General features: G+C 31.4%; 17 protein-coding genes, 2 long non-coding RNA genes and 1 other non-coding gene across 38 annotated transcripts in view; 11 read left to right on the top strand and 9 right to left on the bottom strand.

Annotated features, from left to right (window-relative positions):
• The window catches only part of LOC141533744 (unconventional myosin-IXb), a 14462-nt gene extending 3320 nt beyond the window's left edge, over nt 1-11142 (top strand). For 9 of the 10 annotated variants that reach the window (XM_074252838.1, XM_074252828.1, XM_074252813.1 and 6 more), the window contains 7 exons: nt 60-1236; nt 1352-1997; nt 2082-2142; nt 3167-3622; nt 4494-7984; nt 8108-9121; nt 9247-11142. In XM_074252838.1, coding sequence (XP_074108939.1) covers nt 60-1236; nt 1352-1997; nt 2082-2142; nt 3167-3622; nt 4494-7984; nt 8108-9121; nt 9247-9344 — 6943 coding nt within the window. In that variant the 3' untranslated portion in view covers nt 9345-11142. The remainder of the gene's footprint in view (nt 1-59; nt 1237-1351; nt 1998-2081; nt 2143-3166; nt 3623-4493; nt 7985-8107; nt 9122-9246) is intronic. The other variant, XM_074252847.1, reaches the window with a different exon arrangement.
• A 7403-nt stretch (nt 11143-18545) lies between these two features.
• On the bottom strand, nt 18546-21338 carry LOC141534054 (sodium-coupled monocarboxylate transporter 2). Its single transcript, XM_074253200.1, has 7 exons — nt 21086-21338; nt 20643-20992; nt 20428-20578; nt 19989-20129; nt 19802-19910; nt 19000-19721; nt 18546-18774 (listed from the first exon to the last, which is right to left on the bottom strand). Exons 1-7 carry the CDS (start codon nt 21283-21285, stop codon nt 18648-18650), a joined length of 1800 nt encoding a protein of 599 aa, XP_074109301.1. The 5' UTR covers nt 21286-21338; the 3' UTR covers nt 18546-18647.
• A 9142-nt stretch (nt 21339-30480) lies between these two features.
• On the top strand, nt 30481-39999 carry LOC141534479 (zwei Ig domain protein zig-8). The gene is made up of 4 exons (XM_074253858.1): nt 30481-31055; nt 33893-34044; nt 36789-36999; nt 37654-39999. The coding sequence occupies exons 1-4, from the start codon at nt 30968-30970 to the stop codon at nt 38172-38174; spliced, it is 972 nt and encodes a 323-aa protein (XP_074109959.1). The 5' UTR covers nt 30481-30967; the 3' UTR covers nt 38175-39999.
• On the bottom strand, nt 34567-34638 carry Trnah-gug (transfer RNA histidin (anticodon GUG)). The gene has a single exon. It is a non-coding gene; the product is annotated as a tRNA-His (tRNA).
• A 5472-nt stretch (nt 40000-45471) lies between the features above and the next one.
• Nucleotides 45472-47305, bottom strand: Kdsr (3-ketodihydrosphingosine reductase). Its single transcript, XM_074255400.1, has 3 exons — nt 47030-47305; nt 46516-46945; nt 45472-46437 (listed from the first exon to the last, which is right to left on the bottom strand). Exons 1-3 carry the CDS (start codon nt 47135-47137, stop codon nt 45983-45985), a joined length of 993 nt encoding a protein of 330 aa, XP_074111501.1. The 5' UTR covers nt 47138-47305; the 3' UTR covers nt 45472-45982.
• A 124-nt stretch (nt 47306-47429) lies between these two features.
• On the bottom strand, nt 47430-48342 carry Rpl24-like (ribosomal protein L24-like). Its single transcript, XM_074253182.1, has 2 exons — nt 48182-48342; nt 47430-48012 (listed from the first exon to the last, which is right to left on the bottom strand). Exons 1-2 carry the CDS (start codon nt 48260-48262, stop codon nt 47575-47577), a joined length of 519 nt encoding a protein of 172 aa, XP_074109283.1. The 5' UTR covers nt 48263-48342; the 3' UTR covers nt 47430-47574.
• Nucleotides 48343-48652: 310 nt separating this feature from the next.
• On the top strand, nt 48653-54784 carry Girdin (protein girdin). 3 transcript variants are annotated; one of them, XM_074253174.1, is made up of 6 exons: nt 48653-48672; nt 49763-49902; nt 49968-50056; nt 50141-53391; nt 53458-53561; nt 53637-54784. In XM_074253174.1, exons 2-6 carry the CDS (start codon nt 49852-49854, stop codon nt 53913-53915), a joined length of 3774 nt encoding a protein of 1257 aa, XP_074109275.1. In that variant the 5' UTR covers nt 48653-48672; nt 49763-49851; the 3' UTR covers nt 53916-54784. The 3 variants fall into 3 exon arrangements, with proteins under 3 accessions (XP_074109275.1, XP_074109267.1, XP_074109272.1); XM_074253166.1 differs by lacking the exon at nt 48653-48672 and adding an exon at nt 48694-49268 and having other exon boundaries at nt 49516-49902; XM_074253171.1 differs by lacking the exon at nt 48653-48672 and adding an exon at nt 48694-49475.
• Nucleotides 54785-57122: 2338 nt separating this feature from the next.
• Nucleotides 57123-67719, top strand: Nab (NGFI-A-binding protein homolog). 5 transcript variants are annotated; one of them, XR_012480372.1, is made up of 11 exons: nt 57123-57436; nt 64633-64734; nt 64877-65014; nt 65104-65420; nt 65518-65730; nt 65802-66052; nt 66134-66230; nt 66653-66736; nt 66845-66960; nt 67030-67086; nt 67279-67362. XR_012480372.1 is itself a non-coding variant. In XM_074253258.1 (11 exons), exons 1-11 carry the CDS (start codon nt 57163-57165, stop codon nt 67387-67389), a joined length of 1734 nt encoding a protein of 577 aa, XP_074109359.1. In that variant the 5' UTR covers nt 57148-57162; the 3' UTR covers nt 67390-67719. The 5 variants fall into 5 exon arrangements, 1 of the variants encoding a protein (XP_074109359.1); XR_012480373.1 differs by having other exon boundaries at nt 65799-66052; nt 66860-66960; XR_012480371.1 differs by having other exon boundaries at nt 65799-66052.
• Nucleotides 67720-68165: 446 nt separating this feature from the next.
• Nucleotides 68166-68811, top strand: LOC141534850 (uncharacterized). Its single transcript, XR_012480503.1, has 2 exons — nt 68166-68295; nt 68362-68811. It is a non-coding gene; the product is annotated as an uncharacterized LOC141534850 (long non-coding RNA).
• A 529-nt stretch (nt 68812-69340) lies between these two features.
• Nucleotides 69341-71065, top strand: Aatf (Apoptosis antagonizing transcription factor). The gene is made up of 2 exons (XM_074255326.1): nt 69341-69662; nt 69734-71065. Exons 1-2 carry the CDS (start codon nt 69448-69450, stop codon nt 71001-71003), a joined length of 1485 nt encoding a protein of 494 aa, XP_074111427.1. The 5' UTR covers nt 69341-69447; the 3' UTR covers nt 71004-71065.
• Bonsai (28S ribosomal protein S15, mitochondrial) lies at nt 71043-72321 on the bottom strand. Of its 2 annotated transcripts, none has more exons than XM_074255337.1 (4): nt 72179-72321; nt 71824-72084; nt 71625-71758; nt 71043-71518 (listed from the first exon to the last, which is right to left on the bottom strand). In XM_074255337.1, the coding sequence occupies exons 2-4, from the start codon at nt 72057-72059 to the stop codon at nt 71076-71078; spliced, it is 813 nt and encodes a 270-aa protein (XP_074111438.1). In that variant the 5' UTR covers nt 72060-72084; nt 72179-72321; the 3' UTR covers nt 71043-71075. The 2 variants fall into 2 exon arrangements, with proteins under 2 accessions (XP_074111438.1, XP_074111446.1); XM_074255345.1 differs by having other exon boundaries at nt 71824-72080; nt 72179-72200.
• Nucleotides 72322-73225: 904 nt separating this feature from the next.
• Nucleotides 73226-74147, top strand: Gdl (gonadal protein gdl). Its single transcript, XM_074253818.1, has one exon. It carries the CDS (start codon nt 73469-73471, stop codon nt 73991-73993), a length of 525 nt encoding a protein of 174 aa, XP_074109919.1. The 5' UTR covers nt 73226-73468; the 3' UTR covers nt 73994-74147.
• Nucleotides 74148-74220: 73 nt separating this feature from the next.
• On the bottom strand, nt 74221-78051 carry Lon (lon protease homolog, mitochondrial). Of its 2 annotated transcripts, none has more exons than XM_074253777.1 (6): nt 77671-78051; nt 77372-77602; nt 77129-77301; nt 76664-77016; nt 76408-76599; nt 74221-76329 (listed from the first exon to the last, which is right to left on the bottom strand). In XM_074253777.1, the coding sequence occupies exons 1-6, from the start codon at nt 77913-77915 to the stop codon at nt 74464-74466; spliced, it is 3060 nt and encodes a 1019-aa protein (XP_074109878.1). In that variant the 5' UTR covers nt 77916-78051; the 3' UTR covers nt 74221-74463. The 2 variants fall into 2 exon arrangements, with proteins under 2 accessions (XP_074109878.1, XP_074109887.1); XM_074253786.1 differs by having other exon boundaries at nt 76664-76965.
• A 173-nt stretch (nt 78052-78224) lies between these two features.
• Nucleotides 78225-79585, top strand: LOC141534448 (uncharacterized). The gene is made up of 4 exons (XM_074253806.1): nt 78225-78712; nt 78822-79124; nt 79190-79261; nt 79336-79585. Exons 1-4 carry the CDS (start codon nt 78357-78359, stop codon nt 79577-79579), a joined length of 975 nt encoding a protein of 324 aa, XP_074109907.1. The 5' UTR covers nt 78225-78356; the 3' UTR covers nt 79580-79585.
• Nucleotides 79586-79888: 303 nt separating this feature from the next.
• Nucleotides 79889-82962, bottom strand: LOC141534441 (uncharacterized). Its single transcript, XM_074253792.1, has 13 exons — nt 82533-82962; nt 82337-82464; nt 82223-82274; nt 81991-82129; nt 81823-81911; nt 81684-81739; nt 81528-81613; nt 81131-81457; nt 80903-81071; nt 80569-80776; nt 80315-80500; nt 80085-80242; nt 79889-80027 (listed from the first exon to the last, which is right to left on the bottom strand). The coding sequence occupies exons 1-13, from the start codon at nt 82673-82675 to the stop codon at nt 79957-79959; spliced, it is 1812 nt and encodes a 603-aa protein (XP_074109893.1). The 5' UTR covers nt 82676-82962; the 3' UTR covers nt 79889-79956.
• Nucleotides 82963-83453: 491 nt separating this feature from the next.
• LOC141533640 (myotubularin-related protein 10-B) lies at nt 83454-86914 on the top strand. 2 transcript variants are annotated; one of them, XM_074252643.1, is made up of 9 exons: nt 83454-83967; nt 84046-84240; nt 84344-84499; nt 84586-84710; nt 84785-84940; nt 84994-85298; nt 85435-85581; nt 85650-85993; nt 86086-86255. In XM_074252643.1, exons 1-9 carry the CDS (start codon nt 83908-83910, stop codon nt 86116-86118), a joined length of 1521 nt encoding a protein of 506 aa, XP_074108744.1. In that variant the 5' UTR covers nt 83454-83907; the 3' UTR covers nt 86119-86255. The 2 variants fall into 2 exon arrangements, with proteins under 2 accessions (XP_074108744.1, XP_074108736.1); XM_074252635.1 differs by having other exon boundaries at nt 83457-83967; nt 86060-86914.
• Nucleotides 86915-87117: 203 nt separating this feature from the next.
• Aldh (Aldehyde dehydrogenase) lies at nt 87118-89484 on the bottom strand. Its single transcript, XM_074252655.1, has 7 exons — nt 89250-89484; nt 88821-89066; nt 88437-88683; nt 88030-88364; nt 87609-87911; nt 87374-87531; nt 87118-87302 (listed from the first exon to the last, which is right to left on the bottom strand). Exons 1-7 carry the CDS (start codon nt 89349-89351, stop codon nt 87155-87157), a joined length of 1539 nt encoding a protein of 512 aa, XP_074108756.1. The 5' UTR covers nt 89352-89484; the 3' UTR covers nt 87118-87154.
• Nucleotides 89485-89713: 229 nt separating this feature from the next.
• Nucleotides 89714-91876, bottom strand: Hacd2 (3-hydroxyacyl-CoA dehydratase 2). Its single transcript, XM_074252677.1, has 6 exons — nt 91710-91876; nt 91523-91638; nt 91343-91459; nt 90902-91214; nt 90679-90783; nt 89714-90600 (listed from the first exon to the last, which is right to left on the bottom strand). Exons 2-6 carry the CDS (start codon nt 91604-91606, stop codon nt 89948-89950), a joined length of 1272 nt encoding a protein of 423 aa, XP_074108778.1. The 5' UTR covers nt 91607-91638; nt 91710-91876; the 3' UTR covers nt 89714-89947.
• Nucleotides 91877-92813: 937 nt separating this feature from the next.
• On the top strand, nt 92814-94179 carry LOC141533729 (uncharacterized). The gene is made up of 3 exons (XR_012480335.1): nt 92814-93261; nt 93379-93751; nt 93833-94179. It is a non-coding gene; the product is annotated as an uncharacterized LOC141533729 (long non-coding RNA).
• Nucleotides 94180-101483: 7304 nt separating this feature from the next.
• Nucleotides 101484-128331, top strand: LOC141533665 (RNA-binding protein MEX3B-like). The gene is made up of 2 exons (XM_074252667.1): nt 101484-101988; nt 126281-128331. The coding sequence occupies exons 1-2, from the start codon at nt 101685-101687 to the stop codon at nt 127285-127287; spliced, it is 1311 nt and encodes a 436-aa protein (XP_074108768.1). The 5' UTR covers nt 101484-101684; the 3' UTR covers nt 127288-128331.
• Nucleotides 128332-142704: the final 14373 nt, after the last annotated feature.

The following is a 142704-nucleotide window of genomic DNA, read 5'->3' as shown; positions in this document are numbered from 1 at the left end:
AAATATATATATATATATATCTATATTTATTTACTTAATTTTTTAATTACTTTTTCTAGATTTTATTTAAGGAAAAAACAATCAGATTGTTTATGGGCTGACAGTAGATTTCCACTGGATCCTCAGTTATTAAAAGATTATTTTAACCGATTTTTATATCAACCACGTGATAAAGAGTATCCAGATTTGTGCCAATTACCAGATCTTAATGAACAAACATTACTTGACAATCTGCGTGCTAGATTTTTAGCTGGAAATATTTATACATATGTTGGCAGTATATTAATAGCCGTAAATCCATTTAAATTTTATCCAATCTACAATCCAAAGTACGTTAAACTCTATCAAAATCGTCGACTTGGACCGGATATACCACCGCATATATTTGCTATTGCCGATGCCGCTTATCATTCGATGCTAAAGGAAAAAAAGAACCAGTGCATTGTAATAAGCGGTGAAAGCGGTTCTGGTAAAACAGAATCGACTAATTTTTTATTACACCATTTAACTGCGTTGAGCCAAAAAGGTTCTCATGGTAGTGGCGTTGAACAGACAATTCTCAGCGCTGGTCCAGTTCTTGAGGCCTTTGGTAATGCCAAAACTGCTCACAATAACAACAGCAGTCGATTTGGTAAATTTATTCAAGTTAATTACAAGGAAAATGGTATGGTACATGGTGCTGTTGTACAGAAATATCTATTGGAAAAGTCACGTATCGTATCCCAGGGTAAAAATGAAAGAAATTATCATGTATTTTATTATTTATTAGCTGGTGCTAATGAACAAGAACGTCAATTGTTACATTTAGAGAGTGCTGATCGTTATAATTATTTAAATAAAAGTGGTTGTTATGGATTAGAGAATATCGATGAACGACATGAATTTTCTCGGCTTAAACAGTCGATGGAGATGGTTGGTTTTACACCTGAGAAACAACGCAGACTGTTTGCCGTACTATCAGCTGTTTTATTGCTGGGTAATGTCGAGTTTCAACCAAGAAAGTCTTATCATCACCACGATGAAGCTGTAGGTGTCAAGAATCCCGAAGTAGTTGCAATTATTTCAGAATTACTGAGGGTTAAACAGGAAACACTGCTAGCAGCGTTAACGGCTAAACGTGCGCGAGCTTCTGGTGAAACTTTAGTCATCAATTATCGTTTGCCAGAAGCTATTGCTGCCAGAGATGCTATGGCTAAATGTTTATATGGTGCACTATTTGATTGGATTGTTCTTCAGGTAATTTAAATAATTTAATTAATTCACTGAAGGGTTTAAAAATTTTTATATTTTATATTTTATTTATTTATTTATTTATTTATTTATTTTTTTTTTTTTTTTTGTGTGTGTTTAGGTAAATCACGCGTTGTTGTCAAAAAAGGATACTCTACGTGATCATCAAGGCCACAGTATTGGAGTATTGGATATATTTGGATTTGAGGATTTTAAAACGTGCAATAGTTTTGAGCAATTGTGTATTAATTACGCGAATGAACAGCTCCAGCATTATTTCAATCAACACGTATTTCAATACGAGCAACGCGAATACCGTAGACAGGGAATTAGATGGACAGATATTGGTTTTAGTGATAATTCGGGTTGTCTGAATTTAATAGAAGGAAAACCAAATGGATTGTTGTGTTTACTTGATGATCAATGTAATTTTCCGGGTGCTACTAATGAAACATTATTGCAAAAATTCAACTCTGTACACAAGGATAATCAATTTTATGAAACACCACAGCGACGTGAAGCTGCTTTTGTTGTTAGACATTATGCAGGCGCGGTTAAGTATCAAGCAGCGCAAATGAGAGAGAAAAATCTGGATCTTATGCGACCTGACGGAGTCGTTGGTGTATTAAAAAATTCATCTCTCGCGTTTGTACGTGAGCTAGTGGGTGCTGATCCGGTAGCTGTATTCAGATGGGCTATTCTACGGGCATTCTTTCGAGCACATTTTGCTTTTCAAGAAGCCGGTCGTGCTCATCGTCACGGCAGAGGTAAATTCATGTCACTTACTACTAACCACTAATCAATAAAATTAAATTATAATTGGATTTTCAATGTATAACTCTGTGTTTCAGCTGATGGAAGTAAAAATTCAGTTCAAAGCAGATATCGGCAACCCAATGATAATTTAATCAGGTAATTTATTTATAAATATATTTTTAATTCATTTATTAAAGTCTTGAAGTTAAAAATTAACATTAATAATATTAATAATCAATAATTAAAATAATAATGAAAAAAATGAAAAAAATATAAATACTAAATTTTATAATTTTTTGCATAACGTTTAACGTATGAGCCCTTGGACGAGTTTGTTTGACGAATATTAACATAAAAAAAAAAAAATATTTTGAATTGAAATTTAATAGAGATTTAAATTACATTGGTTGCATATTATTATCTTTTGTCTCTTATTATAGCCATCTTGTGACGTTATCGGCTGTTAATCTAACTATTAACCGAATTGCGTAAGTGGTACTTGGATCCACTCTATATGTTTTGTTTTGTTTAACGAATTCTTCTCTAATCTTGGCAATATTATTTATATTTATATATATATATATATATATATATATATATATATATATATATATATATATATTTTTTTTTTTTTTCTAATTATCTCTAATGACTTACTTATTTGTTACTTTTTTAAAAGTTATGGATTTACAATAAATTTTAGCTTTATACTTTGGCTATTATTAAAATATAAACAAGCTAATTTAAATGCAAGCTTTAAAAATGGATTTGTAAATCCATATAATGATTTATTTAAAAAATTGAAATATAAAGTTTTAATTATTTTACAATTTTACAGTTTATGTTATCGCACCTTGTCAATATTATAAAATAGATGTTGTTAGAGAGTCATTTTCATCAAACTCTCCTCATACTCACGACATTATCTCAATCGTATATTATATTATCCAAGGTGCATCATTATTCATCTTCATTTTATTTTTTATTATTATTTATTATTTATTATTAATAACAATGACTCGAGCATGTCCGTTACAATCGAAAAATTCATTTTTATAATATAAATTATTCATCAATCAGTAATAAAATTTTTTTTTATCAATTGAATTAAAAATAGTACAACGTTACAAGTAAATTAGTTAAAAAGAACAAATCGGCTAAGCATGATAGCATTTTTCAGTTCGCACAAACATAATCGCCCGGCAAGTTATCAGAAGCAGCGCAGTGTCTGCTTGTCATCACCATCAACTCATCCCACACAAAACGAAAACAACGACAATGTTAACAACAACCACAACAATAACAACAATAATAGTAATAATAACAACAACAACAACAACAACAACAACAACAACAACAACAACAACAACAACAACAACAACAATAATAATAGGTTGTCTTGGCCACAATTTAGAAATATTAGTCAAACTCACCAACACCCAACGAATATTACGCCAACCAAGACAACCACAACAACAACAGCAACAGCTACTTATGTATTACGTATCAGAGATGAGCATCAACCTATTAGTAACAATAAATACAGACGGGATACCACTACTACTCATACACCACTTGAGAGGGTGCTTCCTAAAGACGAAGCTAATGTCATGGAACGTGCTAATCAAATAGTCATGTATGTAATGTCTGTTAATGATGAATATACATCAAATTATTGTACTTATTAAGGTACCAGAGCTTTTGTTTAATGGGAACTAAAGGCATATTCTTCTCTGTTCAAATAATTATTATTATTCTTAATCAAACATAAATTAGGATTCGACGGTTGACGGATAAATCTAGTAGTTAATTCCATTCAATGTTATAATTAACATATTCATTCAATCATCCATTATTCATAATTCATTTTCATATTAATATCATTAATCAGTTAAATTAACTGTTTAAATTCAATTACTGCATGATAAATTTTTATAGAATTTTGTGTTTTTTTTTTTTTTTTTTTTTTTTTTCATTTATTTTTTATTTTTTTTTTTTCATTTTTCTAATTAGACTCTTTTATTCTTATTAGTATATTTAAATATTTTAATAACTATAGAGGTTGCACCTTTCCTACTCTTTTTCACTAACACAGTTACACTTTTATAATTATAAACTATTTATAATATATTTTTTCTAATAATTTGGGTGGGATGCAGGTAATTTAAAAATCGCAACTAAATACTGCGCTTTGGGGATCAATTTTATACTACAACATTTTGATTAAAGATTAAAGCTGTTTTTGTTTTTAAAAACATTAATTAAAATTGTAAATTTTGAATTAAACAGCTTTAATCTTTGGCTATTGATTTTTTTTTAAAGCATTAAATACTTTAAAAAAAAAAAAAAAAAAAAAAAAAAAAACTATCGAGAATGATTAAAGCTACTTTAGCTTAAGTAGTAAAGCTTTTAATCACAAACAAAATTGATTTAATGACAAAAAACTTTCAAATTCTATTAATATTTATTATAAAACATGTAAATTAATTTTTATTTGATATTTACAGGAAGAATAAATCATTTCGACCACGCGAGCGAGGCAAGAAGGGTTTGAAAAATTTACAAACAGTAAAAACATTAGCAGGAAGAACTCAAAGTTATGGATCAGGACCTGGTAAAGCACGAAAGCAGCCGATGACAGTCTCAGCCCAATTTCAACAGAGTCTTCACAGTCTAATGGATACTTTGAATCAAGCAAATCCATTTTTTATCAGGTGTATTAAATCAAATTCAAATAAAATACCAAATGAATTTGACGAAGAAACAGTACAACGTCAATTACGTTACACTGGAATGCTCGAAACGGTGAGAATACGTCAAGCTGGGTTCAACGTACGTCTCACTTATGAAGAATTTATCCAGTTGTATCGTATGTTATTACCAAATGGTTTAATAAGCTCACAAAATGACGTACGTGATTTTCTTCTAACTTTAAATCTCAACAAAGACAATTATCAACTTGGTAAAACAAAAGTCTTCTTACGTGAGTCTGAAAAAATAAAATTAGACATTGAATTACATCAGCAGATAATAACAAGCATAACGACAATACAAAAATGGTTTCGTGCTTGTTTAGAGCGACGAAAATTCCTGAGAATAAAAAATGCCGTTGTATTGATACAGTCATTCTGGCGAATGGTATTGGCTCAAAAAATAGCCCATACAATACGTACCCGAATTGATGCTGCGATCCATATACAGAGCACTTGGCGTGCTTACAGACAGTACACATGGTATAAAAAATTAAAATCATGCGTTATAATATTCCAGTCACATGTAAGAGGACGTAGTTTACGTAAAGGGCTCGCTGAAATGAGAAAACGAAAACAGGCTGCTACCATGACGTCTTTCTCCTCGTTATCCTCGTGTTTGTCCTCCTCGTCGTCGCTGCTAAATAAATCAGAGATTGATTTTAGTGAAAATAGTAGTAGCATGTGTGACAAGAGTCCGTTTAAAAATATCGGACTACAATCTAAATTAACATTGGAGCCATGCCCGTCGCCACGTCGCGAATATATTACGTCTTCTAAGTTGGATATCACTCTGCCTGAGACTGCAAGTGTTATCGATAACACAGATATAACATATTCAAAACGTAAATTAACGCCAAATAAACGTCTTTTAACTTCTGTTAACTCACGGGATCCTAAAAGTCCAGAAGCATTGTTCAGTCCTGATGACAATAGTCTACGTAAAGGTAGTCTTGAGAGTTTAGCCAGTTTCAAGAGTTACGAATCTCAGCTTAGTATTGATAGCAGTGAGTCTCACTATTCTCAAGAGAGTAATTCAACTAAACCTGTACCCAGTGCAAGAACAAAGCGTGCTGATCACTCGCCGTTGATAACTGCTCATGCTAGCATTATAAATACTACTACTATTTCTAATACTATTACTGCAATTATTACGACTATTACTACAACAACAACAACAACAACAACAACAACAACAACAACAACTACTACTACTACTACTACTAATACTACTACTTCTACTGCTAGCCGTACGTCGTTGATAAGTAGACGTACTGACAGCTCGTCAACGGGATACAGTGACGGTGACACTGATGGTGAAGCGCCCAGTGTTGTACAAAGCGCCCCGCCTATTTTCAATACCGCGATATCGTCATTCCACAGTCCGCGTGATAAATATCATCATCCCAGTTTGTCTCAACAACAGCAGCAGCAGCAGCAGCAGCAGCAGCAACAGCAGAGTCCCGTGTCCGATATTTGGAGACGTAGAGCCGAATATTCGATATCTAGTTATGTTGACGCAACTCCACAAAAGTCTACTTTGATAACAAGATCGCCAAATGTTACGCAGTACAGAAATTTCACAGATAATTTGTTGGAGCAAGCAAAAAATGATCACCGGGTGAATGAAGTCTCTAATTTAAATATTAAACTAGATAATAGTGATAATAACAAATTTATTAGCAGCAGTAGTAGTAGTAGTAATACTAATAGCAATAGTACTAGTAAAAATGATGGTTTTTCATTGCTCGAAAGAAGGTTCAATGAAACTCCAGATAAATTTGGAGATATAACAAAATTTAGGCGTGACATTAAAGAGTATAGCTTTTTAAAACGACAAAACTCTGAGGGTGACACTACTTTGAAGATGATTGATTTAATTCCGCCATTGCATGACGATAGACCTGTCATTGAAAAGACTGAACCAGATATACCGGTACGTAGTGCTCGTAGAAATCGACCCAGCCGAGAGATGCTCTGTCGCTCGATGGGGGAAAGTGTTAATGATACTGTATCAGTTTCTGATGCTAGGAGTGTTTTCTTGGGGACTATTAAAGAAGATCTTAATAAAGGTAATTGGTCAAATACGTCAACGCCGTTGTTATCCCTGGCAATGACTCCCTCGGCGACAGCAATTACACCCACAGCAATGGCTATAAAAAAAGAAGACCCGTCATCGAGATCAGTGACGGATTGGCCGGTCAATAAGGAAGCCACTTACAAGGGACAACAATTGGGTAAACGTATGCGTTCAAATGCCATAACGACACTTGAATTACGACGTAGAAATTCCGATCCAGCTACTAAGATATCGGGATTAGATGAAAAAGCAAATGTAGTAGGTGATTGTGGGGATTTTAAATTGGCTCCTGGTATGAATAGACTCGAATGGAAAGGCAATAACTTATTTACACTCGCTGGTCATAGATTTAGAAAAGTTGCCAGATTTTCAAAAGAAGACGTTTGCGTTTGTTGTCACGAAAAAATGGACGCTTTTGTTACTCAAGGGTACAAATGTAATGACTGTAAACAGCTTTATCATGTTAAATGTATACAGAATGGAGGTGTACTGAAAATGCCCTGTCCGTTGGCAAATTCCACCACGGCAAATCGTCGTAAAAATCGCAAGCCTATTATGAGAACACCCTACGACACTTCAGCGAATAAACAAACAGTTGCATCAAAATTCAGTTTAACAGGAACATCTGCCTTTACAGACAGTGCTGATAAAATTATTTCTGACGCCAAAGAGTTGGCTCTGATGCAGGATTTTATTACTAAAAAAATTTATATTATGGAAGGACAGGAGGAGGGTAAAAAACCCAGCGAAGTTGACAGAGTTTTCAAACAAGCATTGAGAAAATTTAAAGATGATTTAGTTATTACCTACAGTGTCGCTATTCAGCAGGGAGTTGAGGGTAATATTAAGTATACCGATTTGATAGCCAACTTTTTACACGTGATGGAGACTGTTTGTAAACAAGAGAATACTCGGGAAGACTTTCCGGTTACTATGGGTGTCAATGCGTTTCGTGGTTTTATGAATGAGTTTATGACACAAGTTAAGCCGGAGGCTATTGATAAGCAGAGCAAGAGCAAGAGAAAGAAGGAGAAGAAACGCAAACAAGAAGAACCTATTAAACATGGTAGTCATATGTTCCAATTGACTATTATTAATATCCCAACTGCTTGCGAAGTTTGTACCTCATTTTTCATGTGGCCTATTGAACGTGGACTCGTTTGTCAAAGTAAATATTTTAATTTATTATTATTATTATTATTATTATTATTATTATTATTATTATTATTATTATTATTATTTTTTTTTTTTATCTAAAATTATTTATTGATCTTTAAATTATTTGTTACAGATTGTAAATTAACGTGTCACAAAAAATGTTACATGAAAGCTGCTGCTGAGTGCGGTAAAGACGGTTCAATCCATGATAATAATTCACGAAAAGTATTTGGCGTGCCGTTGTACAAATTAGACTGCGGAGATGGCAAAGTACCGCTGGTTGTTGATCGTTTAATAACAACAATCGAAATTCACGGGCTGTATACCGAGGGTCTGTATCGTAAAAGCGGTGTTAGTTCTAAAGTCCGTGAACTTAAGGTTAAAATGGACGAGGAAGATTTGCAGAACATTGACTTTGAGAATTACCAAGTCCACGTGTTAGCAGCAGTGCTAAAAAGTTTCTTTCGCGATATGCCGGAGCCATTGTTGACATTCGAGTACTATGACGACTTTTTACACGCGGCGAATCTCACGGATCCTCAAGACCGCGTCAATACTCTGTTTGCAATACTTAAAAAATTACCTAAGCCTAATTACGACTTGATGGAACGTCTGACGGTTCACTTGGCGCGTGTCGCCCTCAACGAAGTCGCAAATCGTATGTCTTCGTCCGCCCTGGCGATTGTGTTTGCCCCTTGTATACTCAGGACGAACCGCACGCTTCCGGCACAAGACTCACTGCAAGATGTCGGCAGGCAGACTAAATGTGTCGAGACTATTGTGCAAGACAAATTGCGGAGCGTACGGACCGCCCTTGCTGACATAAGTACCCTAGAATCGGCGTGTCATGCAGCTACTAATCGTCTCTCCAGTCTCAGATCTTCAAAGATATTCAGTCCCGAAGAGTTGAGTGTGTCCTCGACGATAGCTGGCGGACGATCCAGCAACTCAGACCGCGACGGTGATCGCAGTGGTGGTGACGAAGAAGAAGCCCTCCTCGTAGGACATATTCAGACTATTCAGAAGGAAAAGGCACTACTCACTTCAACATTACCTAGCTTAACTCGTGCTTCCTCAGATGATGACCTATTACTGTCTGCGACAGATCTCGACGATGGGTCTCTAGATGATTTACTTCCATCAGCTGGTAAATTTTCTCACTTCTTTATAAACTTTCTCAATTGTTTTCTGTAAATTAAAATTATTGGTAATAAAAATATTTATTATTGTTATTAAAAATGTGTATTTGTTGTTTTTTTTTTTTTGTTATAGATGCCTTGGTAAGAAAAAAAAATATCCACAGGCAAAGCTCAGCGGATAATGCATTTCCCACTATCATAAATGTCGATGAAGATATGGTGATGGTATGACCTGTCGTTTATATACACACTACAATGAATAATGTCTCGACTGTTAAGTAGTAATAGTTAATAATAGCTAATAGTAATAATAATAATAATAATAATAATAATAATAATAATAATAATAATAATAATAATACTATTACAATAATTATTAGTGTAATAGTTATTATATTATTTATAGTTATAGCAGTGTAGTTGACTCAACTCTTGTCAAGAATCGTTAACAACTGTTATCACCTCGCCAAGTTATATTAACTGGGACTTAATAATATCCGGCTACTGTTTACTTGTTAGTAGTTATTTATTTTGATAGCTCATTCTTAACTTTAATACCCCCATATACATGTATATACACATTTATATGTGGGAGGAACAAATGCTTCGCAGATTCACTGATCGCGTGCCGTACAAGGTTCGATATCGATCTCTGAGGTTGTCAAAACCCGGCATTTATATTTAATATATATAGATTTAAATATAAATACTTTTTCTTTTTTTTTTTTTTCATTTTTTACATTAAAAGATTAAAAATTAAAAACCATTTCTTTTACTACTAGGTATATAAAATAAAACGTGATAAGTTTTTTATTACGGCAATTATCATTTATTTATTTTTTTTTATAAACTTTTTATGTCTTAGTTGATAAATTCAAAATGACTCGACGTTAGGAATTTTGTTAAATAATTTAATTAAAAAATGTATTTTAAATAATGGACAAAAATAAATTATTTTGTTACGTTTATTATTACTATTTATTATTATTATTATTATTATTATTATTATTATTATTATTATTATTATTCTAATTATTTTAATAAAATAAAATGTAATTGATACTTTATATAATATTGCGGTTTGACAGCCTCTTCTTCCTTTGACTTCCCGTGCTGATAATCAACCAGCGACTTAGACTAATTTTTATTAAAAAAAAAAATGATGATAATTATAAATAAATTAATTGAATATTTATATTAATAATTATAATCAATAATAATGATAATGATAATAATTATTGAGAAGAAATAAAACCAAATGTAGCGTGTATATAATTATCGTAATAATCTGTTATTATTGTTGCGTTTATTGAACTAGGGGTTACCAAGATTATTATTTTTTTTTTCTAGTATTCTCGTTATATATTATCGATTTTACCAATATTCTAGTAATAATACTAATTCTAATAATAAATTAATAAATAATACCTAAGGTAAAAGATGTAAAATTAATACATCATTTAAAATTTGCCTTTCTATTCATTTATATAAATACTAATATAAAAAATATTATTTAAATAAATATTTTGTATTAAAAGAAAAAAAAAATTAAAGTTGAGATCTAATTATTTGCATTTAACTATTCTTTAGCTTGTAAATCTTTGACGATAACAAATGTTTGAAATCTCACTAAATAATTTATATTTATACTTTGCTGTGAAATTATTAAAATGGGAAATTATTTAAATTTCCAGTGCTATCTAGAAATCGATCAAATTAGGTGTACAGTTCGTATGTTTAGTATAAATTAAAGAAAAAAAAGAAAAAAAAAATAAAATAAAAGAAGAATCTAATAAATGTGCTTTAAGTTGATTATCATTTATCATTACTATTACATAATTATTTGGTTTATAATTATTGTTCATGCAATTTGATTGACATTTTTTTTAGTTACTGCCATTCAATGTAACTTTTTATTTAATGCGATTGTTATTTATTTAAATATACTCCAATGGCGAATAAAAATAACTGCGCTTACATATGTATATCTACGGGGAAAAAAAAAAAAAAAAAAAAAAAAAAAATATAAGGATATATAAATATAATAAGTATCGTACAATCATATTACTGTACATGTCTTCTATAAATAATTATTATTTTTTATCTATAAAAAAGATACATATATTATTTTTTCACAATTATTTTATTACTGTCATTATATAGGTTTATATTATTATTATTAATTATTTTTAAAAATGTCAATAGTCAAGTATGAGATAATTAAATTTAAAAAAATGCTCTTTTAATTATTTACGAATAAAAATAAGTTAAATTAATTGTTTTATTTTATTTTATTTTTAAATGTAAGTTGATTTAATGACTAACGAATTCAAAGTGATGTTCTTAACGACTTTCAAGCGACGAAATTATTAAAATATATATATATATATATATATATATATATATATATATATATATATATATATATATATATATATATATATATATATATATATATTATATACAGATAAATATAATTTTTACATGAGAAAATTGTTCGCAGCATAAGCGATACTCTGCATTTATGCCTCAATAGTTATATTTGTTCTAATAAATTTAATTAAATATGTGACTATCAACTATAAATAATTGTAATGTAAAAGAAAAAAAAAATACGCTTCGATTGTGCATGGGCGCGTTATTTTTTTATTTATTTTTAATAATTAAATGAAAGGTAAATTGAAAAAATTAAAAAAAAAAAAAAATAAATAAATAAACTATTTTGAATATCTGCTTGTACGGACGGATGCACAAAATTTAATTCTTTTGTTTTAGCTTTAAATTAAGACTTGTTTTAAAATTTGTTGGAAATTAATATTTGTTCACTGAATAATGTTAAATTATAATTAAATTGTTCTTTGTCATAAATAGGTCTATAATATACTATAAATATAAAAAATTAAATGAATTTATTATAATTTATAGAGAAAAAAGATTTAAATTATGTGCGTCAGGCTCTGCGCCTTCTTATAAATCAAATTTAAATCTAAATAATAAAAAATAAATAAATTAAAAAAAAAAAAAATCCAAGTGGGATTAGCAGTCACTGGAGAATAAATATTTATGCTCTTCCCGTTTGTGTCTTGGCGTTAAACTAATTATAAGCACGATACTTTAAACTTAAGGTAAAATATCTACATACACATTTATTTATATCCATAGATTTATTTACTGTGAGTATATTTACATGTGTATGTATTTATAAATAAATTATTATTTTTCTTCAAGTGTGAGAATCGCGTGCAAGACTCAATACAAATAAAAATTATTTCATGACATAAATATAAATGAAGAGTGAATGATAAAATATCTAAAAAAAAATTAATAAAAAATAATAAAAATAAAAATACTACGTCGAACTGATACTTCTTAATTAAAAAAATGAAAAAATATATAAAATAATGATTGATGAAAAACGTTTTTTTGTAAGCTATTGTTTGATTAATTTTTTATCAACGAATATATGGCATTTATATTTATATAATTTGTTATTTTTTATTGTAATTGTAATGATAAATAACAAAAGGCTGGTTCCACGATATTTGGTGCGAAAAATATATAAATGTATAAATATAAGTGTGTGATAATTATATCTGATAATTATAACATTCAAACTGTCTTCTGTCTTTTACGTATAATTATTATTATTATTATTATTATTATTATTATTATTATTATTACTACTATATTACTATTATAATTATTTAATTAAATGAAAGTTGTGTCGTGTAAAGTAAACCGAGATGACCGTAATATAATTATATTAATTAATTATTACTATTAATTAATAATAATTATTAATAATGAATAATGATTGAAGAAGACTTGTCTTGCGATTGTAATTTTATATATAATATTTGTAAGGTGAAAGATAAAATCTTATTTACAGTCTACCTGATATTAAATAATAAGTATTATAAACAACTAAACTAATAAAAAAAGTTTTAAATTAATTATTTGTATTATTTTTTATCAACTGACATTAATTTCATAAAAAAAAAAATTAATTAGTCAAAATAATGAAAAGATTAATTTTTTAAAGCTCATGATAAAAATGAAGATGTGTAAATAAATCCGTAACTATATAACGAGTAAATGAGAGTAGCCGGTTGATTTTCCGGTGAAATCGATCGTGGGTAACGGAGCATAGGAAAAAGCTCATACGTAGTGAATGCGCAACGTCAACGTACAACGAACAAACGACGCAAACTCTCTGTGAGTTAAAGAGTTTATATATGTGAGGGTATGCTACACTACACCGAGTACAGGTAGTATGCACTGTAAATCTATATCAAGAGATATTTTCATATATAATAATATCAAAAACTCTAAACTGGATGCTGATTAAATGAAGAACGACTGGCATTGAAAGATCCAATTTACTTACATTACATCATTTGCTCTATTTAATATTAAAGCGTTTACACTAGTTTATATAACATTACATTACTATTAAAGTCATGTTTCGTCGGCAGTTGCTAGCTAATTCGATCTTTAATCTCCCTGCTGGGGGTTTATCATGGATCCCAGGTTTCTTTCACCGGTATTATCATCCTGGTGGGTCTGGAACTCATCCCTGGCTCGTACTATCTCATTCTCTCTCTCTCTCTCTCTCTCTCTATCCGGAGTACTTAAAACTCTTGACTGAGTCTATGGCCATCGGAAAAACCCACAAGAGGTCTACGTTGCGTCGACGAATTAATTACTGGCAATCCTCAACTCTACTCTTGTCTTTATAATTTGTTATCCTTACTTTTGAATCAGGCCAAAGAGAATCGTTGCTCGGCTTTTAATCACACGTGATATTTTTATTAAAACTTTTAATTTTGTTAAAAAAAAAAAAAAAAAAAACACTCAGGTAGAATGAATTTAAAAGTTTTTCACTCTAAAAAGTAAAAAAAAAAAAAAAACACATCAGTATGAATAAAATATTTATAAATGAATTAATTCTACATATTATATGAGATTATAAATATATAAAAAGAAATAAAAGAGGTACTTACTGTTTTTTAAGGGTATTAGACCATTTTAAAAAGTTTAATTAATAAGTTAACAGAATTAAACGTTAGCTTTTTTATTAAATCACTCAATCAATAGTGTAATTAATTTCAGGGAGAATTATTAATTTGACGGATAAGCTGGCAGAAAAAAAATAACTGAAATAGAAAATAATAGAGCTATAAATATAAAAATACATTCGAAATGTATCGATTTTATTTGAAATAAAATAGAATAAATAAAAAATATAATGGTTTTAATGGTATGAAGAATAATATCGTGTGCCGTGAAATAACAGTAAAGTAAAAAGTTAAAAAAGTAAAATATAAAAATTGTTTGAAATAATAATAAAGTTAAATAAAATGAAAAAATAAAAAAGCGTTTTCATTCCGGTCATTTAAGCTTATGTATATGGTGAAGCTCAAGTCGTGTGTGAAATCTTGCGGCTTGTTTATGAGCCGTTCACCCGACCGAGGGGTCGCCAGCCAAACGGAGATAAAACTTGTTGTAAAGAGAGCTCGATACATATAATAACTATTCGCTACTCATCCACAAACTTTCATACCTTTAATGTCTAATTTGTTTGGAAAATTATAAGAAAAATTCATGAAAATTTCAATTTTATCTATTAAAAAAATTTTAATCTTAAAATGAGACTCGAGGATATTCGAAAGGTTGTTTTAGCGGGACAAGTTAGCTAAAAATTTAGAGTTGAAATTGCCGCGAGTGATATATAAGTAAAGGGCGTCTGACAAGACTCTTGGGTGTCTGAAATGATGAGACCGTCCGGTGAGGCTAAAGCATATCGCATTGCACGCCAGTGGTAGTCTCAACTCTTTCAACTCATCTTAACTCGTACCAACATCTCGAGTAGTTTTACAAGTTGACTGAATAAGATTTTAGAGTAGTCTGGTCTGTAGGTACCAACGAGGACTGAGTCGCGTCGAGTAGTTGTATTTTATTTGTTAGTAGTTCTGTCTAGTCTTTTTCTCTCTTTTTCTCTCTCTTTCAGTCACTCAGAGACTCAGAGATCCAGAGATTCAAAACTCAGGACAGGGTACTCTGTAGATCGAGGACGACAAGGTTACACGGCAAACGTTTTGCTGTCTAGTCGGGTGTCGGGGTGTTGTATAGCCGTTGCTAAACAGGATGGAAACTTTCTGGGGTCGAGGTAAACACACGCCGAGCAGTGAACAGCGAGCAGTCGCAAACACTAAACACACACACACACACACACACACACTCCAAAACAACTAAAAACAGAGTAGGACAGAGTATACAATACTAGTACTAGTTACTAGTACATTCTCTATAATACTGTACTGAGAGAGAACAGAGAAGAGATGAAAGAGGAGAGAGGAGAGAGGAGAGATGAAGCATGAGCTTTAGAGCTTTAGAGAGAGAGAGTAAACGGTATATTCATGGCGACAGCTACTGCTACCAGATGTGCTGCTCCTACTCCTCTTACAAATGTCTTTCTATTCCTCCGCTATCACTTTTGTGTGAATATATGGACCAACTCATACCTACACAATACTAGAAATTGGATATTTATGTCGCCGAAACCGTTTACCGAAAGTTAACGAATTTACATCTATTTACATATATTTTATCCGCCACATTTCAGCTTTTTTTAATACTATTTTTTTATTTTTAGTACCCAGAAATTTAAATAGTCTGAAAACAACTACTCTCACGTTGAATAGAACAGTTTAATAATTATACTATCTGGAATTGTAATAGAAGGAAATCGCTACCTAATACACTGGAACAAAAAAGCTTTCAAAGGTGCACTTTAATACATGAAATAAACCATCAAAATGACCATTTTCAAAAATATAAAGTCTATTATGGCCTGAATTGTGTCGAAAAAAATTCAAAAATTTAAGAAAAAAATACTTTTTTAATTTATGTTGATCTTCAAGGCAACAGAAAATTAAACCTCTTGAGTAATATTAGTTTTTGTAAATTTCTTCAGCAATTTGGAGCATATTCAATGCAAAGAGGATGAAAAATAGCAAGTCAATACTTTGCAAGGTAACCTTATGCCCTTTCCAAGGTGAACAGCATCTTTGGAAGTTTAAAAAAAATTACAAAGTTTTAAAGTATTAAGCGATAGCAAACAACTTTTTCACAGACGAGGATCTCGAAAAAAAAATTTCAAATTTCTCTTAAACCCAATCATAAATTCAGAGTATTAATTTTGAATGCCATCAGAACTTATAGTCGGAGAAAATTTATCCAATAAATAAAAACGTGTAAATTATTTAAAAAATAATGATAGAGATTTGAAAATCATCCCCAGGGAATCCGTTCATTAATTTTTTTCCCTCTTTTTTATACGTAAAATATATAATATATATGTATGTATACTTTGTTGTCAATTTATCTTTTCACCCTCTGTCTGATGCTGCCACATTCTATTTCCTCGGGAGCAAACGCGGAGATTATGTATACATGTTATCTCTTCCATTGGGATGATCAGGCAACTCGCCAGTACAAGATTCCCCATTCTCTTATTTTTAACTTGATTTCTATTTTCTGGTCATCTTCCTCTGTTCTATCTTTTATCTTGCTAAATATTGTCCTGGTGATCTACGTCGGCATACAACTAGAATGGGAAACAACGAAACAACATTCAAGTCTTTTGTCCCGGTGTCCCATACAATGTCTACTTTGCTCGTTACCTAAACGTATATGGACTATTATAGCAGCTTGCAGCTTATAACACTAACAGTGTAACAGTAACTACTTTGTAAAGCTCAGTAGCTATGAGTATGAGCGGGGTGACGAACTTGGTACAGTCAACCACAACTAATTACGATCCCGAATGAGAAGTGAAAAGTGAAAACGAGAAAAAAGTTCTACTTTTTCTATAATATAATAAAAGACTACCATAAAACAATGGTTAGCTCCTCTATTTATATTTTTATATAAATATATATATATATATATATATATATATATATATATATATATATATATTTTCCTTCTCTCATTATTCTCGCAATACTTTTATGTAAAAACAAAAACATCCACCGTTTTGTTTTTAAAACATTTTTACCCACTCAAAAGATGCATAATATTTTTTTTGTTAATAAATTTATATTCATTTGTCGGTGGGTAAATATCATTTTTCACCATTAATAGACTGGTGAAAATAAAAAAAATTAGTAATTATTTTCAGTAAAAATAATCGAGGTTGGTAACTCAGTGGTCCTTTTTTTGCGAAAAGAACAAGGGAAATAAATGAGTTGTAAAAAAGCGACTCAGGTTCGGTTACTTTTTTTGCATTATCATCGTCGATAGACTGATATCCGACCGGGGAGTAAATTCAATGTATGTATATATGCGTGGTTTACGCGCAGACGCAATTAAATTCTCGAGTACCTAATTCGACGAGCTTGGTACGTCGAGCTTAATTAAACTGTATGGACGTAACGACATAACTGCCGCACCGATTTACAATGCACGCTACTACATTTTAAAACTACCTCTTTTTATTTTATTTTCATTTCTCTTTTTCTCCTCCTCCTCCTCCTCCTCCCCCTCTTCTTCAGCTATTTTCCTTATATTACTTAGTCCTCTTTCGGTTGTTTTTTATTTGTTCCACGTAAATCAAATTTAATTGGGTTCGGCATCGGCATTGTTACCTATTTATTTATCATCGATAAACAAATTAATAAAAATAATTGTTAAAATTTGATTGGAGTTGGACGGTAAATGCTGCTGTATTTCATTTTATGAGTTATATAAATGGTAACAACAACAACAACAACAACAACAACAACAACAACAACAACAACAACAACAACAACAACAACAACAACAACAACAACAACAACAACAACAACAACAACAACAACAACAACAACAACAACAACAACAACAACAACAACAACAACATCAGAAGAACGGAAATAGTACATGTGTCACAGTGATTCGATGTCATTGATGTCATTGATGGGGTGGCTGCGGGTAGAAATAGAATAGAACAAGTTGACATATAAATAATTGGCCGGACACGTCGAATAGGAGGCAGTGGCGCGGGAGAGAGAAAGCGAGAGAGCAAGGGGGTTGCGTCAATGCTGGCCCAATTCCTCGGAAGGGATCGATGATGGGAAACAAGCTGCGCGACCGAGTGAAAGAGTATGAGAGTGTGAGAGTATGAGAAAGCTCAACTATTCTCTTGCACCAGCTCGCTTTGTGTGCTCAGGGCGGGAATTGAGTTGCGAGAGTTTAAAGGATCTGCTTATACGAGCAAGCTACGAGGCTCGACGCTATAGTCACCATTAAACTTTTAGTTTATACAAAAAGATAAAAGATTTTTCTGCAGTTACAGCGTATAGCCGGAAGGACACTTTAGAAATTACAATCTCTCACTTGTATTGACTTTAAAGAGTATCTGATCTACAATACTTTGCCTGAAATGGCTTTTATTACTTTTACTTTGTTTTTTTTTTTTTTTATTTATTCTTTATAACTCCTTTAAATTTACACTTTTTTTATTCATTTATTTATTATTTATTCTTTATGTCATCTCTCAGTAGCTGACATTTTTGGTACTTTCAGATCTAATTGAACAGTCTCTTTTAAATTTATTCCTACTCTGTCTACTTCCTTCGATGGTACTTCTCTGTAGACTTTTTTTCTTGAAATATATCTAAAAAAAAAAACATTCAGGAATTATTATTATTATTATTATTATTAAAAAAAAATTTAACTTTTAAAATTGAAATGCAAACACAATACGTCTATTAGAAATACGAAATATCAATACAAAACAACATTGTTAGTATTTATTTTTAAACATTTTAAATCCTCCATTCATTTCTAGAAAAAAAATTTTTTATTATTAAAAAAAAAAAAAAAAGGAATAAAAATTTACCTTTTCACAAATGGAGTAAAATGTTCGGGATTAACGTTATCAATATCAGTTTCTTTTAAAATAAAACTCGCTGAAATTGCCACAACACACATTACAATAAATCCAATTGCCGTGTAATACAAAAATGATATTTGATAAATCAACGGAATACTATTTTCCTCAATCTTACTCGGAGACGGCGAACTATGTATGACAGTATTATTAAGCGGATATGGACATTGTTCAACGCTGATTGGCAAAGTGTCGGAAAACGTCTTGAACTTTAGTTTGTAATACTCGCTGGAGCTGACGTACCACAGCATAAAGACAAAAGAGACAAATGTCCCGATCAAAGCGCCCCGAGCTTTCACCCACGGGACCATAAGCCCTAAAAAGAAGATCCCGACCATTGGCCCGTCGATCACGGACCTCAGACTTATGCTGATCTGAAAAACGGTCCCCAGACCATCGACCATGAAAACGAGGCCTATGGAAATGAAGCCCGCGATCACCACCAGAAGCTTCATTATTTTGGTTCCCTTCTTGTCTTTCGCGGCGTTATTCGGCATCCAGGGCTCTATAAAGTCCTCGTAGACGATTCCTGATATCACGTTTAGATTTGTGCTCATTGTCGACAGCGCAGCAGACCCCAGCCCGGTTAGGAATAACCCGGCAAGTCCTGGAATGTGTCCAGTGACCTCCATCACGAAAAAGGGAAAAATTTGGTCACTGCGATCGACTATCTGTGAAAATAATTTGAATTATTTATTCAGGCAAATGTTATGACAGCTATTTGATGTTTAATTATTATTAATTGATCAACCTTTGTCGACACTGGATCACAATTCCGATAACGAGTGTATATTATCAGTCCAATAAAAACGAATAATATTTTCATGAATATTTCCATTATTGACATGATAAGCGTTGCTCTGTGGATTATTTTTTTTTTTTTTTTATCAAAAATGTATTTATAGATATTTTTTAGGATTATTTGTAAATATACTTACACTGCCGCATTTTTTTGAGTCGGTACGGACAAAAGTTTTTGTATAGCACCCTGATTTACGCTCATTACTGCAAAAAAATGTAAAGTCATCCCTAAAGTCGTTGCGAAAAAACTATTTCTGACAAAAGGACTTGGATTTAAGCTGAAAAAAAAAAAAAAAAAAAAATAACAAATTATTTATTACCGAGAGTATAAGCTCAAGTATATAAAAAGTCTTTTTAACAATATAAACTATTAAGCAGAAATCAATACCGAATGTACCATTTCAAATATTCATTTAATTATAATTTTTTTTCGTTTATAATTAATTATCGAGTTTTCAATCTTTATTATAAAGTATTCATTAAACATTCAAACTATCGAACAAGTTTAATTATATGAATTCGATAATTTCTTAAGCTTATACTATTTTTAAAAAGTTTTTATAAAAAATCCATTACTCAAGAAAAATAAGACGTTCTCCTTGATCAGTTGCTCGAAAAATTTCAGCAAATCCTCCGACAGTTTTTACGCCTATGGTAAATATTGCGACAATACTGACAACTACAATTGTAAATTGCAATGTGTCTGTCCAAACAACAGCCTTCAATCCTCCCTGTCACATTAATACTTGTTATTATTAATTTCTTTGTAAGTTAATATAAAATGTAAATACTTGCCAAGCTTGTGTAAATTATACAAATGATACTAAGTACCGGTGCAATGACGTGAATACTTATTTTGGTGACCTGGGCAAGGCCCAACGATGGAACGTAGATGACGATCGGGACGTAAATAAAGAGAGTGATGATGTAGAAAAATGAGTAAATAAGTCTAGTGGAACGAGAAAACCTGAGCTGGAGATAGCCAAATACACTTGGTTGCTGGAGATGGTAAAAAACTGGCAAACATATGTAGACAGTAACCAAACCAGTTAATATAACTGAAACAATGGTTGCCAAGTAATGGGTTCCATACTGATAAATTTCTGCAGGTACACCGACCAAAGCTATCCCGGACAGATGGCTGGATAATTATTATATAATTCATAATTATTGGCTGTTTGCTGGTATTTCTAGTCTATATAATTAATAATTCATTATTGAGGATTATTTTTACCAGGTCAAAATGCTCACTGACACAGGAAAATAATTCATCGTTTTACCACCAAAATTGTATTCAGTGGTGGTGGTTTGTTTTCGCACTAATCCGAACCACCCGCCTATTAGTACACTCATGCTCAGCAACGTTCCAAAAAGTATGTAGTCTGTCCAGCTTAATTTAACGTCCAGAAAATTTATTTCTGTTGAATTAAACATTTTATTTTAAAACGCCCGGTACAACTTTTAGATGAGAACTGATTTTTTAATCGTAAGTATCTAGCACAGACGCTCAGAGTTTATAATTTATAAAATAATCTCTACCTTGGAGAGTATTGATTTATTACTGATAATGATAAAATAATTAAATAAATAATTAATTATTTGATTTTAAGGAAATTAATATGACGAGAGTGTTATCAAGTGATAAGATTGATTATTATATTATTATATTATTATTATATATATATATATATATATATATATATATATATATATATATATATATATATATATATATATATATATATATATATATATATATATATATATATATAAAATATTCAGAATGATAATGAGAGTCATTTGAAAATTAAATTATTGAATTTTAAAACTATTATTAATTTAAAGGAAAAATTAAAAGACCGAGTAAAGGTAAAATCGATATTATATGTGTTGACTTTGTTTTATTTAACAGCATGACGCTGCTTGTGACGATTAATTTTGCATTGCAGCAAGCTTGGTTTTATCTCGGTTACATCACCAACAATCATAACTCATAGTTGACTTATTTTATTCAGTAATAATTATCTCAGTCGTAATAAGCCTTGTGTAATTAAAACAACAAAGTCTTGATCACGGTTGAATAAAAGCAATAGAAATATCAAGATTAATTAATGTGTATTATATTATCATAATAAAGAAAAAAAATATTTGCTCAACCGGGTCGAAAAAAAGATATAATATAAATAATTCTATTAAACTATTTTTAGCTGTTTAAATGAATCCAATTATCAATAATGGAATAAAGTTAAAAGAACTGGAGGTAAATGGAATTTGAGGATAAAGTTTACGTGATAAAAAGATCGAGAAAAAAAAAATAAAAATGTATAGTACTCTTGAATCATTTTTCTATAGTGTAGCTTTCTGTTGCACTTCTCGGAGCCTAGATTCTCTTGGATTTTTCCTATTTCAATCCTCGAGAGAATATGCTCGTAGGGATGTGGGGAGCTTCTGCAGAGTACCTTGGAGTATTCAATCCACCACTTGTAAGAGAGAGAGAGAGCTTACAACGAATGCATCAGATACTACAAGGGCACTAAGGCTTGAGCTTGTGTAGAAAAATGCTTCACTTTTCACTTGAATTACACATTTTTTATTCTATTCTTTTCACAATAATATTATATTGCAAATTATAAATAATAAATAAATATTTTATTAGTTTGGAAAGAGCTCTGGCTTTTAATGGAACTAAAAATTTTAAAATTTTAATTAAAAAAATTTAATTATTCTAATTAAGTTAAAAATATTTAATAAAATTTATTAAAATAAATACTAAAGGGACGTTTAACTGTAATATAACATTGAGTTTTACTACTTAGAGATACATATTTAGTTATCAAGCCAGACAGTTGTCACCACAAGTTTCAGTAGTAATAGTTCTACTTATAATAGCAACACCGGGTACAGGGTATGCCAGTAGTATAGCAGTATTATGTGGAATACAAGTATAAGTAGTGGGAGTGTATATAATAATATAAGTTGTAAAACCAGTGTAAGTGGTAGAGAGAATGTCAGAATCGGGAGTCAGTAGTGGTATTAGTTTATGCTAAGTCAGACTCTTAACTACACCAACTCAGCAAATAATTTAATAGCAAACACATTGGATAATAGTTAAGTTAATCCGATGAGCTTTATCCAGTTATATTGTAATTGCTTTACATATACATATATATATATATATATATATATATATATATATATATATATATATATAAATACACTTTATATTTTGTATTTTACAATAATATTGCATGTTTATGCATAAGATATATATAGAGAGATAAAATATACCTGAAGAGCTGTCTGTGTTATATGTGAATAAATATATCAATGTAGATGCATATATCGTATATCAGGACACAAGTCGCGAGTACTCTCGATACTCTCTCTTCCACAAGGGTGATTCTTTGCCCTAGATTCCTTCTTCGCACCAAAAGAAGACTCGGAAATTGAAAAAATAATAAAAAAATAGGGAAAAAAAAAACAAAACGCTGATATACATATATAAAGTGTAAAGAAAAAAAAAAAGGAAGAAAGGAAAGAAATATACAACATTTCTAGGAGTTGGGAGACACGAATTTTTTATTGATAAAAATAAACTGGGTTTTGATTTTTTATTTTCGGGTTTCAGTTTTTTAATTTCGTGGGTTAAATAGAGCGTGGAGTCATTTTGATATGGGAACGGGAGGAGAATACTAAAAATAAATGAAACAAAGCAAAACAAAACAAATTGTGGTAAAGTTACGTGGGTTTGGAGTTGACGCCTCGTGCGAAGGATTTAACTCGAGATTAGGGGATGATGACGAGAAATCCGTTAAATCGGTGGGCGAAGTTTTAAGTTAGCACGAGTACCTTTTCCGGGTGAGAATCGGGCTCCGACGGGCATAAAGTGCACGTGATCAGGTGCACCACGCGTCTCCACGGCTCTCAACTCTAACAAAAAACAAAAATAATATGAGAGAAGAGAAGAAGAAATATATAAGACCGAGATCTTGGATGGCATTGTGAAAATCCACGGATTTACTACAGGATTTATACTTTTTTCTCATCGCCGAAAAAGATAAAAATATAAAACTATTTATTTGAGAAGAATAAATTTTTCAAGCTCAACCACTGAAAGATTTTTAAAAAAGCATTTTAAATTAAATCCCGGTTTAGTAATTGATGATCGGCCTTCCAAGGGAAAAACAAACTAGCGCAAAGATTTTAATGTTTCGACTGGTTAATTTTACAAAAATATTAAAATTATTAATTCTTCTAAAATTAAGCTTGCTCGCTTTGTTAAAGGAGGTCGTTGATAAAATAATAAATACACCGAAAATCTAGCACACCAGTTTCGTATCTGCCGAATTTTCACTGAGAGTAAATATAAAAAGTGGCCTGTTTTAACTCTTTCAACAAGAGAAAAAGTATATTTTTCTCCAATCAATAAGATATAGTTTAAAAAAATATTTATTTCCATTAAAAAAAAAAAAAAAAAAATATATATATATATATATATATATATATATATATATATATATATATATATATATATATATATATATATTCTCGTTTAAATGTTGATATACTTATAATGTATACGTATAAATATATAAAGATATACATTGGTTGTTAAAATTGATTGCCCTGGAGTCTAAGCGGATATGCTCTGGAAGTTCGTTACCGCTCTGGTAGAATCACCAAAATTCTCTACTCCAAGTACCGAGTAACATGCGAATTCGATTTGTATTGTATATTGGACAGAGACGTCACTACAATTGATACGTATATATAGACATAGATGGATAGATTCTCCACTCCTAACTATTCTATAGATTTCGTTACTGATGTACAGATATATATACCATTTTGTACTCAACCGTTTGTCCATATATATATATATATATATATATATATATAAATATCGATATACATATATTGTGCCTCACAGAGATGACTGATATGGTTGATATGGTTACATGGACCAGGTTGTGGACCGTGGTAGGGTGACAGAAGGATAACTTACATTCTCTATAGCATATCATACTATCATCCACTATACTCTGTTACTCTGTCCCCTGTATTGTGTAATACATATATATTGTATCTATAGATAGCATTAGAGTTTATAGCACAGCAATGTGAGTGAGGATGTGTTGAGCAATACATGTGCGTTGCCTCGTTTTATCCAGTTGTCACGTGTATGTCCATTTACCGTTGTCTCGGTCCCTTCAACTGTTCCATGTCCGTCTCTGTCTGAAAAACTATTGTTTTTGTTAATTTTCACATCACGAGTTTTGTTTTTTTTTTTAGATTTTATTTCCAGAATGAAGACCCATCGTTTATTTTTGTTCACTGGTGCTATCTTTAGACTCCACTCCGACGATACTAAATGAATTAAACAGACGGCGTAACCTCTAGCTTTATGAATAGATTTTTGGTGAATATAATTAACGGAGATAGATAAATATATGAATTTGATAAATTCAATAAGCTGTTAATTACATATAAATTATTCATCGGATGTAAATTATTGAATTTTTGATTATCATTATTATTAATATTTAATAATTAGTTTAGATTATTATAAATTATGATAAAGATAATAATAATGATTAATATATGTATAATGATATAATATATTTTGGTATAGAGGTCAACGGTTACCCATTTTCATTGGTCGTCAATTCTAGTTCACAGTACGAGTGGATTACTCGTGCGAGAGTACTGGGAATCGTTTTACAGATCAATTGCTCGGAAATTTTCAGTGGGTTCATGTGTGTGTCCCTTCCCTCAAAATCGTAGTATCAAACCTCAGTGTATCTACCAAAATTTATATTTACATTTATATTTATATATTTATATATTTATACGGTGGATAGAAAAATAAAATGTTAACGTTTAAATATTTATTTTTGGCGAATAAATATTTATGATTTTTTTTTATCTCGAAATTATTTTTGAATCGTAAATTTCGGAGTTGCTATAAATTTGAATGTAAAAATAATTTTTGGGGAATTAAAATGGATTTTAGTGAGTTTTATTTTCTTGGTGGTAAGAAGTTAAATAAAATAGTAAAATCGTTGATTATGTGGGTGCAAGGAGAACACAAAGTGTTGGCTCAAATCCTTTTTATTCTTGGCAACCCTTGTGGAGCTGAGTTCTGGAGGCCAATGAAAGAGGAGGCTATTATTTCAGTGTACGCCGCAACGCAAACAGATAGAAGAAATGAGATATGTTATGCCGAACAAAAAAACTAAATGAGAAAAAGAGAGAGAGAGAGAGAGAGAGAGAGAGAGAGAGAGAGAGAGAGAGAGAGAGAGAGAGAGAGAGAGAGGCGGGAGAAGGAGAGATGGAGGTAAACTGATCCACTTACGACCCCTCGAATTGTTATTGAGGTTAAACAACTGGAAAATGACTGTTTTGCTTACCCACAGGATGTGTACTGTAAAAGCGACAATAGCAAACAGCCCAAGCTTCTGATGGTGATGCTGGCGCTGGTGAGCATCAACCCTTAGGGAACCAACCACTCAAGAGTTTTAGGTGTCCTTCCGTGCGTCAACCGAACACTTGTTTATTTAAATAATAGTTTAACGATTTATTATTTACGAGCTAACAAACACCCGGACTCACAGACAGTTCTGTCATTTATCTTAAAATAATTTATTCCTTTGAAAAAAACATATCTATTATTAAAATATGTCGTTGAATGCATTATAATATTCCATTAGTTATCTTCATGTTAGTGACAAGTAAATGCATCTGATTGAGAAAGATAAATTTATCTAACTATTACAGCTTTAGTATTATCAAAAAAGAATTTTCAATTTATAATAATTTGTTAGCATTACTGGTTGAATAATTTTTTATATAAAATATTATTCAAATACTTGGAAGAAATTAAGAATAATTATCATTAATGTTTATTTTCTACGAAATTATATTAAAAGAAAAGTTGTTAAGTCAATGGTTCCGATGGAATAGCACGTCTATTCTATTAGTCTTGAGCGCAGAAAGACATTAATCATTATCAATTAAGTATCAATTTATGACTATCGGCCGGGGGACCGCGGATCGGAAGGGAAGATAGCGAAAGGTAAATGAAGCTTATTAATGATTGAAAAAATCAACGTATCTGGGATAAAATGGAAAAGGTTAGGATAATCGGGGAGATAAAAGAACGAATATAATATCTATCATATATATATATATATATATATATATATATATATATATATATATATATATATATATATATATATATATATATATATATAGGTATATCAGAGGGAAAAGCGATTCGACTTTCATCAGACAATTGATCCTTTGAATGAAGATCCCGAGGATACTCAGACACTCTCAAGTATGGGTAGTCGAACGGCGAATAGTCACACAGGGCGATAAGAGCCGTGGAAGTTTCACCAGATGAGGAGAGCCCAAGTGCTGATGGTAAAGTTCAAGAGACCAGACTGAGATGAACAAACCTTACTTATATAGGAAGACGATAATGCGAATGGCCAAGTGGATAATACTCCTATCCTTAAATGAAGGCTCCAGATCTATACATAATGGAAAGATCATTATATTCCACGAGAACAAACGTCTTCTCCATCACGATCATCCTCTAACTTTATTATCACTTATTTTATATATAATTAATAATTATTATAATTAAAATGGAAATGTACTTTAAATTCACTAAAAGTTTAATTAATTGGTTAGTTGAAAAATTTAAAATTCTTTTGTATTGTGATATTAAAATTATTTAGCAAAGAATAATTACACGTTGATGAAAAAGCACAAAAATGGATTTACGGGTTATAATTTCAGTCTTTTGATTATAAAAATGCTAAAGTTTACAAGGTTTGTAGGCGAAAGAGAAAAAACAGCCGAAAAATAATAAAAATAAAAGCTAAAAATAATAAATGGATTTTTTAAGCTAAAGTTATTAAGTTAAGTGGGTTTTTAATAGCAAATGATTGACCAATCATGGAAAAGAAGAGCCTAGTAGGGTAAAGAGAGTTATGAACCTTCGGGGCTAACAGTTTCAAAGAAACCATTACGGGGGTAGTAACGCTCAATGTTATTCAATTATGCGGAGACTTCATTTGCGAATTACGGTTAGCTTGTAACATGTAAGTATATTTAATATTTAATATTAACGTACAAATTCTCCCAAGTAGCTTGTAATAATTATTTTAAAAGCTAGTTAATTTATTAGATACTCTGGAGGTAGTATTAATTTTAAATTTTGAGGACAACGATTACCATAAAGGTCCTGGTAATTATTACGATGCATTTAATAATTATTATGAACTCGATAATTATTTGAAATAGCTGAGTAATTAAGTTTAAGTACTTAATACTACGTTGTTATTATTATTATTATTCTTATTGTTGTTATTATTATTTCTAAAGTTCGGAATAGTTGTTGAACTAAAGTATCAATGAATAAAAGCCTGTTAATCGATAGAGCACGCGAATAATTATTGTTAAATAATATTAAAAGTTTAAAGTTATAAAAAATAAAAAGTTTCAGGTTTTATTAAAAAGCTCTTGTTCCGGTTGATTCCTGTTCGATTTGTCATAAGTCATAAGCGATTAATCGCACGTGTGATAATATCGTGGGTGTAAATTATATGCAGGGAGGATCGAGAATAATAGCCGAGAGAGAGATGAAAAATGAGAGCACGAGCCAACGTCTCGGTCCTCATAAACGCGCATGACTTACGACATTGATAGCCGCTTCAAATTTCTACAGTTTAATATATTTATATTTATATTCATATTCATATCTGTAAGTAAAGAGATACCACCGAATAGAGTGCTATATGTTATGTGTTTCGAGATTTTTCACAAATCATGTTTACCCGCTAATAAATCGAGGGGCTTATAACCACCAGACCGGTCAGCCGATCAACGATTATTTAACATCCTCAGTATTAGACACTTGTAAATTATTTCCACCAAGTTTATGTTTATGGTTCTACGGTCATACAGATGATAAAATTGAGGAAATTAAGGAAATCAAGGAAATCTTTGTATTATTATAGTTAAATACATCTGAAACCTATAATCTGACTAATTATCCTAGCGTGCGTGTCGGGCGAGAGAATTGAGCAAAAGTTTGGATGACCCGGTGAAGTGAGTGCTCTTCACTTAACGTCAGACTCGGTAGTAGTACAGTTAGCACAGTACCCAAATCCAACAACTATTTAGCTCACAATTTAATTATGCACTATAAACTTTATTTATTTTATTTATGAAAACATTTCAATTAAATCAAGCCCGGAATAAAATAAAAAAATAACTAATTTTTAAAAATTAAAATTTTAATTCTATTTAGATTAAAACTTATTTATTTATTTATATTGTGTACAAGATAATACGATAATAAAATGATAAATAGAGTTTGAGGAGAATAAATAAAATAATCACGTCGTGAAAAGAAGTTTTAAACGAGCGTATTCGTTATCTTATACTCGGGTCTCTATCTACCTCGATTTTTACTTTTTTTTTTTACTCTTTTTCCGACGTAACTTTTAAGTTTTTATTCTTTCTTAAATTTCTTATTCTATACTTCGTCTTCATCGTCACATCGGTTTGGTATCCCCGGGACAAAAGTCTCCGGACCCACTCGACAAACAATGAAAGCGAGTTCTATTCCCGACTACCATCTACCATCCACCATTCTATATATATATATATATATATATATATATACTATACTATACTATAATCCAGATAGAGATATCTATACACATATATTGATTATCAATTCATCTTTTATGTCTTTTTACACCTCCTGTATCAATCAGATACTTCCAAGTCAAATTAATAAGGATTAAAACTTTTAATTCTATTATTCTATATAGTTTTATATACCGGTAATTACACTAAAAATGAATACGGCAAGCCTATAAAAAAATTTTAATGCACAAGCAAATTGTTATTGAAAGTTTTAGGTAAAACATTAAAAAACATTAAGTATATTAAATTTTTTTATGAAAAAACTCCGTTTTAGTTTTATTCTTCAAACAGAGTTTTAATTATAAATATTAAAGATTTTTTTGAGAAATTTTCATTTAAAAATGAAAATGAAAATTATTTTTTGTCAAAGAATAAAAAATAATGAATATTGTTAATTTTGTCGTAAAAATGGCAAAGACAGGAGCTTTGATATTGTTGAGAGTGAGATTGGAAATAAGGTACAGGTGGAGCTTTGTCACGGGATGAACGAGGCAAGTGTTAGAGTATAGAGAACCGTAAGAGGACATACAGAAAGTGGCGGGTCGCGGAAGAGGGCGAGATACAGTAGGAGCTAGCTGTGGGACCAGTAGAGAAAGGAGATGAAAAAGGAGTAGAGGTTTAGCCTACTCGCCTACTCGCAGATAGACGAAGAACCCTGTCTGATGGTGTGTAGATGAAGAGGACGCTTGCGCAAGCCCGGGCGGGCGCGGGCAGTGCTACTGGAGCCCGGCGGTTCAGAGCTTCGCCCGGGACGTCGGGAGGACGAACAGAAACCCACCCGAAATTTTCATCATTTTACTATTACACTGTACACTAATCGTTCTTTATAATTTACTGTTTACTTCTCTGGTTAAATATCAGTATTTATCGTAAGACCCGACGAATTAACGATCTCACCATCTCCGTCGCCTCTTTTTTTATTGTTTTCCTAACTAAAATAATTAATTATTTAAAGGATTTTTAAATGCCCGATTACTCAAAACGAAAACATGAATTGTACTCGAAAGTGAGGATTATGTGAGTGGCCAGTGATATGAGAGTGATATGAGAGTGATATGAGGTGAACAACAACCGGTTAAATGTCGAAATTTATTATTTTTATTGGTATTCCAATAACAAATTTGAATTGGGAAAATTTTTGGTAATTTATTTTATTGGTGGAGGTGGCGGCGGTGACGGCGGTTCATTAAATTACATCTCACTTTTAGTTCTATTAATTAATTCATCATCATTATCATCATCATAATCATAGAGAAGAGCTAGAGCAAGAGGAAGAGTAGAAGAATTTAATAACAACAACAATAGAATTTTTAGGAGTGAATATTATTAGTGTACTCGGTAATAAATGTGCCGAAGGTGGTGCGCGCACTGAGATGTTAGTCCAGCCATGGTCCTCGTCGTTACCATGAGGACAGCTTCATACGTCAACTATTATGTACTTTGTCTTGTCTGTTGGATATTACTCGGTATCACCGGTAAGATATATTGTTAACATTAATATTATCACTTTTATTTAATTAATTGTTTCAATTAATCCATTTATGGCGATTAAATGGGGAAAATAAAAAGTCGAGAGGCTGTAATGCCGTGGGTGGAAAGTCGAGAGTCGAAAAAGAGATGAATGTTATTGGTATTATACGTTATATGTATGGGGAAACGTGAATAGGGGAATCTGTGATTTTATTAGGCCAGAGGGTAAACACCAGAGAAAAGATGAGATGTACTTTTCATGATTTTAGACTTCTTACTTACTGCTGGGGTTTATTTAATTGCGGACGATCAAGTGAGATTTGTGTAAAGTGGAGACGCAGGTCAAGAGTTAAATGCAGAGGATCAATAAACTTTTGACCTCTTAAAACATATGTTTATCTTTGTTCTATTCTCTGCTCTGTTTTATTTTTTGTTTGTTTTAATTTTAGACTACTATGGTTATTTTTATTTTGGCAAAATAAAGAAACGGTTTGATAGTTTTTGAAAAGAATCAGAAATTTCGGAACAAGGCCTGGATTATTTTTGAAAATTATTGAACGTGTTGGTTAAATGTTTCTCAATAAAAAAAAAAAAAAATTATTTTCGGTGATTTCATTGTTTGGAGTTGATGATAGTTACCAAATAGCTGGCATTGTCCAGAAGACAAAAGCACATTGGGTGTCACGGAGATCGCATTTCTATTTGTCGAATAGAAATGCGGAAAAAGAAGATACTGAAAAGTTGAAACGGAGAAAAAATATGAAAAGAGATCGCGAGCACGACAGATTTAGGTCACCACTGAACTCTGTTCTACTTTATTTTCTTTTTTCTTTTTTCTTTGCCATAATTTCTTCAATTTTCGCTCTCTGAAATAAACAAAAACACATATAAAGTCTCTCGGAACTTTATACCATCAAATAAAATGTGCTATAAAAGGTAAAGCAAAGGTTTTAAGGTTTTAAGGTTTTAATAGAAAGTAAAGCGATTGAAGACCCTCTGGCGTTGACAACTCTTCTCTGAATGCACTTTGTCTCCAACAATAACCGGAAGTACTTTGGTATTGTGTATTGGATGTCTGATCCATCGGGATCGTGATTGAATGAAACACGATATCAACAGACAAATTTACGACAACTTGAACTAAACCGAAGATTATTGATAGCATAACAAATGGCTTTGACCCAATACCACAGACACCGCACACTAAAATATATTTAATTCCATTAACCACTAGCATCCAACATTCAACATCGAATATTAATGGCATAGCTCTCTCTCTCTCTCTCTCTCTCTCTCTCTCTCTCTCTCTCTCTCTCTCTCTCTCTCTCTCTCTCTCTCTCTCTCTCTCTCTCTCTCTCTCTCTCTCTCTCTCTCTCTCTCTCTCTCTCTGGGGTATCAGTATCGGTTTACTATCTTTATAACTTTTTTTATTGTTTCGATTTACATTAACTCAGTCTTTTATATTTACTTTGGCTCTTTGTCCCCTTCACAGTTCCAAGTTCTTGGTTCTCGGGAGCTAGCAGTCTTTATGCCTCTAGAATGCCATCCAGACTGTACTTAAAACTAGTAGACGAGAAAAGCTGCTTCTATTACTGTCGCTATAACTATCACTAGTATTACTATAGACTTTCGAACAAGAGACAAAATCCTCTTTTCCAATGTACTGTTTCTACAATCCTCGACCTTTTTCATTTTCATTTTCATTTTCATTTTATTCTTAACTCATTATTTTACTCCTGCATAAAACATCGTATATATTTTAAAACGAATTTCATTATAAATACATATTATTATTTTAAAACCGCTTTAATTCTTAACTCTTTACGGCTATTTATTATTGCTCTTATTTTCTTACAACCCCTGCGTGTAATTTCCCCGTGATTATTTCAGTTACACAACTTGATAACAAGAAAATAAGTGTCGGATACCGAGAGAGTAATGCGTGACTTATGGTTAACATTATTTATTACTCCAGATCCTTGTTTAACCACACATTAATATTTTTTATCATTTATTATATTTTCTATAAAACCGACAGAGTTTATTTAAGTTATAAATTCTTCAATTTAATTATCTTTATACGGAAATGATATTTATGAAATCTCTCGAGAGGATAAATTGAATAAAATATTAATTCGCCGAGGTGACGAAAGGATTTTAAATAGAGTCCATAGATTAATAGATTAGAAACGAGCATCCGGTCTCAGTATTTATAGTCTGCATAATTTATTCACCGGCTATAAGAGGAAAATGTAGGTCTGTAGGGGTTACCTTCCAAATTCAATGCTTTGGCTCTTATTTGTGTTCGAGTTGAGTTTTCTTTGATAGATAATTTAAAAATACAATCGCGAAAAATAAACTCGAGAAAAGAGCTTTAAATATTCATTTTTAAAAGCTTGAATATTTATGCGGTGTTGAACTTTTTTTTTTCCTTTCATTATTTTAAATCAAATGCTTTTATAGATGATTAACAAGAGTAGATGCTGCTTAATGAAAATCGATCCAAGACGTTCACTCACAAAGAGATATTATATATATATATATATATATATATATATATATATATATATATATATATATATATATATATATATATATATATATATATATATATATATAAATTAGTTAATATTCGCTCTCTTAAAACTCCTTTGCCTTCTATCGCACTCACTCGACTCCATTTGACAGCGAATTTTCGATCGAAATTGTTAAATTAACCTGGGTAATGATGTAGGTGGAAAATTAACTTCCCCGTAATTGCCAATCACTTTTTTTTTTTTTTTTTTTTATTTTTTTAAATTGTTTAAAACTATTTTGATATTAATATTTTTTATTTTTTCAGGAGTAAGCACGAGATCTCACTCATTAGTAAAAAGATACGCTGGCATATATCAAGGTCCTTATTTCGACGAACACAGTCTGAGAAATTATACTGCCCAATTGGGGACAAATGCTTTTCTTCCTTGCAAAGTGCGTCAGCTTGGCAACAAATCAGTACGTATATATAAATATGCTTTTGCATAATTACACTCCCATCATTTATTGATTTTTATTTATTTATAACGCTGACGAAAGAATCATCCCATCTATTTATAAAAAAAATAAAAACAGGTTAGGCTTACTCGACATTTATTAAAACAAGAACCTTGATATTTACTTATTTATTTTATTTAGGGCTTAATTCAGAATAATTTAACGGTGAAAATGAAAATAATGTCTTCATTAAAGTGTAGAGCAAGTTTATTATCCTCCTTTTTTTATCCCCGGTCTTTTTTATAGTCGGAAAGTAAAGTCAAGACTTAATACATAGAGTCTTTTCACACCTTAAGTCGTAATGACGCGATTCTTTGAACAAAATCACGCGTGACACTGATTCCTAATGCGAGAGTCGTCTGAGTGGCGATTAACTTTTTTTTTATTCATGAAACTCGCTCATTAATAAATGAGTAGATGAATAATTCTGTAGAGTAGTAGTTTAAAAGCATGGTTATGACGGAGAAAAAAAAAAAAAAAAATTGCCGTGACCAGGAATCGAACCTGGATTGTTACGGCCACAACGTAAAGTCCTAACCATTAGACGATCACGGCTATTGTGAACAATATATATAGCACCCGTTAAATGTTTATATTACTTTCACGCCGTGACACTTTTACGTTTATTTATTAAATTTATATTTATATACAATCATTGTTAAAAATTAATCATTAAATAAATTAAAAAAATAATTGTAATTTTTTTACAATAGCCTTTGAAAAGAAAATTGAATTTAAATATTTGCGATATGAAAATTAAAAATAAACAGATTAAAATTCATGTAAAATTATGATCCCGATTTTATTTTATATCAACAGAGGAATATTATCAGTTACTTAATCTAAGAGACTCGTTTTTCTGATCGGTTAAAAAAATTCAATAATTTTCATTCGCCCTACTTAACATCTGCTGTGTTTTATAATATCAGTAGTAAAAAAAAATCTGTTAATAAAAAACGGCTTGACATAAATTATAAAACAAAGAGTAATAAATAATAAATATAATTTAAGTATCATAAATAATGTGATATCTGTATATCTGAGCTATTAATTCGCGTTATTAATATTATTCGGACTTAGTTTTGACAAGTTACCGAAATGCTATGTGTCAGAGAGTTCTCGTATACTACTTTACTCGAGTTGGTCTCTATTCAGTTCTCGGTACTCGGTGCAGGCGAATTTATTTTCTTGGCATACGATTCATGCTAAGTGTAGTGGAGTTAAGAGAAAGCCAACTATACTGTACTGTACTATAAACTCAACTGCACTCGACACCGTACATTCATATTACATATACCTATAGGAAAGATCTTTAACAAGTTGTACACCAACAGCGAGTAAATAACCAACTCTTTGGCCCTATAGTACATCTATTTCATTTGAAATTTAACTTCCCTAGAACAGTAGTACCTACAAACTAGTGCCTACAGTACTTTCTCCCAGTACAGCTCCTTCTCTTACTTCTCCATATACTCTTTACTCTTTACTCTCTTCTGAACTTAAGCCAGAACACCAGCTACCAGACTACCAGACGAAAATTGAACAAGGTGCCTGCAATTGCAAATGTTATGGCAATTAGACAGAAACTTTTCGTGCTCTGCAACATCTTTTACATGAATACTAACACACATTACACATATGTACATATTAGGTACATATTAAGAGCGCTAACATTCCGAGTAGAATAAAGATCGCGTGAGAGTTGTCAGGTGGACTTAGTTACACTTTGTATAATTTATTTTTTATTTTACTTTCACAAACATTAGTATGACAACACCTATTCCTCTTAATATAATTACGGGAATAATTTTAGCTAATAGTTTAAAAATTATTATTATTATTTCATTAATGTACACCACTCACGAATTAATAGAAAAAAGTTTTGTAAAATAAATTTAGTTTTTAAAATGAGAGGTGTGAGTACGATAGAAGTTGGCGAAAAAAAGGTCAGAATTATTAGCGACACGCTAAAATTATGGATAATTATTTTAAAGAAGGGAGTCCAGGCTAATGTATAGGTACCGTAATTCGATATTATCTTGATCTGATATTATTATTATAATTATGAATTTGTGAAATTTCTGGCCACAGATAGGTGCTGTAAACTCGGTGACACAAATGCCATTCGAGCCATAAGCGACGACTCAATTACGTATATTACTTCCGCAAGTGATAAATACCGGTGGTAATTATCGCCGAGTTAGCAACACTCACCATTACATTCATTTTACAAGTTGATTAATTTTTTGAACTTTAAACTCCGGTGGTAGCTGTTATCGTTGTTATTATATGATGTTAAATTCATTCATTTGTATACCCGCAATATAATTATTAATGTAAAGCAGTTGACAATTTAAATGAATCGGTTCCTGCTGTTGTATTTATTTTATTTCTACTGGCTTTTAAATTCAACAAGGCTGAATTTATTATTAATTAAATAATTTCAAACGAAGCTAATATTTTTATTTTTATTGTTATTTATTTATTTATTTATTTTTTTTTTTTTTTTTTATCAATTCTCATACCGACGAAAATTATTAATAACTAAAATAAATTCGTTCTACTGTTTACTCGGTAAACATTCGATGAAATTAATACGATAAAACAAAAATTCAATGCATGTTTTTGAATAATAAATCCGTTTATTTATCTGTTTGACCATGTATTTAATTTAAAAATTAATAAATAAAATAAAATTATTTCAGGTATCATGGATCAGACGCCGAGACGCGCACATATTATCAGTCGATAGAACAATGTTTATAGCCGACGAGCGATTTCAAACGATATACGCCGACGGTTCAGACACGTGGACCTTGCAAATAAAATATGTCCAGCCCAGAGATGAGGGGGAGTACGAGTGCCAGATCTCAACGGAGCAAAAGATGAGCCACGTCATTTATCTCAGTGTTATCGGTAAATAAAAATACTTTTTTGTTCGTAAGTTGTCATTAATCACTCGCATTGATTCTTATAACTTATATTTTAACAGAAACTTGACCTCGAATCGAATTTCTAGAGCTAATGTTATCTATAAATAAACCATCAGCCCCGATATCAAAATTACCATAAATAAATATCACGATACTTTGATTCTATATCCGGGGACAGTGATTCATCAAACTTTGACGATTAACTTTTTTATAGTAATTGATTTTGGTGATGACATTAATATTAATTAATGAACCGAATCATGAGTATTTGAAAAATTAATGTCATACCAATCACATTGAGAGATAAAAAAATTCCTGAAATAAACCATTTAATTTGGTAATTTTTTTTATTAACAAAAATAATTTTTTTATCAATAATTCGATCATTAAATGTCAATATACAAAATAAAATAAATGCACACATCTCTGTTTCACCAATAAATAGAATTTCATTCAATTAAATCGTAAAAATTGGGTTAATTAAATTAAAATTTATAAAAATATAAAATAAAATCAATTGAGCTAAATTTCAATGAATATTTTTATAGATTTCAAATAGTTAATTCAATTGAATAAAGTATTTATTGTTGTTTGTATCAATGTTAATAATAATAAAAAATTTTAACTGAAATTTCAGTGCCAAAAATAGAAATCATGGGTGACCAGGAGCGACATGTGAAGACCGGAAGTACAGTGACCCTGCGCTGCGTGATAAAGCAATCAGTGGAGCCGCCATCGTACGTATTTTGGTACCACGGAGAGAACCGAGTGCTGGAAGACCCACGCGGGAAATGGTCAATAAACACGGCGGACAAAGAAAAGGAAAAAGACAAAGACAAAGACAAGGTAGTGGGATTCGAGAGTATCCTGACTATCCACGACGCCGGTCTGGAGGACTCGGGTAATTACACCTGCAGTCCCAGTCAATTAGACAAAGCAAGTATTCACTTGCACGTGCTGAACGGCGAGCATCCGGCGGCCATCCAGAGAGGAATAAGCGCCGCGCTTGGAGGCTCCAGGGCGCTCTGGTGGCTCGCCGGTTGCGTCAGTTTATCCTTTAATCAGGGCAAACGTACTCTCGTCCTCCTCGTTCTCGTTATCATTCTCCTTGTCACTTATCAGAGATCCATTCGTCTGGCCTACACCGTCACACGATAATCCTCTCCGTTAAATTATAATAATTACATCAATTATTGTAAATTTATAGATCCACCGCTCTCTCTCGCCCCCTGTTGATTATTTTTTTTATTGTTTGTTGGCTAAGGACTTCTCGATCTCTGATTGTGATTTATATTTAGATTTTTATTATTATTGTTTATGATAAATATCAACTCGTCATGTTGATATTTATGGGCAACAGGAGACTCTAGTGTTCCAAGTGAGAGGAAGAAAAAATCCAGCAAAGGTAGAAGGAGAAGGATAAAAAAAAAGTCTTCCTGATATAAGGTATTCGTGAGCGAGCGAACGACCCGAGTCAGCATCGATTTTACTATTAGGCGCGCCACGCTTCCGTTCTCCGGGGCATTTCAATTCGTCTACACTTCCTCGAGGAAACTCACCCTCTCTAGTCTCATTACCTACGATTCATCACTAGGTTACTTTTATATACATATTTCAAAGAACTTTAAGTGATAAAAAATAATATTATTTCAACGTCTGAGATTAATTATTCTGACAAATGGAACGGGTTGAGTAATTTACTGTTTAAATCAAAAGTCGTTCGTCCAAATGCTCTGTTAAATTAAAAACAACTAAAGAAAATAATAAAAAAAAAAATAAATAAAATAAAATAAAAAGAAAGAAATGGTTAAGAAAAATAAATTATAATAAATTTTTTATAATAAATATCGTTAAAGCCGGGGGCGTTTCAGAGTTTATTCGATCTTTTGCGTTATCGCGTAAAACTTTCACGTATAATAAATGATAAACAAACAAGTAAAGAAGAAAGAAAAAAAAAGAAGAATAATAATAATAATAATAATAATAATAATAATAATAATTATTATTATTATTATTATTATTATTATTATTATTATTATCATGATGATAAAGTATGAAAATTGTTTTTTCCCTCGCAAGAATTGAAACTTGTTCGATAGTTATAATAGAAACGAAAAAAAAAAAAAAAAAAAAAAATAAGAATAAAAAATATAAAAGGAATTGTAAACAAGAATTAACGATGTATACATTCGACGTCCGTCGTGCCTGCTCATCCTCTTGACAATGTGGATACGATAAATGTTTACTAAAAAATTTTTAAAAATCTAAAAAAAAAAAGAAAAAATAACAAATAAATTCTCGACTTGATAAAAATAACGTTCAGGCACTTGAGAGCTAGCACTGGGAACGGATTGGTTCCGACAATAAAAAAAAAACAGACCTCTCTTTAGTCTCTCGCGTGTCTGAAAATAGTTTAAATAAAAAAGTATATATATATATATGTATATATATATATATATGAATTGAGTAAATAAAAGTAACTCCATATCTTGAGATAATGAACAAAAACGTGGTCGCAGAAAACATTGAGTGTATACATCATATATAATATCCCGATGCGCGATATAATACGAAAATGATTAAAAAAAAGTTTCATGCCAATCAATAAAGCTGCTTTTGAGTATTATTATTATTAATATTATTATTTATTAATAATGAATGAAAGTAGTCATTGATATGGATTAAATGAAACACTGACGATAAATTAATTATCGCCATTAAAACATGCGAGACCGTCCTGAGTTACATATTGTGTATTTACACAAGTTTCATATTGCTAACAAAGTAAACGAACTAAAACAACACACAGCTATATAATACATCTATGCATACAAATAGAAAATAAAATAGTCAAAAAAAAAATGAAATGAAAAATGTACGCATGCGATATGAAACGAATATAAACGCAATATCAAAGCATACAAATGTAAACTCGGATATATATTGATAGTAGCTTCCCCTTCAGGCAATACAAATAAAATACTGTGTGTTGGATTCTCTCATTACTCTATGCATTAATATACGTATTTATACACGTATATATACATAATATATTAATAATATTAATAAAAATAAAAATAATACGTATATTATATTAATAATAATAATGAATATACACACTGTTTATGCGCATACAATTGATATATATGTTTATATTTACACATATATATATATATATATATATATATATATATATATATATATATATATATATATATATATATATATATATATATATATATATATATATATATATGTTGTATACAAATTTATACGTGTATCATGCTGGAGTACACTGAGATAATGTATTAATGTGGAAAAAACACGCGTATGCATTTAAATATACAATAGTTAATAAATAAATGTATTATTGTATATTTGAAATGTAAAACACGCTCGTTTATTTATCCGTGTATTTTAATTATTATTATTAAATGACCGGATATTTGTTAATGATATATTTAAATCAAATATATATATGCTAATTGATAATAAAGTAAGATGGATATAATATACGAATGGATATTGAACAAGTTTCAGCTCTATAAAGAAGGAGAAAATACTTAATTTGTATGTAAACATATACTAATACGTTCTATTCGCTTGGGATTAGAATTATTTTGAGTCGGTGGATAATTAAATTTTTTAATTGACCCGAGGATTCGACAAGGAAATATACGAATATAGAATAAAATAACGATTAATGTGATTGTCTGTAAATATATATAGTATATAAATAAATAATGTAATGTTAATTATATGCCGTACGTGTTAAATTGAACTAACGTTTTAAAATGTGTAATCAAGATTCAGTAAACGCGTATGTGTATTTATTTACATATACATGTTTTAGACAACGGTATAATATTAATTTTTGGTAAACGGATTTTTAAACAAAATATATAATAATTATTTATTTATTTATTTATTATTATTATTATTATTATTATTCGATTGTTTAATGTTTTTCTGTTTATTAATGCTAAAGTTTGTCTGGCCGCCTGTGCTAACTGATATCTTTTTTATCCAGTACTAGTAATATATAGATAGCGACTGATTAATATTTCACTACATGGAGCTTGGTTGAATTTCTATTTTTATTTTATTTTTATGGAAATTTAATTAAAATTTCATTCACTTTGAATACTGTCAATATATTATAGGGAAAAAGAATAAGTTATAACTTTTTTACGAGAGAAAAATTAATGCGTTAATTAAAGCATGTCAGGTTTTGACACTTTGTTATTTTATTTTATTATTTTACGTCACATGCAGAATTAAAACTCCGTATCGAGAGTTTGATGATATTAAATAAAAAAGAATAATAATTATTTATTTACTTAAATAACACAATTGATAATAAAATTATAGAAAATAATGAAAAAAGTGATTGAGGATAGCACGGGCTGGCCACACACGTTAGACATAATACATAATTAATGCATAGAATTAAGATTTAAAGTGATTACTGTGAGTGATTGCTTGAATAATAAATAAATATGTCCGAGTTTGTTAACCAACATAAGCCAGTGTTATCGGTCGGTTGACAAAAGCTTAATACGTCGTTGGACTGACGCTTGTGATAAACGTTGGTCGAATGACAATCTAATAAAGGAGTAACTTGGACCCTCTGATAAATAAAAAGGGACTCTGTCTTCAGCAGTACGGGTGTTTTACTTATTTTTCCATTCGTATATCGTCGTGTCTCGATTACGAGTTTGCTGGTAGTTTGTTTAATCACCGAGCTGAATTCCAGAGTCTAGACGTCCTCGTTGCTTCTTTAGATAAATTAATAAATAATTAAATAATTAATTATTATTATTAATATTATTTATGTATATATATTTATTAATGAATAAAAAAAACATATATATATATATATATATATATATATTAGGGTGGGTCAAAAAAATCGAATAATTTATTTTTGACTTTATACTCTGAAAAATAGGTTCGTAGACACCTAAAAAGAATTCTCTCCAAGTATAAGCTCTTAATTATAACGGGAAGGTCCTCCGCTTTGCGGGTTTCTATTTTTTTCGAATAATCAGATAAAAAAATTTATATCTCGCTTCCAACTGCTTGGAAAAATATTCCGTGGCATAGATTTTGTGAGAAATTGAATGCTTTACAAAAAAGGTCTCTTATGACTTTTTCAAAAACTCAACCGATTAAAAGATATTCATAGTTGAAGTTTGGCTATTTTAAAGAAAATATTCGTTTTTATTATGAATTTTATAAGTCGATGAAAAAAAATTATTTCGGATTGCGGAACTCATTATTTTGTAGGAAATTTACTGCTCTACAAAAATGGTCTCTTATGATTTTTGATTAAGTGAAGCCGTTACGAGATATCCATCGTCAAACATTAACGAATATCAATATTTCCAGTTTTTGATCAATAATTCGATAAATTTTAATTTAAACTATGAGTTTCAGGAAAATTTACATAAATTTGAGTTTCGATCGATAAAGAAATGTTATAAACAATTTTTTTAATATTGTTTTCAGTCTTGAGCTTGTTTGATTGCATTAAAACAAGAAATTAGAGCATTTTTTTCGACATATAGCCAATGATTAGTTTAATTTGAAGTGAATGACATATTTCTTTGTCAAATTTAATATGAAAAGTATTGAATCAAGTGAGAAACAACCAGTATTTAACTTTTTTATAGATAAATTTTTTATTGAATTATCAATTGCAATATAATTGTCTATATTTTTAACATAACAGTACGCTATTACTATAAATAATTTCTTTTATTACAATTTGGGAATGTTTTTTGATGTTCTTTGACAACTTGCAATAAGTACTGGAATTGTTCTTCATTTTTGTCAAGCATTGATTATATTCACTAACTAATGCAACAGCTCGCTCTGCTGAATCATTGACAACTTTTAGTTGTTGAAAGTATTCTTTATTTTCGAGATAACTCTCATTAGTAGGCCATAATTCAACATCGACATCAAGAAAGTCATACGGTAGATCGAAGATTTTGAAAAGATTTAATGACTTTTTAGACACAAAGTCACTCAGAGTTCTCTGCGCCAATGAATTCAAATCTTTTTAGCAATTACAAATCTTTTAGCTTTAGAATCTGTACCTTCACGAGTATTAACAGCTTCAACAATACTTTTTTTACTTCTAATGGAACGCCATCGTCAAACAGTGATAAAATGGCAAGTTCATCGCTCAAATACCATAAGTGCGAAATCATTTTTTCACACGTAGCTGAAGAAATCAAAGGATTGATATGTTTGTACTCCAATAAATTTTTCATAAACTGCAAGTCATGATAAGCAGCAGTTGTTGCAGAAGTTGATGAAAACCAAGCTTTTAAATACAATGTGACTATAAAAATACAGAAATGACGAAGACCATGCAATTCTTTCTGAGAGAGTTTGAATTCATCTCTGAATAGATACATTTTCAAACTATGAATGGCCTTAGCCATCCATCTAGCATGATGAACAGCACCAGGACGTTTGAAAGAAATCTTTTCTTGAGGCATTTCTCCAAGGAAAATCAATGATAATTCCAATAATTCTTTATCTAACTTATTATAACATTTCTTTATCGATCGAAACTCAAATTTATGTAAATTTTCCTGAAACTCATAGTTTAAATTAAAATTTATCGAATTATTGATCAAAAACTGGAAATATTGATATTCGTTAATGTTTGACGATGGATATCTCGTAACGGCTTCACTTAATCAAAAATCATAAGAGACCATTTTTGTAGAGCAGTAAATTTCCTACAAAATAATGAGTTCCGCAATCCGAAATAATTTTTTTCATCGACTTATAAAATTCATAATAAAAACGAATATTTTCCTTAAAATAGCCAAACTTCAACTATGAATATCTTTTAATCGGTTGAGTTTTTGAAAAAGTCATAAGAGACCTTTTTGTAAAGCATTCAATTTCTCACAAAATCTATGCCACGGAATATTTTTCCAAGCAGTTGGAAGCGAGATATAAATTTTTTTATCTGATTATTCGAAAAAAATAGAAACCCGTAAAGCGGAGGACCTTCCCGTTATAATTAAGAGCTTATACTTGGAGAGAATTCTTTTTAGGTGTCTACGAACCTATTTTTCAGAGTATAAAATCAAAAATAAATTATTCGATTTTTTTGACCCACCCTAATATATATATATATAAAATAAAAAAAAAAAAAAAATTGGTCTAGGATATCGTAGCAGCATTGAATTTTTGTACCAATATCTAATGTAGTTAAACCACTTTTTTATTTTTTAAAATCGAACTGATCCTAAGATTAATTCTTTTTTAAATTAACTATTACTTACGAGATTTTAAATCCGAATTCATATGAAAAATAATTTTAATGTTATAAATATAAATATATATATATATATATATATATATATATATATATATATATATATATATATATATATATTTTTTTTTTTTCGAATTATTTCAACATATTTTCGTATTTTTATGCGAGAATATATTGAATGTGTCCATGGAAGTGTTATTGCTTCTTCAGGGTGTACCCCCGTAATGCAAATTAATTATTATTATTAATAACACTAAATAATAATAAAAACAATACTAATAACTAATAAAATAAAATAAATAATTGATTGATTGATCAAGTAATGAATTAATTAAATTTGCGATTCTTCGAGGTAAAAATTGTAACAGATATATAAGTTATGATAAATATGAAAAATTAATTAATTAAAGACGTTTGTCCACGTTACGTTTTAATAAGGATTAAATTGAATAATTGTTTATTCAAATAAATAAAATAAAAAAAATATGTATGAGTAAAGGACACTCGTATCACTGATTCGAACGTTCGACGAAAAGTCTATTAATTATAAATAAATAAATAATTAAAATACTTGTAAGCCTTGTCGAGCGAGCGAATGAGACGAAATTATTTACTACTTAAATGATTGATTAATTAATTTATAAATGGGAAACCTCGAAGCAAGCCTTGTCTCGCGGATTTTTGAAACCGAGGCTTCTAAGTCTCATTATCGAATCCGCGAAATGACGCGGAAGAATGATTAAAAAAACTACCAATGATTATAAATAATACTAACATTAACATAATTATTAATATTAATAATAATAATAATAATAATAATAATAATGATAATGATTAAAATAAATAATTGTAATGAATAATGATTACCGACTAAAGTACGAACGAGAGTGTGAGAGCAAATCGTTACGAGTGAACAGTGGAAAAATGTTAATCATGCATTTAAAATAATAATTCGTTGGCATGCAATACAATAAGCGTGAATTATTTTTGTTCGTGTGAGTAATGGCTATTATTTTTATTTTTTAAGCGTACGGGCCTGTGAATTGTAATAATGATTTTTATTTATTTAACAATGCTCAAAGTAAAGTTATCGATTCTTTTGTTCGGTTTACTTTGAGGTGGGAACTTTTGTAATTAATGACATAGATGTAATTTATTAATTATTAACATTTATATTCATATTATTATTCAAATTTATATTTATATTTATATATTATATATTTTATAATTTAGAAAATTTATTTATTTTTTTTTAATTTCTCGCAGGGATTAATAAAAAATATTATTAATGAAATAGGAAAAAAAAAAAAAAAAAAAAAAAATTGATAAAATAATATTAATACTGCAGATACGAACAACTTCTGATATGTGTGTAAGAATCATTGCTTATGAACATTATTATATAAAACAAAAAAGAAAAAAAAATCAGAACAACATACGGGAAAACTTTTAACAAAGTAACCCAAGCCGTTTATTATTTTGTCATTATCCTCTTTATCAATATGATTTTATAGTTGGTATAAATAAAGATAAAACAAAAAAAAATTATTAAAAAATAAATAAATAAATATCAAAAAAAAATTAATTATCGATTTTGATTGACTTACACACCTCAATGATAATTTTATTTTTTATACTTAAATAAAAAACCTGGAGTAGTTTATTCGGACTTTTTATTTTTGTCACGAATATTCATGCAGTTTTTAATAATCTTCTGGAATGAGAAGAGATAACAAGCGCCGACAACTCTCATTAATCCCATCGTTAAAAATTGAACGAATAGTTCCGCAACCGAGGAGACGGGTGACATACCAGCAGACAGAGTTGTCAGCATGAACCCTTCGAGGCCGACAGTCGAGAAAAATCGACCAGTGCAAGCATCGGCGATCAATTGTTTAGCGACGACATCTGCTTTTACTAAGCCCGCTGACTCGGAAATAAGTTTCGTCTCGAGAGGCTTCGATTGCTCTTCGACTGCGAATCCCGGAGTATCGGTATCTGGAGGTAAGCAGAGAGTCACTGATACGTTGTGAGGATTAACTTCCATCGCCAAGCTTTCGGATAAGCCTCGGAGAGCAAATTTTGAGCTGCAGTAGGCTGAGTATCCAAATATTCCTATTTTTTTTTTTTTTTTTTTAATAAATTAATAACAATTGTTTTAATATTCAATTAAAAATTTTAAATTTAATTTACCTATAAGTGCAGCTTGGGATGATGTTATAATAATAATACCATCCTTTGCGCTCTTCATGCGAGGAATAACGGCCTTGGTACAGTAATAAGTGCCCATAAAATTCAAATTAATAATCCAGTTGAGAGTCTCTATTGTTGTATCCTCGATTTTCCCGCAAATAGCCATACCCGCGCAGTTAACGAGCATGTAAATCGGCCCCATTGTCTTCTCAATATCCAAAAAAGACTTTTCAATAGTTTCATAATCCTTGGATATATCCAGCGACAAGTATTCGATCCGCTGCGAGTCTCTGTTTTTGCATGCACTCATTATTTCATTGCGAGCAGCCTCCAATTTTTGTATATCCCGCGCAATAATCGTCACGTGAGCGCCCATTTTCGCGGCCAACATGGCTACAGCCTTTCCGATCCCACTTGAACCTCCGGTTATCTATTTACATTTTTATGAATAATTAATTCAAGATAAAATATATCAATATACACATAAGATTTATTGTATAAAATAATTTCTTACCACCACATGTTTGCCTTCGATATTTTTTCGTTGACTTGGAAACATTAGTTCCTTCACTAACCACACTATTATCGCAATGACAATCAAAACACTGATAATAAATAACATTTTTCGGTTTTTAGTAAACGCTTAATCCAATAAATGTCTTGAATTAGTGATATATTGAAACAAAGGTTTGTTTTTTGAATATAAACGGTAATTAATTATTCAGTTTAAATTTAATTAGATTAAAATAAAAATAAGACAACTCAGCGTGTCTGAAAACTAAAAATAGTTGTTCTATCTGCAATGCGATGTCGTGAGAATCGTTATTATATACCAACCAAAACTTATTTATTTCTAGATTTCTATTTAATTCAAATTTACTATATTAAAATTTACGATAAAATTATAAAAAAAATTAATTGTTGAGTAGTGTATTTATTTACAAGATACCAAAAACAGTTTATTAAATAAAAAATATTTATTTAAATTATCATTAATTCTAACAGCTAAAGAGTAAAATTAAAAATTGAATTAAATTTATAAAAAAATATAAATGAAACTCAATTTTCAACGGCAATTGCTTCAGCTTCGACTTCGCTGTCCTCAGACTCTTCCATTTTCTCGTCTTCGGCTTCCTCAGCCTTGTGTTTGTTCTTGAGTCCAGCAGCTGGAGACCGAATGAGACACAAATTACGCTGGACTTCCTTGATATCTTTTTCCTCTTCCAACTCACGACCCTTTCGAAGCCGCTGCATGATGTGGGTGTTGGCACGTTTCTGCCTGATCTCCTCAACTTTCTTCATACTTGTTATCACCATACTCCACATCTCGCGGTTGTATTTGACAGGAACATTACGACGTTTCTCAAACTCGAATGCCGGGTCAACAGCAAGTTCCTTGCCGACCGTCTTTCTGTACGCCTTTGTCCATCTTGTTTTACGTGGGTTCTTGCGTTTTTTAAACGCTGCATGACACTTTGATCGGCAAAATCTGAATATCTAAAAATTAATTATTTGTCAGTTCAAATTAATCAAATAAAATTTTTTTAAAAATTAAATTAATTAATAAAAACATTTAAAGGTCAGTGCCATGTAAATATTGTAATTTTCATAACCTAAACAAGTCTCACATGGTCAAAGTTGATAAAAAATAAAAAAAATTAATTACCTTGCAATCATTTCTCACAAATTGTATTCCATGTCCTGGATAAATTGGTGATGAACAAAAATAACAAGTCTCGATACGCATTTTTTTATTTTATATTATATTAAATTACTGACAACAATTACAATCAACTCTTATCCACGTTGTCGGATTGTATTCACTTGTCATAAAACATAAAATTATCTAGACAAGAAACTATAGTATTATTTCTTAAACTGTATATAGTTCTTAAATGATAATTTTTGTGAGATAAAAGTGACATCTAGTGTAAAACGACAGAAAGAATATCAAATGAAATGTAGTAAAAAATAATAATGATAATAGTATTTATACCATACACTACCGCTATCAGTTATCATATATTCATACACACACACACACACATTAATTACATTAAAATAATGCGTGCAAGTACTATAGTTCATGTTGTAAAAGTATGTACTAGTAACGGGTGAATCTCATTATCGTGACGCTGAATTAAATTAGTTTTGAATGTTTGTTTGTTTTCGTTATCTTTTATTTATATCTTGATTTCCCATTACCTTCGATACTACTGTTTATCATTAATTACCTACATTCCAAACAAAACTCACAATTCGTTATCTATCTATTTTTTAAATTTATCATTACATATTTATTTACAAAACTAGACCTGTAACAAAGTGATTAAATTTTTCTCTTTTTCTTGGATGAAAAATACTCGTTATTTATTTAAAATTTTTACAAAACGTTTCATCTATTTTCTGAGCTTAGATACTGTATAAAAGAAATAATACCAAACAGTCAATTAATTGCAAACTGGTGCTCTGTGTAGAAGTGATGTAATGACTGCAGTGCTGATTGTTGGATCCGAAATTGCGAACTGTTATTAATCTAAAACGTTAATTTTTTTTCTATTATATTTATTTTGTAAGATTCTTGTTCAAGTAGCAGCAGTTTAAAACTCTAAATTCGAATTATGTTTATAACTCAATTTTAAAAATAAGTAACTAAAAATTTTAAGTTTTGTGCTAACCCTTATTGACCCTAAGATGGCGCATAGGGTGCTAGGTGAATATCTAGCATCGTTGAACCCTGAACGCTGAGTATGGTCAGTTGATTATGATAAATTTATGTTGGAGTATCATTTTTAACTATCAATTTAAATTATAAAATATTATCTAAATAAGATTGGACAATAGTTTAATTCAAATATTATTATACTAAAATGAGTAAATTGAATCTGAGCATAAATAGTCGTATTAATTGCTTAGTTTAAAAATTTTGGAGTTAACAATTCAATAATTTTATAACTGAGGTAATTAATAACCACGTGGTTGTATGATTTTTGTTTATAGTATCTAAGAAAATCGGGAAGCCGATGAAACTTTGTATAAAAGTTATAAATAAATATGGAGAATTTAATGACACTGTAATATAAAACAAAATATATATGAGCCTTTATATACTTTCAATATAACAGGTTAAAAAAAAAAAAAAAAAAAAAAAAAAAAAAAAAAAAAAAAAAAAAGCTGGAGAAAAATTTCCACCTGTCATTCAACTGAATCAAAAGTAAAATTTATGTAACTATAAGTATTTTTATAGATAAAATACCATTGGCTGATTTAATTAATTAGCGGTGCAATAATGGTGCATTGCAATTAAAAATAATAAAAAAAGATTCAATCGTAAAAATGGCGTCTTCTGAAATAGATGATTTTTTATCTGGACCACTTGTTACCTGGGTAATTATTGAAATTACTTATTTAATTCTTAGTATTTCTATTAAATTAATTATTTTTTTATATAGTTCGGTAGCTGTCTAGAGGATCCTGATGCTCTTGCCAACTACTATGACCTGGTTGACGGTATGCTTCTCCACAATGTATTTTTACAAATGTAAGTATTGTAATTAATTAAAAAATAATTTTAGAGCACATAAATCAATTGTTGACTAACTATTTTCTAAAAAAAAAATTCTAGTGACCCAGAGCCGCTTCACGACGGCGTGATACCGAGTTACAGTAACCCGTCAGTGCGTATAAAAAATTTAGAAATGATAATCAGTAACATCCGTAAATTCTACGAGGAAGATCTGGGTTATTTGGTGATAAAACTACCGGATCCAGTAAAACTTGGCAAAGAACCAGAGTTGCATGTATCAGAAATCCACTTGCTGCTTCAGTTACTTCTCGGCTGTGCAGTACACTGTCCAAATAAAAAAGATTTTATTACAAAAATTTTTTCACTGCCTGAGATAGTCCAATCAGGAATAGCAGATTGCATTAAAAATGTAACAGAGATGACAGAGATAGTGATAAACCAAGATACGATGGGCGACCCGTCCGAAGTTTTCAAACTAATGAAGCAATTCCTTCATGAGCGAGATTTTTACCGGGGAAAATGCAAGTCAACAATGTCTGGGGATTTATCAGGAGCCGCGGGCTCGCCTAGTCAAGATGAATCGGCCAAAAATCAGCAGTCAAACGCTGTCAAGTCTGACCAAGAGAACCATCACTTCGCGGTGGAGCTGGCCGATTGGAAATCTAAGATCCGGAAACAAAGACACGAATTGGAGGAAAAAACAGAAGCTTTGGCTGAGTGCAAGGAAGAACTCGAGCACATAAGAGCTACTGTTGCTAAATTAAAGCAGGAGAACCAGGAACTGATGCACGAAGCACGAGCTGTTAAGACTTATCGCGATGAACTCGACGCGATGATGCAGAAGGCTGAACGGGTTGACAAACTGGAGGCCCAGGTCTTGCGCTACCAGGAAAAAATATCAGACATTGATTTCTACAAAATTCGGGTTGAGGAGTTGAGGGAGGACAACCGAATGCTGATGGAGAACCGCGAGATGCTCGAAGACCAGCTTAATATTCAAAAGAGACGAGCCGAGAAAGCTTTCGAGCTAGAGTCTGAAATCATCAAGTACAAGGCACTGATAAACGATATGAATCTTGAACGCGCTGCTGAGAAGGAAAAATACCAGGAGTTGCAGGAGGAAAATAGTCAGCTTCATAAACTTAAGAAAGCTGCCGATGACGAAGCTGCTCGTGCTTCTGTTAGTGAATCCGAGGAATCTGTGTCGGATAACAGGTTATCTGAGCAGTTGACAAGCAATGCACAGACCCGAGCGTTGAAACTAGAGCTGGAAAATCGTCGACTGACGGCTTTAGTTGACTCGCTGAAGGAAAACTCATTCCACGAGTCTTCTTCGCGGCTTCTGGAGCTCGAGAAGGAAAAGAAAAGGTTATCTTTGAAAATCGACTCGCTCACTGACAACAATGAACGTTTGTTGCAACAGAATGCTGATTTGGAGTCGGTTTGTAAGCAAGCGCTGGAGGAGAACAAAAAATTACAAAACACTTTGAAGAACCAGCGAATGTCCTTTGAGCGTCAGCAGCAAGATTACCAGACTCAGCACACTAAGATCGTAGAGATGGAAAATAATTATGAAACCGTTGTTAAGGAGAAACAACGCGTACAATCTTTGCTAGAAAGTGTTCAGAGACGTGCTGACGAACTCGATCGTTCGTTGGAGTCTGCTAATCAGAAATTGGATGAGTATCGCAACGTTGAGAAGAAATTGAAAGACTCTGAGGTTAAGTGTAATGACTTGGAAGCCAAGATACTCGCTTTGGAGAAAGACAAGGACGTGGCCCTGAGAGACGTTCACAAATACCGAGAAGCTATTGAGGAGAAAGACGTCGCCATTGATAAATCAACGAATACTATCGAAGTGTTGGAGAAGAAAATCCAGGAGCTTGATCGAGAGATTGATAATTCTAATGCTCAAATTGTAAGATTGCAGGAAATTGAGCGCTCGAGTAAAGAACTGGATGCTCGAGCGGCGATTGACAAAGAAACTCTCGAGACTTTGGAGTCTAATTTGATTGCTGAGAAAATGAATACCCAGCAAATTCACGCTGCTTTGGACAAACTCGGGCTCACTGTTGATGTTTTGCTCTCTCTGTCTGCTGAAAACTTTGCCGAGAAGTTAATTAATTTGCCGGAGGTGGCTATCCATATTAATAAATTAATTAACGAGAGTTCGAAGAACCATGCAGATGCTCCGGTGGCTAAAGAACATGAAGACGAGGAAATGAAACCGCTGAAAGAACATATCGAGATGGTCGAGGCGTTGAAGAAAGACTTGGAGAGCACAGCGATGAAACTGATTATGAGTGAGAGTACTGCTGAGAGTTTGTTAGAAGAACAAGCGAAGCTCCAGGTTTCAGTAACTACCTTGACATCTAAGAACTCTTCGTTGAACGCCCAATGTACTACGCTGCAATTGTCAAACTCTCAACTGGTTGCGGAGAAGGAGGAGTTGCTCAAAGACAGAGAAATTCAGCAGAGAACTCACCAGCAGCTTCTCCATGACCAGGTGACTCTTCAGTCATTACACGAACAGCTAAATAACGAGTACGAGAACTTGGTCCAAGAGAGGGAGAATTTGAAAACAAATTTGAGGGATATCAAAACTAAAGAACGGACTTGGAAGGAAACTTGCGAGAGATTGGAGTCGAAGAATAAGATTCTGATGGCTGAACAGGAAGCCTCGGCAACTCACATCAAGAGCTTGAATAACTTGCGCGGCGAACACTCGAAATTGAAAGACGACTTCAGGAACTTGTACTCTGCGATGGAGAAATTAAAAATAGACTACCGTAGCTTGCAGGAAGACTACAAGAAGAATAAAATAGAAAGCAACAGATTAAACCTGAAGCTGACAGAATTGCAAGGCGAGCTTAGTATCAAGGACGAGTCGTACTCTAATATGGAGTTACAGAACAGTAAATTAAACCAGCGATGCGAGATGTTGGCTCAAATGAACTCTGGACTGGACAACAACCGGCGCTCGCTGATGGACCATGTCAGTGTCTTGCTGAATCAGTATCAAGACTTGCTAACTCACTCGCTTGAAGATAAGGAACACTATCACATGGAGGAAAAAATTTACCGCGATCAGGTCAATCATTTGTCGCGACAGAAGGAGAAGTTGGAGGAGAAAATAATGGAGTACTATCGAAATAAGCAGAGTTGCTCGACTAAAAAGAAACGGTTTGGAGCTAACTTGGTCAAGAGAGTGAGGAAAGCCGGCTCGGAGCTTCTACACAAAAATAGACAGTCCTGGACGGAAGATTCTAGGCAAGACAGTAAGATTTACGAGTCAGAGTCGGGAGGAAACGATTCTGACATCAGCGTTGATGAACGTAGAGCATCTTTAGGTATGTTTTATTATTTTTTAATAGGATTATTTTTTATTGATTATTAATTTTTAATTTTTTTTAAAGATCCAACTGCATTTGATAACGATTCTTTGTCATTAGGACATGCCGGTACTCGTAGAACTGTTTATTATACTGATGATTTCCCATCCCCCACTTCTTCATTAACTGTAAGTTTACTGTAGTTTATTTTTTATTTAGTTATTTAGTTGTTTAAGAATAAAATAATAAATTTATTATTTTAGCATGATTCAAAATTGTCCGATACCTTGCCAATACCGTCAGTAAACGACACTGACGGTCCCAGTAATTTAGATACATCGAGAACAGAAGCACGTCCAGGTGAATCAAGACCATTTTTAATTTACAATAAAATATCAGCTGTTATTAATGAACCAAAAAATACAATCGTTGCCGAAAATTCAACCCCTAATGATGAAATACCCGATATAACGATACCCGTTAACAAAGACGGTAATTCTAAAGTCGGTAATTCCATCTGGTATGAGTATGGATGCGTTTGAATTATTTTTAAAAAGAATTCTTTGTAATGTATGAACAGTTATTATTTTTAAAAATAACAATTGCTAAAATGTAGCATCGAAACAATAAATTTTAAATACAATTTAAAATTAAAAATTGAATAACTGCTTCAATATAAGCTGTTCTTTGTCGGCAAATTGCGCGGTTTCTTAAACCATGTGTTATAAAAACTATTGCAACAAGTTGGTACGAACACACATTTGTACTTGCTCGTTAAAATACTATATTATATAATCAAAACAGTTAATGCGTAATCAAATACGTATATTGATCAAATTTTAATTATTAATAATTATAGTGATTGACTGAATATTTAAATTGATGTTACAAAAATAAGACGGTATTTAATTGAACAAACGCTTAATATGACTTGATGTCTAATTTTTACATACTTGAAATATATTTATAATAATGTTAAAGCATTTATTGATGCTACTTTGTGTGCTAGTGTGTGTGTGTGTGTGTGTGTGTGTGTGTGTGTGTGTGTGTGTGTGTTTATTTTTTTATAAAAAATTATATCAATGTTCCGTGAACAGTGATCAAGCATAATTTTTTGATAACTTTTTTTTTGTATAGATTTTTTAGTCTTAAGTTTTATAAAAATTTTGTTAGTGACAACAAAAATATAATAGTTTATTTTTGAATAGATAATAAAAAAGTGTACTTGCTAATAAATAATTTAATGATTAAATAAACAATTAGCTACACAGTGATGATAATTATTGTCCGGCCAGATGAAAGTATTACTCGTATTTAAAGACTAATCATGTTTAAATAAAATAATAGTTGACATACTTAATTTTTTGTATTTGTATTTGCTAAATTAAACGATTATTTTATAAAAATATACAATAAATTGGCTGAGTTATTTTTATTTATTAAAAAAAAAGTCTTTTAGTTAAAAATGTATATTTTAATTAACAGAGACTTATTTTTTGTATCAATACAAATTCCAAATAGTTCCCTCGGGTATAGCGGCAAGGGATCTGACAATATTCCCATAAGGCAAAAGGGCTCACGTGGTTTTTTTTTATCACCACATCCTTCTGGCAAACTCAAAGGACTATGATAAAAAACAATCCACCTTCTGCTCGCATCCCCGTTTCATCTTTTAAATTCTCAGACCTCTCAATAATTTGCATACTCGACACACTCTACTCCTTTTGTCTCCCTTTCCTTCCCTTTCCCCTTCCCCTTCCCCTTCCCCGTTGTACCCTTCACTAATCTCTCAGCGTTGCAATTTTTTCATTTTTTGTTTCTCCTAATTTTTTTCAACCAAAAGATCCAACCAATGTTATATAATGCATAGTAATGAACGTAGTTCGTGTGAACGCATCTTGCCAAGCGATAAAAGCTGATCGTATTTATTTAAAAAAATTGAACACTCTTCTTCAGCACCAGTAGAGTAGCTTTTTGTTTAGCCCTTTCCATTTATAATTAAAATAATAAAAACCGAATCAGTCTTTTAACCGTTACTTGACAAAAATTATTTTTCTTGGCGTCTACTCACCTAAACTAAACTCGCATTCGCGGCGCAAAAAAAACCTCGGGTTTTGTCAGTCCAATAACTCGCGCGGCCTCGCGGGCTTTTACCCAGGTTCGCAAAAAATTCCCTAAAAAAAGATTTAAAAAAATGGGTTGACTAGAATAGAAGCGAAGCTTGGACTCGAGCGAGGTTACGGTTAAAATAAGATTGATAAAAGCTTGCCCGTGGGGGTGAAAAGTGAGCAAAACGGGCGATCGAGCTTCCGTAGCTGATAACTTTTCAGCAAAAAAACCCACCGACATTCGCGGATAGTACACAAGCTTACTCTCTGCTCCAAAGAAACCGGGCTCTTTTGCTCATTCGAAAAAACTGAATTATAAAAAGAAAAATATAAATATAAATAAAATATAATAGAAAAATTCAACTCCAGCAACACTGAAATCTGTAAAAAATCGTTTCATCATTCTACATTTTACATTCTATCCCCCCACTGCAAATTATACCGCTCTACGGTTCCAAGAGATTAGAACAGAAACGGGAATTATAGTAGTGAAATTACGGTACAACCCCTAAGCAGTCCGCGACATACCAACGGTACGGCATAGGTGACGCTCATAAGGTGAGGATAGTTACTGTAAGACGGGGTGGGGAGGCCTCGCTATTTTTTTCACCATTCACCACTTACCCCCGATCCCTCGTGCTTGTCATCCCTACTCTAAAATAATAAAAAATAAAAAACAAAACTCACACATTGACATCAAGACACTAATGGTAGTCGCGATTTAAAAATAAGTGGGGGTTTATTTAATGGATAAAAAAGGTCTGGGGTGGAGCGTTGTACCCGCGACTGCCGGACTAGTTCTTAGCGCTCGCGGTTTTTATGTCCATACTCATACTATATAGTGTATGGGGACTCTTTAGACACGGACACGGACACGGAGTTTGTGGCGACGGTACCTTGGGTCAAGGAGTGAGCCGAGAGTAGAGAGTAGAGGTAGAGGGAATTCCCGTTTCGCCGAGCACAGGCTCCAGGGTGGGATTGCCAAGCTTGCCGCAACCAGGGGAGGGATTCGCGGATCACGGGGTGGGATCAGCCAAGGGGTTTATGCTAGAGCTGGTACGCTTACGTTTAAGCAATGCGGGATAGGGACAAGGCCGGTGAGGGGTCAGGAGAACCCCCTTTTTGTGTCTGAATGTGAGTGGGGAAGTAAAAAGGCAGCGTGGTTCTCCCAACATCGGCACCACGACTGACTATCCGCCACCAAAGGAAGGAGGAAGGAGAGAGATAAATATTAAATAAAAAGAAAAAGAGAACCGGCGAGTGAGTCCGAGTAGAGTCCCGGTGGGCTCTCGCGGTCTTTGCTTTCCTCGGCAAACAATGTGTAGCACGCTATCGTACGGATTGCTTCGCTTACTTACATCTTTAATTCTTAATTAACTATCATTATCATAATCATAGTCATTATTATTATTATTATTTTATTAATAATAATAATTATTATTTTTTTAATTTGATTGTTTTTGTTTTTTTTTTTGGTTTTTTTTTTTTAATTTTTTTTTAATTTTTGCTCCTGCACGATTTTTTTAAATTTAATAAAGTGTGTTTAAGCTTTAAAAAGTGGGTTTAATTTAACGAATGTAGTTTGTTAGTTAGTGTATGCTGCACGCGTGGATAAAATACCTTTAAAGTTTGTGTGGGTGATAATTAGCGGGGGTGTGTTAAGAGAGAGTGTGAATGATAAATGGAGACGCGAGTGTGCGCTACCGGTAGCACGGTATCCGGTGGAACATCAACGGAAACGGCGTCGAGAGGCGTCGCGACGTCCTCGCCCTCACCTGTGCCCTCACTCCCAACCTCCTCCGGGACCGCGAGTATCGGTATCGCCGCCTCTGCGGTTCTAACTTCCGCGGGTTCTATGCAAAGCTCATCGAGTCCAGTGGTGTTACCAAGCCCGCCTGTTGTCTCTACCCACGCCAATCTGCCCAAAATACTCAGCAGAAATGTCAACGGAACACGTGAGTAAAACTATATAATTATTTACGCCATCATCAAGTTATTTGTTCTGACTATTATTTTAATAAACTAACCACCGGTTTGTTAAAATTGCTTCGAAAAAAAAAAAAAAAAAAAAAAAAAAATAACAATGATTTATTATAATTTACTGTTATAATAATAATGATATTTTTTGTTAGAGATTAATAATAATAAAAAAATAAAAAATAATACAAGTATATTGATGATGGTATTTTAAAGACGGTATATTAGTGTCGAGATGAAAGATAAATTTATCGAGTAGTCTTTTGGTCAGACACACAAAAGCGTGTCTTTAATGGTACGGCTATTTGTTGCTGATTTACTCAGAGTAATTTACTTGTCACAGAGACTTAACTAGCCAGAGTTGCGACTGAGTAGAGTGAGCGAGAGTTTAAGAGCTGAAGGAACTAAAAGAGAATCGTGTCTTTCTCTACCGACATTTAACTTTATTTTATTTTTTAGCGATCCTCTTTACCTCTTGTTTCAACTTCTTACGTATCTTATTGCTCCATACTGTATACACTAAATGTACAGTACAGATATAGAGAGTCCCATGATGATCAGTGCAGACAAGAGAATTCAGTAAGCCACCAAACAACATTCACATTGACCGTTTAAAATATATATATTTCTTGTTCTTGTCGACAAAACTCTCACCAGCTCCTCAACTCCTCCTTCCTCCTTGTCTTTATATCCTCCGCGGTTTAGTTACAATGTCTCAAACTCATAACACTTGTGTACACAAAAGTGTACATTGCCGATACAAGAGATGGGAGATGGGATGAAACGCGAATGACGATCCAAGTAGTGTAACCAAGCATTCAAAAATAACAGAGTCTCTACAGTAACAGTATGGCTGCCCAAGAAAAACTGGCTCCATAAATTTTTCGGGAAAAGAACACGAAGAAGAATTAAAAGACGGACCCAATACCAACTACCAATGGATTACACCAATAAGAAACGAACCTCTGATGAGACATATCATAAAACCGCAAAAAAATAAAATAAAATAATAATAAAATGACGATATCGCTTAGCTCAAGTTTGAGTTAATCGTCTCGCTGGTATCAAACTCAGCTGAGAGCAAAAAATATTTCGAAAAATTTTTTAAATAAACTTTAATATAAAATAGCTCAATAGTTTTTGCTGCGCCGCATGATTCACCTTCTTTCTCTTACATTCTTCTTCTTCTTCTTCTTCTTCTTAAACTCTTCATCATCTTTTATACTTTTTCTTATCGTTATTTTTTACTGGATTCTCTTTTTATACTTATTTCTGGTTACTCTTTTCTAGACCAGACACAAAAAACTATAACGACTTGGCAAAAAAATTGCTCACTTTTTCGTAAGCATTACCCAGCTCACGGCTATTGCGAGTTTACTTTTTTGCTACATTACTTGTATGACATAGCAGAGTTCTGGCGACGTTTTATGCCGGTACGGGGTATTCCAAAAAAACATTCAAATATATATAAAAATCATAGGAAAAAATTTATACGCATATATACAAAAACAAGTATTTCTTAAAAAGTTCCAGACAATTTTTTTCCAATATCAGCACGAAAAAAAAAAAAAAAAAAATGCGGTTTTTAAAATTCCGAGATTAAGATATCATTATAATAATCCAAATGTCGTTATGGAATAATATAATTTATTTTGTTAGTAAAGATCAAACCCACGCAGCTGCTTTTTATCTTGTCTATTCTCTTAGAGAGATTTTTTGATCCTCGCAGTCTACAGAGATATTTACTTTAAAGCTATTATGCCGAGATGTGTGTTGATTATTATTTTATTCTGAATGTAATCAGACGATCGTATAATTCACAACGATAAAGTTTATTATTAAATAGTAGGGTTCATTAAATTGTTTGTCTAAAATATTTGCTTACGCTATTGGTTTTTGCCGGGCTACTTTTTTCTGAATAATTACACATTAAAGTATGAATAAAAAAATTTCGGTCACGGTTTAGTGAAAATAATAATGGTTTTATCCGGTCGTTAATATTTTTGCTCGGAATCATTGCTCGTTGCAGCAGACGCTCAAGCAAGATTGTTGTTTAATTTTAATATACACTTTAGGTTTGTACCTTTAAAAATACTTAAACTTTTATTGTTGCCGAGTTATTCAGTCTTCCGTTAAAATTAACTCTTTTTGCTACACTTTTAGTTTTTAAAACCCCACCTGCTTTATTTGTTTACCTGCTTATTTTTTTTTTTTTTTTTTATTGCATCAACCAAATTTTTTACTGAAATTAAATTTTTATAAAAATTTTTTAATTGTCTTTTACTTAAAAATAAAAATTCAATGATATAATTAATTAGAGATATTTTTAGTGAATTATAAATTCCATTAAATAGTAAAAAACTTAATATTTTATTCATGTTATTCATTTATCTTTAACACAGTTATTTTTTGAATAAAAAAAATGTTTAAATAAATTTAAAAAGTGACTAATTTATTGGCTTAAAATTTTTATCCGAAAATATATTAAATGTCACGGAATAAAATATAATTTTTCTTTAAAGAAATAAACAAATAATTAAACCTGAATATAAAAAGAGATAATAATAAAAATTATATAATGAAGCATAAAATCGATCTGAGAATTATAAAAATTTCCCACAGTTTCTCTCAACCGAATAAATTAATTTTTTTCTTACTCTCAAATGTTTACATTTTTTCCCGCGAGAATTTATCTATTTTTTTTTTTTTTTTCCCATCAATTAATACTCCAAAAATTATATCCAGCTGAATAACAATTATTATCCAATAAATAATAATATTTTTATCCCAAGTCAAAGCTCAACCAAAAATAATTACAGCGTAATAACAAGCATCGATAAAAAATGATTAAAAAAAGGCCTGAGAAAAGAGCGAGAGGTGGGTCGTCTTTCCGACAATCCTTTTGTTTAATTTTTTTCCTCAGTTCACTCTCAATTTTTTTTTTTGACTTTTTTTTTTTATCAATTTTAGTTTCTATGCCGTGAGTATACAAGACAAGACACATGTACTTGTATATATGAGTATGTAAATATATGTGTGAGACGTGCGAAAGGGTTACAAGGGGGTGCCGGAAAGCGAGAGTGAGAGAAGGAAACTCGGGTCGACACCGTACACGCGAGGGTTTACACTACCGGGGATCATGTGGGGACAGGTAGACTTTTTATATATAGTATAGAATATAAGTACCTCAAGCCTTGACGCATCACTCGCCCGGATTATGTCGCTTAAAAAAAAAAAAAAATTGGAACAGAAAAAAAGTATCTCAAAAAATGGGTAATAAAAAAATCATTTGTTCCCTTTTTGTGTGTGATCTATGCAAATGATCTATGGAATGGATTTTTTGAGTTAATTATCCAGAACATTGTGGGAACAGAAGATGAAATTCATCATCAGACGAATAGAAGACTAAGAACACCGAGAGGAAGCTTGCTTGTAAATTGATAAATTGATAAATTAATAAGCAATAAAAATATAAGTGATTGTAACATGAAATTGACGATACAATCATTTAGGATAAGATCTCGGTTGTTGATATACGTGTATCGAATAATATACTGGTTGTACCAGTTTTCGACGGGATCTCTACAAGAGTCTACTACTGTTGTTGTATGTGTTGTGTACCTTATACTCTTTCTTTAACAAACTGCCGAAGCATCACAGCATCCTTCACTATATTTATCATTTGTATTTGGCATTGACTGACTTCTCTACCTCGAGCCTCTCACTCTCTCACTCTTGGCACTTATTTCACTCTCTTGCTCTATAGAAATACAGTCAACAGCCAACAGACAACAGACAACAGTCAACTCATGTTACTTTATTTTTATACTACTTAAATCGACAGCAAATCAGTAACATATCCTGTCACCACATTATCTCTGAGTATCCTGAGAGATTGATTTGTCTTTATGTCAATTGTCAATCTTTTATCTTATTCCCAATATTTTTATTTCCCATCGAATATTTTAATTACATCCACCAGATCTTTCTTTATCTCTCATTTAATAATTATTAATAATAATAACAATAAATTAAAAATTGTTTTTAAAAAAAAAAAAAAAAAACTTATTACCCACACGCCATTTTTTCGCTATAGGCGTGTATTAAAAAATTCACCCCACGTTTTAAAGTAAAAAAATGCTAAGGGGTAAAATTTGTGGGGTGTGCCCTAGAAGCAAGTCCGACCCCTAAACTGGGAGCCCGTAACGATTTTAAAACCGTCATTCGAGATTTTGTTGGCTCGCCTTTACTAGGGTGTAGATCACGGGGATATATCAAAGCCCTTTGAGTGCATAGACAGTCGGGTGGTATCTTTTTGGACTCTTATGACGTTAAATCGAGCGATACGGCGCAGGGAAATGATGGCAAAAAGTCTGGCGGGCTCGGATGATAGCTATAGGCATAATGGATCCAGCTTTGCCTCGCAAGGGTAGCTTTCGCATGTGTACCAGAGGATATATATTCATATAACGATGGAGCGTATGGACTTTGGAGGCCTGCTCGGGTAAGGGGTAGAAGTAGAAGAAGGGGGAGAAGTAGCCACGGAGTGAGTCCATCTGCCCGGTGTTTTGTGTCCGGGCGGGCGAGGCACCCGGCTGCAAAAACTTGCCTAACCCTTCCTTGATTACAATAGCCGCAAAAAGCGAAATACTAACCGCCGCGCGAACTGCTTGCCTGTGCAGCTCTTCTATTCTCATCTCTCCTCTTTACTTCTCAGTTCTCTTCTCTAATATAAGAAGAAACTAAACCCGTTTTTATGTCTACAACCACTCATACTTCTCTGTCCTCCTCTAATTTTTTTACTGTTTTTAACTTTTTACTCTATTTTTAATTCTATCCGTCAAGTATTGGACAAAAGAACCTAATCTCTCTCTCCCGAGTCCAGATCCAGGCACTACTCCCGCTTCCATAATTTTTCTTCACCACCATTTCTAACAAACCAACCACCCAAAAAAATTTTGTTTTTTAATATGTTTCCCGCCGTTGGCAGGAAATTGCTAATTAATCATGGATACGCGTTTTGTTCTCTATAATTTTTTATATATTCATACATTAGACAATTATTCAATTAGAAGCTAATTAGTCGACTATTCTTAATGACAACAATAAATTTGAGGTTTGAGATTGAGATAAAAAAAAAAAAAAAAAAAAAAATAAATAAATAAAAATAAAAATAAAAAACTGACAAGACTTGCCGTCTTGAATTAAAAAAGGATATTAAATTTCTACAAGTATGTATGTATAATTTTTTTAAACGCGCGTCTGGAGTCAATGGCAGCTCTAATAAAAATTGTATAGAATGTAAAATGTATTGAATTTCTTGTATAAAAATGGCTGATGAGATATATTTGTATTTTTACTTTAAAGCGAGATTCTTCTTGGACGATCTGGTTTTTTTCTCGGGGCTCATTTCTTTACGTCTCCGGTCGGGCTCCCCTTTCCTCTTCCCTCTTTCCATACTGCATACCCTGAGCCTGAGAGTCACCGCGCGGATGTCTTTGAATGTCTTTTCTGTCTTTAGTGTCTTTTATGTGTTGGGTGGAAGTTGCATGCCTGAGTTTTAAACTAAAGAAAACTATAAACGTGCACCATCCTCATCTTATTATACTTACATCAATATATATATATGAACCAGCAGAGACAACTGGCAATGTGTCGATGTGTTCAGGCGCTTCGCATCACGTTCGTCATCATAAAAAGCATACATCGCGCCAAAAAAGTCGTTATGTAAATTATAACTATGGACGCTCGGTCAGGTACGCATGGCAAATCTAAGCGGGAATTAAACAGAACAAGAACAAGAAATGAATTTACAAAGTAAAAAAAAAAAGGGTAAATAAAAATAATCATCATCCACCGAATAAAATAAAATAAAAAACAATTATTTATATAAAGAGGACTCTTCGTTCTTCGTTTCGTTGATGGGAACGTTCGTCAACATTTACAAAGGCCTACGTAAAATTCTTTCGCGGATTCCAGTCCTCTGATATTATGTATATGTATGTATATTATTAATTTATTATTTATTCAATTATATTTCTTATTTAAATTTAAATATATTAAAATAACTTTTTTTTCGAGCCTAATGAAGGCCAATTAAATAACGGATTGATCTGATAAATATTGACACTAATTTATGTGAATTGTTCATCAGAGCAGACTAATTAAAGTGAGTATTGAAAAAAGATTTTGATAAAAATTTGGTTGAGACAAGATTAACCCCACGCGCGTTTTATCGAAAGGGCCAAGCAAATAAGTATACAGATTATTATTTAGTCGAGGAATATAAATAAAAAGAGAGACGTATATAAGCGTGAGACCGGGCGAGCTGTAATAAGACCGTCGGCGAGTTTTTTTCATCAGATCCTCATCCTCCTGATCTACCTCATCCACCTCCTCCACCTCCTCCTCCTCTTCATCATCTTTCTTTAGTATGTACTACCACCAGTTTAATACCCTCACGGGTTAAACGTGTAGTGAGAGTATTAATTTATACTTGATACGTGTGTGGATGCGGGAGGGAGACTACTGAACGAGAGACGGCTACAGGAGCATAAAGAACTTGGAGTAAAGAGCTGACGAGACAGAGAGAAAAACAATAAACGGCTGGATGGGAGCGGAGAGAAGAATTAAGAAGAATAAGAAACTATAAGAATAAGATGAGAGCAAGACCGACTGGAGCGAGGAGGGCATGCTTTTTCTTTTAGTTCCTCGAAATTTGCAAGAAACTAGTCGGACACCCTGGTTTCGCCAAAGAACTTTTTCCATCTGAGGATGCTGAGAGCGACGGTGCTTATAGCTTATAGCTATACTATACTCTGATGCACTCCCGCGTTTAGTTTCTAGTCTAACGGATGCCGACTTGACTTCTTTTAGTCTTCTCCAGCTTTCTTTTTTACCAAAGGCCTCAACATCTCAACATCTCTACATCTCTACATGTCATTGTCCACCTCCATATAAAATATAAAATACTCGGTCTACTAATATGAGAATTTTGTAACAAGTAATATAAATCACCCGGGGAAACGATCCTATGTCCCACTATTTATTTCTTTTCATTCTTTTCTCAATCTTTCTCGTTAATGTCAACAACAATTACTTTTTCTAGTTTTGCTTTATTTACATTTCACATTTATTTAATTAATTCCAATTAATTGTTATTTATTGTTTTTAGTTGTCCAGACATCTGTACCGCAAAACGAAGCCGAACTACAACTTTATCGTGTTATGCAACGTGCTTCTCTTTTAGGATATTATGATACGCTTTTAGAAATGGGTAATTATTATTATTATTTATAAACTAATAAATTATTCACTTGTAAACAACTCTTTGAAGTAAATATAAAGCCGTGTTGTTGTAAGATAAAAAATAAATGAATTAACAACTCAATAATAAAATAAAATAAAATTGTTAATAGGTGGTGACGATGTACAACAACTTTGTGACGCTGGTGAAGAAGAGTTTCTAGAAATAATGGCATTAGTCGGTATGGCGAGTAAACCTCTGCACGTTAGAAGACTGCAAAAAGCTTTACAAGAATGGATAACAAACCCTTGTTAGTATATTATAATTAAAATTATCTCTTTAATAATTTAATTACTCGAAAAAAAAAAATATTATTAAAAAAATTTTAAATATTTTCAGCTTTATTTCAAACACCAGTAGTACCGTCTAACACGGTACCAGCGAAGAGCGGTAGTTCGACAGGCGTACCGATACCCGCGGCGAGCCCGCGAACTCATCAAACAAATTCCTCAATATTTCCGCTGGCTCAAACAAGCCCGACAACACCGTTCTCCTCGACGACCCACGTGCCTCTTACACCGTTGCCTTGCAGAAGTGTTAGTCCTGTTACGCCGGTAACAACTGTTATTGCACCTGCTGCCTCTACATTTCGACACAGCCCGAGTCCCAATACGCCGATCGCTTACACAGGTTCTCACAGTCCCGGAGTCCTTCAAGTGAGTCGCTTAATTTATTTTATTTATCTTTACAAAATATTTAATTTAATTTAATTTAATTTAATTTAATTTAATAAATTGATATTAATGATTTAAGGTCGGAACCTGCGAGTCATCCTGCGGAAGCGGTACAACACCCAGCCCGAGTGGTGGCGGAGGAGCACCACCTAGTCCAACACAAGTAACACCGACGTTATTACCATCTCAGGTGCAGCGACTCGCGGATGCTGCCGAAAGACTTGCCTGTAATTTGAGACCGTTGGACCCGAAGCCTCACAACGTTAAGAAAAAAATTTGCAAAAATCTCGAGGTAGTCAATTATTATTATTTGTTTTTTTATTTTATTTAATTTTAATTTTTTTAATTTTTTCAATCAAGCAGATAGTTATGGCGATGCCGGAAAACGATCCCAGGAGGATGGAAGAGATAAGAAAGTACGCGGCTATTTATGGACGGTTTGATTGCAAAAGAAAACCCGAAAAACCGCTGACACTTCACGAGGTGTCTGTAAATGAAGCTGCTGCGCAAATTTGCCGGTTTGTTCCAGCTCTTCTGACCAGACGGGACGAATTGTTTCCTCTGGCTCGACGTGTTGTTCGCGACTCCGAATACCACTACTCCAAAAGTCAATTGTAATTAATAAAACTGATAAATAGAGAGTAAAAACTCGGTTATGGTACTAATTGAGCAATTAATAGCGGATTTTATTTCAGCCTAATGACAAGACGCGGCGAAAATGGGGACGAAGAGACTGAGAAAATTAAGCGCCAGCATCTCGACGCAGATGCTGAGGGTGAGGACACATCCCAGGTTAGCACGCAACGCCTGCAGAAATAAATAAATAAAAAAAGAAGCATTTACACACCAATGGATCGCATGGACTAACTAATGTTCATTTATTTATTAATTCACGCGTTTATTATTAACAGCAATTATTTATTACGTAACACGTAGAGCTATTAACGCACACGCTAATTTATTTCACGAAAAAAAAGGTCAAGTATAGCAATCTAATTCGTGTGAGCATAGATTTGGTAATTTTTTTGGTAATTTTTTTGCATGAGCTGCATGTCTTTTTTTTTTTTTTTTTTTGTTCTCATTTAATTCGATAGAAAAATTCTGGGAATCAAATACATTAAATTTTATTTTTATTTTTTATTTACGTTTTGGCTTAACGTTAAATACGTGTGCTTGTTGGATGGATTACCGGGTTTTCTTTGTACTGTCTGTAGCAGTCCGCTGTTCCAGGCCGAGTTGGATTTACGCTGTACCGGTACGGATATCAACAGTACTTTAAGACGACATGCCTCTTCAAGGTGAATATTTTTCTAATGACTAATATTATTAGTATTAGTATCGAGAATTATTTTTATTTACTGGTAGGGTTTAATCCTGACTATTACCTATCAACTTAAATTGACAAGTATGTTTCAGTCCAGTTTGGAGGAAGAAGAGTAACAACGGTGTGTTTATGACCAATATCGAAGAAGTCAGCGACACTGATAGCCAATTTTCATTTTCTAATGACGAATCTTTGCACGTAAGTCTCACTTTTTATTTTATTAATTGGAATTTTTAATTTTTTCATTGATAAAAATTATTTTTTCAGGACATCAACGAATTGGACACTGACAATACGGATAAAGAAAGTGATTTTAATTTAAAAGTAAGCATTTTAATTATTTATATTATAAAATTTTTAATTCTGAATCTAGTGACTAGTCATAGAAGTTATTTAATTATCTAATAAATATATGATTAATCGATAAAATCACCGCGTCACAATTGATTAGTCAGAGAAATATTATCAGCTAGTAAGTTAATAACCAACAAGTGAATAATAAAATGAATTTTACAGGTAATTGCTTCTCGGGGAGATAACATTATTGCCGTAGCGAACCCAGCCTTGATGGAATGCAACCATCCTACAATAAAAAAAGAGCCTGAGGACGAGAAGTCAACATTGTGATACTAGAAATAAAATTCTTTATCATTTGAAATTATTATTTCTCTATTGACTAGCTATAAAACAATCAAAATTAAATATTTTATTCAATACACTTGTTGTAATATTATAATGTGGTGGTTGTGGTTGATTGTCATTTGCGCGTTCACGTTAATGATTGCCCTCACCGTGATCATCATCGAGTTTTTTGTTCTAAAAAGTTAACTCTATCCTATTTAATGTAAATTTTGACTTAGTTTTATTAAAATAATGAATTTTTTTATGTTTTTATTAAAATTGATAATAATGTAGGGCCAAGCAATATGTAAATAAATTAAAAATTGTTTTAGTTCATTCATTGTCATTATTAATTAATTATTAAGAGTATCTTTTGATTATCATTGAAGAGAAGTCTTCCAAAGCATTAATTATTGTTTGCCATTTTTCGCAATAGATTTAATTTTTATTTCTGTCTGATATTTAATTTAATAAATATTATTTAATCTTTTAATAAATTTTTTTCCAACCCTTTATGATTACTAATCGATTATTAAATTTTTTAATCGTTAAAAAAATTATTGTAATGTATGAAAAAATTAATTAAAATCCGTTTATTAAAATTATTTCATTTTATTATCTTTTCTTCCATCCTTATAGGGAAAAAATAAGATTTAAAACAGCGAAAATAATAAATTATATTAGTTTAACTGTATAGGGTGATTCTAATACACTTAATTATTTTTTTCTTCTCGGTAGCGTACTATTAAAAAATAGTAACAGAATTGCTAGAACGCGTGCGCGATAAATGTCACATCAAGGCAATAATAAATTTCGAAATGATTATTGCGATTTCAAAGCACGCGGTGATACTGTATGTCATTTCATTGTCAGATTATCGTGAACCAGTCTGAAGAAGTCTTGCATTATCCGGTAAGTAATTTATAATTAAATAATAATTTATAAAATAAAATTTATGTAGATAAAAATTATTTGCAGATAAAATGGGAATAACTATAAGAATAATTGAAAGAAACGGTAAATTTATTGTTTCCGCGACGGGAAAAATAGAAAAAACTGAAAAGATTTATCGTCAGTACGAAGATTTTCTGGGAAGTACAAGCCCGCGCGATTGCGAGTATGAAGGTCAACTGAGGCATGACAAGGCGTGCCAAAATTTGTCAACCGTGTTGGCAATATGGAGGAGTCGGCCAACATTCAAACATAAAATTCTTTCAATATCTGACATCAATTTAGCAATTAGAAGGAGTACCGTAACCATTAAATTTCAAGTTTTTGAAAACAATGATTATTTCAACAATAAGCATTGCAATGTAGGACTGGAGAAGCAAGTTTCGAACTCTTTGTCATCTCTTTGGTCGAACGCGAAGCCCTATTTTGACGGAGAGATAATTGATTACGAAATAGAAACTGAAAATAGTTCGTCGTTTTATTATTCCCAACCGTGGGGCAAAAGCACGGATCGCTACAAATTGAGGGTACTAAAAGATCCTTCTTATTCATTGTATTATCCAATGGTCACTATTAAACCTCGACGGACACTAAATGTTGAATTGAACGCTATCAAAACTACGCTCAGCATAAAAATAACATACAAGTGTTATTATGATGGAAATATTTCGTATTCATATGAAACTATCAACGCTGAATTTTACAGCAATCCAGAAATTAAATTTTAGAATCTTATCAAAATTTTATTTATAAATAAATAGTTCAAGAGTTAAAAATTTTTCAACCTTGAAAATTAATTTTTCAATTGTTATTCAAATGTTATTAAAATTATTGTTAATGATTGTATAATAATTAAATAAACAATATTTTCTTAAACTCTTAAACTTATTTCAAAAATAAGTGATTTTTTAATTTATGAATGAACTGAATATAGAAATTGAAGGTAGTACCACCTAGCGTGGATATATAGCTCACCACGTGACAATAAAAATAAATTTCGTAGGTTAAGTATATTTATACGCATGTGAGCAAGTTTGTTGTCAGTGTGTTATTTTCTTTTTTTTTTTTTTTATTTTTATTATTAATAATTAATAAATAAATAATAAGTTCAAGATGTCAAAAGCAAAAAAGTCAAGTTTTGCTGAAGAATTAAATAGTTTATTAAATGTAGCGCCTAAAACCTTCGAATCCGACCAGGAGGAGGAGGAGGAGGAGGAGAGCACAAAAGCTAAGGTTGTTGATAAATTCGAGGAATCTCACTCTGATGACGAGCAAGCTTCGTCATTTAGGAAAAAAAATATTCCTTTGCTTGATGAAACTGACAAAAGGTAATTTTATATAATTTATTTATTTATTTTTTCTTAAACTTTATAATAATTATGTTTAATTGAATTTTTAGGTATAAGGGAAAAAAAGTGACGAGGGAAGAAGCTTTTGGTGAGGAAAGTGCGTCTGATCAGGATGATGTTGAAATGGAGTCTGATGAAGAGGAAGAAGAAGATAATGACAATAGTAATGAAGATGAAGATGAAGCAGAGGAAAATAATGAAGATGAAAGCGATGATGATGATGACGGTGATGAAAATGATGATGAACAAGACACAAAAAATCCCCTATATCGAGACCGCAGTGATAATATCTTCAAAAATCTAGTCTCTAATCCCCAATCAGAAGCTGAAAAAGGAAACTGCGTCAAAACGCAGCAAAGAATCTGGGAAAAACTACTGGAAATTCGGATTAAATTGCAGCCAGTTTTAATAACCAGCAACAAGATGCCCCAACACGATGTCGTGAAAACCCTGCAAACTAATCCGAAATTTAACAAACAGAAAAAAGAGACTCAGAGTAAATTATGCGATGTCTTGGATAATTTATTGGAACTTCAGCAGAAACTTTTTAAAGGCTTTCCTGAGACTAAGAATTTGTTAGACCAAACAACTGCTGATAAAAAAATTGATAATCAAGATGAAGATGATGAAGAGATTTGTTCAGATACTGAGGAAGAAATTGAAAAGTCGGAAGAAGAGCCAGAGGAAAAATCAGAAGAACCGCCAAAGAAAAAAATCAAACGCAACCTGAAGGATTACGAGAAAATAATTAGCGACATTCACGAAAAATATACGCCCTACCGCAACTCGGTAATACAAAAATGGAACGATAAGACTCGCGTCGCTGCTGGAAAAATGAATAAAAATGCAAACAACCAATCTGTTGTCAGGCAAATAGAGTTTGTGTTGAATGATAAGTCTAAATTGATAAAACGTACTCAGCTTAAGCGGTCAGAGTACGAGATCGTAGGGAAGAAATCGCTGGATGAGACCGACGAGGATGGCAGGAGAGTTCAAGAGTACGACACCGAGATCTACGACGATGACGATTTTTATCATCAACTATTACGGGAATTAATCGAGCAGAAGACTTCTCACATCACAGACCCGGTGGAGCTCAGCAGACAGTTCAGTAAATTGCAGACGATTAGAAAAAAATTGAAACGGAAGATTGATACCCGCGCCACCAAAGGCCGCAGGATACGTTACAATGTTCATACAAATTTAGTTAATTTTATGCCGAGTATAACTGGAAATGATACTTGGACTGAATCTGCAAAAACTGCGTTATATAATTCGCTGTTTGGTAAATTAAAAACTGCTGAAGCTGAAAATAATTGATTAATTGTCATTATTCCTGTAAATAAATTATCAATAAAATTATTTTTAAAATTTTATTAAAATTAATTATAATTATTGATATTGTTTAGCCTGTTCTCGAGCCTCGGCGATCTCTTCTTCAGTGACACTGGGAGGTTGACCACAAGCGATCTCTTCGGCACGAATGAACGCCAGTTTGTCAGCTTTTTCTTTGAAAAATATTTTCTTCTGGGCGTTGAGCTCCTCTCGGTACTTTTCGAGCTTACTAGAGACAATTTTGTCGCAGTGAATGGCTGTCAATTTACGAATCGAAGCTTTCCTTTCGACACGATGGTACTCGGGCGGATGGGGCTTGAATTTCAAGTTCATCTTCTCCAAAACCCACTCGAACCGGCGGTAGTCCCACTTTCGCAATCTGCCGAGGAGTTTTCTGCGCTTTTCTATCAATTCTTTTAAAAATACTTTAGTTTTTTTGTCGAGGGGACGCTCCACCATGTATTCCTGGAGGTAAAGTATTTCGCTGGTCATTGCAGCAACTAGAAATTAATTAACAAAGAAATCAGTTAAGATTTTAGTAATTATATTTGCAATAAATTACTAAATATATGATATGAAGTTTTTGATTAATAATTAAATAATTACTTTCAGTTTCTGGAGATCCACGATCTAATTCATGTCTTTTGACAAGTGCGATGGTCCTTTCACGATTGACATCCTCAGTCATTTTTTTCGGCATAAATTCCAGCGTACATAATCTTTTAACTATCTCATCAGCACTAAAAATATTTCAGAAATTAATACTAATAATTTATTAAACTTAAAAATAGCCAACAAGACTTACTCTTGTAATTCTTTGGACTGATTGTACCAGCGGTACAATTCATCACTTTTAGCCGTTCGCTCCAGGCCCATATCACAACTTTTAGATGGATGAAAGCATGGTACTTTCGCAGGACGTGTCCATTCGATTTTTAAATCTGTCTTGAATGTTATGACCAATCTTGCCGGAACAATTTTAATTGGTACATGTTTTATTAAATTATTTACTGGTCTGATAGTGTTTAATAATATGCTCATTGTTGCATTCAATAACTTGGACTATCTGAGAAAAAAAAAAAAATATCTAACCTCTTATAAAATAATTACATTATATTAACAAAGAATTTAATTTAATATTTTATATTTTATATACTTACGGATTTATTTAATTTATTTACTATAATTATTTTTCACTTATTAATATTTTTTATTTATTCCAAATTACACTTTGTTTTGATTAAATACATGAAAAATGATAATAAAATAAATTTACCGTCAGAGAAAATTTTGTAGAGTTTCAAAATCTCAACGACAGATGGCAGCTCGTTCAAATTTTAGCGCTAAAACTTTTTAAAAGTGACCGTTACTGAAAAGGACGCTTTACAAAATGGCGCCAATTTAAAAATGTTAATTTCAGAATAGTTCTGTATAAAATTTATAATTTTTTGATAAATAATTAAAAAAAAAAAAAATAATTTTTATAAAAAGAATTAAAAAAATTTTTGTCAGTAAGAAAATATATATAAAATAAAATAAATGCATTTAACAAACCTCGACAGAGGAATAATATGCAGAAGGGTCAATACTTTTTGGATTAATCCAAGTATTAATCAGCTATCATTTCATCACTTAACTGCTATTCCCCTATCGATCGAAGCCAGATGATAGATGATGGAGTTGATGTAGTTCAATATATCCTAAGGGTCCATCCAGGGCTGTAATTTTATTCTAGGAACTATTTTGAACTGCACAATACACAACACTACACTAATGCACAACATACTACACAAAATACTAAAAAACGATAAATTTATTTTTTAAGAACTGAGCTAGTTTGTTATTTCTCGGAATTTGAATAAAAAATATTTATAAAACTATTTTAACTGCACTGCTTCTTTTTTTTTTTTTATTAATATTATTTTAATTAGTAACTACTCGATGTTGTTAATTATTATTATTATTATACTAATGGAAGTAATGGAAATTTAAATTTTTTCTTCAACCGAACGCGGACCGAGCTAGTAGAAAGGGCGGTTGGAGACTTAATGCGACGTTGCCACTTACTCTCTCGGGAGCTGTGTGCCGAGTCCGCTAGAGTTCTCAGGTAGCTGTCCCCTCCACTTCTCCCCACTCCTGAATTTGCGCACTGTTACTATAGATATATATATATATATATACTTGTTTATTTTAGACAAAAAATTCCGAGAAATTTAACCAGTATTTTTTCTTTCTGAACAAAAGTTTTAATAAAAATAATTCTTCGAATTTATTCACAAATAAAAAAAAATGCAGAAAATTTAAAATATACGTTTAACGGTTTTTTTGTTCCAACATGTGTAACTTAAAAATAAAATTATAAATAATTAAAAATAATTTTTTTTTTTTTTTTTTCTCAAAAAAATAACTGAAGGATTAAAAAAAAAATTTAGATAGTTATTTAACAAAAAATGGAATTATCAGATCCCAGTCCCGAAGACCTTCAACGAAAGTTATATTTCCTGGTGGAACAACTTCAAAACATGGCTAGTGCTCTGCCTTCTAAGTACCAAATGCGTTTGCCGTATGAATTATTGTCCGGACTAGCCAACTCTCTGCTGAATGACACTATTTTTGAAATAGTAAAAGGCCTGATGGAGATACAGCATGTGACTGAGAAACACTTGTTCCAGCAACGGCTCCAGCTGCTAAATCAGCAGAAGATCCAGATGCAAGAAACCCTAGCAGGTTCCAACACCGAAGAGGAAAAAACGGCGGTGAAAATAGCCCTCGAGGAACAGCAGAAAAAAGATTTGAAGGCCACTGACATGAGACTGGTGATGCAGTTGGATCAGAAAGTCGCCGATCAGCAGAGTACTCTAGAAAAGGCTGGAGTTCCTGGTTTTTATGTCACCAATAACCCTGCAGAAATCCAACTACAAATGAGACTTTGCGACTTTATTATAAGACTGAGTAAGATGGAAATACCTAAATGACATTTATTGATAACAAATTAAATTTATTACTTAAATTTTTATAATAAAAAAAAAATACTAAGCTTATTAATTAATAATAACTAGCAACCTTGCAGTCACGATGTGACTGCCTTGACTTGTGAATTATAAATAAATCAAATTTTATTTTATTAAATTAATGACTTTAGTTAAATTGTAGTGTCATTTTTTAACTATTAAATAGACATATAAATAAACTGGTCACAAAATTTTCTTAATAATATAGATTATTATTTATTTTTTTAAACATATTTACAAAATAATTTTTATGCGCAATTCACTGTTTAATCGGCCTTCTTCAAATCGTTGTATAATCAGAAGGTAATTTTTCTTTAAGGAATGTATACAAACTAAATAATCTGTGATGTACTTAACGTCAGATGAATTGCATCAACTGTTGATAGTTATTCTTTAAATTTAATTGTCAAAGTCTTTATTTTAAAAAACAGTCACTACGCGTTTTTCGCATGAATAGAGGCAGCTTGGGGCTTGGTGTGAAACTCGAACCCCGTCGAGTCTTTAACTGGGCTGTACTGTTGGCTATCATCAAAGCAAACTTTGTATACGTCTTGATAAGTACTGGCAAAATGTACCTCCAAACCGTCAGTGATATACTTAGCAAGATCATCAAAGTCTTTTCTATTTTCTTCCGGTAGAATTATACACTTAACTCCGGCTCTCTTTGCCGCGATAGTCTTCTCCTTGATTCCACCAACAGGCAAAACCTTGCCCATCAAGCTGAGCTCTCCAGTCATGGCGACGTCTTGTCTGATAGGTTGTCCTCTGGCAAGAGAAATCAAAGCCGAGGCAATGGTTACTCCAGCGCTGGGTCCATCCTTGGGAGTCGCTCCCTCAGGTACGTGAAGATGCAGATGAGCATCATACAAAAGCGTATTGTCAGGGTTTATTTTCTTCAAAAAATTCCGAGCGACTGTCATCGCAATCTTCATAGATTCCTTCATAACGTCACCAAGATGTCCCGTGAGTTCCAAAGTACCTTCGTATTTTTTAGCGGTAAAGGGTTTGCTGATAGAGGTTTCAATGAACAGAGAGGAGCCACCCATCGCGGTCCAAGCTAGACCCATCACCACACCTGGAGGCGTTATGTCATACATTCTGTCGTGTGTAAAGATAGGTTTGCCTACGAAATCAGTCAAATTGTCCTTGGTAACTTTTATTTTTTCAGCTTCCTGTTTTACGACCTTAAACGCGGCCTTCCTCGATACTTTTTCGATGTGCTTCTGGAGATTTCTAACACCTGATTCACGGCAATAGGCTCTTATGAGCTTAGAAAGAGCTGATTCATCGAAAGTTATTTGCTCAGCAGTGAGTCCCGAGTCTTTCATGGCTTGAGGAATCAAGTATTGTTTGGCGATTGCTAATTTTTCCTCCGCAACATAACCAGACATGTCAATCATCTCCATACGGTCTCTCAGCGGTTCGGGAATAGTGTCTACGACATTCGCGGTGCAGATAAATAAAACCTTTGAAAGATCAACTGGTACGTCTAGGTAATGGTCAAGGAAATTTGCGTTTTGCTCTGGATCCAACATCTCCAGCAGAGCTGAAGCTGGATCTCCTTGGTAGCCTTTGCCGATCTTGTCAACCTCATCGATCAATACCAGAGGATTTTCAGTTTTGGTTTTTTTAAGACACTGGATTATTTTACCAGGCATCGCGCCGACATACGTACGCCTGTGTCCTTTGATCTCAGCCACGTCAGTCATTCCCCCGACACTGAATCTGAAGTACTCGCGATTCAACGCGCGAGCTATCGATCGCGCAATCGAGGTCTTTCCAACACCCGGGGGACCATGGAAGCACAGAATTTTACCCTGGGTAGTCCCCTTGAGCTGACTGACGGCTATAAACTCCAGAATACGTTTCTTGATGTCTTCCATTCCGTAATGGTCTTGCTCTAGGATATCTGAAGCCTCCTGAATTTTTAAATTCTCCGGACTGGTAACTCCCCAGGGCAAAGAGGTCAGCCAGTCTAAATAATTACGCGTTACATTGAATTCACTGCTGTGATTCTCGAGGAAACTTAGCTTGGTTAATTCTTCTTCAATTACGTCCATCACTGGTTTAGCAACGACTTTTTCACGGATTCTCTCTCTGTACTTTTCTTCAATAGCGTCTTTGTCTTCTTTCTCAAGACCCAGCTCCTTTTTTATTACCTTCAATTGCTCGTGCAGGATGTATTTACGGTGCTGCTGTTTCACTTTTTCTTCAACTTCACGGCCTATTTTCTGCTGAAGCTTGCTCAGTTCGTATTCTTTTTTCAATAAAGCCAAAGAGAAACGCAGTCGCTTGGAAATCTAATGAATAAAAATTTTAATATTAAAAAAATAAATTAACTAACTAAATAAAATAATAAATTTGGATAATTAAATTACATCTAATTCCTCGAGAACTTCTTGAAGTTCTTTAGCGTCAGCGCCAGTCAACGCCGCTCCTAAATCGCTTAAATATACAGGATTATCAACAACTCGTGTTCCTTGATGCAGCATTTGATTCAACGACTCCCGATAAATTGGATTCATGCTGATTATATCGCGAATAGTTTTAATTATTTCTTGCGTCAACGCCTGAAAAATAAAAAAATTAAAAATAAATTTTTTAACGTCAAAAAACAAAATTAAAAATAATTACTTTAATTTCTTCAGTCTGTCGGAACTTCTCGTGAGTAACATTGACAACTTCAGCCATGAGAAGTGGCTGCGGAGACCCGTCCATCGGAATCGCTTGAACTGGAGGCGTTTGAGCGTCAGTTGGAGCAGGAGCAGCAGCAGCAGCAGAAGTGACTGGAGCTTTGGTATCAGTTTCACCAGCTACATCTACAGTTTCCGGCTTAATTTCTTCAAGAGCTGACTTTTCCTCGGGATAGACTTTGAGTTCATTTCTCTTGCTTCTCACATAACGACGCGATTTTTTAGGCTCAGCTACCGGCTCGTCTACGGAGACGTTAATTGAAGTATTAAATAGTGGAAACGTCAATTTCATCTCTGTGTGTTTAAATATAAATAAAGTATGATAACTCGAGTGGTATAATTGGATTAGAATTTCAGAATTAATTTTTTTGTAAATAAAAAGTGTGATTTAAATAATTAAAAGTACCTTGGGGTGGTTTCTCAGTAATGTCTTCGATTATCTGGCTTACTATTTTTATCCTGCGGTGAGACATGATAACCAGACGTAGCTTGTCTCCCAGGTCTTGAATCTCGTGGATCTGAGCGAATGTTCCGATTGAATAGACATCGTCAACGCTTTTTACAATCTCTGATTCGTTTCTAGTGATAAATAATTTAATTAAATAATAAATAAATTTTTTATTTCTTAAATAAAATTATAAATATTTACTCTTCGTTCTTTTTTAAAAATATTCCGACGTAAGGTTGGTTTAGTTTAACTTTCCGGCGTATCAAGTCGATCAAAATCGGGTTCGTCAGTTCTATAAGCTTGATAAAACGAGGAAATACTGGGTGACGACTTATCGCTATTACTGGCACGTGAGGCCACACTTCTGGAACGACAACTGTCGCTGGTAACGTGGCTGGATACCCTTCTGGAGTTGGCTCAACTTCGACTTCCCTGAAAAATAAAAAATTATCAGAATTTTCCTTTATATAAATAAGAATCAATTTTAAATTAGTAATTACAGTGGTGGATCCTCATTATCTGGCTGTTTAGTCGAAAATTGACGTAAAATCGTTGAACATGCAATTCTCTTGTAACTATTGATGACATTTCCATCTGTTCTATTGCTAACTTCTAGACAATTTATTTTTTTAACAGTAGAGATGGGTCTTCTTATAATTGATAAATTCGAATATCTATTTACTGTCATACGCTGACGAAATACCGGTAATAATTGTGAATTTATTGATTTTATCAACAATCGCATTTTATAACTTTCTTATAATCACAAACACTTGGCTATAATACGTAATATTAAATTGATTTCTTGGTTTTTTATTTTATTAATTTATTTTTGTAATTTATAATTTATCTAAGATGATGCAAGGTTAACAATCAAATATATATCAGCATGTACTGTATCACTGAATAAAAAAAATAGAGATGTAAAAATTAAACTTTAATTAAAATTTATTTTACAAATAATTGTTACATAACCTTAAAAGTAGTTTTAAAATTACTCCGCTTGGTGACACTAGCGTTCAGTTTAAATTTAAAATTTCTTTTGTAGTTTATTAATTTACCACTAGAGGGCTAGTTTTAAATTAATAATCATAATAATACTCGACAGAAAAAATTTTATTAATTTTTCTGATAATTGAAGAAAGTGATTAATTAAATTACAATATTATTATTGGATGAAAATAAAATGGATAAAAATCTAGATGGAAAAAAATTTAAACTTATGACAAAAGAAAATATCATGAACGTAAAAAGTAACAAAAATAAAATAATGACAAGTAAATTCTTTACTCCAATGTCAGCTATTCCTAGTTTTGACTTGCGACCAAAAAAATCTGTTTTGACTAAAAAAATTGGTAAGTCTCGAGAAATGTATCAAGATAGAATTATTTGTTCAGAAGAAGTCAGTCGGAAGAAATTAAAATTAGACAAGGAGAAGACGGAGATTGCTAAAAAAGTTGACGAAGCCCCAAGCAAATCGCCAGAAAGTGATGAAGAATTCTTTGAAAGAATAAGACAAAAATACGAAAGTGACAAGGCTCAGTATGTTTATTTATTTTTTATAATTAATTTAATTATTAAATAAAATTGGAAATTAATTTTTTTTTTTTGCCTTAATTTATATGTTAAAAAAAATGATCATACTTTTCAGAGGAATTTTGGTTGAAGGATCTCAGCAGAAAAAAGTGAAGAAAGTAAAAAAATTATTCAGTGATGACTGTATTAAGTTGATGAATAAATTTAAGGAAGCTTGTAAGAATCCATCACCAGCAGACAATGCTACAAAGATAGCTAAATTTAATTCCAGTGAAAACTCTAAGCCTAATGAAAATTCACTTGATAATTTTTCAATTCAAACTAATTATTCAAGCAAGGTCTGTAATATAAACAATAATGCTTATCGAGATGATTTAAAGATTCCTGACTCTTCAACCTTCACACTTAATTCACCCAGGTTTTTATTACAATTTTTTTATTGTTTAAATATTTTTCTTTACTTATTTTATAAATAATTTTCAGTTTTTACAATGCCCGAGAGTTTTTGACAAATCTTGAAAGAAATACGCCTAGCTTACACAACCAATTATTAAGGTACACAATACATATCAAGATATTTATAGGAAAATATTTTCTTAATTGATAAATTTATGTATTTATTATTTTAGCTTTGCAAGTGTGGAAGCTCCGGAGATGAGCCCCAAAATGAGGACTGCATCAAATTTTCCTAGACTTTCAACTCCACAATTTCCTATAGACGACACAATAAGTATTGAATCCTTCCCTTCAACGCCTTTTAGCATTCCATCCCCAATTTTTAAAAATATTCATGATAATAATAATAATAATCATACAAACTATTTTGAATATCCTATGGGAGCAAAGAGATCAAAATATTTTTTCGAGAAATAATTTTTTCATTTATAAAACCAATTACAGTTAAATTTCTTAATTTTTATAATAATTTTAACTAGTTTTCATGTTCAATTACAATCTTTTGTATTAATAAATTTAAGATTGTTTTTTTTTTTTTAAATTACATAAATTATATTAGCGATAAAGTTCACCAAAAAAAGTACGTATAATTTTTTAAAAGAAGTAATAGCAAAATAAATAATTAAAATAGTGAGTAATTGTAAAATATGTACTATTTTTAAAAATAACAACAATAATAAAAATTAAAAAATTATTAAAAAAAAGAATAAAAATAATATTAAAAACGAAAAAATAATTAGTAAAAAAATTTTTTTCATATTTCTAAATGAAATATTGTAGAGATATAAATAATATTATTTTGTAATCCAGATATCTTCATCCCCTTCTTCTTGTGAGAGAGTAATCTCACCTTTTGTAGCCATGCCTGATAAAAAAAAATATTATGGTTTTTCATGATAATATTAAAATATTTTCTACTTACTTAAAAGAAATCTAAAACATGTCATTGCGTCTGATTTTGTGTTATCCTCAGGGGGGACTAAAATTTCGAAGGTAACAGCGGGCCGTTCAGCTAAATATACTTCAATTTGAGCTTTTAAATCAGTTAGAGTCCACGAAGATGATGAAGAGTTTTTTGAACTACAAAAATTTTAAATAAAAAACTTATACTTTAAATTTCACAAGCGAAAAACTAAATAAAATTAATACTACCTATCATTGGAAACAATGTCATCGATATCGATAATATTTTCAAACTCACGATGAGACTGTGATAATTTCTTCGGACCTGACCACAATGATTCATTGGACTCTGGTTCTGGAGGAGTCAAGCCAGCTGCTGCTATATCAAGAGTAGTATCGTTAGTGTAATTTTCTGAAGCAATAATTTGCGTTTCTCTGAAAAAATAACCAACAGTTGAATAATTCAATTTAATCAGATATAAATTAATTGATGAGAAGATTACCTGTTGGGATCGGAAGGAGGGCTTTTCGGGGGATGGATATCAACGGTTGACTTGGTGTTTTCTTGCTCATTGTCTGTTTGATGGTCATCAATGTGATAATCAATTCTAATTTCATCAGATTGATTGATTTGTCTCTGATTAGTTATACCAGCGGGAATTTTATCGGAGAGCTGAGCTGCTGAGTGCTCTGATGCGCGTCTAGCGGGATCTATGAAAATAAATTCTCGATTATAATTGGGTATTCTAATTTATATCATAATAAGTCATTATATAATCAAATCACATAGTAATTGCAAGGTTACTAGTATCTTAAATAATTTATTAATGACATCACCTATTTCAGCAGCAGATCGAATAGGTACAAACATAGCTTGAAAGTTAGCCAATAGAGCACCTGCTGGATGACGGAATGATTTTTTGTTCCAGGATGTGGTCGGTTGATTGAATAAATTTTCGGTTGTTTGCCGTGAGATGTTGTTATTAATTCGAACATCTTCGTGAGTCTAAAAGATTAATTACCAGTTAAATTAAATTTAAGAAATTATGTCCCTGATAATCTTACCACAGTATAAATATTTTTACGTTGATTTTTTTGTATCAATTCACCACTAATAACAGTTACTGGATCCCAGAATTTAAAGTTCTTTTTGGCTCTACGTTGCTTTGGAACTTTAAAAGGATCGATTTTTAACTCGGCAAGTTTTTGGAGAGTGTCCTGTTCGGGTTCTTGAGCTGATGAAGTATCTGCTGGAGGTTCTGGCTCGGGTACAACAGAAGCACTTTCTTGCTCTAGACTTGAGATTTGTGCGGGTTCAGGTTCGGGTTGACCTACTGGTACTTCATCAGGTGTTTCACTTTGGACGTCATTAAATGCATAACTCAAAGTTTTCTACCGAGAAATTAATTAAACAAGTACTGATTAATAAATTAATATTATTAATAATTTAAATATTTCTTACACGCTTTCGTTTAGAAGGAGTCTCAGCTTCCCATGGCTTTTCTCTTTTTGTAGGAGTCATAGTGATATTTGCAGCTATATCAGGTGCTAAAATAAATTCAAGTAGTACAGAATTTAATATTAAAATTTCTAAAAATATTTTAAGGGAATAAATTACTAGAAATATCTTCGAAGCTGAAACCAACCGTCTGACCAAGAGTTTCGCGAACAGAACTAGTTGATAATAAAAAATGTTATTAATTAAAATCATAGTTAGACTTAAAAGTTGTTGTAATTTTTTATCAGCAAATACTTACCCAGCCTCTAATGAAGTAGTCATCAGTAAACTAGCCAAGTCCGATGTAGATGTTATTGCACCAAAGCTGTAGTCAACTTCTGGAAATTTCTAAAATTAAAAATAAAAATAATCAATCATCATTCTTTTTTTTTTTAGTTACAAAAATAAATCGATTGAATAATAATACAATTTGTTGAACAGCATGTGTATAATCTTCAGGAAGTAAATGAGTATCAGCTGCTAAGTCTTCACTAAAATTAACATCAACATCAGGAATTGTAAGATAATCAATGGGATCGCCATCTTCAGCTGATTCATTAGTTTTTCTGCAAGATAGAATTAATAATTAATTCGGAATATTTCCCTATTTAAAAATAAATCCTAAACCAAAATTTATTTACAACCTAATAAATTATTACCGTGAATTAATAATTCGAGGCAATGTTGCTTGTTCAAATTTTTTCAGATCACCTAATACAGAAAACATTGGTAAAAAAAATGATATTTAAATAATTATAAATTCAAAAAATTACCTTTGAAAATTAATGATTTATAACTAATGAGCTTCACCACTCCTTTAACCAGAAGAAGAATCACATCGTAACTACATTTTTGCTTACGCTGCGTGCCATGTGATTTTAACATCTCCTTAATCTCCCGGCTGTAAAAAAACATTCCAGTGATGATAAATAATAATTTATTGCTTACATAAGTTATTAAGTACTTTACCTAGCGGGAGATATATCAAAGGCAGCAATTTGTTTTCGATTGAGTGTTTGTCTAAACATTCGATTACTTAATGTACCAGCGAGCCAGACTGTGGTAATCGAGCTTCCACAGTTTTCCTTCAAAACTTCGGGAATGAAATTCATCTTCGATATTTTATCACAAATTTTATTGATAATTTAACTTTTTTTATTTTAATAAAACCACCCGCGTTGACAGCTTCCAAAAAAATGACTGATTTATAAAAAAAATAATAATAATATTAATAAAATTTAACGGCTTTTTAATTCCAGAAAGAAATAGGCGGAGTCACACCCCCTAAATTTATAAAAGTAATTAAAATTTTATTTTGCAACATAATTTTATCACAAAATATGTTTTAAAAATAATTTCTTTCATTTTTAAATTTAAAAATTCATTAATATTTATTAATTAACATTTTAATGATTAAATTACAATTAATAATAATAATTAGTTGTTGGTACGTGAAATGAATCCGCAGAATTTATTTCTGCGGGCTTTTTTATTGGTCACGTTCGGAGCCGTACTGGTCTCTTGATACTAACGCCATCTGTAATTGACAGCTGAAGCTATTTTAAAAAACCTCATATTTATTTGATACGTGTGTGATATATATATATATATATATATATATATATATATATATTTTTTTTTTTTTTTTATACACTTGTATTATTAATCATTTATTCAAATGATATTTTTTATTAACTAGTAAATTTATAAATTTTTATTTATAGTTATGTTCATTTTTCCATTTATACTTTTGGAATTAAAATCAAATAAACATATTATTAGTTGTACGTATTTTTAAAAATAGGGAATTTTATTTGTTCAGTTGGTCATTTGAACAACTGTAAAATTGAACAGATGATCTAGTTTGCATAGAATCATTTTTATTTATATACAATTATACGTAAATTTTCCTGTGCTTTTATTCATTTATATTCATCAGCAATTTTACAAACTTTCATATTTATTTGGACAAATTTTCATAAATCCAAACTTTCATCGATACCAAAGCAACACGAGCAGGCATAATTTATTGTCTTTTATTGTATTTATATATAAATATATGTCTAATTCACTTGAACAAAAAAATTAAAAAAAAATTTATTTTATTGTTAATTACATAAATCATTGAAGGAGTAACAAGTGCGTACGTGCAATCACTGTTTTAATAGAAAACTTCCAAAAAACATTTACTCAAAATGATTTATAAAAAAAATTTAAATAAATTTGTGAATGAATCTTATTGATGTTTACGTGCATTAATTATAAATGTATTGTTTATAAATTTTTGTATTTGTAATTGTTTATTCTAAATATTTATAATTTATTTAAACAATTATTGATAATAATGGATAAAAGCAGCAATAACTTTATTAGTTATGTTGGTATGGAAGAGCATGAGATGCAGGTATTTATATTTTATTAATTTTTAACTATAGACATTCTAAATTTAGAGAAGTTTAATTATTTATTTTTTTTTTCTCAGCAAATAAATTCCAGTAGGAGAAATTCTGTGAATGATAATAATGTAAAATTACTACCAGGCGAAGTAGTAATAGCAGAAGCTCAGAGTGTGTTGATGTTTTCACCAGTTAGTGATTTAAAACAGGGTATTTCGGGTATACTCGCTGTCACTAATTTTAAACTAACATTTATTACAACTGAAGATTCCAATTCTGAGGTAAATATATATATATGTATATATTTTTGTTTTTTTTTTTTTTTATTTTATAGCAAATAAATTATTATAAGCTATAATAAATATTAAATTAAAAAATTTTTAGGACATAAATCGTCAGCAAAATCATTTTTATGGGTACACAGACTCATGCCTAACAAACATCGACGAGATTTACTTAATAATAGGCGATAAAAAACGTAAATTAATGCCTGGTAGTACAGTACCCTCAAAAGTAAAGGGTATTTTTATTGTTTGTAAAGTAAGTATGAGTAATTGATCGCTTTATAAATAAATAAATAATTTAAATTGATACATGAAAATTTAGATTAAATTTTCTGGTGATAGAATTTTAGGACATGGTCATTTTCATTTAAATTTTCACCAGTCGGTCACGGAAAAAATTTATTAACGACTCTTCTGCATCATGCATTTCCTCGTCGGCATCAATTATTATTCGCCTATGATTACAAGTAATTTATTTAAATTTATAATTTACTATTTATTCAATGAATTGATTTTAATTTTAATTCACTATTGCTTGCAGAGAACCGTATTACAGTAGTATAGATAAAAAAATAAAGCTATTTCGCAGCATGAGCGACTGGCAAAATGAATTAAACCGTACGTCGTGCAATAATGAGCATACGAAAAAAAACTGGAGGTTGTCGTCTGCTAATTTACGATATCAATTATCAACCAGGTAAAAAATATTGCATAAAAAATTTTTAAAGCTACTAATAAATATTTAATTAGCCTTCCAGAGTATATTATAGTACCCGCTTCGGTGACAGACAGTCAATTGTCTGGCGCAGCCTCGCACTTTCAAGACAATCGTCCTCCAGTGTGGTCTTGGTCGAACCACCGCGGCGCGGCTTTGGTTAAAATGTCTGAGCTGATACCCACGATATCAGAACGTACTCAAGAAAATATTATGCTGGAGAATATTCGAAAAAGCCATCCCCAGAAGCTAGCAATGGCCGTACTGGATTTAAATAAAGATGTTAATGTTAAAACTGTTGCCAATGGATTTTCTAAATTTATTTCTCTTTGTTCACCAGGTAAATAAAACAACAAAAATTATTTATATTATATATGAAAAATATATCAAAAATGCATGTGGGTACTCAAATGAAAGCTCTTAATCAGTGTAACATCAGGATCAATTAATTAAATTAATAAATTTATTAATTACAGACAACATAAGACAATTTTGGCTACAAGACAATAATTTCTATTCGTTATTAGAAAGTACTAAATGGCTGAAATTTGTCTCTTACTGTTTGCAAAAAGCCGTCGAAGCTAGTGACCATTTAAATTCTGGTACTTCTGTTATCCTGCAAGGTAATTTTATAAAACAATTAAATGTGACTTGTTTATTTTAAAAATTTAATTAAAAATAATATGTTTAGAAAACGCTGGAAGAGATTTATGCTGCGTAATATCAAGTCTAGTTCAATTAATACTCGACCCGTACTTCAGGACAATAACTGGGTTCCAAACGCTGCTTCAAAAAGAGTGGGTAGCTGCTGGTCATCCTTTTTGTGACCGTCTAGGTCATATTATTAAACCGAACGGTGAAAAGTCCCCGATATTTTTGATCTACCTCGATTGCGTCTGGCAATTGTGTCAGCAGTATCCATCTAAATTTGAATTTACGGAAACTTATTTGACAAGTTTGTGGGACACTGCTCATGTATCAATTTTTGATACATTTATTTTCAATTGCGAAAGAGACCGTACTAATGCAGCAACGGTAATTATTTATCCCCAAAAATTTATGAATTAATAAAATAAAATAAAATAAAAAATTATTTTTTAGGACATTAATAGTTCTTTGGTTTTAAGAAGCGTCTGGGACTGGAGAGAACAGTTTACTGACCAGGATATTTTATTATTCTACAGTCCATTTTTCAATTCAGCCGATGAGGAAAAATATCTCAAGCCCCAATTTAGTGTGTCTTGCCTGGAGCTTTGGACCCAGTGCTATTTTCGCTGGATTCCTCCGTTAGAAATTCGTAACGGAGGTAAAAATCACTCGGAACTCTACGCCCGTTTGCTGCAAAACAGCATCAGCCAGTTAAAAGTAAACATAAATGGAAATTGCGTTTCGCCTGTTGACAAAATAAATACTTTTTTAGTGCAAATGAACATCAACAGTTTTTATCCGTTCGGCAACAAACACTCGGGCAACACTGTTAGTACTCCGATAATGAATAATTCAATGCTCATGACCGAGAGTTTTATTGACGCACAGTCATTGCTTACTGCACCAGACTGATATTTGTTATTCTAATAGACCAAGTCTATTTTTTTTTTACCTTTAAATTTGTGTATACGTTTTTGTTCATTTTTTAGAGGCTCTTCGATTTTTTTAGTATATTTTTATTTGATAATTGACGATTTGTTGAGTGACATTGGTGTAGTGATTTTTTTTTAATTTTTTTAATCGATCTAAAACCGTATGCAGGATAAAGCTGTTTAAATTAAAGCAGCTATTTGTGCGTCAAAGACGTTTTTTTTTTTTTTTTTCCTTCCCTCCCCGGTAATAATTTTAAAATGAAATTTTAATGATTTTTATAGAATTATTTATATTATATTATTTAGTGTATATCAAAAAATACATAGCAATATTTAATTATTAAGAAATATAAATATATATTGATTTATTTATTTATATTTGTTTAGTTAATAAATTTATTTGTATTAAAATTTGATTTTTATTGTCTTCTCAGAGCTATGCTACATTTCTTAATAATAAACATAAAAAAAAATATATATTTATCGGGTAATACTTGAAAAATTTTTTTTGTACTTGGCTTTGATTAACGATAACAAATTCTTCGAATATTTAATAAAAATCAACAACTTATTGAACAAAAAAAAAAAAAAAAAAAAAAGAAAAAAAGAAGAATGTCTAACTGTTCTTCGTATAAACTTTCATAATTACACTTTTAACTTCTGTGTAAGCGTCGAGACCATACTCTCCGAGCTCACGACCATGCCCGCTCATTTTGTACCCACCGAACGGTACTTGGTTTGCCAGAACGTTGTAAGTATTAACCCTGTAAAATATTTTTTAATTATTAAAAGATAAATTTTATTTAAAAAAATATTTTTAATAAAAAAAATTTACCAAACGGTTCCTGCTCTCAGTCCTTGGATAACATGATTAGCTTTATCGATATCTTTCGTGAAAATAGCCGCAGCTAATCCGTAATCTGTTTTGTTAGCACGTTCTATTACTTCATCAAGATCACTGAATTTTAATATTTGCTGAACTGGTCCAAAGATCTGTTGAATTAATTTTTTTTACAATTAAGCTGATATTTTTTTTTTTTTATAATTAATATTTAAAATAAAATATCTACTTCTTCGCGAGCAATAGTCATATCATCCTGGACATCAGCGAACACAGTAGGAGAAATAAAGTACCCTGCACTTCCAACTCTGTCTCCTCCAGTAACTAATTTAGCGCCTTGTTCTTTTCCACTTTTAACCATCTCAAGAATTTTATTCATCTGCTCTTCGTCAATCTGAGGACCATGCTCAACATTAGGATCGAAAGGATTTCCTAAAGTCCTTTTCTGAGCGCGAATACCACTTTTCTCAACAAACTCATCATAAATATCATCCTCGACAAAGGTTCGAGATCCAGCGCAACAACATTGTCCCTGAAAGACGTTAATTAAACAGATAAATATAAAAACCAAATAATCTATATTATTAACAGAATAAACAAAAATCATACAGTGACTGCAAGGTTGCTAGTTAGTTAATAAAATGACCTACCATGTTGAAGAAAAGACCAAAGTGAGCAGTTTCAACGGCATGAGTCATATCAGCATCTTTAAAAATAATATTCGGAGACTTGCCGCCCAACTCCAAGGTAGTTCGTTTCAAGTTACTTATCGCAGCACCTTGCTTCACCAGCTTACCGACTTCTGTTGATCCAGTAAACGCTACTTTGTCTACATCATCATGAAGCACCAGGGCCTCGCCGGCTTTACCGAATCCGGGGACGACATTGACTACTCCCGGTGGAAATCCAGCTTCTTTCACCAACGAAGCCAGATACAGAGCCGTCAGAGGTGTCTGTTCAGCGGGTTTTAAAATCACAGTATTTCCTGGAGATCGTTTTACATTTATTTTACAAAAATAGTAGCTAATTTTCAAGGTTTCATATTATTTAGACGTACCTGTCGCTAATGCTGGTCCTAATTTCCACGCCATCATCAGCAACGGAAAGTTCCAGGGTATAATTTGACCGCAAACTCCAACAGGTTCATGCCGGGTGTAAGCGAAGAATTTACCGTCTATCGGAATTACCTTGCCATGATTTTTGTCAGCCCACCCGGCGTAGTATCTCAGAACACTGGCACTCTGGGGCACGTCGAACCCGTACGATGCTGTGAAAGGCTTGCCGTTGTCCAGAGTTTCCAAGGACTGAGTAAAAATTAATTAATTTATTAATTAATGACTGTGCGACAAGACTTGCGTCATTGGTAATTGATTACGTAAATAAATAAATAAACAAAGATTGTGCAACAAATATTGACAGACTGCGCAATACGCGTACATACCGCGAGATATATATGATCCCGTTCTATTAAATCAGCCAGCTTATGAAGAAGGACACCGCGTTGCGAAGCGTCCATTGTTCTCCATTTTGACCCAAGTTTAAATGCTCTGCGAGCTGCTTTTACTGCTAAATTAATATCTTTGACATCGCCTTCTTGTACTTCTGTTATTACTTCGCCGGTTGTCGGGTTCACGGTGGTAAATGTTTTTCCTGATTCGGATTTTCGCCATTCATTGTCAATAAATAGCTGAAATATAAATATTAATTGTCATTAAAATTAATTATTGCAAAAAAAAAAATTGACATGCAAAAATTAAAAATTTAATTTTTTGGAACAAATTTAATTGTTAAAACTTTAATATCATTTAATTGTTACTCTTAGAGTGTAAAAAATTTTATTTATTAGATAAGATAAGAAAAATTTATTTACCCCAGCGTACATTATCGAAGGATTTGTTTCTGGAGCCTGTGGTGCTGACGAGAAGGCCCTTGAGGGCTGGATTTTTTTTATAATACGCAGCATTGTTGACATGATTGAAGTGATATATAAGATGAAGAAAAATAATTGCTTTGATAGAGGTGATAATAATTAACTTGAACCGGTAATTGACATGAGCGGCGAGATAGTGACTGAAGTAAGGAGAATATCAGTCACGATGTTATAAAAAAATAAATATTTTCATCAATCATAGTGATAGGAAAGCAGCAGCGTCATCTGCAATTTTTTTTTAAGTTTTCTACGCGCATGCGATGTAAATACCCGCGTAACAAATTTACTATAAGATAGAAATTTAAATGAATAAATGATAAATGATACTAAACTTGAAAGACAGCTGATCATTTTTAGAATTTTTTTAAGAAATAAATTTAGAAGCTCTAAAAAATTATAAATGCAATTTTTGTAATAATGAAAAAATTTTCAAGTGTTTGTTGGTTTCAGTATCATTAAAATAATTATTTTATAAAAACTTACTTTTATGTTTAAATTATTTTTAACAAAATCTAAAGTAATAATAAATTTTTTTTTTATGATTAAAAACCTAATAAATATCAAATTTTATTAATCATCTTAATAAAAATTCAATACTTATGTATTTAACAAGAATTCTTTGAATGTAAATTGAAAAATTAATTAATACTCATTTTGAAATAATAAAACCAAGCAAAACCGACAACTAAACAGAAATTGACTGCGTAGAAGACAGAGTTGTACTTTTGCACGACAACTTTCCGCTCCTTGGTTTTACCGAGCTTCTGATACCTCGCCCTGTTCATGTGAGACATCATCATGTAGAGAGCGGGAATGAAGAACATCAGCAAGTAAATCCTCATGAAGGTCGGCAGGTAGAATGAAAAATTCCAGGAGTTGGGCAACTCTATGCTGTACTTCTTTGTTTCTTCAAAGTAAGGAATATTGCGGAGCATAACAATGCCCTCGCAGAGAAATCCGATGGGGTAGAGCGGGATCCACACGGTGTACCTCAGCCAAGTTAGCAGAGGGATATTCACTCTGAACAATTGCGCTATGTAATAAGGATATCGGAAAACTTCGACAAGACTCCAAACGAAAAACAGATAAAACACAACGGGCTTTGTTTGCATCCGTTTTTCCGATTCAATCATAACAAACAGGATAAATGCACGCCCACCGACTTGGATGAACGCTATCAAGGCGCTTCCTTTGGTGTATCCGAATATTGGATGCATTATTTCCAGGAATTGCATCAGCTGGGCAAATTTCAGTAATCTCCCGACGCTCTTGTACGTTTGTTCCATTGATTCTGTTGGAAAACCATTTTAATTATTATTTATTTATCCACTGAGGAGTTTAATCATTTTTAAGTAGTCATTTCAATTACCTGGACCATCTCGAGAGTATTTTATTCCCATGATGATCAGAATGTAGAGGAATCCAATGAATTGGAATAAATTGTAGAACGCTAGGTACACTTTTTTATAATCCTCTGTAAATAATTCAAAATTTTATCAACCACCTTAAAAATAATATATTATATTTGCTTTTACACTGCCCCGGTATTGAAATTAAATAATAAATAAATAAAATAAATTTTTTTTTTTTACCTTTTCGGTATCCCAGCTCCTCCTTGTGGAGTTTATCATACATGTGAGGATAATCTTCATGAATATCTCGTTTTTCAAGCTCTTCCCTGTGGAGTTTATCATTCAACCCCGCATACTGCTCGCTCAGTTTTTTGAACACTGGCTTTGGTACTTTTTTATCCTTGCTACACAAGTTTTTCTTGGTCAGTTTGTCTGAATCTGGAACCACCCAGGAAGGATCCGAGTCTTGGCAGGTCAAGCGCGGCCATTTTTCATCATACTGCTTTTTTAAAATGAACTGCAGCTGATGGTCTATCAGATCGTACACATTTTCCTACAATTATTCACCAAGTTAATAAAAAAAAAAAAAAAAAAATTAAAATTAATTTAGCACATATTCAATAATTTTAAGAATTTTATAAAAAATAAATTAGGTACGTCAAAATAAAAATAAACACTTACTGTCCGATCAGTTGGCTTGTAAAAATTTAGAGTAAAGCTATAATTGACAGGAGTGTCATCGCCAGGTTTGAAAGCTGAAAAATGCATGCAGTCATCTTCAAAATGAATCTCTGACCCCTGTTTAAAATAATTAATTATTAATTATGTAATTAAAGTAATTTAAATTAATGAAATCAATACCTGAGGATCATTGATGTCTATTCTTAAATAAATGTCACCATTTATTTGATTCCAGTAGACAGTAGGACTTTGTGCGTTGGACATTATTAAAATGTAAATTGTACAGATGTTATCAGCTGGAATAAATAATTATTTAATTTAATAAAATATACAATAGAATTTTTTGTGTAGAATTATTTATAATTACCAGTGTTTAACCAGACATATGCTGTCAGGTTTATTTTTTCAGATGACTAGGAGGAATAAAGTTATAATTATTTACAACAATGATAAAATTGAACAGATGACAATATTATTGTTTTAGAATAAACTTTTTTGAATAGATGAACCCGTTCTTTTTTTTTTTTTTATTTTTTTTTTTATTTTTTTTAGCGAGAATAGAATGTTTATTTTTGTCTACTTATCGACGTAGCAACTGCCAGCGAGGATAAATCAATAGTGTTCATTTATTTCTCGAAGTTTCCGCGTGACACTGCCAGCGCTCGAGTAGCGGTCGGTGGATAAAAAATTTAAAAACGTATATATAATATATAATAGGTTCAATGATCTAAATCAACCCTTGGTGAAATAAAATGCTATGAATAATTTGAATGATAGATTTATTTATACGAATATATTCATATCTAGTAAATGTCATTTTTATTACAATTTTATTTGGGGATTATAATATATTTATTTTGTAAAATATACTGCCAGAAGCTTAGGATAATTAAGAACGGAAAGAAAATTTATGGTATGAATTAATCAATTAGTTTTCTATTTTAGAATCAACTTCGGTGTGATTGATACAAAATTACTGATAAGAATAAAAAAAAAAAAAAAAAAATATGAGAATGATAGCAGAGGGTGAGAAAATACCGGTGTAATGATTCTAGAATATTCGAATAATAATTTCTGGAGTTATTTAAAGTTAAACTATGACATGTGACAATTTTTAGATTTTTATAAAAATTTAATTCATGATACTAAAAATAAACAGAAGTATAATTTGTAGGAATTTTTTAAAAAATATCTTAAATTAATTGTAATGAGTATGATTTAATTAAAAATCAGAAAATATTGATTTACTCAGAAGCCTGCACATGAAGACTATTCAAAATTGGTGATTAATTGGTGATTGACGTGGGTATTGAAATGGATATTACTTGGAACCGTTTAATTAAAACCGGTGGAGAATTATTTTTTATTTTTTATTTTTTATTACAGAGTATAGGAAATTAAAGGAATAAATTATTGATTTGTCTGGAAGAGCATAGGTGATGAAATTAGTGATTGTAATATGATTATCAACGAGCATAAAAAAATATATAATATATTAAAATGATTTATACACCACAACAAGCTTTGAAAAGAGGATTCTTTTGAGAATTTATTGACCGAAATAACTAAAAATAACTTTGGACATGATTATGAAAACATGGTATTTTCCTAGGACGTTAATACCCAAACATCTGTTGGAAAACTAGCTTTGAAAATTCTCTGAAATCACCGGAATCAATAAGTTTTTTTTTTTTTTTTTTTTTTTTTTTTAAAGATTTTCATAGAGGAATATAATGTAAAATAGAAGTAACGTTGCAGCATTTGTTACAGTGAATAAAACTATAGCAAAATTGATGGAAGTTGGCGGGTGAAGAAAAGAGCTGTTTGGTCACCGGGAGTAACCGGAAACGGCTGGTAAAGCAGTCGTATGGGTAGCGTGGTAAAAAGCCTTTGAAAATACTGACATATAACTAATATCGGTAAGAATATTACAATATTATATTTACCTTGAAATTTTCCATGCATAAAATTTGTCACTGCGGTAAAAGTCTCACCATTAATCCTTGATAATCCAGCATCCTCCCTTTATTTCACAGAGTACTTTGGAGCATAATTTTGGAAATAAACCCTCGGGGGGTATTGTTCTCGGACACGTTCAATAAATCATTTTAAAAATCCTCGATTGAATTCGGAACGATCGAAGAAAATAATTTCTAACGTAATACAAGTTAGCTGGCGTAGAAGGGAGGCGGCTTTCGAAAGATCATCTGGCACACGACAAGTGTGTTCTTGCAGCTGCTTTGCTGGATATGCCGGGTGCCGTTGATGGCGATGCACACACGCCCGTGTCATAATCACCACCGCGGTACGTCAGTTTCGAAAATCTCTGACCTTGAGAGGCGTGACTGCTGGTTGGGCCTAAAAGAATATAAGAATAAGAATAACCATCCGAATCTCCAAGTATACAAGGTAATATATAAAATACCAAGACTACTTACCTGATATTACTTATTCCTCAATTTTTTATTTTTATTTTTATTTTTGTTCCAGCTCCTCGAATTGTTCGTGCAGAAGCCCACTGCACACTCTCAACCCAATACCTCATCTCCTCAACTAATTTAACATTCATTATCATTTAATTTGGGGCTTCGTGATGCGTGATGTGTTTTCGTGATCCTTTAAACCGATGTTCGATTTTACAAGATAATTTTGCCAGTACACGGATATTTTTTCTTATCTTCGCCCTAATAAAACCAAAAACGTCAGCCTATTTATTCAATTACCAATTAATTATAATAATAACAACAGCTTAACCCTCATATTTATTTATTTTACTGAAAACAAATCAATAAATTAAAGTTGATGGCCTTTTTAATAGACGCCCGTACCAAATTAAATACCTAAAACATATTTTCTATTGATGTTTTTTTATTAATAAATATAAAAGATGTAAACCTAAATATAAGATCTAATTTAGTAGATGGACGAGCAGAGGTTTGCAGTCTAACGAGGATTGTGAAGGTCTGGTATCCTGCAGCTAAGTTTAACGTATCGTGCGGGTGCTCCGGTTTGTACAAAAGCGTAACCCCAGGTAAGCGTCGCTCTCAGATCTCAGGTAACCAGTATAAGCCAGGTACGCCAGGTGGTACCGTTTTCCTTTTTTGTTATTTATCATTTTTTATTTATTTATTTATTTATTTTTTTTTTTTATTTTTTTATTTTCACTCTTCCTCTGTCCTCTGTCTCTCACCTCGTCTCGTCGATTCTCTTTACCTTACTCTGTCTACAAACACCACACAGGTACTACCATCCATTGGAACATCTACAGTACCCCGTATACTTAATATTTTATTTTATATTTAGTTTCTCAGGGATCGAGGACCACGAGGACGAGCTCGATGTAAGATCGACCAGCTGTTTCGGGCCCGTCTTCGTCTGCGTTTAGTTTGTAAAGGACGCCGAGCCCTCATTGTCAACTGAATAGCAGCTAAACTCGCTTTTTTCACTACCTTGCTATTCCCAGCCTCGATTGAAACAGTTTGCTCCAAATAAAATATTAGTCTTTCATTTTCAATCCCAGTTCTGTTTGCCTTCTTGAAAATGGATTAAAAAAATCAGCCATTGGGGCGGTTGGTCCCAATTAAATATTTTATTTTTAAAATATCAAGACATAATTATTTATTGTCCTACTAAAATGAGATATAGGTAAAGTATTGACCCATAAGAGCCATAAATGTGTAATTATTGTTGAATTTAGTATATCAGTGTAGGTTTTTAAAGAACAATATTATTGCAGGAAGTGAAATATCGGAGAGTGACATCTGCATAATTCGGGCGATATTTCCGACAACTCATGCCATATGCGGCGTCCTGGCCAGTCGAAAGGTTTTTTCCTTCCTTTTCTTTTATTTATCTGTAAGCTGTAATGTTGGGTTAGGTAGGTACTGCTTAACTGATATATGCGCCCGGTAGGTTTTTCATCAGCACACCGGGTGTTGGTAGAAATTTAAAAATGGGAGGAACTGTTACGTCGGTTCTCATTTTTTCCCATTTCTCCTACTCGAATCCGAGTCTGTCAATGTGTTTTCGAAAAATTAAACATAATTTTTTTTTATTAATGGAGTGACGTAATGTGTACTATCGATTATGATCGACGTGGGGTAAACAGCTGGTGGGTTTTTATTTTTTTAATTTTTCTTGCGCTTAGATCGTCAGGGTTACTAAATATATATGCATCTGCTAGTATGGATTGTACGCAAACACACACACACACACACACACACACACACACACACACACACACACACACACACACACACACACACACATACACAACACTAATACCATTTACATTGTATTGTTATTATTTATTTAATCTGTATAGGATGTTATATTAATGCTATAACGTGTTTGAGTCTCGTAATCGCAGTGGATGGGTGCCGTAATCGAGTGTTGGAGACTTTCTCCTCTCCCTCAATACAACGGACCACCAATTTAACGTGCACTGGTTGTTGCTGTCGAGAGCACGAGCTCTGATGTTTGAAAATGAGAAATATAAAAATAAAATAAGAAATGGTTAATAAAATGAAGAAATAGTTATTGTATGTGGCCCCGTACCGCAGATGTGAACGTATAATGTGTGTGAAAAATTTACACGTCGATGCCTGATGAGATACATCTTGGACTTGTGGCCCACTATTGACGATAGATATATTTCTCTTTTCTCTTGTGTAATTTTTAGAGACCTTGAAAAAACGAAAGCATCAAGAGTCCTTCGATATTTCCGGTGTTTCATTTCTCTGTGGATTTTTACATCCTGTCTATTGTAGATCGATTTTTTTTTTTTTTTTTTTTAAACATTTTATTTTATTTTATTCTATTTTATTTTATTTATGTATAATAATATAAAAAAAGAACCCGAACCCAAATCATTAATTATATTTTTTGGTTGGCCATTTCTTGACGGCTTGATTATCAATTCAGGAATTTACCCTTTTTTCTAATGGATTCTTATATATTTATCAATAAATTTTTATGTAGATATTAACTTTTATCTTGTTTAAAACTGATTACTCGAATCAAAAGCCATTAATTTATTATGGAAATCCATGTTATTAAGCCTCGTTTAAATTTTTCGGAGCAACTTAATAAAATTGTTACGATCAAAAATTATGATTAATGTTTTACAGTCAGTAATTTAGTTTTAAAAAATCAATCATCGAATTGTGTCGTCAAAATTTATCGAATTAAAATAATAAATCGATTTAACATTTATAAATATTAAAGTTAAAATCCTTTGTTGCGTTATTTATCCCGCGGTACACTCGAATGTGAGAGTTTTAAGTTTCGCAAATAATGATAATGATTGCAGAGTAACCGGTTGCTTGGGTTAAAAAATCTGACAGCCGATCCAGCACCGGTCGTTTAATGTTATTTGTTTGCTGGTCACTTAACACTCTATATTCATGTTATATTGTCTACATTAATTAACTTTATCTCGATATCAATCACTCACTCGACAACATTCGTTTTATCCACCAAAATAAAACATCAAGCCAAAAAATATTTTATCTATCTTAAATTATCAATACAAAATATTTCAAGTTTTCCGGAAACTAAAAAAATTCTCTTCCTATTTCTATTCTACTTTTATTTCAGCGTAACTTTTTTTTTTTTTTTTTTTTTTTTCTTTCCAAGGGGTTGACTAAGATAAATGTTCCCAGTTAAGTCTGGAGGTAGTATCAGCCCCTGCTATAAATCCTTAACTTTTTAAATTTATTATTATCATTATCAATTAGCTCCTTAAGGCTTCTATCAACCACGTGCTATAATAGTACACTATTATCCATAAATATAAATATTATTTACAGTTGAGTAAATTAATAGATAAATAAATTACATGTCAATCGATTTTTTATTCAATGCAAAAATTTATAGCGTATAAAATTAGGGGATGGATTATATTAATTATCGATAGTGGTACTGTGGTATAGAACAATTGTTTAATTTATAAACGTGACAAATTTTATAATTGAAGGTAAAAGCAGTAAATAGCAGTACCACCCACTGGATTAATGAAATTAATGAAATAGAATAAGAAGAAGCTGATGTAGTTTGCTTTCCGTTGCCTGCATGATTATCATAATAAAGGAGAGGATGAGAATAAGACGAAATAGTTGGTACGTTTATTATCAGACAGCGGGGCTGAAAAATAATGGATGCAGAGAGACAGAGTGAGTAGTTTTGTACATGACTAAGGCAGGTGCTTGAGGCGAAACCGGCACACGGTACTACTGACAGCCTTGGATGTATGGCTCGTTCTCGTTGCTGTACTTTACTTTATGGGTTTTACTCATTTTACTCATTTTACTCATTTTACTCTTATCTTATCCAATACAAAACTTTTCGCTGTACCATTACACTAGACTTTAAGTTGAAAATCTTAAGAGAGTCTCGCACCGGTGTATCTATACAATACAATAGTGCCTATCTCTATTACTCATATATACCATCTCTTTCGTTAAACTACTGTGCGTAGTTGTAGTTGTAGTTTTTTTGTTCGGGTAAACTGACGTGGCCATCCTTACACTATTCAAAAATATAGAAATAAATAAAAGTTAAGATAGATCTAGGTGTGCGATGAAAAACGCTTGTCCATCACTAACAAATACCGTCTTATGAATTCCTAAATACCGAGACCATTGTTCGAGGTATTGATGGGCATTTTGAGCTACGAGGTCTTTTATGAATTGCCTGGATTTGCTGAAATTTTTACCTGGGGCTCGAGGGACACTGGCAACACCCAAATGTCCATAGTTCGGAGATTTTACTTCATAGTCCATACAATTTCTTTTTCTGTTTCAAAAGAAATTTACAACAAAAAATATTTTACTCTCGGAATTTTACTGTTAATAAATATTTTTTTTAGTGGACATTTTTATATCACCCAAAAAAATTTTTTTTTTAACAACAACACGTGTTAGATGATTTATAAACAAACTGTCATTAAAAATCAATTATACTAAGCAATATAGATGAACACTTAATTCTTAGAATTTCTATTAATCGATACTAATACGTGTCTCAGGTAAATTGCTGTTCCTTTTCCTATTATTACTAGAATATTCTTGACAAGTACTTATTTACGTTCTAAAATATTTGTCTAGATTTTTTTTTTTTTTTGTTAATTAAAAATGTATTTTTATTTAAAAAAAAAAAAAAAAAAAAAATATAATTTTAAGTTTTTAAAAAGATCTAGTGGATAAATAATCTAAAACTCATCTGACAGATCACTTGGAGCTGAAATTCGGGCGCTCTAAGCGGTCATTGGAAAGGTAATCGTTGAAAATCAGCGGCTACGAGGCGAGAGGCGAGTCTAATTATAGCCGTGACTGGGAAAAATGAAAAAAAAAGTAAATACAATGGTGTAGATAATTTTAAGACAAGACATAAGACTTTAAGCTGTAGCTTAGCAAATTTTAAAAAATTTAATGTTTCTTTCTCTCATTTCTCATCTGTTACTGTGGATGCGGAGAAACTTTTTTACACAAGTGTTGAACGTTTTCGGTGCTGATTATATCTGGTGAAAAGTATCCGGAATTTGGATAGGCAGGTGTTGGGTTAGTTTCAGAAATATATTCAAATGTAAATCGTTAAATTTGTTCTTTGGTAATTTTTATGCTTTTGCGGCAACTAAATAGTTAATATTTGATATTTAAAAAGTAAAAGTTTTCTATTATTTGCTAATTAGCAAATAGTTGAGCAGTAAAAATGTAAAAAAATGAAATTAAAATTTTTTGGTGGTCTATTTAGAGTTTGGGTGAAACAAAAAAAAAAAAAAAAAATACGATTTTTTTAGCTCGAGCCAAGACTTTAATTGGCGTTTGCAGAACAACATTATCGGAATTTGGTCTGTAAATTATCTGAAGAGCGACCCAATTACCGAAATCCGACGTATAAACTTCAACGCTGTAGATTTTCGGTATAATATAATATAATAGTCTAGGATAGAATATACTGGCTCGACGTCTTTCAAAGTTATCAAAGAGGTAACTCTATACATACTATTTTATCACTAATTATTTATTGTTAAAAATATTACTCTCTAACAAAACGATTGAGCACTCATAATTAAAATTTACCGAGTATCAATATCAATTATTTATTAATTACTGGCATAATGATAATTAACAACCCGATGATAATAATACAATAATGATATGGTTGAACTAAATTTCAATTTGAATTATTTTAAATTACAATGATGGTAATAATAATGCAAACATATCCAGTGAATTTAAATCTCTTTGAAGCTTTGATGATATTTATATAAATTAACATGGGTATAATTTTTAAAAATAATTATCTCAGCTGTTGTTTATAAAGTTATTTTTTTTTTTTTTTTTTTTTTTTTTTTTTAATTAGTAAATAAAACTGTCGAATTTAATATACTTTTATATTACTCTTGTTTCTCAACAAATAAATAGGGAAGGTAAAAAGCGCGCGAATAAGTAAAAACTAACGTTTTAAGAGTAAGTAAAAAAAATGAAACAAAATGTAAAGAGTGAATGTGGTATCTGAGATGCGAATGAGCGAGAGAGCTGGGGATTAATTTAAAAGGAGAGGATAAAAATGATGCGTAAGAGAGTCGAAAATAAAGAAGAAAATAATGGGGAATAAAATAAGAGCAAAGAGAGGAGAGTAGGTACGGGCACATAGCACAGCAAGAGCAGAGGAATAATAACAGGAGAAATAAAAATAAAAAAAAATTTAAAAGGGAGGAAGACGTATGGGGAGCTGTGTGTAGGGGAGTGAGAAGCCGGAAAATAAGAGTGTGCGATGGTTGAGTGAGCAAGGGAGAACACAAACATTACACATTACACATTACCAAGTTAGACATACGAGAGTAAAAGCATAGAGCGGGTGCGCAAGTGTCGACACACGCAATACACGAACAACAGTGGCTTATATATTATCATATGCATTAGTGTCGGGTGTTTACCCTGTCGGTGTGTTGTATCTTGTGTGTTCGTGTCTATGTTTCGTCGAGCTTTGACTTGCTCAGCTCCCCTCGGTACATACTCGGCTGTACTACGGCAGTATAGTACAGTACTACAGCACTACAGCACTACAGTACTACAGTGCATAGATGTGTGCTGGCTCTGGATTATATTCGGGCAGGGTTCGCTGCTCGCTTCTCGGTGTGTAGGAGCCCCAATACTACCAAACTCAGTAGATGTGTAGTTAGAGGAGTGGGGGACAGGAATACACCGGCCACGTGACTAAATCGGACCAATCAGGGGCTCGGAGAACCGGCGTCCGGCACATGGCCGTTACCGGCAGCTTGCCGCAGTCGCAGTTCGTCGCAGTACTCAGTCGCAGTGACACTCGAGAGCGAGAAGGGTAGTCGTGAAGCTTCTGTCTGTTTTTTCAACTCTCTAACACGATACACGACATTTAAGACACATTGTTAAGCCGATCTGTTTTTAGTCTCGCGTCAACACTCGGTTGTAATACTTAGTTATTACAATAAATATAACTACTACTTACTCAATCAATATTTAATTAGTGACAACTAATAACTAATAACTGCATCCGAGTTGAGCATTTATTAATTCTACAATTCTATTAAGATTATTACAACTGCTAACAGCTATTTGTCTAGAGCACTCGGTACAAGTGCTAAATAAATAGTTACTACTGAAAATTCACGCGAGTGTGCTAGATAAATTATTATATTAAAAAATATAAAAAAAAAGTGTTTTATTTATTCGTATTTATATTTTATTGATTATTATTTTTACCCAGAAGAATTTATTAAGAAAGTGATCCATCGAAAAAAAAAAGCAACTTTGTTACTTAGATATTTTTATTTAAAGATCGTGATTGGTCGACTTTTTTATAAGGACAGTTTAACAGCGATTACCAACTACCAACAGACAAAAAACAAAATTTTAATTATTTATTTTTGTACGAAAACGTCGAGACGTTTTTCAATTTTACCACTCAGTCGTATCGTGAGAGTTGAGGATCTAAAAAATCCTTTGTGTGAAATTTACTACAACTTATTTCTCTTTTCCCGTAATTATATAAATATATAAATATATAAATATATAAATATATATATATATATATATATATATATATATATATATATATATATATATATATATATATGTGTGTGTGTATATATATATATATATATATATATATATATATATGTATATGATATATAAGTAAAAATAGAAAAAAAAAAGGTTCAATAATCAGACGACAAATTGAAACGTGTCAGTGATTAAAACGTTAAGCGATAATTATATTAGGTTGATATTGTCGAGTGATAGCAGGTGTGAATAATATATAATATATTTAAAGAAAGAGAAGAGAATAAAGGTGAAGCAAGATGCCGACGAGTTTGTTCAACGACATAGACCGCAGCGTCAGCGCCGGAGGTAACTCTCTGGAGGAACAACGTGCCCTTCAACTAGCCTTTGAGCTCTCGATGCTGAGTCTCGCGGAGAGCACCCAAGGCTGTACGGGCAACGGCAACGCTGGCCCAGGGAACGGAAACAACTCCGACCCAACGGACCTACAGGCGACGCCGTCCAGCGTCTTTGAGGAGGCCAGGTCCAAGAAGAGCCAGAACATGACTGAATGTGTTCCCGTACCCAGCAGCGAGCACGTGGCTGAGATCGTTGGCCGTCAAGGTGAGCACTCATTTTCTTTGTCTAAATACCTAACCGACTATACTTTTATACTTTTATACTTTACTTATTTTTGTCGAGCTGACTCATTTTTTTTTTTTTTTCTGGCGGGAAACATTTTTCAATGATACTCTCAAACTCTTTATTTTTTTTTTTATCAGTTCAGTGAATAAATTTGTTAGAGAAAATTATTTTTAAAAATTCCACTCATTTTTTTAAGTTTTATTTTAAAAATAAAATTAATACTCCAAAAAATTCCAAAATGCTCTGAATATAAATGGCGCCAAAATAAAAACCAAACACAAAATTTATAAGAAACAAATATAATTAATAACTCGAGTTTGTTTTAGAAAGTTGTTTTAAAAGTTATTAAAAATGAAGGTTGAATTTGTGAAATTGAGTAGGTCATGGCACGCGTGGCCGTAGGTCGTGGCTACAGATGCAGTTTTTTAAAAATAAAATCCTGTAAGTGTTGGACATTTATTATACGCTTAAATATTTATATATTGAGAATTGATTTAGATTATTTTTAATTGTTTGAAGGCAGAAATATAATTGAAGCTGATGAGTTGGGCTGCGGGTGTTTTCTTGCAAATAAATAGCCGGCCTTCGATCTACTCCTGTCTCAGATCTCTCTCGTATGTCGGCACGGCGGGTCTTGCTGTAGCGAGCTAAGCGAGAAAATGAGAGATCTACGTGTTACTTTTTTAAAGAAAAAAGATTGCCTCGCCGATGATGATAATAATAACGAATAACGAAATAAAAAAAAAAGGGGGGGGGGTTAACCTTGAGAGGAAACGGCGAGACTCTTGAGGCCAAATTCTTCGAAATCGACTAAATTCGTGGACACTACTCAGGTCGAACGAAATCGCGTTCCCAGACTTTTGAATAAACCTGGCACGGCTTGGCCTGAGTTTTGGGGGACCGGCTTCCTTTGTTTCTGGCTCTTGCTCCCTCCTTATCGCCCGCCTATATTTTATATTTCGTTTAATTCCTTATCCTTTTTCAATCCCCAAATTGACATGGGTCCATGAACGATTATTTGTAATTTTTTGTCTATCATTAACCGAAATCCCAGATCCATAATAACAATCATCACTTACACCAACAATAATCATAAGCGATAGGGATCGCTGTCGTAATTCTCAAGTGATAAATTTTTTTATTTTAATGTAACAGACAGTTGATTTTATTTGAGGCCTTTTTTCCGCTTTTAAATATCAAAAATCACGTTATGGCATATGTATTCTTGAAAGTGTCTATGTGAGATTATAAATAGAAACGACCGTAAGCAAGGACAAGTTTCTTCTGCTCCATAACAACTTGTCTTATCTCTTATTTATTTTATTACGTATATCATTATTATTATTATTTCATTTTTAAGTACAATCCGATCTGATATAACTTGTTTATAATAATTTTATTGGAGCCAAATTCTGTAGCCATACACCGGAAAATATTTTTAAACTCTACAAATAATTTATTTCTCAGTATTGTACAATAGTATAAAAACAACTCTCAGTATATTTATATATTACTAATAATTATTCGTGTAGAAAATAATTTCTAGGAAAAGGAAAAAAAAAAAAAAAAATTAACTCCGAAATAAAATAGTAATTTTTATTGAGAAAAAAAATTCCTTGTACATTGAGACTCGGACGTGAAATTAAAGATAGAGTAGTTAATAAATAATTCTTGTCATATAAACATATCGGTTAATCGTACGTGTGATATATTGTATTATATCTTGGTTGTAATAAATATGTATAATATGAGAATAGGACGGCTGGGAAGTGATAAAACAGCAAATAGAGAGATAGAGAGATAGTGATAGGGATAGGGATAGGGATTATGAGGCGCGGGGGAGGAAAGACAAGAGGAAGCAGAATCGATTACGCGTGCCATTGACCAATCCCGTGTTTCCTCTTGCTCCTCTTCCTCCAAGGGTCTCGCTTCCACACCCAGTTCCTCAGGTGACTCTCTCTCTCCCTCTTCTTTCTGGTTATTGTTCGCCACCACTGTCTACAACCTTCTTACGTCGTTTCCTTTGATTCAGCGTCCGTTATTGTCACTTTCTCGTATAACCTCTCGAATTATTTTATTTTATTTCATTTTTAGCTTCTATCTTCCATCCTATCCGTCTAATGCCGAATAGAATACTAATACGGTTTAAGGGAACCAAATAAATTAGTTGTACTGTGTTTGGGCCCCATTGTGCTTTGAATATTTTATTTATCTAATATTAAATAATAACAATTATTTTCTGCTTCACCTCAAAACTAGATTTTATTTTATTCACTTGAAATAAAATCGATTATCGGGTCGTGTACTTTATTTTACTACTGAATATTTTAGCTGCGCAAAAAAATTGCATAAGAAAAAAGAATAAAATGGAGCAGCGAGGGGCGAGCTCCCAAGAATATATACATATCTATCTATTTATCTTTATCTCGACCTCGAACTCTCCGAAGGACTCTGCACCCAGTGCAATTCCCGTATAACTTTATAAACTTTCCCAGATGTTATTCCCCTTCCCCTTGCTCGTCTTTGATTTTTCGCCCTTCCAGGACTCAAAATTATGGGGTAGCATCGTGTTATATATATATATATATATATATATTTTAACTTTTAATTCTTGTACTTTCTATTCTGTTCTATAAAAGAATATATCACAAAAAAAAAAAAAAAAAGAAGTGGTAGTTTTCTCATGGAATATCGTGGGTATTGTGTTTCCGGGACGACGAAACTCTCAAAGCCAGAGAACACTCTGTTACGAGGAACCAGTTTGATTTACCTGGATATGAATCATCGTCATGGTCACACGGGCTCGGAATTCATATTACATTATATTATATTATATGTATATATATATATATACTTGAAAAATAGCTCGTCACTTTTATTTAGGATTCACTATACATATTCTACAGATCAAAGTTTCTCTTATTCATAAATCCATAATATAATAATATCATCGGTAAGCGCTAAACTAATAAACCACTCAGATATCTATAATATATATATATATATATATATATATATATATATATATATATATATATATATATATATATATATATATATATATATATATATATATATATATATATATATATATATATATATATATATATATATATATATATATATATTATTCATCATTTATAGAGTTGATGGTTGTATCAATCACTTAGTCGGCATCAATAAAAAAATTAATTACTTACTCAGTTCTATTGGCGTGGTATTACTATAGTAGGTATACTAGCAGTCATTTGAATTAACAGGCATTATGTGTTACAGTCATAGTCCAGAGGTTTTACCTTTCATGTATTATGTAACAGCTAATAACTAATTAATTAACAACCCCGATGATTGTATTGATATAATATTGTGTATTTACCGAGTAATGAAGCGCATACTCTATTCGTGGTATCGATCATGTCTAGATTTTCTGACTCGCCAGGTAGACTTCGGTATTAAACGCGTCCTTGACCAGTTCACTCTGGTCAAAAAATACACACATCTCAATAATAAAATTTCCCTTAATTTCTTAATTCAAATTAAAAAAAAAAAAAAAAATTTTAATCAGATTTTTTTTACTTATTGAGTTCAGTGTCCGGAAGATATGAGTACGGACGTCCTTATTTCCTGTGCTGGCCGCCACGTGGTTTCTTATTGTATACGTAGGCGTATGTACAGTGTGTGTTATATTTTATTCATCTTTACGGTATAGATATATGTACATACTTAACTTATCTTGTTACTTTTAACTTTCTATCCCATTTACACGCTCGTACGTCGACATTATTCGCGAGTTAGTTCACTCGTGCAAATGGCGACCGACTTACGTCACGTCGACGTGTAACGTGGTAAATGTCAGGACAAAATGGTAACAAATAACCGAAAGTCGCGGTCCTTTTTTATCAACCCATTATAATATTAATAAAATAAATAAATATACAAAAGAATTAAGCACGCTGGTGTTATATTAGTTATTGTAGCAACAACCAGTTGATACGCGGTTCCATTATGAGGATGTGCCTAGTTGTAGTTGGTTATTCAAATGTGTATGTAACAACATTATTTAACTGGCTACTTGTTCTCGATTTTTCTCCCTCACAACACGAATAATAACTCTCGATTCGTATTTATTAAATATATTCTGTATCGTAATCACGTCTTTCGTCGTTTGTCTCTCGTCTCTGGCTACCGGAAGCTGCGATGAGTGTCTCTGTCGCCAGACGTCTCTTAAAAACTAAACGCGGACCCATACCCGTACAGTTGCTTTTATTTTTTATACTCCAGAGCAAGTATAAAAGATTAAACTTGTTGTAAATGCTCACTTGACATTATTTGCATCGAAAGATCCTCACTCTAATATCATATCATATCACATAATTTTATTTTATTTTATTTTACAAAGCAGGCGGCGATAAAAGAAAAACAAATTTATTAACGTACCCACGAGTTAATATTTCACATCGCTTAAACTCAACTTTATTTTTCTATTTTGCGCTGAGAAAGTTACTGGCAGCGACACATGGCACCGAGATGTGTTAGTTTATTCTCTTGAGTTGTTCTTGAGCATCCCTCGAATATTTCTCTCCATCTCTCGTTAAATTAAACTCTGTTATATTTATATTTTTGCTTCTCTGTACTGTACATCTGTCGGGAGAATAAACGAAAAATAATGAATGAGAGAGTACGAGTCAGCAGCATTCATCCACTCTTTGTTTATTATTATTATTATTTAGACAATACACCGGGTAATAAAGTGGTGACTTTCTTCTCCTTGTCCTTATCTAACCCTTTTCGGAGCAACCACACCAAAATAACTTGATAAAACACTCGGGCATATGTTCTCACGAAATTTATAAATAGTAATTTGACTTTACTGTACTTTTTGCCGATACACTTTGTTACTGCAATAACATTTTTTGTACGATAACCGCAAGGCTAACCGCAGCAAATTAAAAATTTTCAAGGAAAAAGGAGGAGTTACTTACATACGCACTTGCTATTACATTTAATATAATATAATATAATATAATATAATATATTTTCTTTAAATATTCCAAAGTTTCGTGATATTTTTTTCTTACCCGATTCTGAGTTTCTATGCCGAGCATCACAAAAGAAAAGACGGTTATTCATGCCTTTTTATGCACTTTACAAAAACTCTTTATAAATATGGAGCACCGACTTTTATTACAAAGACTCGGTATTATAAATATAAAAATGAAAAAATATATTTATAAAGTAGAAAAAATTTATGTTAAACAATTAAAAAAAAAAAAAATATGCGTGTTATATGAATTTATACTACGTATTACGTAAAAATATTTGCGCAATGCCGGGCAGATAAGTTATCAATGGTGGTCAGAGTATCCAGAGCCGGTTAGTCTGCCAACCACCGGAAGTTTTTCCGTTTGCACATTCCACACGCAGCTGAACTCAATTTTATTAAAATTATAATTATAATTTTCTTTTATCAAAAGTTTTAAAATAATTTTAGATAAAATTTTGACGTATCTGGAGCATTGGAATTTAAACGGAAGGAAGCTCCGAGTCTCACGTAGAGTACTTGGAGGATTTTGCAGAGTTTGAGTTATGTTTTAGTACATATACCAAAGTGTGTGTCAGTGGTTGGCGCCTTTTGTTGGCCTCAGTTCGCAGCTGCCGTCGTCGATGATATTCCAGGGGGCCTTTCCGTTCACATGCTCTCGGAACTCGATCGACCCTCAACTTTACAACATATACATTTATAATAATAATAATAATAATAATAATAATAATAATAATAATAATAATAATAATAATAATAATAATAATAATGATAATACCAGAGAACATTTCTTGTCGTTTGTCTCTCGTCTCTTTCTTTTCCTTTCTCTCAGCTCTTCGCCACTTAAGTTATTTTTTACATTACACTGCGTTACATTAAATATAAATCGGCGTACACGCGACTGTAATCCTCTTGAGTGTCCGTACGAGTATGAAAATCACGCGTTAAGATAAATTGTTCAAGATATTCGCGAAAACCACAATTGCCCTTTAAACCGTTACAATACTAATTTAGCAGCAGATGTTTTCAATTTTTTTTTATAAAATAATTTTTCTATTGCATCATTTTTTATAATTCTAAAAAATCTATTCAATTTTTGACCTTACAGTCGTTTTTATTTCTCCAGGTTTATAAATTGAGTTGAAAAAAAGAATTTACAAGTCGACACTAGACATTTGTAGCTCGTTCAAAACGATTAAATTTATTATTTAGTATTTGTTGACCTGGCCGCGTCCTCCAATGAGAATTTTAAATAAAAACGGATACACTTAAAAAAGAAAAAACGAAAAAAAAAAAAAAAACTACAAACGCAAACTTGATTTATTATTCTGTTCTCAGATGATCATGACTTTTAAATAATTATAATTTATTCAGTTTACTTACCTTTATTCAAATTATTTAAAAAATATAATATAAAATAGCCGGACTAAGAGGAAAACGGACGTAGATGATTGAATCGCGGCGTGTATTTCTATCCGCAAGGGAATAAAGCGATACTAAATCGACGTGGAGACCTCGTGGTGTCCTTGAATCGATTAAAATGACCGTGTTTCACAGAGTTTTTTTATTCTTATTCCCAAAACTATTTTCCATAGTAAATAATAACGGGGAAAAAAAAAAAAAAAAAAAATACTATCAATATTAATTTAATTATTAGTGACACTCACTTATCATGACACGATTACACGTCAGAGCTTCTTGGGTAACTGAAATAAAATAAAACCCGGTAATTATCGAGTCCTACATACAGTAGGTAATAATAACAATAACAATATATAATTTAGCAAAAATACTTTCTTAGTTGATAACCGGGCATTAAAATCGGAAGTGGAAGCGAATACATACGAAGACAGCCTTTGTTTGTGGACGTTGCACTTCGACTTTGGCTTCATGCATCAGGTATTCAATAACAGGCTTTTATTATCCGGTTACACAAAGAAAATCCGTATGCATATAACCCGGATTAAATTTACTGAAAATATTTTTTAAAAATAAATCTCTGACCAATATCCGGGAACAGTTTTTTATTTTTTGTCAAATATCAGATTCAACAGGAAATGGTTTCTTTGTGCGTCCACCCACAATTGACCTGGCTCAAAAAATTTTAAAAACCGTAAAATATATAAATTTTTCCCCCGAACAATGACAAATTATATGTAAAGTGCCTTTGAATCTTTATCTTAATATATATATACACATATATATATATATATATATATATATATATATATATATATATATATATATATATAAATTTAAATAAAACTGACAATGAATGAGATCAAAGATTGCTGACATTCACAGCGAAAAAAAAAAAAAAAAAAAAGCTTACTTGTAAAAATATTAATTATATAAATCGATTGAAGGCAATAAACAAATAAAATAAGCGCTAAACGGCATACAAGCTTGAAACTCTTATGACTGCGTCGCGGTCGGCTGTGCGTGTCCTAGGTCAAGACTCAGCTCGTCGACACTTACTGTCAATGCCCGTCTTTACAATTCTATTCTTATTATTCTCTTTTTACACTCGACTCTTACATTAATACTTGCGATTATTTCGTTACTAGTTTGTATTACAAGATAAATATTTAATAATTTAATTTAATTACTGTCCAGTGCAAGATAAGATACTAATTTAGTAATTCATAACTTTTGATTTAAAAAAAAAAAAAAATAAAACGAACAATTAGAGTCGGAACAATGGCCCGAGCAAAAAGAGTAAAAAACACCTGCCGATGCCGGTTTAAACAAAATAAACCGTTTACAATCTCTCGGTTATTTTTCCCATCAGAAACCAGCTGCCTCGTCATCTTCAAGCAGAATACATACTCTTTCTCTTTCTTCCTCTTACTCTGTTATTCTAAGCGCCGTTTTTTCGCTCGTTCACTCTCGATCTCGACGGCAAGTAAAAGTAAACGGTGTATAAGGTGTATCAATGTGTAGTGTGGATCGTTTACTACTCGTATCGCTCCCGCTTAGCCAACAACCCGCTACACTACAGCACCGGCAAGACGTTGATGACCGTCGTGGTCGCTGTAACACTAATACAACACACACATCCCGGCTTGATTTATTTTTTTTTTGTTTCATTTAAAAATCCGGTAATTAATCTTCACCTTGAATCATTTTAATAATTATTATTATCATCATATGCAAATCAATATCACTCGTACACGTGTATTGTATGTATAAGAAGTAATAATAATAATAATAATAATAATAATAATAATAATAATAATAATTGTTATTTTTGTTTCGTCTACGTACATTCCATTACTTAAAGTTTACTCGAGAACAGGATACGACGCGCGAGTAAATCGGCTGTTTGATAGAAATTTAATTAATGGCCGTTTAATTAACTTTATTGATTGATGATACACGTACGCGTACACACATAATTATTATTATTGTTATTATTGAGCAACCAGCAAATAACGAAATTTCATTATTAATTTACTGCGTACGCTTAATAATAATAACAATAGTAATTATTGTCAGTAACAATTTGTCTTAGAATTGATTAAATAATTTTCTAAAATTGAATGTGTAGTGCGTTAATTGAATTTAAAATTGAAATTTAAAAAAATATATAAATATAAATATCAGAGAGTTAAATTATTGAGCAAAAGTAGTTATTTAACAATGTTGGTACACGGTTTAAAAGACGATGCAAATTGGCGATCGTGACACTGACCCACTTCCGTCTCGGTCTCGGCACTCGCGACAGGACCTTTGAGAAAATAACCGAGAGGTTAAAATTATTTATTTATTTTTTTAAATTTTAATTTGTCAATTTTTAATGTCGTATTTTATTTAATATATTATTTTTATGCAATTCACCAGACGGCCTCGCAATTATAATAATTTATTTTTTCGCTATTGTTACAAGGGCATTTTTATTTAAATTATTATTTTTTTTTTTTTTTTTTTTTTTACTCCCGCGTTTTGTACAGTGAAAGAATATTGATAGTAAAATAATAATATGTAATCTTATTGTCAGTAGTGGTAGTCTTCTAACATATATTAAAGATTAAACATTAGGAATTACACACGACGAGTATGGAGTAAGTCGTTACCATTACGTGTTCTACATCGGAAGTTTCGATTGGTCACTTGTAATCGTAATCAGTAATTATATGACATACATTACTACATTAGTAATTTATAAATATATACACATAACAATGTATAGAGTAAAGTAGAGGTTTTAACGACCTGAAATTGTTTTACTAGTTAAATAAAGTAGAACGCATTATCAAAATTGTTTAACGATGCTCAATCGTCTTGAGTTTTGAAAAAGAATTATTTTTTTTTTTTTTTTTCCTTCAAACTACCGGGAAAATAATGCAGTTGTATTAAATAAATTACCGAGCGTAACTCAAGCCTCAAGTTGAACTGAGAGACCAATGAACGTAATGTACTGAAATATAAAGTAAAAGGGAGAATAATTGAATTTAATAACCGGTGGAATAACAACAAGAACAAGAAGAACCTCGACAACAGCTAACTAATTTTACAAGACAATTATAAAAACTAATTTCACAATTGACGTTCCACGTTCTATACCACGCACCACGTTCCAAGGACAAGGGTGAGGATCGTCACGCCTATTTCCTCCTATCTGATTCTGATTCTGGTTTTGATTATATTAGTTTATTTTATTTAAATTCTATATTATAATTTATTATTTATAGAGCAGAGAAGTAGTCACGTGGTGATTTATCATCGAGTTATAAAGTTAGTAATTAGCCGATCAATGGAGTGATTAACTTAGAGATGAGATTTAGTTGTGCATGACGCCTTTTAATTATTGACGCCTTAATAACTGTAACGTTAATAGAATAGAGTAGAGTGATGTCGGTAAATGACACGTGGGTTGCCAGTGGGTATTGGTAGGTAAACTTGGATATTGCGGTGTAGACAAATACCAGTGGCTCTCCGTCTCTTGATCTTTACCTCATTTACCTCAACCTCTGCCGCTATTCGGATTATTCCGATCGAGTCTGTAAATTTGATCTGTCTAGCGGGAGAGTATAGCGGGAGAAAATCGAGAGCTCGGGGGACCACGGATATTTTATAAAATAAAATAAGAGCAGTGTAGTTTGTAGTTAGTAGTTTGCTCGCCTTGAGACAAACCAAAATATAAGAACTAAACTAAACTAGCTAGCAGAGTCTCTGGCCTCATCATCTTTCGGTCCTCCTCCAGCCCTCTGCCTTGCTCGGCTCGAATCCCAATCTCCTCAGTCCTCACTCTCGAGTAGTCTCAGCTCCCGCCGATGCTCTCTATTATTAACGTTTTTTTTGTTATTTATTTGTGTCTGCGTCTTTGGTGGGTTCTAGGGCGATCCTTTTTTCGTCCTTTTCACTTTGCCATTTTTTTATCCCCGAATCTTTCTCTATACTCGGTCTTTCACCGTCTACACCGACACACACTCATACATTTATTATACCTAGAGAGACTCAGGCGTTTATTTATTTTTTTTTTTCATCTTTTTTTTTTTTTTTTTTTTGCTGCGTGAGGGAGTCGACGTCCTTCCAAATCACCAGCGGGCTTTGCATCTTCCGACAGGTGCACACCGTACACCATTTACAATTCAGCGTGGGAGAAAATCCATTTTTATTTTTTCTTTTTTAACAATAAATATTACTTTGTTTTTTAATTCGGTAATTACTATATATATATAACAATAAAAATTAAATTAAAACTATATTCAACACGGAAAAAAAGTATCGACTGAAATAATTTATATTTGTAACAAGACGAAAAATAAAAAATAAAACGGAGAAAGTTTTTAAGAATCGACAGTTTGAGTGTATTATATGAGTGGTTGTGTATAAATTACTCTGCGATATATCCGAACTCATTTTGGGCCAGAGAAATCGACCATAGTGGTAATTCCTCCGGTCATTATTATTATTATCATCATTACAAACATGAAATTGTCCGAAAATAATAAACTTTTTGATTAAATTTAGTGGATTATAAGCACAAAGACGTACTTGATATTTTGTAGAGTATCAGATCGAGGATTAAAGAAATAAATCTAAAAGGTAAAGTGTCTGAGGCTCTGAAAACTGTTGAAGCTAGTAGACCTGAAATACCTCTAAAATGAGCTGTGTTCTTTTGCTCTGTTAGTTTTTTTGTATCGGTACGAGAAGCAACAGGCATACCTGGCAAAGCTTCCATTCCATTTCTTATATTGTATTATAAAATAAAATGTTAAATAAAATTAGTAGTAGTTTAAGCAGAAAACTACCTGAGTAGAGAAGAGCGACCGAATTTTGCAAAGAAAGACGTTCCAGCCATGCTGGCATTAAGTTACAACTATAATTTATTGCCTTACCTTTATACTTATTTTCGTCGGCTTGCAGGCTCGGGCACTCCACATAATATTCACCTTGTCCGTAACTTTCAACAGCCGTCTCTGGAATAATCTAATAAATTTCATTAATTAATAAATAAATTTTCGTAACTCTTATTGATACTGCTGATTAAAATAATATTTTACCAGACCAGACCATACAGAGTTTTTTTAAATAAAAGTTTATGGTAATTCTTGAGAAACATTGATAGTTAAAAAATACAAGGCATTGACGGCATAATAGTCGATACGACGGTGTTGTGAGTTTATATGTATTTATGGTATTATGGTGTGAGGAAAAACGGATAGGACGGAAGAAGACTGGCGGCGCGTGCTATGAATTTAAACCTTCCTTTCTTGTCTTGTCTTAATCTCTATCTCTATCTCTATCTCGTTCCTCTCAAAGTTTCTGTCCGAGTACTTTTCTACATCAATATATTTGAGTTGTACAGATAAAGATAAAGATAACACCAATCAAAGACAATGGTGTGAATTATTTGATCCAGCATAAAAAAAAAAAAAAAAAAAAAAAAAAAAAAAAATCATTCAAAAATATTTGATATAATTGTCTTGAGCAAATGAGATTAATGTTATGTGGATGTGAGTTTAAAAAAACAGCGGGAGGATCTTCTGTAGTATAATCGTCTGTGTCGACCCGATTTCTCGGAAGAATTCAACCATTTTTTTTTTTATTTACCATCCCGTCCAACTTATATTATCTTTTTCCCTCATTTTATTTAATATTTGTCGAGTTTGAGGATACTGCACTGCGCTCACCTGCTCGGTTAGTAAATAAACCTCTCGGGAGGTTTGTTGTAGCGCTCCAAACTATTTATTATTATTTTAATAGATATTTGTTTAAAGGCGTTGCTGCTCCAGACGATAATAAATGTATTAATGTTAAGGAGTGGTTAAAGATGAATCACTCGAGAGAAAATCAATGAAAAAAATTTTTTTTTTTTTTTTTTCTATTTTATTATTTTATAAACGTGTCTCGAGAGCTGTGATGAGCATACGAGTGCAAGTAAACTCATTACATAGTTTTTGGCAAAAGAGTAAGAGGGCTTGTACGTAAAATTTATCTGGTTAAATAAAAGTTGAGAACCGCGGGGACATCGAATCGTTGAACCACGGAGTGGTTCAGTGGCTCCAAGGCCGGCGGAAACCACGGGTGGGATGCGCGACCGACAAGGGGGGACCCCGGTTACACGCGCCGCGATGCAGTTTGCCACCACGAGGTCCGATGCACACAACATGCTACATTTAAGCCTCCTAATATTATATTTATTTATTTATTTATTTATTTTTTTTTTTAAATAATATTTTATTAAAATTTAATCATTCAATTAATTAATAAAGTAAGGGAGAAAATTGATATTTTACATCCTGACATTTAATGCAATGTAATTAAAATTTTACATGATTTAATTAATAAGAGTGGAATTTATAATTAAAATTATATAAAGAGCAGATTTTATTCGCTGAGTTGGTAATAAAATAAAATAAAATAATTAATAATGTAATGAGAGTATTTAATATCTTCATCTCTTAGTTGTCGCGGTCTTTCAGGGAATTCAACTTCTGGGAAGAGAAATAATAATCGAGATTACATATAGCATGAATAGCTTTGTAATAAATATATATTAATAAAAATTAAAACTGATTCAATTAGCCAAATGAAAAATTTCGTAAGTAGAAAACAGATAAAATACTCAACTCAAGGATAAAAGTATTTGATTTCGTAACTCTGAGAGTTAACTCGGGAATAAAAGTTAATATATATATATATATATATATATATATATATATATATATATATATATATATATATATATATATATCGACTGGTGGGCCTTTCACGATCGATCGTGGTCCGCGGTCGTTTCCTTGTCGCGAAAATACAACCCGCCTACTTTTATTTGCTCCAAGCTCAATAAAATTCTTCGAGTGAAAACTCTTTTCATTGTTATGTTAATACATGTTTGTATTCCTTACTCTGGTATTAATTGTAGACTACAGATTGTAGTTAACTATTAAAAATAAAGTCGTTAAATTTGAATAATTAAAAACTAAAAGCGCTTACAGTTTGTAATTTTACGCAATCAAAATCTGCTTTCACGTTTGGAATCTTTTGACGAGTGAATCATCACTATGTTTAATTTGTTACCTACCGCAGAGCTCTAGGACCATATTTTAATTCATCCGAGCAGAGTGACACGCGCGGAAATAAAACTCCCGCGTAATTTCTTATCGCAATACGTCACTCGTCAGCTAAAAAAAAATCAACACTGTCTTGGAATTATTTTAATTAGGTTACAATTACAATTGGATAGTTTATTCTTAAGTAAAGTGATATAAAAACAATTATCTGGTGTATATTTATAGAAGGGTAATTTAATGAAAAAAAAACATTTTTTTTAATTCAAGTCTTTTTTTATTGACTAGACCGATATCGCTATCACGGCGACAACGAGAACGTGCTTCAGAGAAATTCTCTTTGACGTTGAATTAAATTACCCTGGTCAAGTACTTTAGTAAAATAACATGATAATATAATATAATCTCAATTGTCCTTGTCGGTAAAAAAAAACTAAAAATTAAAAAGAGAAAAAAAAAAAAAGTGGCGGCGGTCAGTTGAAAAGCTGAGATAATAAAATGTAAAATAATAATCGTAAAATTAATTAACTAATATCGGTGATTGTTGGAGGCATGACGAATGGCCTGGACCAAAAAGGAGGAAATAATATGTTAAGTAAAAAAGGGATGTCACTAATGAGAATCTAGAGGTAGAGGCCGTGTATTAAGTGTATTAGTGTATACATGTATATAGTGGTAGGGAATTTCTTTATTTGCGTCGCGCGCCAAAACCGGTGCGCTGTCCGATGATTTTAGTCTGGAGCAGGAGTCTTTGAAGAACACATACCACAGAAGCACATTAATCTGTTAATGTGTGCGTTAGTGGTAGTTGTTTCCACTTGGGTTAACTTTTATAGTTATTTTCTCCTTTTCTTCTTTTCTCGTTCCCTTCGGTCCTCTTTCTTCTGGTTGTTTTTAAAAGTTTAGTTATCTTTTATTTAGCTTCTCATCGCAAATATTAAGAAGAAAGACGATAGAAAGACACACGATGAGACGCCCGCTCACTACACGGTTCTTTTCTGTCGTCGTTCTTCATTCCTTATGCTGTATGTCGATGTGTAAATCTATATATGTAGATGTAGATGTACAATACAAAGAAAAAGAGTTCCCATGGAAACCATTGGCGTATATCGCGCTAATCCGGTTCTCAGTTGTACAATAAAATCCTCAATGCTCTTCAGGCCATAACTATACTTAGATATTTTTACTTTTTTTCCTTTTTTTACTTTTTTATTTTTTATCATTCGACAGCCGACACTACACACTCAATAATTGATCTACATTCACAGCCACGTTTTATTCGTAATATATTCTTTTTTTTTCCTCCGATTATTATATTCTCAAGCTGCTCTCAAGACCTTGAACTTGTCACACTGACATTAATTACTCCGAAAATAATCTAAATTAAATTAAACAAACTATTTTTCGACATATATAATCCATATTATATCTCTAAACTTTGTCAGCCGGCAAAAAACTATGATAAAAAAATTACTAATACATTTAATATCTTAAATATTCTTGGATTCTCTCCAAGGACACGCTTTTTACGAGTTACTATTGTTCACCTATAAATTATTTAGCATTATTATATATTACCGCAACAGAGTATTGATTTTTAATTCAATTATACACATTTTATTAAACATATATATATATATATATATATATATATATATATATATATATATATATATATATATATATATATATATATATAAATGAATCTATCTGTTGATAAAACTCGGTGTCACAATTATTAACTGTTTAATCAATAAAATCGAATTTAGTGTAATAATACTAAATAAATTTATGTCTACATACATGTGTAGTAGAGACACGTGGCGCGACTGTCGAGTCATATGGTCCACATATGTATAACTGATAAATACAGATTAATATATAATAGCTGAAATATATTAGAGACTACTTAGAATATTAAAAAATAAAAAAATAAAAAAAAAATAAAAAAAAGTAGTCAGCTTGATTTGATTAATCTAATTTACAAACTCCTCGTATGCATAATTTCACCAGAGTAGTCACCGCTGAATAAATGGAGAAAAAAAAAAAAAAAAAAAAAAAGAGCTCAGCGTATCGTGAAGTTGACGCGTGTATATACTCTATCCCAATGAATGGATTATTCGAATCGGATTTGCGAATCACTACAACAGCTATAAGCACTCTCGCGCTCATATGTGACGGACTGGGGTTTTATTGCCGGTTTAGCCGTCCTCTTTGTGTTGTATGGATGTATATGCGCTGGTGGATAGGCCATTGATTAAATGAACGAACGTATTGACATTATTTTTATTTATCTTCAACCGATTGATTTAAATGCTGTATTTTTATTTAATGTTCGTCGTCCACTCGTGTTTACTTAACCCGCGACACTTTCATTCACTCATTCATTCAGTAACTCCATTTACGGTAAATTTGCAATTACTATCTCATCTAATCTAATCTAATCTGATCTGATCACATAATCACGTTTTATAAAATAAACACATATATAAAAGTCGCGATTTTTTTTAAATTATCGTATATTTGGAGTAAAAATTAGTAGCGTTGCTCAATGGAGGAGTTGGCGAAAGCGGTCAATGTGCGTAACGAATAGATACAAATATTTATTTATTTATTGAAGGTATATTAGTCAATATAATATAACATGTCTGAACTGGTATTATAATACAAGCAAAGGGTAGAGTACAACTAAACACTAAACGTTTTATGTTATACAAGAGTGTCCCCACGCTCTTTCTATTTCACATATCACTTATATTAGTACATTAGTACATGGAGCATTACATTGCGAGATAATAGTCCGAGTTCTGTCATGTGTAACGCTTTATTTACTTCCTAAACAAATAATATCTGTTTAGCTGTGTGGACTGAAATATTTGACATAGCACCCACTCGACGCCACTCTTATCAAGTTTTTTATATTTTCACAATTTTATTTCGTTTCTTGGAATTGTTTATATTACATTTTATTTAGTAAACACTACAATAAGTATTTATTTCAATTGTTAAACTCAGACCATTTTCGTGGAACTTATTCTCAATTAGATTAAAATTTTTTTCACCAGGGCAACGACCTAATTTTATTATAAATTTTGGAGTGAAAATGATCCTGGAAATTTTTTAATTAAAATTTTAATATTTAAAAAAAAAAAAAGCGGTAGACAAATGTTTATGTCAAACAGTTAAATATTTATTATATTTATATTATATTAGTTTAACGCGATTAATATATCCTGAGTGCCAGGTCGGTGAGTCAACTCTCATTCTCATTCTCAGTCTCGAGTCCTATCATCCAATCGGTCGGGTCTATTCGTCGAGCGTTGAGCGTCGTTTCAAGCTCTTGTACACGTGTTAATATATAAGTATGTACTCACATCAGCTACTCTAACTAAACTCGGCTCCTACATACATACATACATACATATTTTTGAGTATATACATTAGTACATGGAGGAGTAAGCGACCAACGCGACGTAGCGGACGCAGCTGTTGCGACTTGGAGCGAAATTAAAACACTTTGGTTACTCTACATCATTAATATATAATATAAAATCTAAAATTTTGAGTTTTACAAAAAAAAAAAAAAAAAAAAAAAAATGTAATTTTTACTCAAAGCAATTTTAGTATTTTATTTTTCAATGGCTCCGTTTTTTCCGTTTTCGTTTCAATAAAAATCTTTTTCCCCCGTAAAAAATAACAACGGCTGTCTGAGACATAGATGTACGACAAAATGGGAGATAGAAAGGTTCCTCACTGATATACTTATACTAAAACTCGTGGAGGTGGGGAAGGGAACAAAAGAGCCCGGTGAAATTTTTTTGTTAAAAAATAATCGGCCTCGAATTTCATCTGCCGGTTTTTGCCCAAAAAAACAAATTCAACCACACATGCACCTACTGCGCTGTTATAAATTTTTGGTCTTAGCCGTTTACCCGGGAATAGTGGGTCCTTGGGCCTTACAACCCACCAATTCGTCTTTGGGCGAGCTCGGGGCTCCAGTTTTACTCGGTTTCTTAAAATTCAGAGGATCTTATAAATCTAAAGTTCTTTTATTCTTTATTATTATTATTATTATTATTATTATTATTATTATTATTATTATTATTATTATTATTATTATTATTATTATTATTATTATTATTATTATTTCATACTCTTTTGATGCTCAAAAACTTATCTCCATTGTCAGCTATCGTTTCTCGGACACAAAAAAACCACTCACCGTTTGTCGCTCGTTATTTATATTATTTATTCACATGGACGTAATCTCTTTTCTTGGAGCAGAGCACTCCATTTTGCTCCTAAAATCATCCAGCTATTTATAAAATTAACCGTATAGTCATACTCGGATAAAATAAAATGCCTATGAAAATAAAATAAAATAAAATAACGCTGACAATAAAATTAGTCTTCCTGGTTCTCTCGGAGAAAGAGTTACGAAACAGATAATATAAATTTCCGGTCAACTTGAGAGCATTTGTAGTGAGTCAACGTCTCTATGTATCTATGTGGACATGGTGATAGAGGGGACCTCAGTACGTGTACAAGTAAACCGTATGACACTGTTTAATGTTTAATGTAAGCAAAAAGGTTATACTCGTTATAGGTGGGCAGTCACCACCAACTATTAACTATCACCGCCAAGTGTTGTACTCTCTATAAATAATAATAAATATTAGAGACAGCTTAAAATGTAAACCAGTAGGCAACTGTTAGCATTACCATCTATGAAAAGTCAATCGACCTATTAGCAACCACCTCCCAATCATCTTGTTTCATCATCCCATTGTATGATGTAACTGACCGGCAATAACCTTCCTCTCTATTTTTATTGTAATTCACTCCACAGCGCCACAGTCAGTCTCGTCTATGCATTTATTTATTTATTCGTCCAATGGAATAAAATATTGATGATTTTAGTTTAAAATACATTGAATAATAATGATGATAAATAAATAGTATGAAATAGTTGATGACAATTATGTTGATTAACTAATACGTTGGCTCGGGTCAGTGCTCGGCTGATATTAATACTCTGGTTAGTCAGGAACACGTTGAGGTACTTGAGAGTTGCATCAGTAGTGGTAGTATGTAATGTGTTGTATGAATCTTGGTCGGGGAGATCCCGCTGAGCTGCGTTACGAGCTCCGAGCTATATGGAGGGACTCGAGAGTAAGCAGAGTAAAAGCGTTAGAATGCACCGTCAAAGTGTATTTGTATTTATATTTGTATATATTTGTATGAGAGTGTAGAAAGAGCAAGGAGGATGATGATACTGAATAGCTACTTGAGAGGTACTTGCTCTAGTAAAGTTATACCATAACTATAACTATAACTGCAGCATTGTGTGGATCCAAGTGAAGAAAGATAGTCGCACTGGTGGTAGTCATCTTCATGCGGATATATACTCTGGGGGGTAATTAACTGCGGGTCCAGTTGTTCTTGACTAAGAGTACGTGGATAAGGATATATGGATATATGGATAACAAACCTTTGCTTAAATTTATACACCCAGCAAAATAGTAATTGAATTATTTTTAAGGCTTGTTACTCATCGAAAGGCATGAACCGGTTGAATTGTCGTCGATGTCAGTAGAGTTCAATCTTAATATAGTGTGACCCCCACTGTCATTCGTCGTCTCCGACGTAGTAACCAGTATTAATCTCTTGCTTTAGCTCCTTCTCTTTCTGTTTCTGTTGGTACGTAGACATTAGTTGGTTACCGAGCTAAAGATAAAGATAAAGAAAGACCCAACGACGACGAAAAAGCTCGTCCGCATGTGATGACGATTCTAAAACTAAACAGACCGAGATAAAAGTTTAAACTCTCTCTCTCTCTCTCTCTCTCTTTCTTTATTGCTCTCTCGGTTTATTGCGCTGGTGTTTTAGTTGGTGGTGTCGCTACATGCTCAAACAAACCAATCCAATGTATATCTATGTATATCTGAATCTATACACGGCAACTAAAGCGAATAGAACGGACGTAAGTGCATGCGCGATCTTTCCGTCCATTGCACTTTATCCAAGCCCGGTTATTTCAGCGACACTGCTATAACTATTATATATAATATATTATATATTATATATATAACCAATGACTTGTCAGTAAAATCTATATCACTTGAAACTTTATTTTACACATATTGATATTATTTGTTTATTAAGATTTAGTAGTTGGAAAATTATATGCGATACTCAAGCATGCGAGTAATGAAAAAATGATAATAAGAATTAAGTTGGTTTCGTTAGTTGAGTAAGAGCTACGGGAACACGGGAACACAGTAGGGAATGCCTAGTTAAATCTTTTATCAGGTTTGCGTGCATAGTAAAGTGGGTATGCACGTATAAATGTATAAATGTATAAATGTATAAACGAGATTCTCCGAGGTCCCGTGCCGGTCGTCGCCTCCTTGGCGAGGTCACGGAAATCGATCGCACTCTCCTATCTCTTTTCCCCTCATCTTTTTATTACTATTATTATTATTATTATTTCTATGTATTTATACGTATATTTATATATTAAATGCCCTTTTAAGACTTATCAAATAAAATACGACAGTCAAATGCCAGCTATTTACATTTTATTTGTCTTTGCTTTATTTCATGGAGATTAATAGACGGGCTAATTTGTTGATGTGTCATCTTCAGGGGATTGTTTGAATATTATTGTCAATTTTTTTATTTCAATTATTCTGATAAATAATTAAGTTAATTAAGGATTAAATATTTCTTATATATATATATATATATATATATATATATATATATATATATATATATATATATATATATATATATTTTTTTTTTTTTTTTATTTTATTAGTATAGTAAAGTAAACATCTTATTGTAAGAATATTATTAACAAGTCTTTAAGAAATAATGGAAGTAGTAGTTGAAAAATATAAGTACGTGTAAAGAGAGAAATATCAGGAGAAATGAGTAGAGGGATATTATTATATATAGGAGTTAAATATGCGGGGGATGAGCCGTCATCAACGCCATCGCTGTTATGTACAGTCCTGCAAATACGAATGGGAATGTGAGTGTGAGTGTGAGTGTAAGTGTATGTCAGGTGGGGAGAAAGACACACTGACATATGGCGTATACAGACGAGGAATAGATTGTATAGCAGAAAGCACTCTACACACTGATATATGTAAGTGTGAGGATGGGTTCCTCCTCGTCCTCCTCGTCCGGCTCATCCGGCGATGCGATGGGATGCGATGCATTGTGGGGGTGTTGGCCTTCAACTTGACGGCGCAGTTTCACTGACCTGCCTGAGAAACTTGTACTCGCGCCGGCTCGCGACTCGTGCCCACCGACGACGGTACGTCCTATACGCCCAGGAGAGAGAATACCTTTTATTTTTAAAAATCTCGACTCACCCATACCGAGCTTCTTTATTCTCTTATTCCTCCTTTCCTCCTGGTGATCCTGGTGCACTGAGGTATGGAGTGGAGTGAGTAGAGTGAGTAGAGTGTGCATACTGTGCGTACCGGCTGCCCTTTTTCTCATTTTTTATCTCAACTTGTGCTACACTTTAACTCTTATTTTATATATTTATACATTTAAGGTGTACTTGGGATTTTATGGTTTTGTTATTGCCTTTATTTATTGCCCTTTTCGTAACTAAACCAACTAAAGTACTTAACCTCCAATCTCCATCCTCCTCCTTTGTATTTTTTGCCTTACTTTCCTTTTTTTTACTCCTATAACTTGTAACTTGTAATTATCTCCATTGTTACAAAGAAAAGTTATTTTAAATTTTTCGGAATTTTCCCTTTGTTTAAATTGACAGACAGCCGTGGATAATTTTTAAAGAATAGAAGAATAATTTTTAGGGCAAGGGGCTTCTTTACGGATAATTTACATAATATATAAGAGCAAGAAAATGCTTTATTTATTTTTTATATTTTTATTATTTTATTTTTTGGGGTAAATATATGGAAATTGGCGGTTTTTGTTGGCCAGAGAAACGAGGAGAGAAAGTAATTGATGCATTGGCACCGAAATCACTCTGTTAGGTGCTCACTAAACACAAAAGAACTGCAGAGTATGAGAGCGTAAAAGTATGAGAGATACTTGTGTATCGGGTGGACTGGACTCTGCAGATATGAACGAGAGAAGACTAGTATAATATAAGTATAAGTATATAAGTGTATACCAAAAAGACCCTGAAAAGGAATTTCGGTAGGCGTTCTTCATTTCTCGGGGAGCAATTACCAAAGTGCCGCGCACGCAGATGGCTTTTTTGTTGTTCGTTACTATTTCTTAATTTTTTATTTTTATTTTCATATTTGCTGTTTTTTTTTTTTTTTCCCTCAAAAAATTAAAAAATAACTAAACCAAATATCAGACTCCTGAGGTCTACTCGGCATATGATTTTGTGGAATCGTTTGTCGGGCCGACAGTTACCATTTGCTCCGGTGGGTAATTCGAAATAACAGAATCCGTTGGGCCTCTGTTCCGCCCGACATCTGACCTTAAGATAAATCCTTGTCCTCGGTTCTTACTCCCAATTACCATTTTATTGAACATTTATTATACAAATGACAAGCTTATACTTTTCAAATGTCAATTCTGGCTCCGAAAATTCCACGTGCTGTGAAAACTATTTGCCGAGTCACTCCAGAGTCTATTGAAAAAAACTCAATGCTTCATGTGTGGCGCATTCGTGATGGACTCGCTCAACTCGCCACTGTGTATACATATATATGCAGACACACATACATCGATACAGCCATGTATTACACATTTACCAGTAGGTACAGGGGCTGGAAAATTCTAGAACCCGAGGAATAACAAGAGAGACAGAGAGATTCGGGTTTATATATTGATTTCTCGCGTTACATTTTTATTTTGTTTTATCATTATTATTATTATTATTTTAACATGATGAACCGTGAGAATAAAGAGCTTCTGCCTACTGTCAACATAATAATTATTGTTGAATAAAATTAAAAAAATTTGTTAATACATTTATCAACCCACTGATTGAAGCACAACATGCGGGTGTTATTCCTTAAATTACTTCTGCTCCAAAAACACAATACTTTTATTGTAAGGCTTATTAATCGAGCGTAACATTATTAGAAGTAAAGACAAAGTATTGAATCTGAATATTAAAAGAAAGAGAGAAAGGCTATTGGTTTAGAGCCCTTTGTCTTAACTTGGTTTGTCGGTTAATTTCGCGATGGACAAAGCAAAGGAGCACAACTACCGAGACTACCACTGGCTCCATCTCCATCTCGATCTCCATCTTCATCCAGCTTTTCTTCTCCCTTGTCTTAAAGTTGCACACACATAATACAGATTTGAGTATAAGTATATAACTACTCGTATTCCGTGGTATGAACTCTACACCCGTTCACCAGTTCGTTGGTTCGCTCGTCCGTCCGTTTACGTTTCACCTTGGCCGCGGCCCTTCAACTGTCTACGACCCACGCCCCCTCTCGACGCGTTCTTTATTCTTACTATTCTTGTTGTTCGTCGCGTGGACACCTAACCACTATTATATATTATATATTATATATTAAACATACTGCATCCACCACAAACAATAATTTTCCTTTATGCAGCGAGTGCATATTTTCTCTTAGAGGATGAGGATGAGGATCGTCGGTTTGGTTAGTTTGTAGTGTTGGATTGCCCCGACGACACCGGATCGGTATGCCCGTACCTGCACGAGCTCCGAGCTCTCACCTGCCGATCCAATCCACACATTCTCACATATATACATATATACATAATACATCCAGTATTAAAGTGCCTGGTTGACCCACCGAGTCGTCGACTCAGTTCTGAGGTCTTTCGCCTTCGGGTTCTTCCAGCAATACCAAGCAAGCGCCAATCTCAAATTATTTTTATTAATACTTTTTTACATTTTCATTTTTATTTTATTTTTATATTATAAATAATTAAATAAATCGATGCTTGACCTCGTGCAATATTTTATAAATAAATTCATCCAATACTTTTTATTTTTTATATTTTTTCCAAGGTGTGGTTGGTTGCTCGGGCGTTTTTTGCCGGTGGGATTTTAAAACTTTAAACAGAGTACGTACAAAGGTCTTGTTACTTTCCCTTGTTGTTGTTATTGTTGATGTTGATGTTTGCGCAGTCTGTTTAAAAAAATTACTCACAGTTCGGAATGTATTTATGTCAAGATTGTTTGCTGGATCCAGACTCCGAACGTCCTTGGGGATTTAAAAGCCTCGACATTGCATTGCCATTTAATGTATTATGCAATTGATTTTTTTTTTTTTTTTCAAGTGATTTTAGTCAATATTTGGATTTTGATTTAATTAATTTTTAAAAGAAGCTTCGGTATATTTTGTTGTATAAAATAAAGTAAATTGTAGGGACACGCAATGGAGTAGCGGAGAATACACGTTCTTATTCAGTATCTATGGGCAAAGATAAAGACGGGGTATGGAGTGTATAATATAAGTCGCGGATGAGTACGAGAGTGGTTCACCTGCATTGCTAGCATTGCGCGGACTCTCAAGGCCAGAGTCTTCGGGTCCAGAGACCGGGTCGCGATCCTCTTCTTCCTTTACTCACAACTTCCAGTTTCCTGTCTTTTAGTATTATTATTTTAATTAAATAAAAAAAAAAAAAAAAATTGAGTCAGCTTAAAAAATTTTTTAAATTAAAAAATGAATGAAAAATTTTATTAATGTGATTATTTTTTTTTTTTTTTGAATTGCAGGCTGCAAGATAAAAGCTCTCCGTGCAAAGACCAACACGTACATAAAGACACCAGTCCGAGGCGAGGAGCCAGTGTTCGTGGTGACAGGCCGTAAGGAGGACGTAGCCCGTGCCAAACGCGAGATTCTCTCAGCAGCGGAGCACTTTTCACAGATCCGCGCTTCGCGCAAGAGCTCTCTGGGGGCTTTATTGGGAGCACCACCAGGTCCACCGACATCAGTCCCAGGGCACGTGACAATCCAGGTACGCGTGCCATACAGAGTTGTTGGTTTGGTAGTGGGCCCCAAGGGGGCGACGATCAAGAGGATCCAGCACCAGACTCACACCTACATCGTGACACCGAGCCGTGACAAGGAGCCCGTCTTCGAGGTAACCGGCCTACCAGAGAACGTTGAGGCAGCCAGACGAGAAATAGAGGCCCACATTGCCCTGCGCACCGGCTCCACCAACGGTCCCGGAGGTCTCGCCGGCGACGAGGTTGACTTACTCGGCGCACTCTGTCGCGGAGGACTCGGCTCGATCTTGGGCAGCCTAGACCCGCCCGGGTCAAACGGCTCCAACGGTTCCTCCAGCGGCGCCTTCTCCAGCAGCGGAAGCTGCAGCAGTTCCTCCAGCAGCTCTGGAGCTCCGGGCCTGAACGACCTGGTGGCCATCTGGGGCGCGGGCATCGACCGCGACGAAGGACTCGGAGACTCTCCATCGTTCGAGTCCCAGACCGCGTCAGCTTCCTCGATCTGGTCCTTTCCAGGAGTGACTCTGCCATCTCGGCCGTCGCCTCCGGCCTCTGCCAGTCCCGCCAGCCCCACAGACTCTCTTCTCGGAACCGGGAGCGCCGGTGGCCGTCGCGAGTGTGTAGTTTGCGGCGACAAAGAGGTCACTGCTGCTCTGGTGCCATGCGGACACAATTTGTTCTGTCTGGACTGCGCGAACCGCGTCTGCGAGAGCTCCGACCCCAACTGTCCTGTTTGCTCGCGACCTGTTCTTCAGGTTCTCAGAATTCTCTCTTAAGAGAATATAATGATAACACAACATCACTACCATCATCATCATCATCATTATTACTGACGATCACCTCGATGATTATTATTAAAAACAGTAAAACAGTAATACTATAAAGAACAAGATGAAAAGGAGGAAGAGGAGGAGGAGATCAACAAATTATTTGATTGCAACCAAGGTATCACTGACTAACGAGAAGGAAACTACCAGGAACTTCGAGGGACCCTTGAGTCTGGAAAGACGCGCACAAGATTTAAATTCCACTGCTGCTGCCAATATTTATTAACAAGACAAAGATTTTAAACACATTTAATTAATAACTAACTAACCTTTAAAGTTAATTAAATTTAAACAAGACAAAGGATTTTATGAGTAACATTTAAAAAAAAAAAAAAAATAATAATAATAATAATAATAATAATAATAATAATAATATAAATTAGAAAGAAAAAAAAATATTTAAAAAATAAAACCGGGAATTTTGATGCGTTCAACGATCGGTCATTCCCGCGCCAACCGGATACAACGAATCGATTAAATATGCTGTAGGTGTAGACTCTCCGAGCGACTCGCGGCGCGTCTCCGATCGCCTGCTTTTTCAAAACTTTTATCTTACGTGATAATAACAATTATTATTATTATTATCATCGTTGTCAAAAATTAAAAATAAACTAACTAACTAACTAACAATTTAAATGATAATTACAGTTAATTACAGCAGTTACGTTTTATAGTTTTAAGTATAAGACTTGAATTATTTATTACCGCTGAAATTTATTTTGTTTATTAAATTCTTGAACTATTATTAATATAAAATGATAAATATTTAGAGTCTTATGCTTGGTAAAGACTAGTCGCGCCGTGAATCGTTTTTAATGAGATTTATATGTAATAATAAAAAATAAATCCTCGTAGATCTGTGCGTGTGTGTGTGTCAATTCGCCAATTTAGTGAATGAATTTAAACAGACATCTAAATATTATTATTATTATTATTATTATTATTATTATTATTATTATTATTATTATTATTATTATTATTATTATTATTATTATTATTATTATTATTATTATTATTATTATTATATATATATATATATATATATATATATATATATATATATATATATATATATATATATATATATATATATATATATATATATATATATATATATATATATATTGACAAGTTTTTTCTTTTTTCTATTCTATTTTATCGATATTATAATAATAATAATTATTATTTTTTTTAATTTTATAATTTAAAGAAATGAGATTAGGAACACGTGTTGTGGTATATTTAACAATTAGAGTCATTTAAATGAGTAATATATTAATAAATAAATATATATTAAGTATAATGTAATAAAAAATTAGCGCAAGCCCCTGAGTCGCCGGTACGAAGAGTGATTAACGAATAATATTTAAAATAATGTAACATTAAATTTTTTTTTCTTTTTTATTAAGTATAAAATTATAATAATAATTATTTATAGCTCAAACGGCTCGAAATCTTTTACCGGACATCCCTCGTTTAGAGTATTACATTTACCTTTATATATATATATATATATATATATATATATATATATATATATATATATATATATATATATATATATATTTAATAAGCGATAGCAATTTAAATAATATATAAAATTATAAAAATATATATGTATAAATAAATATCAATTAAAAAATATAAACATAAATATAAATATAAATAGATAAAAAAAATATAAATATAAATATATGAATATTTTATCGAGAATTTAGATTTTGTATTTTGTCGCGTGACGGGATGACCGGCGAAAATTTCACTACCGATTTATTTTGTTGAAACAAAATTCGGGGGGTGAGTGTTTGAGGAAATCAGGCAGGGGGGGGAAAAAAGTTTCGGCCCAGGGGTTGCCATTATTTTATAATTAAATATACATTTAATTATCTCTCACTGATAAATAAATCTATATTTGATTAGAAGAAGAAAAAAAAAAAAACTAAAAAATATATTATATAACTTAGAAGCAATTACTCCGCGCCGCGTCATATGTAATCATATATATTATTATTATATATTAATTATTATAGCGTTTAGTTGATATTAAATATTTTGATACGTTTGAATTTGAATTGTCGATAATATTTATGATGATTATATATATATATATATATATATATATATATATATATATATATATATATATATATATATATATATATATATATATATTAATATTAATATGATTAATTTATTTTATTACGCGAGGTTGCTTATTTTTCTTTTAAGAGACATTATATATTATTATACATATTATCATAAATAAATAAATAAATAAATATATATCAAATATTATAGAGAAGAAACGGAAGGAGAAAGACTTTACTCTCTCTTTATTATTATGCTGAAGAAAAATTAATTAAAAATAAAACGTAAGAGAGACCAAAGCGATTTGTGAAAAAAAACCGCGTTTACTTTAAATACTACCGCGGCTATTTTCTATAAATCTGGGGGTTGTTTGAAACTATATTATTACTAAATTTTGCTTTTTATTAATAATTAAAACACTAATAATAGTAATAAAAAAATAATAATAATAATAATAATATAATAATAATAAATAATCATGATGATGATGATGATGATTAAATAAGAAAATGTGAGATACGGATTTAAAATAACAATAATAGCCCCCCACCTGTGATTACCATTTTTCATTACACGTCTTTTCTATTTTTATTTTTTATTACAATTTTATATTTTTTTAAATTACTAATCATGTACAGCGTTGTCACACGTGTTTATTCGCATTTAAATTTCTTTCATAATTATTTCTTGTCAATCGTTGCCATTTTTTAACTAACAAAAATTAATAATAATGAGAGAGATTTTAAAACTAATAATAATAGTAATAATAATACTAATAATTAATAATACGAGATATATATGTGCTCAAATATCTTTTATCTGATTATATATATAAAAAAAAAAAAAAAGCCAACGTGCTGAGACCCACCGGTGCGAGTTTATTATTATTATTATTAATTATTTTAAATATATAAAGACAGTGTGTTATTTTTTATCATTTTCTCAATTATTATTACTTTATTCAATAGTTTATATTTTTTTTCTTTTTTCTTGGTTTCTATTTTATTATTATTATTACTATTATTTTGTTAATCCAGTCCCTTTAGCGACAAATAATTATGTCTCACCGGTTTTAACAATTAATTACATAAAAAAAAGAAAAAGAAAATAATTATTCATAAAAACAAAATAAATGCTCTTTCACATATATATTTTAATATAATATTTATACGTTCGTTAACAAATATTGGTCCGCACTCAAAGTATATTAATATATATATATATATATATATATATATATATATATATATATATATATATATATATATATATATATATATAAAAAAAAAAAAAAAAAAAAAAAAAAAAAAATTAAAAAAAAAAAAAAAAAAAAGGACAAAAATTACAGAGTTTTATATTTTAAGTTCGATGGCAAAAATAAAATTATATATTTTTTCTACGTTAATGTAAATGTGAAAAAAAAAAAAAAGAAAATTAATTGATAACAATTGCGGTGAGGACGTTTTATATTTATAAGTCAATCTCAAGTTCTGATTATATAAATAAATAATAAAATGAAGAGTAAAATAATTAATAACAATAATTATAATTAACTGATTAAGAAATTAGATATTTTTTTTCGTCTCATGGACTTGATAAGTCTGATAGGTGTTTTGAAAAAAATTATCAAGGGAGTAGAATTAAAATGAAGAAAAAAAAAAATTAAGAATGATCTCAAGCTTGTACTTGAGGGATCTATTAAAAAGCGTACCACAGGATTAAAATTCTCAATTAAATGGATATTATATATTAATATATTGATAGACGTGTGAATGATTATTAATATAATATGAATAATAACGCTACATAATAAAAATATAATATAATATATAAAAAAAAAACAAATAATGGCGCGGAATCTCTTGTTTTAATTAATTATAGTTATTTTTTGAGTATCTTATTAAGTTGAGCGAGTCTTTGACTGTCTCAGGTGCGAGTAGAGCGGTTGCCGTTTATTTGCTAAGACTTGAGCATTTACAAATCAGGGTTTCATTCATTAAATTTATTATTATTTATTAACGAGTAAGGTATTCATAGTATTTATAAATCCGCTTATTTAACTTTCAACTGGCCAAGAACCTCCGCTAGACATGGAGTCTGATGAATTTTTAACGAGTTTCTTAATCCTAATTAATAATTGATAATTTAAAAAAAAAAAATGAAGAATAACCTTCACTTTGGCCGAGGTTCTGACAGTCCTTACCATTTATTTGTAAAAATAAAAAAGAAGCAAATGCAATTCTCACCTTCGAGTCTCGTTAAAATCATAAAAACATTTTTCAAATAATTAAATAATAAGCGCAATAATTATGGAGATGAGGGACTAAAATAATAAACCCGCTGTGACCCTTTGACACACTATTTATTATAGGAAAAAAATAAAAAAAGCAAACAAAAAAAATTTTAAAAATTAAAAAAAAAAAACCGAAAAAAAAAAAATTAATAATATAAATAATATATAATAAATAAGCTTACGTAAGGCATTAAGCGTAATATTTATAGCCATTGGCTGTGACCGATAACTGCCATTTTTCGTATGAAAATATAAAATAATAATTATTAAAAATAATAAAATAAAAGTAAATCATGACAGTGCGCGCGAATTCGAGTGATATTGGCGATTTAAAATTTTTCGAGAGTTGTAATTGAGTTATAGCTCAAGCTTGCGCGTAGATCCGTTTAATCAGTATAGCAGCAGTAATTGTGGATAAGTTATTTATAATAATTGATAATTATAATATATATATATATTAAAAACAAAGTCTGAGGGATGCAGAGAGTGAGAATAGCAATTGTCAATGCCCCCCGATCAAATAATAATAATAATATTTATTAATAATAAAAGTCCCTTTTTTTACCCGCTTTGATAAAATAAATAAAAAAAAAAAAACTTCCTCCGGAGTTTATTAATAATAATAATAATAATGAAGAAGAAAATAAAGAGTTTAGAACACGAACACGACGATACATATCTCAAAGAATAATAACTAAACTTAAGGATTTTTAAATAAATAAAAATAATAATAATAATAGTTTGTATGGAAGAGAGAAATAAAAAAAATATTTAAATATATATAATACTTGTAGGGTTAATATTGAATGGATAATTATATTTAAAACATATATAGGGAGAAATTGTTGTTTAATTTAAAAAAATATGTCATATTTTATCTAAATAGTTATGTATTATTATTATCATTATTATTAATGTAATTATTTGAAAGTGAGTTTTTTTGTCATAATCAAAATATTATTTTTATTTTATAAATGTATCTCGCATTTTCTTCGTACGGGTCTCTATAACGACCGATTTAAATATATTATTATTATTATTATTATTATTATTATAATTATTATTATAAATAAAAATAATATATTCGCAGTTTTCAAATGTTAAATGTATTAACATTTGTCTTTCCACAGAAAAAAATAAATAAATAAAAAAAAAAAAAAAAAAAAAAAAACAAATATATAGAGTTGCCTATCTAGCGTGTCCGGTATTTTTGATATTCCAGATTATTCGCAAGTAGAAGACCATATAAATATGTATGGGAATTTTAATCGAAACTAAACGGATAAAAAGATCGCTCGTAATGAGACTGAAAATTGCGTTATAAGTTTAATTAAATCAATAGATATTTTTTTTTTATTTTTAAATTATTAAATTAATTAGCGAGTTGTCCGAAAAAAAACACATGGTTTATCTATAAAATATTTCTTTTATTATTTTTTTTTTCTATTATTTCCGAGTCTAAAGTGATTGGACCGAGTGAGATGTTTTCGGACAATTTTTTATTATAATTATAATTTTTTAAATAAATTATATATATTATTATGTTTATTACTTATGAGAAGAACAATTATAAAATTATTATTATTATTATTATGATAATTGAAGCGTTTTTTGAGGATTATAAAGTTGAAAAGTGAGAAAAAAAATAAATAAATTGAAATAAAAATTAAGTGAATCGTATTATAATTATAATCGTAACCGCTTACTTATTTACCTACTTAATAAATAGTTAATCCGTAGGTGTCTATAAGATAGGATTATTAATTATTATGTTATTTATTAGTCTCCATTTAACAGTAATAATAACAATTAAAATATTAAAAAAAAAAAAGAAATTAAATAATAATTAATAAATCCCAGTGTGTGTGTGTGTGTTGGATTTAATATAACATGCATGTTAGTTTATTATCTATTGTAAATGTATATTCATTTTGATGATTGATATATTTATTAACCGAGTGTTGGTGATTATTTTTAAAGATATTTTTTCTTCTCTTTAAATTCAACAAAATTAATTACCTAACTGCTCACCATTTAATTGGTTCCTCATTAAAATTGTATTGATAATTACCAACATGTCGGGCGTACAATAAATAAATAAATAAATAAATAAATATATATATATATATATATATATATATATATATATATATATATATATATATATATATATATATATATATATATATATATATATATACGTAAAAGGTAGAATCAATTATACACACGCGCGATAATTATTAACGAATGCGGCTTTACGCGCAGCTCTCAGCCCACAAACTCGATCTCATAATTTTTCTCAAAATATGCCTCACGTCTTTTATTATTTTTCTACTAACTTTTCACTTCGACTAACCAGCTTATCACATTTATTATTTTTATTTAAATATATTAAATCATTTTATTTTGTTGGTTTATTATTAATAAATAAATAAATAAATCTTAAACCGATTTGTGAAGAAAAAAAAAAAAAACGGCAACCGCTCAACAAAATTAAAGATTCAAAATCTGATCAGTATTTATAAAATATCACTTAAAATTTTTCTCGATTATAGAATTTCGACGATTCGGGTTTTATTGTACGAATAATATTTATTTATAAATATTTTCGTACACCGGCATTACTTATAGTCCTATAATATTTATTAATCACCTCCGAAATAATCGTCAGTCATAAACTTAAAGATTTTAAATGAGCATTAATATTATGAAAAAAAAAAAAGAATTTGTAGCCAAGATATTTGATACATCACATTAATAAGCGACTAATTGTAATCGCAAGTGCGATTAATTATTAATTATTAATTTTATAAATAATTATTGCGTTTACATGACAGAGGAACGACGAAATTACTTAATAATATTTAAGAAACATAAATAATATTTATAATTATTATTATATATTTATATATCGATATATTTTTTTCATTTTTTAAATGAAAAACAATTTTAATATTTATAAAGAAAAAGTTAAAAAAGAAAATAAAAGCAACTGTACGTTCCTGGTGTCATGTACTTGTGTTTTTGTGTTTGTATATAATTTATCAGGCAAGATCCTCATATAGTAAAAAAAAAAAAAAAAAAAAAAAAAAAAAAAAACAATTTCTCAGAGTTTTTCCAGCTTAAAAGTGGAACTAATTATTAATATAATTGTAGTAAAAAGTAAAAAATTCTATATCGGAGCGAGAACATTTATTTGTTTATTGTTTTATTTAATGAGTAATTTTTTTTTTCTATTTTTTTTTTTTTCAATTATTGAACATCTTTAAAATTTTATTACGCTCATATATTTTATCTAAAATTTCTTTTCATTATTTTGTTTCTTTTATTGATTAATATTATTATTACAATTATTATATTATATTATTATATTATTATTATATATATTATAACAATTATATGAAAAATTTGTTATTTTTTTTGTCGATCCTTAGACACGACTGAGACAATGCATTTAAAGACTCTTCCATATTTAAATAAATAAAAAAAAAAAGAAATAATGATGACAATTTGTTTTATCAATTTAAAAATCTAACGAAAATATTTTGGGCATTGTCATATTCAAAAATATACTTATATATAATAACATAAGACTCGTTTCCGTATATTAAAGAATTATATTAATAAATAAATAAAATGATAATTGTATTACGCATAAATATATATTTAAAAAAAAAAAAAAAAAAAGTAAAACTGATGATGATAACTAGCCAGAAAAAATTAAAAGAAAATAGTTAAGATATAAGAGTAAGAGATAATTATTATTATTATTTTCGAGTGTATGGGAGAGACAAAAAAAGAAGAAGAAAAGTAATATGAAGACATATATTATAGCAACGTTTATTATTTTCTATATTTTTTTATGTAATTTTACGAACACGCGATAATATTTATGTCTATTATATTATTATTAATTATTATTATTACTATTATTAGTATAATTATTATGAATATTTTAATATATAATATGATTCAAAGATGTTTACTTTTGTTTTTTATTTTATTTTTATCATTTACCTTTCCCTTATTTATTATTTATTATTATTATTTATATTAAGTGAAAAATATTTATAAAAAAATTAAATCGGCAATGAAGATTTATACTTATATATATTTTATACACATAAAATATCGAGCGAACGGAGTAGAATAATCTAGAGCAGCTCTAGTCTGAGGTCTTTGCCCCGTGAACTCAACAACCCCATCATTCAAGATCCCCTTATCATCCCCTACAGAACTTTTCTCGGTTAAAAAAATCTAATTTATAAATTTCAGAGACATTTTGCCTCACGAACCGGCACTTGTTCAAATTCCCCTAAAATTCACCAAAAAAAAATCCAAATAAATAAATAAATAAAATCATACTCGGTCATCGAACTTTGAACTCCCAGCGGGTCACCCCCACTTAACTTAACGCTCATTCTATTTAGCCATTAACAATTACCGGTTGATAATAAAAACAGAAGCCCGAAAAAAAATAAATAAAATCAGAAGAAAAAGCATAGCGAAAAGGCGGGTGGGTTTTTTTAAAAAATCCAATCCAAGTTTTTGCTGCGGCTCGATCTTACAGACATGCAAATGGAAGTACAAGTCTAAGCAGAAGCATTTTCTCGATCGCGAGGAGAGTAGAGGGCTGTTGTCCGTTGGGATGGCAACGTCGCATTGCAGCAGCAGCGTTGGGGCTGCGGTCGATGCCGTTCCAAGGCGGCCATGGGGGGTGTCGGAACGTTTGTCGACGTCGGCAGCGAGGCATGTGCTCCCTCGTTGCTTCTAACGGATAGAGCACACACACACACACGCACACACACACATGGAGAGAGCAAGCCGACGGCCGCTACCATTCTTTTGCACCCTCTATCATCCCTCCTGGTCTTTCCTGTCCCTCACTCGCTCCCTTTCTCCGCGGTCTGCTCCGTCTACGCTTCCTACTATTCCTGCAGCGAATCGATACCGCCGACAGACTCTGCCTGTAGTTTATATTCTCTATCTCTAACCTCCCAAATACCTGATAAAACTTTTCGAATATGATTCCGGAGCATTCGAGCTGTTTTCCAAGTAGTATAAACGTTAACTATTCCTACTTTTCACTCTCACTCTGGCTCTGGTATTACTACTGACTCTTTACGCTAAGACTCTACTCACACTCTAACTCTTAATAATAAATTTTTACTTTGAAAAAAAAAAAAAAAAAAAAAAAAAAAAAAATTAAATCCTATGAAAATTTAATTTTTAACGAGCATCTTGACTATTGCAATTAGTCAGCAAGCAAATAAACAAACTTGCAATTAACCATTTAACTATCTGAGAATGTATAAAATTATTCCTCGTAGATCGGGTCTTTACCTTATTGCTCTAACAAAACTCTCGGCGTACCGGTCTCGGTCGATAGCTCGTGGGGGTCGCGGAAGAAACGCGGCGACGCCCTAAGAACCCACCCCCTTCAACAGAGGTTCCCAATCTCCGCAAGTTATCTCCGTTTTGTTTATTTCAACTTATATTTATATTATAATATTAATATTAACAAAAAACATTATCATCCTCGTAATTATAAAAAAAAAAAAAATATTTAAATGAATAATTGTCAAGTAACCCGAAAAGTGAGTGAATTTTTCAAGCTAATAAAAGATAACAACTTATTAATACCGTAAATGAAGGAGACTAAAATACATATTAATAAGAAGGGATTACGTGAATCATGACGTATGTCCGAGGTATTGATCAGATGACGTCTGTTTCTCTTGCTCTTAACCAGTTAAATTATTATTTAAATGAGTTTTAAATTTTTGAATCGTATACGAATCGTGAATTAAAAAATATTATATAATAATAATAATAATAATAATAATAATAATAATAATAATAATAATAATATAAAATTAAAGCGATAGGAGCGCGTGAGGAATGTTTAGAATCTAGGCTTAGTGTGGCCTCATTTAAACTTTTAAAATATAAAATTAATAAAAAAATAAAATACATGAGGATTGCATTTTTATATTTTACTATTCTAGGGTTAATATTTAGGACTTAGGGCACAAGATCTGGTTTTAAATAATTAATGATTGAGCAATTGAGCAATGAGTTTTATGGTAAACCAATTGAATTATTATTAATAGATATATAAATATAAATATATTTAATTATATTGAATTAAATAAAATAAAATGTAACTTTGTATGCGTATGATATATATTTGTGTTGGTCGGGCATGTGTAAAACATATATTATATAAATATATATATTAATTATTGACTCTTGTGCGGGATTGTAGAATTTTCGTAGTTTTTCAATTTTCCATAAAAAATAATAAAAATAATAATAATAATAATAATAATAATAATAATAATTATGATAAGTAATTGGGAAGTATGCAATGTTACTGTAGATTTGTAGGTGGAAAAATCTTTGTTAATTCGAGTGAGAATGATTAATAATATTCAAAAAAAAAAATAAATAAAAAAAAAATAAAATATTAAGAGTATGTAAAAAAATTAATTTTGTACTTTTTCGTGTACTTTGTGAAATGCTCAACAAAAATGTCGTATCTATCGTATTTAAATGAAAAAATAAAAAATTAAAAAAAAAACTACCTGGAAAAATAGAAAGGAAAATTCGTTGGCGGTGTTTGAATTTTTTTTTTTTTTTTTTCGGGGGTTATTGTTGGGGTAACGGGAAAGTTTAAAGTGATAAAGAATAAAGATAATTAATTGAATTATTTAATAAAATTATTTGACACGTCTGTATCTAAGTCTTCCGGTTATTGAGGATACGATGGAACATATTGACGTTTAGTTTTTAAATACTAGTAAAAATTTATAAATTTATAAATTATTGATTGTAAAGATTATTATATTGGAAAAAGTTAAGAAGAATATGATGAAAGGAGGAAGATTATATCGTAGAAGGGGGAATTAAATAAAAATTCAAACATCAGCCGAACCGGATTGTTATCGAGGAACAAAATTCCGAGTGAGAATGATGAGATTTTTTAAAATTTATAAGAGCAATGAAATAAGTGTGATGGAAAAAAAATATTAACAAAAATAAAAGATAAAACAAAAAAAAAATGATAAAATATGAGAAAAGAAAAGAGAGAAAAAGTTTAATAAAAAGAAATAACGGCTTAATGGAATTGTATAAGAGGAAAATGAATAAAAAATGAAACAATGATGAATAAACGAGGAGTGGATCGAAGAATTGAAAAAAAAAAATAATAAAAAAAAAAGCGAATAATGAAAGAGATAAAGAAAAAAATGGATACAAAAAATAAAATAAAATAAAAAATATTAATACCTAAATGCCCGGTTTATTTTTATATTTATTTTTCGATCTATGAAACGTTATAAAAGTTTAAAAGTAGTATTAAATTTGAGAAAAGTGAATGATTAAAAATAATAATAAAATAAATACATATATATGACGAATAATTATTATCTTTAACTATATTTATATCTAACACTAACGAATATATTTAACAAAAAAAATAATTCATTAAAAATTATATTTCATGAAGGATAACTCACTCGTAATTACAGATTGATATTAAAACTTCCATCTACTGGCTCTTGGCCAATTATTTTTTTCGTCCTTTCAATTTTCTCGTCCCTTTATTCTCTTTACTAATAAATCGTAGTGTTTAGCGTCTAAGTCCAAGAAAAAATTAATCTATTAGAATTAAAAAAAAAAAAAAAAAAAAAAAAAAAAAAAAAACCACTATTACATTTTTGTCATTTAACTTGATCATTGCGGCGTTGTCTATATATCCTTTAGTCTTGTACGAATCTAATAATTATAACAATAACAATATTTATTATAATAAAAATAATAACAACAACTACAAAAAATGACAAAAATGTAATTTTACATTTAAATTACTGCCCAATGCTCCTCTAGCTTTTAGTCTCCAAGACAGGAATAATTTTTAAAATTCAACTAAACATAAACATTAAAATTATTGCTGTCGTTGTTGGGTGATAGATTTGTGAAATTAAAAAGAAAAAATGTGTATGATCTAGCTGTGTAACCGTGTAGCCTATGTCATTCAGATCTATTAATTATTTGTGTTTGTCGTACATAAACAATGTGTCGGTAAATTAATGAGCGAGTGACTAGATAAATAAAAAGTTTAAAAACTACTCGGTCAGTTACTCATTGATTTATTTTATTTAACAAATATAAATTGTAATGGCTAACGTAATTTGTGATATATAAATATATTATTACACAATATATCTATATATATTTGAAGTTACTTTGTATATAAATATATATTTATATTTATTTGTGATGTACACAACGAGTTTCACGATGTTATATTAATAAGTTTAAAAAATTATTTTATTTGCTCTGGTCCTCGTGAATTACGGGAAGTTTTTTTTTTTATTGCTGCTGAGTATTCTGTCTAGAATTAAAATTAATTTTAAATCGTGAAACTTTGTGGAAAAATATATACGCATTAGCTTTCGACTGATTATTATTCTCGTAATAAAATAAAATAATAAAATAATAATAAATATTATAAAATAACAATGAATGTCAAAATATAAAGCAGCTACAGTTATACGCACACTGAAATATTATATTATATAATTATTTTGAATATATATGTGCTTAGGCTTTGACCAATTTTTAGTTTGTCAGTTTTTAGTAAAATCGTTGCCAACGCTGAACAAAATTGTGAATTTATTATTGGGAATAATAATTGTAAGTTTGTAATTGTAATTTTAAATGAAAACGTTATTGTGACTAAATGACGGGCCCGCAAAAAGTATTTTTGATAAATTGGGAATTTAATTCCAGAATTGTCGAAGACGAAAATTAAGTAAGAAGAAAAAAAAATAATCAATTGGATAAATTTAAAAATTAATATTTTTTTTTAAAACTAAAGCATTTGATGCTCATTTTATTTTTTATTATAATTAAATTAGTATATTTATGACGTATATATAGGCCTAAAAAATAATTGATTAATTAATTAATAAAATTAGCGAGATACATACGGACACGGATACACTGATAGGATACATTTATTTGCAAAACTTGATAAAATAAAAATTAACTTTTAAGATTATAACAAATATTGCATTACCAATATATATATATATATATATATATATATATATATATATATATATATATATATATATATATATATATATATATATATATATATATATATATATATATTTAAAGTATATTATCTATATAATAATAATAAATATAAAAATAATAAATATTTATATTTAAAGCATAGTTCGGCGTAAGTCTGCCATGACGTAATCGATTTTAATCCTTACGGAAATTTCATTGACGATCGCATCTAATCGGAAAAATATTTCCTACATACTTAAAAAAATAAAAATTAAAAAAAAAATAAAAAAAAATATATGTATAAAATAAAAAAAAAAATTCATTCCCTCATTAATCCGACGTTTACTCGGTGTTACGTAAACAACATGTCTTCGATATGGAATTTCAAAGCAATAAGTAATAAAAAAAAATATTTAAAAATAGGTATAGGTATGTGAGATGATAATTTTAAACAAAACATGGCGAGAAAATACAATCTCTTATTAAAATTAACAAAATAAATCATATTTATCATTATTTTATTTTATTATTACTACTCCAGCCTGTCTTTTTTTCAAAATTATGTTGTATAAATCACTGCGATGATTTTTTTTTAAGATTAAAAAATTATAAAAAATATAAATTGGTTTTAAAATAATAAGGGTGGACACTCAGGTTAATAATAATAAAATTGCAATTATAAAATCTCGTTAGAGGCCATATCAAAGCTTTCTGTGATTCACCAAGACTGATGATCCGTTTTAAAAAATGAAAAATAAATTTAAAAAAGATAAATAAATAAAATGAAATAATAAAGAGTGAATTTGACGAGATTTGATAACTAATTTTTTAATCATAATAAAAAAAATCATTGCAGTGTTAGTGTCATGGCAGTTTATTACTATTATAATTTGGTAAAAGAGAGACTAGGGGTGAAAAGACATTGTTCTTTGGTTAGAATTTAGAAGCTTGCATTATATTATAATTTAATTTAATTTAATTTAATTTTTTTCCAGTGCTATTGCCGTTGTCGCATAGCAGTTGCTTTGAGTTTTGTTACAAGTAAACTTTATTATTATTATTATTATTATTATTATTATTATATTACCTCAGTATTTAACAACCCGACATTTTCAGGAACATTAAATAAACAATGGAATGTTTAATAAAATGAAAATAAAAATATAATAATATATTATGGAGTATATTGACGATAAAAAGTTATTATAAGATATAAAAAATTAATATTATTACAAATAACAAAAGATGTATTAAATTTTTCCTCTGTTTTATATTTAGAATTTATATTTCAATAAAAATATATACATTTAAACATAAACAATCTCTTTGTTCTTTCTCTCTTTATTTATTTATTATTTTATTTACTGCAATAAATAAATATAAATCACACCGTTGCAATTAATTTAGATTTTCTATAAAACTGGTGGATGATTTTTTCTCAGCGATTACACACGTGCGCATAAGAAACGACCGAGACATGCTGGATTGACAGAGTTTCCAAAAAAATAACAAAAACTATGACACCGTTGGTGTAAATCTTTTAAAATAATTCTTTTTAATAAAATATAAAATAAAATAAAGATGGTGGCATTACAGTGGCTTTAACAGAACGTCTGCGTATCGATCGTTATATTGCCGACTACATTTACTCTCTTCTACCATTACAACAGAGTACACTAGACTTGACAGTGTGTATAGCAAGTAAGGAGAGTAAAAAAGAAAAAAATAAAACAAAAAAAGTAAAATAAAAACCGAGGGAAGAAAAAATATTCACCGACACCCTGTTACGGGGTTGTAATTGCGCAGAGACTCTCATTTGCTTTCTCTACTTTTCATTTCCTTGTTTTTATCATAATAAATATTTATTTATTTTAAATATTAAATATCTAATACTCTAA

The sequence above is a fragment of the Cotesia typhae genome, unplaced genomic scaffold (assembly GCF_013202065.1).
Source record: "Cotesia typhae breed Kobodo isofemale line unplaced genomic scaffold, CoteBio_Ctyphae contig_123, whole genome shotgun sequence".
In the NCBI taxonomy this organism is placed as follows: Eukaryota; Metazoa; Arthropoda; class Insecta; order Hymenoptera; family Braconidae; genus Cotesia; species Cotesia typhae.
Note: the sequence above shows the minus strand (reverse complement) of the source record. Positions and strands in the feature narration are given on the sequence as shown.

Excerpts from the sequence above, each read along its gene's own strand:
- LOC141534448 (XM_074253806.1), top strand. The coding sequence starts at position 78,357 with ATGGATAAAAATCTAGATGGAAAAAAATTTAAACTTATGACAAAAGAA. Across the intron at positions 78,713-78,821 it reads TACGAAAGTGACAAGGCTCA|AGGAATTTTGGTTGAAGGAT; the intron begins GTATGTTTATTT and ends CATACTTTTCAG. Across the intron at positions 79,262-79,335 it reads TTACACAACCAATTATTAAG|CTTTGCAAGTGTGGAAGCTC; the intron begins GTACACAATACA and ends TTATTATTTTAG.
- Rpl24-like (XM_074253182.1), bottom strand. The coding sequence starts at position 48,262 with ATGCGTATCGAGACTTGTTATTTTTGTTCATCACCAATTTATCCAGGA. Across the intron at positions 48,013-48,181 it reads TTGTGAGAAATGATTGCAAG|ATATTCAGATTTTGCCGATC; the intron begins GTAATTAATTTT and ends ATTAATTTTTAG.
- LOC141533640 (XM_074252635.1), top strand. The coding sequence starts at position 83,908 with ATGGATAAAAGCAGCAATAACTTTATTAGTTATGTTGGTATGGAAGAG. Across the intron at positions 83,968-84,045 it reads TGGAAGAGCATGAGATGCAG|CAAATAAATTCCAGTAGGAG; the intron begins GTATTTATATTT and ends TTTTTTTCTCAG. Across the intron at positions 85,582-85,649 it reads TACTTCTGTTATCCTGCAAG|AAAACGCTGGAAGAGATTTA; the intron begins GTAATTTTATAA and ends TAATATGTTTAG.
- Gdl (XM_074253818.1), top strand. The coding sequence starts at position 73,469 with ATGGAATTATCAGATCCCAGTCCCGAAGACCTTCAACGAAAGTTATAT.
- Aldh (XM_074252655.1), bottom strand. The coding sequence starts at position 89,351 with ATGTCAACAATGCTGCGTATTATAAAAAAAATCCAGCCCTCAAGGGCC. Across the intron at positions 88,365-88,436 it reads AGGACCAGCATTAGCGACAG|GAAATACTGTGATTTTAAAA; the intron begins GTACGTCTAAAT and ends AACGATCTCCAG. Across the intron at positions 87,532-87,608 it reads TGACTATTGCTCGCGAAGAA|ATCTTTGGACCAGTTCAGCA; the intron begins GTAGATATTTTA and ends TTAATTCAACAG.
- LOC141534479 (XM_074253858.1), top strand. The coding sequence starts at position 30,968 with ATGGTCCTCGTCGTTACCATGAGGACAGCTTCATACGTCAACTATTAT. Across the intron at positions 34,045-36,788 it reads GTCAGCTTGGCAACAAATCA|GTATCATGGATCAGACGCCG; the intron begins GTACGTATATAT and ends AAATTATTTCAG. Across the intron at positions 37,000-37,653 it reads CATTTATCTCAGTGTTATCG|TGCCAAAAATAGAAATCATG; the intron begins GTAAATAAAAAT and ends CTGAAATTTCAG.
- Aatf (XM_074255326.1), top strand. The coding sequence starts at position 69,448 with ATGTCAAAAGCAAAAAAGTCAAGTTTTGCTGAAGAATTAAATAGTTTA. Across the intron at positions 69,663-69,733 it reads CTTGATGAAACTGACAAAAG|GTATAAGGGAAAAAAAGTGA; the intron begins GTAATTTTATAT and ends TTGAATTTTTAG.
- LOC141534441 (XM_074253792.1), bottom strand. The coding sequence starts at position 82,675 with ATGAATTTCATTCCCGAAGTTTTGAAGGAAAACTGTGGAAGCTCGATT. Across the intron at positions 81,912-81,990 it reads CACATGCTGTTCAACAAATT|AAATTTCCAGAAGTTGACTA; the intron begins GTATTATTATTC and ends TTTTAATTTTAG. Across the intron at positions 80,777-80,902 it reads TCGATCTGCTGCTGAAATAG|ATCCCGCTAGACGCGCATCA; the intron begins GTGATGTCATTA and ends TTATTTTCATAG.
- Hacd2 (XM_074252677.1), bottom strand. The coding sequence starts at position 91,606 with ATGTCCAACGCACAAAGTCCTACTGTCTACTGGAATCAAATAAATGGT. Across the intron at positions 91,460-91,522 it reads TAGACATCAATGATCCTCAG|GGGTCAGAGATTCATTTTGA; the intron begins GTATTGATTTCA and ends TATTTTAAACAG. Across the intron at positions 90,784-90,901 it reads GGAGCTGGGATACCGAAAAG|AGGATTATAAAAAAGTGTAC; the intron begins GTAAAAAAAAAA and ends AATTATTTACAG.
- LOC141533665 (XM_074252667.1), top strand. The coding sequence starts at position 101,685 with ATGCCGACGAGTTTGTTCAACGACATAGACCGCAGCGTCAGCGCCGGA. Across the intron at positions 101,989-126,280 it reads TGAGATCGTTGGCCGTCAAG|GCTGCAAGATAAAAGCTCTC; the intron begins GTGAGCACTCAT and ends TTTGAATTGCAG.
- Girdin (XM_074253174.1), top strand. The coding sequence starts at position 49,852 with ATGGCGTCTTCTGAAATAGATGATTTTTTATCTGGACCACTTGTTACC. Across the intron at positions 50,057-50,140 it reads CACAATGTATTTTTACAAAT|TGACCCAGAGCCGCTTCACG; the intron begins GTAAGTATTGTA and ends AAAAAATTCTAG. Across the intron at positions 53,562-53,636 it reads CCCCCACTTCTTCATTAACT|CATGATTCAAAATTGTCCGA; the intron begins GTAAGTTTACTG and ends TTATTATTTTAG.
- LOC141534054 (XM_074253200.1), bottom strand. The coding sequence starts at position 21,285 with ATGTTTAATTCAACAGAAATAAATTTTCTGGACGTTAAATTAAGCTGG. Across the intron at positions 20,579-20,642 it reads AATTTACACAAGCTTGGCAA|GATTGAAGGCTGTTGTTTGG; the intron begins GTATTTACATTT and ends TGTGACAGGGAG. Across the intron at positions 19,911-19,988 it reads ACTCAAAAAAATGCGGCAGT|AGCAACGCTTATCATGTCAA; the intron begins GTAAGTATATTT and ends AATAATCCACAG.
- Lon (XM_074253777.1), bottom strand. The coding sequence starts at position 77,915 with ATGCGATTGTTGATAAAATCAATAAATTCACAATTATTACCGGTATTT. Across the intron at positions 77,302-77,371 it reads TTTTTAAAAAAGAACGAAGA|AAACGAATCAGAGATTGTAA; the intron begins GTAAATATTTAT and ends ATTTATCACTAG. Across the intron at positions 76,600-76,663 it reads GACAGACTGAAGAAATTAAA|GCGTTGACGCAAGAAATAAT; the intron begins GTAATTATTTTT and ends TTTATTTTTCAG.
- Bonsai (XM_074255337.1), bottom strand. The coding sequence starts at position 72,059 with ATGAGCATATTATTAAACACTATCAGACCAGTAAATAATTTAATAAAA. Across the intron at positions 71,759-71,823 it reads CAGTCCAAAGAATTACAAGA|TGCTGATGAGATAGTTAAAA; the intron begins GTAAGTCTTGTT and ends AAATATTTTTAG. Across the intron at positions 71,519-71,624 it reads TGGATCTCCAGAAACTGAAA|TTGCTGCAATGACCAGCGAA; the intron begins GTAATTATTTAA and ends ATTAATTTCTAG.
- Kdsr (XM_074255400.1), bottom strand. The coding sequence starts at position 47,137 with ATGTTATTTATTATCAGTGTTTTGATTGTCATTGCGATAATAGTGTGG. Across the intron at positions 46,946-47,029 it reads TCGAAGGCAAACATGTGGTG|ATAACCGGAGGTTCAAGTGG; the intron begins GTAAGAAATTAT and ends AAATGTAAATAG. Across the intron at positions 46,438-46,515 it reads ATCCCAAGCTGCACTTATAG|GAATATTTGGATACTCAGCC; the intron begins GTAAATTAAATT and ends AAAAAAAAATAG.
- Nab (XM_074253258.1), top strand. The coding sequence starts at position 57,163 with ATGGAGACGCGAGTGTGCGCTACCGGTAGCACGGTATCCGGTGGAACA. Across the intron at positions 64,735-64,876 it reads TGATACGCTTTTAGAAATGG|GTGGTGACGATGTACAACAA; the intron begins GTAATTATTATT and ends AATTGTTAATAG. Across the intron at positions 66,737-66,854 it reads AGACGACATGCCTCTTCAAG|TCCAGTTTGGAGGAAGAAGA; the intron begins GTGAATATTTTT and ends AGTATGTTTCAG.